Raw genomic sequence first — 144,179 nt, 5'->3', positions numbered from 1 at the left:
ATTAGAACCAGTGATGTTTTATGTTGCCTGTGTTAGAAACATGTTTGTCTATGGGCCATTCCCAACCCAACCATGCCCGCTAGCTTCATGGTGATTGCAGTTCTCCTACCACTGCTTGCTTCTTCATTCACAGCAAACGGCAAGGAAGGAACCTCAAAAACCTCTCCCATCTGTACCTCTCAAGGAAAAATTAGAGCAGTTACGTGAATGGTGCAGATTAAGAAAATGTTTTGGATGCTGATACAATGTTCGGTGCTTTGGAAAGAAACTCTGAATTAGACTTTTGTGACTTGTAGGATTGAGTAAGCTTTTCTCCCCAAAAGGGAAGTTTATTGACAAGTTGTATGTATGTATTTTAGTGACACGTTTGCTGGTATTATTCCAGGATCCACAGATGATGCCTCTGTATACTCTCCAGTAAGCTTTCCTTGTTAGAAGATCATTTTCAAGCCTATCCATAGTTAATTGACTTTCAAAAGTGTCTTGATTTCCTTGTCAGCGATGTAGTAGTTTTATAATAATAATTTGTTAATTCTTATGTCCTTGGTGGAGGACGATCTTGTTGGCATTCTTTCTTCCAGGAGTCACTCACCCTGGAGAGACTTGCAACTGAATCTTAGATGCTGCTGTAGAATTGATTTGCTTTACTGTGAGAGCGCTGCATAGATGCATCCTCAGCTATAGAGCCATTTGTGAGAGACAATATAAAAATAGAGCATTCAGTAATGTCTGGTGGAAGTTTCTGCTACAAGATTGTTGGTTGAAGTACAGAGGTCCTGTGGTTCGTAGCTAATCCTGAGGGCTAGTCAGCTTCTCTTTCCAGAATGTATTACACACCTGTGTTTATATGTGTGCCCGTGATCTTCTGTCGGTTGTGTCGTATCTGATGGTCGTAACTGTTCAAAGCTTGCCTGGTTTATAAAATTCTTTAAGATTTGTTTTCTAAGTAACTTTGTGACTGTGGGTAGGGGGTAGGTATGGGGGGAAAAAAAAATCCTAACAAATATTTAGTGTGCCTGTTGGAGGATGAAATGTGCCAGTGATTCCATAGTGGGCTGTGAAGTCCTGTTGTCCCCAGTGCTGTTTATTAGAGCGGCAGCCTTTGTAGCATCATCAGAGTCTATTAGGCCCTTGTTAAAGGCAGCAGTGGATTTCAGAACTCCCAAATTTCTCCTTTCTTTAGCAGTTACCTCAAATGCACCTTAGAAAATAGTGCAGATGATGCAAAGTTCATGTGTGCACTATATTTAGGCAAGACTAGTTAGGGGCACATGTGAAATCACATGCAGTGAGTGCAGACTTCCTGAGATACCAAAACCAGTGCAGGCCAACTGGAGGGTCAATTAGGGAAACACAGCCTGTAAGGAGACATTACTTAGCCTACAGAAGAATAAGCTGTAGCAAGCAGAACTCCAGAAATACTTTGACACCTACAGCAAAGTGGGAGTAATTGGTTTTTTGTGTCTCTGGTAGTTAAGACAAGAAATGATGGTCTTTGGCTGGATCTGGGAGGAAAATGGTCTAAAAGGAAGAATGTCCCTGATAGTTTCATAAGCCTTGATGGGACATACTACAGTGACAGTCTGTGTTTGTATACATTTGTGATGCTGACATACCTGCACATTGTTGTTTTGTTTATTAAACATGTGATGGAAGTATTAAAATATCTAGCTATAGCCTAGATTTATTGGCTAAGAATACACTGAATATGAACATCGGTGTTCCTGCTGTCAAATTAATACATCGCTTCAGGCGTGTGTTAAACTTTCTAAATCATTGTTTGTTGAACTGTTGTTTTGGTTGGCTTTTATGTTGCTCTCTGCGTTTTGAAAGACTTTACAAATGGGTATGACTTTCAGGAGGGATTTTCATTCCTTTGTTGGATGGGGAGGTGTTTCTGCTTTGCTTGAGTAAATTAATCAGTTGCATTCTGTTGCATATTGTCTCTTTTGGTCTGTCTTTTCCTTTTTCATTGTAACCTCCTTGAAGTAAGGCTTCCTGTTCTGTGCTCATTGTAAGGTAAGGTGCAAGTCCTTGACAAGGATCCGTTGTTTGCCTGTGTCGTGTAGTGTACAGCTCAAAATACTGCTTGGGACCTAGGACAAGAAAGAGGTCTTCTGTGTAAAAACTGTCATGCAGTTGGTAGTCTGCATGCATTTGTAATGATATCAGCGTGTCAAAGCAGCTGTGGTATGTGGTGTCTGTTCAGTGGTTATTAACTATTGGAACTGGTATAATATAACTTACTGTCTGGCATATTTGGGAATCAGCTTTGCGTGCTGGAGCAAGTGTTTCCAGCATTCTTCGCAGAGCTGAATTTCTGATTTTCCTTTGTTCATCTGGTTACACAGCTTTTGTATGTAAATGTTCCTTCAGGGAAATTAATTTTTGTACTTGGGGAATTAATGATGTTTTTCTTATGTGTAGCAATGGCTGAATAGACTGCCTGTGAAACAAGTAAAGAGTCTGCTAGTGCTTTTTCTTACGCATGTGTTGCTTTCTCTGTTTGTTGGCAAAATTCTAGATGGAAAGCACAGTCAGTTCGCCTGAATTACAGTGTTAACCTTGCTGTGATGTAATGCAGGGATATATCTCCATGCCGTCTTAAAGCATATTCTGTGGGATGCATCACAACGCTTGCTTTTTTGGGAAGTTTGATTTGAAGTCTGAAGTGCCATTTGTAATTACACTTTACGTTAGGGCATGGAATCATTCCTGTTGGGAATAACAGATTATTTTTTGTTTGTTTGTTTGTTAAACTAGTGAATTGGGAGTGCAGGTTCTATGCTATGACAAGAATAGTGATTTAATGTATGTGTGGAGGGGAGAAAAGCCCCACAAGCATCAGTTTGCTCTCATAAAGAATTATATATAGTTTAAAAACAGTGCTAGTGTGTTCTCTGAATGCATATTCAGGGGTAGGATTTTATTGTAATCTTAAATGTTCTATTTTACTGTTACACTGATACCCATGTTCCTGTGGTGGAAAAATCATTAAGGCTGCCTTAGGGACATTTGGTCCAAGTGGTGTTATTTTATAGCTCAATCTTAATTGTGTAGTAAATGGAGGGGAGGGGTGTTTTGTTTAAAAAACAAACCAAAATCAATCAGTGGTCACCTAGAGTATAACTTCAGAATGACTGTTCCGCAGGTACAAGAGAGATGTGTGTGATGGATGGCAGGTAACTATGAAGTGTGGGTGCAGAAAAACCCACACTGAACCAAGGCATGTTGTGGTCTTTGTTAGTACTTTATTCTGCATTTGGGGAGCGTGGGAGTGGTGTTGTTAGGTGTGGGGGTGTGTGGGGTGTGTGTTTCTCTTCACAATACTTTGTGATAAGGAGATTCAAAATTTTTTGAAGTTACTTTTGTTTGTTTTCTTAAACAAAACTTGCTTTTCAGTGAAGTTGCTGTTAACACTACAGCTTATTACATCTTGAGAAATGATGAATGCTTCCTGTGTACAAATAATTTTCAATATCACTTCCTGGTATTGTTTGTAAATTCAGCTCTCTGGTGTATCAGAACCACTTTCCATGTGCATCTCCTTCACAGTCTCTGAGCTCAAGTCCTGCTCAATTGAGCCTCAGCTCCTTTAGACCATTGTTCCCTGTCTCTGATTGTCCCTTGTGGAGTCCATCGATGAGCGTTGGTAGTCGGGGGACAGGGCTCAATCTCCACAGCTCATAGAGCTCAGTGAATATGGTTGGCTGTTGTTCTCAGTTCCTCTTAACATGTTTGCCTTTGCCACTGAGCAGACGCTTTTTGAAACCACCGAGTAGATCTCCAGACCTTTTCTGAAAGGCAGCATCTAATTCAAGCCTGATCTTTGTCTTGGTGCTTCTCTTCCCGGTAAGAATCACTTTGCAATTTATGCGCTCGGTTTCAATTGCTATCTTGTATCTCAGACACCAGCTATTGTGGGTTTTCTCAGCAGCTCTCTTCAATCTAATTTTGCCTGTCCTGAATAATTTCCTATCAATTGCAAATTATTCCTGTCCTATTCACTTGCTTTTTCAGACAGCTTATGAATATCTTGAGTATAATGGGTTCTTGTATTTTGCATCTTCCTACCCGTACATGCAGAGGAGACTGTTTTGTTTCATTGCAGTTAGGCTTCTTTAAGAGATCTGAGTGAAGGACTTTGTAGAAATGGAATTTTTATTTTATCTTCTTTTGAGATAAGTGTATGGATCTGATCAGTTTGATTCTATTTCAGTAAAAGTGCACAGTGAGGCTGTCCTCAACAGAGGAAAAATGTTGACTCTTTCACAGTACACTGTATAGATTAAAATATGTGCTGATTATGTTCTTCATTATAATACCTGATAAGTCACCCGATACAGAAGCTAAACTTGAAAAAAGTGCAGTGCTTTATAGCAGTTTGGCATCTTCATTCTTCTGATGCAAAAGTCAGTTTGTACAAGAGGTATGTCGTTATGTCATACTACTCGTTTTTTCCATATTTGCTTGAAATTACTAAATAAAATGCTAATTTGACCTGGTAGTGTTATCGCAGTTCATTTGTATCAGCTCTCTGAAATATCTTGTACTGACATTGGAGACACCAGGTTTGCTGAGAAAAATTTGGCTAGCTCTTTTGCTGTGGCTTTGTCTGTCTTGGGTATTCCTTTTGCATCCTCAGATCAAATCACTTCAGATTCTAAGGGAGTTTTGTCTGTTTGGAGAAAGCGTCTGATTCTTGTGCCACGTGCCAGAGGCGATTTTTCTTGGCTGAATTGCCAGGCTTTATGTTTCTCCTTTCTGTACTTGGACATGACTTCCACTTTTTGAAGGTCTTTTTTTCTTGTGGGTTTTATCTAGTGGCTTTTATGTTTTAAAGATTACAACTGGATAAGAGTTGGGCTGTGGTGTTCATCCAGCAGCTACTCTGCCTCCTCCCCACCTCCCTGCTTGCTTACTGCCAGCCAAAATGGAAAATTCTTGATTTCCTGGTAGATGGCAGCATTTACTGCCTGTTCTCCTGCTTGTCCCAGTGCTTTGCTGGAGGAGCTGGATGATTTAGCTTCCTTCAGCTCATATGTGCTTATATAGGAGCAACGTGTTGAAGCAGGGGGAAGAGCACCTCGGCGCCTTACTCAGAGCACCTCGGCTGAGGAGTCATTTTTTTCCCTTTCTCATATCCTGTTTTATGTGGTAGGAGAATGAGTAGCTCAACCTCTGAGTAAGAGGTGACGCTAGTCTGCTGCACAAGCCTAAGTACTGACTGCAGTATGGATGTACTGTAAATTAGGTATATATAAATACTGCATGCGTACGATTAAAGTCAAGCGAGGCTTTGAATTTGAATGCAAGAACTAGCATTCTTCTAGAAAGAAATCTGTCATTAGTAGTGCCTTGCTGTAATAGCAGAGATTATCCAGGCTGTTTAAAGTGGGTGTTATTTTCCACCTTTATTTCAAGCTCTCAATATGTTTTCCTCTTTGCAAACATGCAGGCGATGTCCAGTCTGATGTTTTACTTTGGTATAAGCTTAGAAGTGGACAAACTGTGAGAACAACAGTGTAAGGTGGGAGCACACAATGTGGGGTAACGTTTAATGAGACACAAATGAGGATGACATGGAAAAAATAGGTATGTCAGAAGAGAATTGCCATGTTCAGGGTTTTCATCCTTTCTGTAAAAAAAGAACAACATACATGGATTCATTTGGTAGGTGGGCTTTAAACTGGTTTATATATGTGAGGGGGGAAAAAGTGGCAAAATATTTTTGACTGTTGCTTTTATGTCTTTGAAATGATTGAATGTCAGGGGAGGGAATGAAAATAGTTCATTGTGTTACAGAAGTGCTGACTTTTGTCTCCAAATCAATTCAGGGAATTTAGTGAAAATACAGGTAAAATATGCTCATTACGTTCTTCCTGCTAACAAAAACATTTGGGTATTTTTTGCCAATATATCAAAGATGCTTTAAAATCACAAGAACATATATGAAAAATCAAATGTCAAGTTGGCTTATAAAATTACTGCTTTAATTAGCAACAATCTATCATTTTAGAAGTTGTGATCTTGTATTATTGATGACCTATAATTTAGCTTGATAGTTGCACATTGCTAGTAGGTTGTGTCTCTGTGTTCAGTAATGCAGTTATCATTGGATAAATCATTCTGGGTTGAATTTTTGTGATAATCAAAACATATGATGATTGGTTTTCCCTAACTTACCTGAAATTATTCTTACAAAATGGCAAATCCCCTTCTTTCACATCTGAAGATTGGCAGAGACAAATCAGAACACACCAGATGTTAGAAGAAAAATGGTGTGGGTGGGTTTTTTGTGGTTATTTTTTTTTCTTTTTTAAACTGTCACCTGACAGATCTGGATAGTTTATTATGGCTCTAGACACAGAGTAAAACATTCATAAGTAAATACTAAATTTAAAAAGGTAAAAGGTAGGACCAGCAAGAAGCATGTGGTATGGGCAAATTCATTGCAGCTGTTCATCTGGAGAAATCATGGTATTCTGCTTGGGTTTGAATCATCGTGATCCCATTCTTGTTGCAAAACAGAATTTGTTAGTAAGAAACTTGGAGTCTGTCTTAAAATTTATGGCTGATGATGGAGTTTGTTTCAAATTGGCAGTGGCAGCAGCAATATTTCTTACATTAGCTTCTTAAATGACATATGGAAAGAATTCCTACCTTTTAATTCTGTTTCAAAAGTCATTTTGAGGAATTAACGGAAATAAGTATTGATCTTTTATAAACGTGACATGCATGAACAGGCACCACTGTTAATTAGTTAAATTAAACAAATATCTTCTTGCCAAGAGTGTTTTATTTCCTGATGCACACATCCCCCTGAGTTGTTGAGCTTTTTAGAAAGCTGCTTTTATTTGTTAGAGCAGTGTTTGACTATTTATAGTAGTGGACCCATATGTTGGGCTTTGAGAAACCCAGAAATTAGGAATTACTAAATACTGACTGACTTTTTTTTTGGTTTTTGTGGTGAGTTTTTTTGTGGTGTCTGGGGTTTTTTTGTTTGTTGATTGGTTATTGTTTTGTTTTGTTTAATTCACAGTATTTAACTCTCAAATCTGGAAAGTTTATCTCAATCCTTTATGGCTTTGTGGTGTGCAGTTTTGCATCACGTGTGCAGTTACATTAATAGATGTAGGTATGGTTGTAAGTTATGTGGAAATACAGACCAGTTTTCATGTTGTTATTTTACTCAGCTTGAAAGGATAGGTCTAGTGATCCTGTAAACAGGAACCATAGGGAGGCAGCTAGAATGAAGGCTTAAACTCTGAATCTTCTCTCTAAAATCTCCTGCAATTCACTGACTGGTAAAAGCATTAGCCTTTATGGAATAACTTTATAATACCTCTGCTGTAAACATTAGATCATGTGTCGCTTTCCTACTGAACATCTCTAACACGTTGCACTTTCTTTAGGCTATAGACTGGAATTGACCCAATCTTTACATGTCCTGAAGGCCATGGTCACTGTTGGTTTAGGAATATCTCAGTGGGAATCAATCAGATCACTGATCAGGAGAGGGAAGAGAATAAGTTGCAATGATGACATACTCTGTTTTTGCTGTAGAACAGAGTAAGGAAAGAAAGAAGTATCTTTTTTTTTTTTTTTTTTTTCCCCTAGGAAACTTACTCTCTTATTCCAAATTATAAAGGCAAGTTCTGATCTTTGTATAAATGTTTATGCAGGTCCCTTTTCAGTATCTTTGAAACTTCAGATTGAAATCAAACATATGTGAAAATGTTTTTTTCTGAATATATACACATACACCTTGTGTCCGTTCCACTGCTTGAGATGCACATGGTCAGGGTAAGAGCTGTCTCTGTTTCAACCTTCTTGCCCTTGCTATTCAAGCCAGGAAGAACATAGATGGTTCATCTTAATATCACAGGCTATCTTATGTTACAATATGCTGTCTTCAGTACAAGCTAAATGTTTGGATGGGATTTATTTCTAATTTTTTTTTGGTCACACTTATATGTTAACTTACACTGCGGGTCAAGTTACTTCTTTCAGATCATTCTGTTAATAAGTTATGTATGTTCCACATTGAAATATTAATGGAGGGTGTATTTGACTCCTTGGCACAGGACTAAGATTTTCCAGGTGAAGTGACTAGAGGTTGCAAATGCCATGCCAAGTACTGCAGCGCCAAAGAAAAAAGACTAGCTAGTGCTTAATTATCTTCATATGTACTTCCTACAATTAATTATTGCATCACATCATCATGAATAAACTTGTAAACAGTTTTTCCAACTGACTGGTGAGGTTACGCTTATATGAATCACTTAAATATGAATTGTTCTGGCAAACTGGCAAGGATTCTGGGAAAGGAAGTTCACACCTGAGTAGAAATTCTTGATGTTTTCAAGAGCAAAGAGGAATTGGGAGGTGATTTCTAGGCTACTGGGACCTGTTGCCACACTAAGCTCTATTCATACATGAAGAGGCAAAAATGATTTGTGCATGGTTTGAAAGCAGAAAGTTGCCAGGAAGAGACAGTAGTGCAGTAATCAGTTCAGCTTTCTATAGTCGTTCCTAAACTTTAAAATTTGTATAAAATGTTTCAGAGTTAATGCTACTTTTGTGGTAATAAAATGGAAAGCTTTTGTGTAAACGCATATTCCATACAGACATAAATGCTGACATTTCACTTTTGATTTTAAGCCTTGGTGGGAGAAAAGAGTATCTGTATCTTGTGTTTAAAATAAATATCTAGATTTTAAAATTCATATCAAGGAATAAATTTGATAAGCATCAAAGGTAACTTCTGTCTTCAGACACAACAAGAAATTCAAATGCCTGTCAGTCAATATAAAAGTCACTTCTTAAGCATACAGATGTCTGAAATAGTTTGTCAGGAGATAAAAATTGAAGGAAAAAGATAACATGCCACAAAGTAACATGAAAGAATTAAAATGCCCCATATCTAGGAGCAAGAAGTTTGTCTTGATGTTCTTTAGTATGTCATGTTTGAAATTTGAAGTGGTGGTTGTAGCTTTGAATGATGATACAGTAATGGCACTAAAATGTATGCATGTAATTCAGGTATTTGTTATTTCTAACAGTTTTTGATCGTAGTTCTTTTTTCTGTATGCACTCTTTGTATGATTCTTATTTACATTGGCTGGCAGTGGAGTGCTAGATTATTGCCCAGGGAGATTGATTTTTACCTGCTATTATAAAACCTAAAGGAAATGGCAATTTTGAAATCTGGGGGCAGGTAGATGATGGATTTCTCTGAATATTAGTCTTGTAGCAAGCTATTTGGAAAAAAAAAAAAAAAAAAAAAGGAAAACACCCCCACAAACAAACCCTATGTTTGTTTTTCTGTAGTAAGAAAACAAATATTCATATAGTAATACTTACTGTAGCACAAACTTCACTTTCAAGAATTGGTAGTATATGTGTTTGTCTTAAATACATTTATTTAAGTACTTTTTTTTTTAAACTCATAGCAGAAGTAAGGTTTTTTTATGCTACTCATAATATTTTGATGTTTCAGCCTGATAGGAACCCTGGGATTGTCTTATCTAGGCTAATTTAGATTTAAATACAACCAAACAAGTCTGGACACACCTTGCCTCAGAGAGAGGGAGGGAAAGATGGGCTTGCCAACGAGGATCAGGATAATCGTGTGTTAGCGCATTAACTGAAACCTACCTTTTGAAGAGCACTTTCTTCTTTGTCTATCGAGCTTCCAGTTGTCAACAGGTGACTGAATTTCTGATCCCCTCAAAAATGGGGCAAGATGACACTGAATCTTCCTTGTGTGCTGCCGTGCCATCCTCTGCATCCCTGAACTTCTTGTTGAGCTGCAGTGTGGCTTCTAGTGAGACAGAAGCTGCAAGTGTCTGCCTCGGGAGCTGGAGAGCTTTTCCTGTAGGTGGAAAAATTAAAAGGCCATTAATACTTGATTAGTAAACCCCAGTTAATATTTAGGGTTTATCTCACACGGCTGTCTCATTAGTCCTTTCAGGCACAAGATGTTGCCAGAGGCAAGCACCTGTAATAAACCCTTTGCTAAGGAAATATAACGAAGTGCTGCTTTTTGGCTAATGGCAGAATTCTGCCAACCTAGTGTCATGCAGCTGGCAGCTCAGAAGTTGAGAGCACATTAATGCATTTTTCTGATACTGTAATATCCAAGTGTTTATACTCTTAGCAGCTAAGGGTTTACCAATAAAGAATATTAATCCATAATTAATATGATTTCATAATTGTCATAGCAATACTACATTTGTATATGCAGAGTAAATTATACAAATATAATTTGTTTTATGTGCAGTGTAGGATATTGTGTGGAAATCTGTAGCTCTACTTAAATAGTTTTTATAGCGCTTCAGACCACGAGTTGTTTGTTGTTGTTTTAAAGATGGAGGAATTCTTGTGATGGAATTGTTAAACTTCAGTCTGTCTGCAGGTAGTTTCCTCAGAATTCTATAGCTGTATGGGATGTAGGGGTGGTCTGGCAGGGTTTGCTCTGTGCACGGTTGAGGTCTGCATGTCAAATGAACGATCTGAGTTTTGTCTACAAAATCACTTACTGTAAAACTGCACGTTGCAGTGATAAACCTCTTTGTGCATCAGTCGTTGTAGTAGACAGAGCTGCTATTGAGAAGCTTGTAGATAAGCTGAAATAGACTGTTTCAGGGTTTGTCTGTTTACACTGTTTGCACATCGATTGTGTGCCTGGACTTCACACTGTACTGAACCAAGAATCTGTTTTTCAAACACTGAACTAATATAATTAATTCAGCTTTTAAAAATATTTTTCTCTTTCTCCATTTTGAGTATACATATGTATGTGTATATACATCTAACTGCTTCCTTAGTCTAAAAAAACCCAATAAACAAACAAAAAACAACCTCAAGAAACCAAGCCTGTCAGAAGCTATTTGAAAGACAGGTTTGAGTGAAGTTGTGCATTATTTCCTCTGGCTTCCATTGAAGCTACCTTGCGTATTGGCTACCTTGCTCAGTAATTTTTTTTTGTCCTTTGGACTAACGAGGTTTTTGGAGTTTGGTTTCAGCATGTAATACATCACATGCTTCATTGCTCAAACTTCCTGGGATTTTTTTTTTAACGTTTTTTTTTATGTGCTTTAGATAAGAATGAGTCTTTCACTTTCAGTAACATCTCCAGTATTCACCTTTCTGTTCTTAAAGACACTGTAAATACACTTTACTCCCATGTCAGCGTCAGTATATCTTCGTTTTAAAAATGGGTATCTTAAGAAGATATGAATAGCTTGCAAAATATTCTTGGTGTTTGCTATCTTAACTAAAATTTGACTGAAGAATTCAAAACTGAAGAGGTTTTTACGAGTCATGTAATTCCAATTTAATTTGTTTATTTTTCTTGTGGTTTCTTTTTTAGCTTATTTCCTGTGAATCATGTTTGAATGGTATCCTGAGTACAAACTGTATACTTCTTGAAGGACTTGAAATATTGAAGTAATAATGAAACTTTATCCCTGGGTTGTTGGCCTGAAAACAAAAGTCAATTAAAAAAGCATTTAAAGTGTTGCTCCCTCTGGTTTTTTTATTGAAGCATGTAGGCTTTTTCATATTGAGGAATATAAAGCTCATTAGATCAGTTAAATTGACTTTAACGAAAGGGAAAGCCGTAATATGATGATTTTCATCTGTGGTGGTTTTATTTTAACTGTCACTTTGATTAGATGTGCTTTCAGCAGGTTTAAGCAGTCGGTATCTGACAGTAGTAGTTCTTGGTGAGAATATCTCTGCTGAATTGGTGGCAGCTTGCACAGAAGGAAAGCCTGTGATATTAGCGGCTAATCCGGCCCTGTGCTGGATCTGGTGATTGAGTCGAGAATAAAATTAAATATCCATAGACTGGCTTGTGAATTTGTTGTCCAAGTATATTTAAATAGTATCCCTGTTTTAGGCATAGATCTGTGGGAACTCCCTACCAAGGGCTCTCATAATCAAGTATCTGATTGAAAATTATAATTACACACCTGTGTTGCGTAGTAAAGTTCAGCCGCAAATTAGCTGGGGATCATTCAGAGTTTAATTATCCTAGTCGCTAGTTTAGTAATCTTTCAGTGTCTGTGACTTGAGAATTAGTCTCCTCTCCCTTTCACAATCCATGCAATCAGTTTCCAGGAAAATAGGGAACAGTCTGTAAGCTCTGGCCTGCTGGAGGAAGACATTTGTGTTTGGGAAACGAGTGTAATTTGAAGTGAAACCAGCTCCATGCCACACATTGGTGCATCATTACCTATCTTGTTGAAAAGAATGTTGGAGAAGTCAAGGGATAGAAATACCTGAAGAAATTTGCAAGTTTGGAGGGGAAAGAAAGGGGAAAAAAAACCATCCACAACAAAAAACACCAAAAGCACCACTTAGACTTGTAATAAACTGATACTATTATGCCGTTAGTACTGGGCAGAGAAAACCAGCCAAATGTAGGGAAAAACTACCTCTGGTACTTTGATATGTCCTGGCTTCAAGGTTTCTGATAGAACATATTTGTGGGTTTTGCAGCAGTTGCCAGAAACTGATAGCCACAGGTAAGGATTTTTGTTTCAGTGTGGTGGGTTTTTTGGGGTGGATTTTGTTGTTGGGTTGTTTTGTTGGGGTTTTTTTTTTGAGAGCCTAAACAAGAATTCCCAGCCAAATTTCAGCCTGTGGTTCAGTGACTTCCAGAGGCAGAGGGGATATCTTTGTGTTTATCTGCATAGGATGGGTTTCTGAATTCATTCCTGAACCCACACGGTCACTCCACAAGCTGTTTTGGAGGCTAAATGAAGCTCCGTTGCTGCATCTGTGTGTGCAAAGAACTATCGCCTCTTTAGTTCTGAATCTCTACCATCTAGTTTCAATTGGTATGTCCTGCTTTTCATGTAGGTACAGTGGTGTGGTTTTTGCCATAAAAGCCTGAATGATAAAAGGCTCTTTAGCACATCCTCAGTCTGAGGCCTGTCAATCTTATTTTTGTTCCTTACATGTAGAAAGTCTACTGTACCCTTTAGTCATCACTGTTGCCAATTTTTGTAGCTTCTGTGGGATTTTATTTTGTATGTGGGTAAGGATTAATCTACAGACAAAACTTTCTATAAATCCTTTGTGAGATGAGCAGTTTATGCGTATGTATCTGTTGGAATCTAAGGTTTCATTCCATAGTAGAAATTGTCAGCTCGGGGTTTACTCATTTGCATCATGTTACTTTGCCACTATTAAATATCACTTGCTATTTTACTGCTTTGTTCCTAATCTTATGTAGTTCCTCTAATTCTTCAGTTGAGTCCTTTTTGGTGCCGCTGTTCTGAATAGCATCTTTGGTATGAAATGTTCCCTGGTCACATTTTACTTCTGTAGTCATCCCCTATTTGAAATCAGGATGAACAGCAAATGCAAGCTCAGTTTTAGGAACACTAGGTTCTCTGTGAGCTGAAAAGCCTGTTTGCTTTTTTGTTTTCTCCTTTGTTTTTAGTTTGCTTGGGGGTTTTGTTGTTAGTGTGTTTACTACTAAGTCTGATTGATCTCTCATGTATGGCCTTCCTTTTCAAAAGCTGTGGTCACTCTTCTACATTGCAACAGGTTTCATCTGTTACTCAGAATAGTCTTTACTGCTTTGCCTGGTACAGACCATAGAAGTTGTCAGAATAACATGTTTTTCTAAAATAGTTATTTTAAAATTCATTAAAGAATCGTATTTGGTTTATAAATACTAAATGATAACTACCTGGTCTGTAGTCCTCTGGCTGACCCTGGTAGCTCTGTAAAACCTCATCAGGGACCTTCCAGTTCTGTGAAATTGAGGCAGTTTGAATACCTTGGACAACAGATAAGCTCTGTGGTTACAGAACCACCATCTGGCTGCCTCACCCTGTTCAACCAATACTTTAATTCATTGGACAATCTGCTTTGAGTCCATTAGGTAAACAAGGGCATCATAGAGGCTTCCCCAACTTTGAAAACAAAGCTGGAAAAATAACACAGCTGAGCTTTCTGCAGTGACCTTACCTTCTCCCAGCTCTCTTGGTTGTTTTTTTTCTTTCTTTTTATTTATTTTTAACAATGCCTTTTCTTGTTTGAAAGGCTTCCTGATTCTGAAGGGCTGGAGATACTGGGTCTGTCTCTCGGCCTTTCACCCTCTATGTATTCGCAAGTGGTTCCTCAGAGCCTGCAATGTAGTCATCTTTTGACTTGCCCGTTTGCGAGTTCTCATTGAACTTAGTATTATTTTTCCCATTTGAACACTTCAAGAATTTTTCTTTCTTTAGGTGAACTTTGTTTACCTTGCTGTTTAGTGATGCTGATCTGTCTTTTGCTTTAAATAATTTTGAAATAAGCAATACACATTTTCTTTGCAGTGCATTCCATTTTTGCAGAAGACTTTGTCCTCTCATGGCAGGTTTTTTTGTCAACTTAATTTTTTTGCATTTTGAGACACTTGAGAGATGAGGCAGAGATCTAGTTCGGATTAGTTCAGCCTGTGCTTGTGTCTGGAACTCTGTATTGGGTACACAGTCAACAAGTTGTCAGAATAGCATGTTTTTCTAAACAGTTTTAAATTCACTAAGGTACTGTATTTGTTTTATAAATATCAAATGATAAATCTACAAAAGGGTATCTTTATTTTAGAATTCCTTCTGTTAATATTAAGAAGCTTAATGGGTCCATGTGTAACAGCAATTCAGAGTGAGTTTAAGAAACTTGCAAAGAGCTTTGGCTGGCTAGTATGTTAGTTTGAGAGGATAATTTTTATATTTTCTGGATGGGATCCCATTAGTTTAAACTCTGGGTTTATCAGTTAATAAAAGGGATTTGTGCTACATGACAGTTGTTGAATAAGGATTTGAAAATTACTGTAGGTCTTGCAGCACAGAAGGTCTGGTGAGCTTCAAAGTTCCTTGCACAGAAGAATTTGTATTTGATGTGTTGTTTCCCTTGTGTTCTGTGCTGCATCCAAAAATGAACAATACTTTATGTTGCTTTTGTGGATGCTACATAGAATTGAAGGACATTTTATCAGCCAACCATGTCTGTAGTGATGTTGCCCTAAAAAATTTCTTGGACTTGCACAATATTTTTTTCAGCATAAGAAATTTGCAGGAAAATCAGTTGGATTGGGCAATGAAAATAACTATTCAGGTTGAATTCCTGAGACTGTCAGTTTTGAGCAGAAGCAAACATACAGAATCACTAGATATATCTATATAGATATAGATATGTGTGTGTGGGGGGGGGGAGGTGTAATAGCAATTCTGGGAATAGACATACAATAAAAAGGGATGGCACTAATGGGTTGAATTTTAGAAAGGCAAGGATTTGCGTTACCAAGTGCAGTTCCTTTGTCTGTTGTTTTCTTGCCCATCTTGATTGTGTTTCTAGAGCTAATAACTATTTTTTAAGAGAAAATCAAATTTTTAAAGAGAATAATGGGGAGGGGGGAATTCTGTTTACTCTGAGGAAGGTAGTGTGTTGTCTGTATTCATGTAGCTGGAGCTTGTCATCAGGATAGGCACATATGTAGCTTGTATTTATGAAAGGTTGTTGGTTCAGACCTGGTCTTAGTCTCAGACACCCTGTAATATAAATATATATATGTATATTTGAACTTGGAAAACAACACTAACAATCTGGGCAGCAGTGACAGTTTTATATGTTCTGGCACATTGTCTTGTACCATTTTCCAGATGAATCATCTATTAAAGATCAACACGCAGTCTGCTTTTATAAGCTGTGAACAGCACGTATGAACCTTGTTTTTCTTTTATACCTATTTAAGAGCATAAGCACAAACTATTATATCTGTAACATTTAGTATACCTATATTTAGGAAGGAAATGTAAGTGGTAAACCACACACTCATAGTTGACTCTCCAATCTAATCATGGGCATATGAAGAGTGAAAGACTACCAGGGACTTGCAGTAACTTCGTAAGGAGTAGAATACAGGTCTTTTCTCAGCTGATGTAGTAAATGTATTTTGTGGATCCTTTTATGCCTCATTTGCCTTTCATGCCATGTCATGTAATTGTCAAGACCTCCACTGTGAAGCCTTCAAATGAAGAGACAACATGAAGAGGGCATCCTTTGGAGAAGGTGCTTTGAGTCAATGATGGAAATGCACTTTTGGTGTGGTGTGCAAGCCCTGTGAGATAGTTGAAGACTATCTGAGTTTTTTAGGTTTGCTGTAGGTGTGCTAAGAGTGGAGTAAGTGAACTTGTTGCTCCTCTGAGTAGCTGGAGTTAACTACTCAGATAACTGTAAAAACATAGAAGTAAGACAAACGCCACAGTAAAAATGCCATCTTTTTATGGTGCTCTTATCTCCTAGTCCTCATTTTTCCTCATTGATCGGGAACTGATTAATACTGGTTTCTCCTCAGTGAAGTCTCTAAGCACATCAAGGATAAGATGGTCATTATGAGCAGTCAGCATGCTTTTGCCAAGGAGAAGTCATGTTTGACCAACCTGATAGCCTTTTGTGAATAGATGGATAGATGGATAAATGATGTTTGGGCAGCGAAGGTGGTTTACCTTGATTTCAGTAAAGCGTTTGACACCGTCTCCCACAGCATCCTCATGGCTAAACTGAGGAAGTGTGGTTTGGAGGATCAGGTAGTGCAGTAGATTGTGAACTGGTTGAAGGAAAGAAGTCAGAGAGTTGTGGTCAGTGGGTCAGTCTAGCTGGAGGTCTGTCTCTAGTGGAGTCCCTCGGGAGCTGGTACTGGGACCAGTGCAATTCAGTATATTCATCAGTGACCTGGATGAGGGAATAGAGTGCACTGTCACCAAGTTTGCTCGTGACACAAAGCTGGGAGGGGTGGCTGGAACACCAGAGGGCTGTGCTGCCATCCAGCGAGAGCTAGACAGGCTGAAGAGTCAGTGGCATCCTGAGGTGTATTAGAAAGGGTGTGGTTAGCAGTTAGAGAGAGGTTCTCCACCCCTTCTGCTCTGCCCTGGTGAGACCCACCTGGAACATTTTGTCTAGTTCTCCTTGAAAGAGCCCAGTGCAGGGCCACCAAGGTGATTAAAGGAATGGAACAACTTCCTTATGAGGAGAAGCTGAGGGATCTGGGCTTCTTTAGCTTGGAGGAGACTGAGGGGTGACCTCATCAATGTCTGTTAAAGGGTAAATGTCAGGAGAATGGAGCAAGGCTCTTCTTAGTGATGTCCAGTGTTAGGATAAGGGGCAACAGGTGCAAGCTGGAGCACAGGAGGCTCCATGTGAACATGAGGAGAAACTTTTTCACTGTGAGGGTGACAGAGCACTGGAATGGACTGCCCAGAGAGGCTGTGGAGTTTCCTTTTCTGGAGACATTCAAAACCCACCTGGACATGTTTCTGTGTGATCTACTCTAGTTGATCCTGTTGTGGCAGGGGGCTTGGACTATAGATTATCTTTCAAGGTACCCATTCAAGCCCCTAACGTTCTCTGATTCTGTGGTGTCTTTAGCCATGTGATATGTACATTAATAAAAGTTCAGAAGATTGCCATGTTCCTTTTTACCAGCTGTTTTTGTTCCTGATTGCTCAAAGTTACTATTAGTAAGTAATATTCAACGTCTAATTTGCTTTTAGTATTGAAGGTGTTGAGAGATGGGTTAACAACAGGGGAAAATACAAGAAAGTTGAAGAAAGCAAAAATAATTCATGGGATGGAAAGTCATAAAACGACAATAATTTCAAATCATATGCAGGGATATTAGGAAAAGAAAAGCACCAGAGAGATATGCTTATTAATATAGTAAGACTTCATATTACACAGTAGGCACATTGGAAATATGTAACACAAGCAAAACGTTGAGTAGAAACAAGAATGTAAATATTATGTAAATAAGATAAAATTATCTTTGAACTTAGAGTAAGTATATTTTTTTCTTTTGGTTGTCTACATCCAGACACATGCTTTACCTTGGTTTTATTTGAAAAGTGCTCTTCTGACATGAATAGGTCAGCTGATAGTTAAGATGTAAAAACACAATGGCAAACAGATTTAAACAGCTACATTGTTCTGGAGAATGTAGCTGTAAAATATATGGAAAAGGAAGAAATTCTAGGTTTCAGTGGTGTAGTATTTGAGAGGTATTTTGAGGCATTATTTAGAGTAGACGAAATCCAGGAAAGCTGCTTGTGTGATCATGCCAAAACCAAGAAGAGAGCTGAAAGAGCTTGTGTATAAGAGACGTGATTGTGGAATAATTATTACGATGCCAGAAAGTCTCGTGAAACTCAGCTGTATATAATTTGCTGAAGAATTTATTATATTTAATTAAAAACATCAGTGGTATAACACAAAATGTTTTACAAAATCCATATAAAGTCTAGTCATAAGCTTGAGAGTGAATACTACTTTGTTCTGAAATAGTGCTGAGTTTGATACTGAGACTTAAAATGAACCTAAGTATAATGCAAAACACCCATCCTATTAAAATGAGCTGCTCTGCTGTCAGATTGGGTGATCAAAGGTGTTGATCTCTGAACTGTTGCTAAGAAGCTGTTAGAAAGGAGAAAAGGTGTCTCTAAGTGTGTGCTGAGTTTACCGAAACCAATCTTATTTCTGCAGTGCTCTGTTAGGACTCACTGAATTCAGCGCGCAGAAGTCTGGCATAGTTTTAGTGTGCTGAGAGGTAGCAAGGCTTTGGTTTGGATACCCATGCAGAAACTTGAGAAAAGTGTTTCTGCTTCCAGGTATGAAGCTTGATTTTTAAACTAATGCCAGGTTGTCAGGTTCAGAAGAGTAATTATTTTCTGGAAGTGCAGTGTACAGGCTGTATTTTCCTACTTCTGAGTTCATTTTTTGTGGGTTTGTGTTTTTTGTTTTGGATTTGTTGGGTTTTTTCTTTAAAGAGGTGTTTATTGGATTACAAATTGGCAAATTTATACTGGCTCACTATAAAACATTTTTATCAAATGTGCAGATCTTGAAACTCTAATTTATGTCCTTGTAAAGGAATTCTTTCAAGTTCAGTGAGAGACTTTATTGCAAGTAGCATTTTGCATTTTTGTTGAATTGTTTTTCTGTTCTATTCGTAGCCCTTTTACATTTTGTTACTGTAGGTAAAATTTGTAGGTGATTAAGAGAATAAAATACAGATTTCATCAAAAGAAGGAGCAAAACTTGTCTTGAAACGTCATTAAGTTCCTCTAAGACGTTGGACAGATGTCCAAGAAATGCAGAGGGGGATTTTTCCATGAAAATTTGTCTTTTTGGGGGGCAGAATATACCCATAAAAATTTGACTTCAGAGCAGGCCTTCTGAACCTGTAAATTGTTGTGTAGCTTGATCAAAATTCTCATAATTTATGCTCAGATTGATAGGATTTTGGGAATGAACCTGAAACAAGAGAACAGTATTTATCTCAAATTTTAATGGATTAGCAACTTTTTTCTCCTTCATTTTCTGTATGTGAAAACTATAAACTACTGATTAAGTGTAGATACAGATTTTTTACTTATTTTTTTCTAAGTATGAAGCTAGGTCAAACCTACTTGGCTGAAAACATTTCCTCAATCAGGAGGGAATGCTTAAGTTGACAATAACTTGCATTGTAACAATAACTTGTATTTCACCAGTCTGAATCTTTGCAGAATTTCAGAGAACAGTAACAGAGCAAATGATGGAAAGTTAGTGGATGAGAGAAGGTAAGCTTAGATGAAAATGTGAAATGTAATTTAATATTAATTTCCTTTTTCTTTAGAGTTCATTAGCTGTCAAGGAAGTACTGAAATTCTTATCAGGAAGGAGACTTCTCATCTCCTAATGGTAGGCTGTAGAATTCATTTGAATTCTGCAACCTACACAGGTCATATAGGAAAGGTTTGGTTTTTTGTATGTATTGGTGTAAGAAAACTAACTACACAGGTATTATGTGATTAAAAATTAATGAAGTTAGCATTATATAATTAAAAATAAACTTCTTTTTATAGTTGGCAGTGTTATCTCTGAAATTTGAAATGGGATGTTTTAATTTGTTCTTGCAAATCAGATTTATCTGTGCCCTTGCTCTATATGCATTTTGAATTGTGGCTTTATGCCTGGGAGGAATTTCTGCTGTAAAAGTACTTCCTACCACTTTGTGAGTTCAAAGGCAAAGGGCAAGGGAGCTAAAATAATAACCTTAGTAAATATTGTGTTTTCATGCCAAGAAGATTTTCAAAGCATACGAGTGCAGTGTGTGTCTTAAATTTCAGATCAGTGTGAATGAATCTGCAGTTTCTTGTACTAAATACAAGTATTTTTTGCATAGATATGAAAACCTTATTTTTACGTTGGCTGAACAGATCAGTGAAACTTAAGAATAATGTCTTGCTTTTCATTGCATTAACCTTTTCCCACTGTATTAGAAGCAGAGGTTTTGATAACATGCCTTCCAAGCAGTGGAGTTCATGGCAAATTCAGTTAAGTATTTCTATGCCCAGCTGTGGTAGAGACCAGGAGGTGGTCTGTCTTGGCTTTTATGTAGCATCTTTTAAAACTTATAATTTATAAAGTAGCCTGCCTGGCTTTGCTTTCTGCTTGAATGATAAGCAGAAATGCATTTAAGAAAAAACAGAAGTGCCTGGGGCATAGTTTTTGTCTTCCCACAAGAAGGGAAAAGACACAGAGTATTCATTTTTTTCAAATGAATATACAATAAATATGGAAAAAGACCTGTGAGAGAGAGAAAAGCAAAACATAAAAGGTCTCTATACTACTTCGTGTCTGTCTGTGGGTGAATTATAGGATGTTAATCTCTAAAGAGAAAGGGTTTGACATAGAATTTTTGCATATGAATGTCCTGGCTTTCAGTATCAAAGTGTTTTTTTTTTTATTTGGAAGCTAAATGGTTTTTTTATGTATAAAGAGATTATAATTGGAGGTAAACTGCTTTACGGCATTAATCACTTGTTAGATGGTTCTCTAGCCTTCCTTCTTGCCTCCTCCATCCTCCAAAAAAAAAAAAAAAGCTCAGAAATCACCAGGTAGGATAATTCTTCAATTGTTTTGGACAATATTTAACAGATTTGTTGTTTTTATCTGGTTAATGAATTGTGCTGTTTAGTGTTCAAATCATGCTATCCTGAAAAGGTTTTCAGTCTATTATGGAGGCATCATGTAATTACATTGAAGCACATGATGATGGTGTTTAAGCCTTAGGATGCCTTTCAGGGAAGCAATGCAAATATTATCTCCGCATCAGCGCCGATCTAAACAAAAAAATTAAAAATCAATCCCTCTTGGTAGCTGAGTTTTGCATATTTCAGTTAATGATGTTAGATTTTACTTAAAAGTTCTGAAATTGTTTGGAAGTAGGCCATCTCATGCTGAGATGAAGCATCAGGCCATTTTAAATTAGATACTGAGCATGCTCATATCAAGTACCCACTCTTTTAGATTTTGCAGTGTGTGTCTCGGTTCCCTGTTAGTGGAGCTGTCATTCAGCTCAAGTAGAGGAGAGCACAGCATGCCCTTTTGTCGTCTTTCTATCATTGCACGTATGGTTTCTCTTGGAACTGGGAACTTAAGATGTGAGGCAAGCCTTGCTGTTAGATCACCAGTGTTTTTGGTGAGTCGATATTCATCTCGTTCCTTTCTCATGCCTTTAGATATCTCAGATGAAACTCAGCTTCATACTTGTCTCTGTTCTCTAATAATGGTATCTATTAGAAATGGCTCTGCCGTCTTTCACTTCAGTGAAATAATTCTGGTGTGTATGTATTACTTTCTTTACTGAAAAAGAATTGCTTTAACAGGAATTCTAGGCTGTTTTGCTCAGAAGTCCAAAAAATGGGCATATTTTTCTTCTGACTTCAAATTAGCTAGCTATTCTAAATATAGCAACAGTGCTTCAACCGTCATTCTTCCTGTTCTTTATGTTTTTAGTGAATTGGTTTAAAACCTGAATTGCTTTGTGTGTCTGATATTTTAGAGGCAGTTTGAGTAGTCGTGCTAAAGAGGATTTTATTTATGTAAGACAATGCTGAAGGATATTTACAGTATTCGGATTCAACACAAATTGCTAAACAGGGTAAGTTAACTGTTGTCATCTGTTAGTTTTGCTGATAGATATGCCTGTATTTCCTTCTTTAAACAGCTAAGAAATTAAAAAAGGTATCTCCTCATTCTTTGATATGACGAGATTTTGCAGTTTGGTTATATATAATGGGAATTTCTGAACAAATTTATAGTCCTTAGAGTAGCTAAAGCAAATGTTTGATACTGGTTAACATTTAATTAACTTTTAATTAACTGTTGGAAGGCAGGATTTCTCATTCAGGGTATTACAAAGCTTAGTTCATGTACCTGATTAAAAAATCCTTATTTTCCTTTCAGAGCTTCTGCAAAATATAACTTAAATTATTTAACGCAATGCATTTAACTTGTAGCAAAAAGTCACTTCACAAAATATTTTAAAAACATTTAGACTTGGGATGTAAAAAGCAGTGAGTGAATTGATAAACTCTGACACCACCCACCCTCCCAAAAAACAGCTGGTTCCTAATTGCTCTTTTTGCCCAGTGAATAAGAATGATTTAAGATCATGATTGAACTTGAGGTGTGTTTTAAGGTTTCAGTTGAGGCATACTAGAGTTCATCACTGGATTGAGATTTGGAAGTCATCATTATAAACATTCACACATATTTTTGGCTTGGGAAGGGTTGGTGGTGTGTATGAGCATATACCCTTATATCCTGTGGTGATCGTGTGTATATACTTTAAATAGGTTTCTGGATAAGAGATTTTAAGTGCTATGGTATAAACCTGTCTGTCAATGAATTCACTGAGCTTAACAAAAGAGATTCTTGCTAAACATAACCCCTGTTATGATTCCCATTGACCTGATTCATAGGAGTAAAATCAATAAACCCATAAGCTTCCTTGTCGCCTTGACAATCCTGGTTGGAAGGGAGAGAGAGGATGGAGAGCAGGGTTTGTGTGTGTGAATCTTGAATATTTGAAGGTTAGTTTGCTCGACCCCCTGATGCAGGGTTCTCGGGGAAATGAGCTAAGTGGGTGTAATAGTTAAGATTTGTGTTGAAGGCTGAAGATAATGCATTTAATTGAGGCCTTGCAGTGGCAAACGGCTGTCATAACCCATCAGAAACCCTGCACTTTGGCCGCCAAAACAGGATTCGAGTGTGCAGCTCTGACACATGATGAGAGAGAGACAGCGGGGGGGTAACAGCAAACCTGTGTTGCACAAAATACATTCCCAGGCTGAGTTGTTATCGTCAGAGCACATTATTCCTAATAATGAGTGTTTACTCTTACAGCTAGAGTATGTTGTTTGATAATGGTGGTGACTTCAGGTGCCATGAGCTGTGTGTCTTGGAGATCTGGAAGATGCTACAAAGCCATACAGATAGGAGAGTTTCAGGATAAACAGCAAACCTGGAAAGCTTAAGACCATTTAGGAAAAGAACAAAGAGATGAGAAAGGTAAAGACTTGCATTAGTGGCTGCAGAGCAAGTGATGGGGTGGACAATATAAGAGGAACAGAGTTAGATATGCTAAACGTGTAAAGAAAGTAGCATTTCGCTGTTCTGCCAGTATTCCTTTATCATGTAAAAATGTGGGATTTCTAGTTTGGATTGCTGAAGAAGCTTGAATTTAGTATGATTCTGCTGAGAGATTCTTTTGAAATGACTAAGATTAAAAGTATAAAAAGACATGTTTTATACATTTTGTCAGGGAACAATTGTTAGTCTAGAGGAAAACAGAAATTTGCAAGTGTTAAACATCTCAAGTTGTTTTTATACCTGTTGATCTTGTCTACTTCACTCTTCAGAATAATGTTTCTACTTTCCTTTGAAGTAAGTGCTGACTCAGGTTAGTTTTCCAAAAAGAGGAATTCTTACATTATAGTTAGGGTGGCTAACAATTTTTACAGGCAACATACTGTCTATTCTGCAATGTTCCTCTTGTCTCTACCCATATTATTTAGTGTGAAAGTTCACTTCTGGTCATGGGTAGCACACACACACATTAAAATTTGGCTTGTGTTTATGATCTTAATGGTGATTGTGCATAAACAGGTGAGTTTAAGATGCCAGAGAACCTAACACCCATATATATTATCCTTTGGTTTGCTGTCATTTTACTCTGTGTTAGTCTTGTTTATTTTTATATATGTGTGTGTTTATGTGTACAGAAAATATGTAGAGAGGGTGAATGCATGTAAAGGGTGCTGGTTATATAGGCTTATTCAGAATGCACTTAAATTGTGCTGAATTGAGAACCAAAATGAAAATAGTTTTATTCAATTCCAGAGAATGTTATCATTCAGGCATTTTACACATGCCAGTCATCACAAGGATTTTATTTTATTGTGGATCAATATATTTTAACTTGCAGTGAGATACCAGAGGGAAAAGTTTAGTTCTTATAATTCTGCTATGCAGACCTGTCTTTCAACCTGTCAGAAACTGTAAGTCTCTGGAAGGATCTTTGAGATGCCCATTCATGTGACTGGCAATGTAAGGCATGTAATTTCACGTCGTTCTGTTATTTTTTGAAGAGGATGAAAAAACTGATTCAGTTTTCCATGTGAATAAGAAGTTCCTGACTTACTTGGCTTCATTAGGAGAGCGGTACAGCCCTAAGAAAGTGGTAGGGCCTTTGGTCACTTTATTTCATCAGCGGTGCCTCTTCAGTGTTAAAATCAACTTTGTGCAGCTTGAAAATTTAAAATATAAATGTTTGTACAGGACTAAGGAGAAGACAAAAAAATGGGAAAAAGATGTGGAAGTTATGGATATGGGATGTAGGGGAACCTCTTGTATGTATATCACTCAAAAAATAGCAGGCAGGCAGCTTGAGTGATTAAAATCTTTTGGACAGTGAAGACTCAGTCTGTTTCCATTCAGATTGTCTTCTAAATGAAAGATTTTACTACTGCTGACACTTGCACATACTCAGTTCATGTACCAGATGGAGAGCCTAGGACAATTTTAGACCAAAGGTTGTGTCTAAAAACCTTGTCAGCATTCTGCATCAAATCTTGACCCACTTTAGACAGTATGCTACAATCTGATGCTTTCAAGAGAACAATGCCATTTTTTAGTTACTTTCTTTTTTTAATATAGTGGAGGCAGGAGTGAAGCTATGTTTCATTTGGAAAAGTAAATTTAGATCATGCTTGTGAAAAAGAAACTGCATACCGGTACTTGATTAAAATAATTGGCTGTAATGGCAATTCAGGTTCTGCAAGTTAATGGTAAAATAGAGAAGGTATTATTAATTCTTCTGTAGGCATGTAGTGGAAGTTGAGAAACACACTTCTTAAACCGAAAACCTAAAATGTTGTCAACTGGTTTTGTTTTAAAAAACATCTTTTTGTTCGTACTGCAAATGGAAATGGTAAGGACTTGGCTAAATCTTGGCTGAATGAGATGAGAATTGGTTCTACTTTTTCAGTATGTTGAGGTTTAAAATGGTTATTAGGTACAATTCTGTGAATTTTGGTAGATTTTAGCCATGAATATAGTGTATCATTGCAAAAGAATAGATACTCAGTTGGACTGTCTATCAATAAAAATTTACAAAATTTTGTATAAAGAATTTTTGGGGGCTTTGTTTCCTAAAAGACAACCAAGAGTAAAACATTCCATTTTGTAGATCAGAATTTCCAGGCCCCCAAAAAGCACAAGGAAGAGAACAGGGGAAAAACTAAAAGAAAAAATAGGATGGGGATATTTCTCAAAATAGTAAGTTTTTTTCCGTGTGTTTGCAGCTGGATACATCATCTTTTGCCTTATGTATGTACATGGATCTATGTTTTTAAAGAGAATCTGGAATAGTATTTTTATGCTCCAGACAAGATCAACCTTTCAGATATTTTTAGGATATTCAGTCTAATGCATGCTTCAGTACTGTGGTAGGGAGACAATAGCTTTGTATTTAAACATCTCAGCCATTTTAAGAAAACTAGAATTGCATTATGTATTCTGAGTTTAATGGCAGTATGTGCCATACAGTGACTTATTTGTTTCGAAGCCATTTACAAATTTGCTCAGTTCCAAGGAATGACAATCAAAAAAAAACACCCCAAAAAAGAACTGAAAGTTAATTTTTATGTACTTCAGGCCACTTGACAGGGCTTGAATTTCTACTGTGTGATGCGGTCTTGTCCAAAAACCTCAAACACCAAAATGATTCCATGTTCTGTAATTTCCTATTTGTATAGAAAAGATTAATCAGTATTTCAGTATTTAAAGTTTATTCACAAATCTGTCTATTTATATTTCAGATGCTCCCTTTGCATCTTTTGCCTTTATATATAATAATACGTGCAGGTTTTCTCCAGCAAATTACATAGGCATCATAACATAACCATGTTGGTTGTTCATCTCTCATTTACATGAAAATCAACATATGGGTAATTAAATAAAGATTCTTTTAATCAGTGAAAACACAGTTTTTGGTGGCCAAACTAAGTAACGCCCTTAGTGGAGCTATATTCAGAGTTTTAATTGAACTACATTTGCTGTGAGATCTTTTTAGAGGTCACTTTTTTGGTTTGTTTTTGTGTTTGGCTGTTTTTTTTTTGGTAGGACAAATTAAGTGTGACCCATGGTTAAGTTAAAAGCAAAAAAGCAAAATGCCAGTATTGCACTATTTTAAATTGTGCCAATTTTTTATGACAAGGTATTCTGCAAATGCTTGTCCTGGTCCTGGCCGGGCCAGAGTCAACCAACCCAAGTGAGCTGAGTCAGCCGGGCTGTTCCTGCACCACCTGACATCACTCCCCCATAAAAGGGGCTGGTTGGGGAGGGGTGCTCCTGGTGCCTCCAGAGCAGTGTGAGTGTGGCCAGGCTGTTGGTTGTCTGCAGCACTCTGTAATTGTCCTGTGGGTAAGGTTCTCTGTGTTATCACTGGGTGTGAGTGCAACTGTTCTACTGTCACGGTGCTTCTGTCTGTAACCTGCCCTTATCCCAACCCACGGAGGCTCTGGCTCTTTTTCCTCTGGGAGTGAGTGAGTGGCGTGTGGTGCCCAGACACAGGTTGGGGCTGAACCACCATGATGCTGAAAGCTTTTGAGGGGGGAAAACGCTCTGAAAATAGGAAATGCAAAAATATTTTCAGAACTGTCATTAAAAAAAGACAAGACCAGTGCAATTTTGAACAGTTTTACTAAGCAGAAATTTGTCTGGTTGAAGACGTTGTATCTTACCTGGGAAATCTAAAATAGACTTTTTGTTTGTTTGTTTTTCACTGTTCTGAGAAGTTGCATGAAACACTTCTTTCCTCTCTTTCAGAGAACAAAAAGGCATGACTTAATGCCATTTTCTGTCATGCCATCTGTTTCATCCCACACTGCCCAGTACGTTTGTTTTCTCCCTGAGCAAAGAGGAGACAGCTATCTTTAGCAGCCCTCACGTTGAGGCTGTCAAAATAAGTGTTTCAGTGCTGCCTTTGAAAGTATCTCAGAGTACAGCGTGGTTCGAGCCATCGTGTGTTTCCTGCAGAGGCAGCTTCGGTTACCTGTCTGGTAAAGTCCAGCTGCGGCTCAGTGGATCTCAGCAGTGCCAGACAGAGGCAGGATTGGCACTGAGAACAAGGGAAAGAGAAGGCAGCGTCAATCAAAGAAAATAATTGTAAGAGTGATGGAATTTCAGCAGATCCTTAAAATTATATCCTAAAATGTGTGTCACAGAAACATCTGTAAGGTGTAGCTGGTTGCAGATGGACACTGGTCAAGAAGAAAAGGAAAACCAGCTACCGAATGGCTTACTTTGACCCCTTGGAGTACTCCTGATGCTAAGCAGTTGAGACCTTTCTGGGTCTGGTTTCTAGACCTCTAATAAGTTTGGTTTATTTTTTTTTAAAACTGGTACTTGATAGGTTAAGGCTGAATTTAATTTCTAACTGCTTCAGTGATCAGAATGGGTCGAGAACGTTCCCCGTGAACTTCCATTGCAGCATTTGTGCTGTACAGTTTCAGTTGCACTTAGTTGCTTTGATGATGGTGACTATTTTATATCATGATAGTACAAATTGGAAATGGAAACAGACCTTTACTTAACCAAAGTCACATAGGGAGTCCAGTAAAGCAGAAATTTAAGCCAAAGGGTGTATCCCTGATGCAATTAGTTTGATGTTGTGAATCAGTGAGATAGCTCAGGTACTGAAATGCATGTCAGTACGAAGGTGCACCTGGGCCCATAGGAAGACAAGCCAAATAGCCCCAGAGAAACTTTTTGCTCATGAGGATGGAATGAGGGAGTTTTTTTAGCTACCAGTTTTGCATTATCCCATCTTGAAATTCCGCATTTCTCACAGCACATTCAGATACCTTAACATGGCACTGCTGTGTAACATGGTAAGTTTAAACTATCCTCTTCTCATTGTATCTTGTAGTGATGCTCATTGTGTAGAAGATATTCAGGTTGATAATTTGATCTATTGGATGCATTTTTTTATTTCATTAACATGTCTGTGTTGAACACTAGAACAGTTTAGATTTTATTTAAACAGAGCTATTAAATACATTAATCAGTGTGGGACTTCAACAAAATTAGAGCTATTTAATTTCTTCATTTTTTTGTTATAGTGACACATCTATTAAAGCAGCAATATGTCATCTTCTGACAACTGTGGAAATGATGTTGAAAGATTATGACTATAGTCCCCTGCTCCATTTTCACATATAAAAAATTCTGAAAACTCCTGCTGCACCTATGTAAAGCTGGAAAAAAGTCTGAGAACTATATAAGACAGTAATAACCCAGTAATCAAGGGACTAGAAGCTAAGAAACGTCAGAGTCATTGCAGTATGAATGCATGGGTGTATGTATATATACTTTAACTACCACCATAGCATAGTTTCTCTAATGCTTCTAGACTTTGTGGTCTAGAAAGCACTTTAGCTTTCCAGGCTGATTTTTTTTCTTATTACCTCCATAGTTGTTTTTTTTTTAAAGCTTGAATGAAAATTGTAGAGCCATTTCCCTGAAAGACGTTAGAATAAAAATATTCTTAATAGTTTTTAAATGTTTCCTGGTTCTCTGCAAAACTCTGATATTCCTATGGCATTGAGGCTTTAGTTTACAGTTTAGAAGGTTGGGTGCTCTTTCAGTGAAGAACATTTCAGTCTTGCTGCAAATAGCACACTTTTTTTTTTAAACTTGTGGAACCTCATGGTACAGCAGCATTCTTGCTGCTAAAAATGTAGGCATTGTGACTAATGAATATGCTTGCAGTTTCTACAGCTTTCTCTTCTGGAGTGAACAAAGAAGTTCAATTGAGGAATTACAGTAACAAGTAATAATAAATCAGAAAGACCCTGCTGATCTTGATCTAGAAAGTAAATTAGTTGAAGACAGTAGATTCCTTTGTTGATTCTGTTTACATCACAGTCCTTATTCTGGAGGCAGAAACTATAATTTACAGATGTTATGGTTTCAAGTTACTGACAAAGAACTCTAGTGTGTCATCTCTATTAGAAACAGAACCCAAATACATAAAGAAGCTGATAACTTTTAACTAGACAGTCTTTCAGAGTGTGCCAGTGCCTTCATGACTCTGGAGATGGTTACCAGTAATTCTTTTTCTGTCAAAATACTAAATTTGGGTTTTCTAACAGGCAATATTCACTTGTGCAGCCAGTAGATCTGGGTCAACAGAAGTTATTCTGCAAAGAGCTAAATTGTTTGGAATGTGAGTCTTCCTACAGTTATTGGAAAAATGGAGTCTTCTCAGTCTCAAGTGTTGAATACTTGATGTCCCAGTTATTTTTTGAGATAACAAAATGACTGACCTAACAATGTTTTGTTTGATGTACCTCAGCAGAATGCTCTCATGGAAACCATGAAGCTAAATAGATGCTCTGCACTGGTACAAACTCTTCCAGTATAATTAAAAGAGTAGGAGAAAAATTCTTACAAAGCTACTTCTCACACTGTTCTCAAGCTTTAGCAATGGCTTTTGCTTTGTAAGCTTATAACTAGTTTCCAGTGTTGTCAGTAGGTGTAACAAGAGGTGACAATCCTTATGTAAACCTTGCTTTGCTGGCTTCAGTGCTGCTCATAGAATGCTAATATCAACATTTGACTTGATGGCTCCATGCAGGTACCATTCATTTTACTGACAGAACATACTTTTTCTTAGATGAGTTGTGGGTTTTTTAGCAGCTCATTGCTTTGTTTCTCAGGAAAAATGCAGGGTGTGAAGGTTGTCTAGAGCCACTTGGTGACAGGCTTTGGCTTCGTAACACAAAGAGAATCTCTAAGGCTGTGAAAAGAGTGAAGGATATTATTTCACTGGGTTAGAAGTAAAGAGGTGGTACTGGAATTCTTGGAAATGAGAGGAAAAGCTCCAACCTAGAAGTTCTTCAGATTCAGATTAAACCGTATTTGTTGTAATGTCCTTTGGGGCCACTCTAGCATATTAGATAGTTTTGTATAAACATTGTACTCTTTAAGACTATTAATACTTAAAAGAAGTGAAGCACAGTATTACTACTTAAAAGAAGTCTTTCAGTACTTATATAATGTTTTGCTGGGTTGCTTAAAACCACTAGTAAATTTAAGAATTAAGTTTTAAGATAAAATTCTTAAGCTGTACTTACCTGCAATAAGTGCAGTTTGGACCATGGATTTTTCATAATTGATTTCTTTAATATGGCATTTAAAGTCTTGTTTTAATGTTTTGAATCTTCTAATGTGTGTTCAATACCTCATGTAATTCAGTCCTTGAGAGAAAAAAACCTGGGGTTCTTCTTTATTGCTCATTACGGTTACTGTAGATGTCTGGTAATTAATCACAGTGTAATTCAGTTTGGAAGTGAGTGACACAGGAGGTCTCTGATCTCACATCCTGCTCAAAGCAGGATCAGGTCTGAGCTCAGACTAGGCTGCTCAGGTCTTTCAGAGTCCCCAAGGACAGAGACTGTCCAGCCTCTTCTGGCACCTGTCCCACTGCCTGACCTTCCTGTGAAAAGATGTTTCACCTGTATCCAGTCTGAACTTCTCTGCCCCAAGAGTAGCTGGTTGCCTCGCTTCATCCCACCAGGCAATGCTATGAAGAGCCTGGCTCTGTGGTCTTGATACGCTCTCCATGGGGATGAGCACTCTGCCTAAAGGACCTCCAAAGCCATCTTCTCTCCAGGCAGAACCAGCCCAGCTCCCTCAGCCATTCCTCACGAGGCAGGTGCTTCAGACCCTGACCGCCTTGGTCTCTGCTGATCTTGTGACTATGTATCAAACTCCTCCTTCTGTAGGGGCCACACAAAGCCCAATAAAGTCTTGCAGAGATGGTCTGATGTGTGTTGAGCAGCAAGGATAATCTCTCTTCCTGTGGGTGACTGTCCCATGTCCCTGTGGGCAGGGCCTGGGTGGCTGCTGGCCACCTCTGCTGCCAGGGCTCTGCTGGCTCGTGCCCAGCTGCTGCCTGCCAGGCCCCTTTGGGCAGAGCTGCTCCCTAGGCAGGCAGGCCCCAGCCATGGTGGTGCCAGGGCTCAGCCTCCCTGGGGCAAGGCACTGCCTTTGGCCCTGCTGAGCCTCCTGGGGATCCCAGCAGACCCTTCCAAAGGCCTCTATGGGTCCCTCTTGGATGGTGCCAGCCCCTGCCCTCAAGTGTATTGAAACACCTTTGCCCATCCCAGCCCTGCAAATTGGTGTCATCTGCAGACTTGATCTAATCTACCCACTTAGGTTCTTTTCTTGAAGGCTTCTGTCCTCCTCTCCTCTGTTCCCCGTTTGAACTTCAGTTTCTACCTATTGCATACTTGAACCCATACAGACTACTTGGCCCGTTCTAGTATTAACCTGGGCAGGTTGTAGCATCCAGTGAAATCTTCAGTCACCACATTGGATGTCAGCTTTGATGTTACTTAATAAATCTGGGTTTGTGCCATCTGCTTGTTTGCTGGGCTCTGTAGTTTGAACAATACTGTATCTTGACCAAAACATTCTTCCATGTTTTTGTTAGTACATTGAAAACAAGTTTGTCAAAGGGTTGCCAAAGCAGAGTATCTGCAGTGTTGTTTGTTAATTCACTCCCAACATGCCAGTGTTTGCTTAGTTAGAAAATAGCACATGACACGTCTCATCAAACTTTTCAGTAATAATGCAGTAAGCCTGCCAGAAATATTGAAATGTTACTGTGTTAATGTTATTGGGTACTGCTGTTGCCTTCCTCTGTTAGACAGCTGCTAAATCTTGTGGTGATATTAAACAGTTCCTAGGCTTCACACATCACACCCATCATGCTTGCCATGCGTGTTGGCTTTGTCACATTGAATTCAGATTTCTAAGACTCCTACGTTAAAAATCACTTTGTATAAGTGATTACAAATTTTAAATAGAGGTCAGTTATGTGCTAGATGAGATGGAGTTGCCCATTGCCACTGATAGATGTGAAAAATGTTTGAAATAATGCAATTATGTAGTCAGTCTTTGAAGGCTGCTGCTTTATGTGTTTATCTATGGTATATCCGTAAAGTTAGGCTGTCAGAATTATTTGGGTTTTTTTTTTAAATATTCTTTTGGTTAATGTTTCAGAAAATACTACTCTTACTATGCTCCTGTTTTCTCAAACTTATATTTTAGGTTTATGAGAAGGGATACATCAGAACACTGGTAAGAGTAGGCCAGTGGTATCTGTGCAGCAAAGCAGCTTTCTGTGAGAATTTTTTTTAAACCAAAGATTGCTACTAATACTTCTATCAAGAGTTTTTTTTTTCTTTTCTCTAAAGATCTTTTTTTCTTTATCATAACCTGAGATAATGGATGTCAACTTTAGGGTTATAGATAAATTTAAAATCTACTTTCATTATCAATGACTTTATTATTTCCTAAAACTTTTTTTTTTTGCATAAATAAAGGCTCGAGGTGGTGTTTATTTTATAGAGTGATTTTTTTTGTCGAACAAAAAAAGTCCTTAAGTACCAGTAGTTTTGGCTTTGAATAACCTTGAAGAATGATGCTGTATGAGCAAGTGATGCTCCTCAGTGACCGCCTCCTGGATTAACTGTTGCTGCCGCTGGGGGGAGCAGAAGACTGTCACAGGCTTCAGGGAATGTGGGATAAGAGTGTCTCTTCTGCTCCGGGAGATTCAGGTTTTAGTGCTCAGCTCTGGGACACTGCAGGGTCTTCATGTCTGGTATGTGCTTGAAAATCTCTTTTGGGGTGAAGAAAAGTCCTAGATCATCACGGTTCACCATTGCTTCTTGTTTTTCAACCAGTTAAATTTTTGAGTTTGGGCTAGATTGGACATGAATTGTGTCTTAAAAAAGGAAGGGAAGAAAATTTCCTTGTATCTACATTTACTAGTAGTATAAAGAGTAGATTATGTCTGGTGTAGTGGACTGGTAAAATTAATCTCTGCTATTAAAACGGTTTGCATTAATAAAAGGTGCTGTAGCTGAGCAGTGTATATATAATTTTTTTTAAAAACGAATATATGTCTATGGCTGTTACTTTAACAGAAGCTTTGCTTTAATCCTGGTCTTCCAGAATAAAATCTGGAAATACTGTTTCCTCCTTCTATAAGCTTTGTAAAGGAGAAAACAATTTCATTTTCATGGCTTCTTTTCATTTTAAGTGCTTAGAATCAAATGTAGGGTACTATAATCATCTTTTTATAAAAAGACTAGCACTTGTAAATGATGACTGTTTATTTCCAGGCTTATTTAAGGTTCTCCATCAGTGTGTGTTTGTCACTGTAATTGAGAAACTGCCTTACAGGCTGTTGAGGTCTTGCCTTCAGTGCTACGATTGTTAGACTGGTAATATTTGTGTTGGATGTGGGTTCTAATACCTATCTTTAACCTGTTTAATGTTTGGGGCAGAATAAGACATTCCAGTTGCAAGCCAGGGATGGGCTTTCCCTTTGGAAAAAGCTTGTGTTTGTTCTGCCAAGAGCAAGCAGTCAAAAGTTCTTCTGCAAAATTAATTAATATTTTTGTTTGTGGTGTACAGAGCATAAACTAAGCTGAGCAAGCTTAAAATAATTACTAAATGACACATTGGTGCTTTCACCCCTAGCTCTATGGCAATTTTGTGGGTATAGTAAAAACAGCAGAAGATGACCAGTCAGTCCTGGAGCATACCAGTAACTGGGGTTTGGTTGCAACCAGGACCAGTGATGTCTTTTCTGTGGGGTCATTTGTTGTTCCACATCATCTTTCTTGCTTTAGCAGACATAAGCTGCCTCAAGGCCTCCCCACCCCACTTTTTTTAACTAGCACATTCAGTTATAAGTTTGTTTTGATTTTTTTCTGACTGGTGTTTGAAACAGGTATGGAATCTTACTCCAGAAACATAACCATTAAAGAAATTTGTCCTTTTATTCTGAGAATCCTGAAATCTAGGTAGTAATTTTTATACTTACTTTACATACGTCTAATTAAAAAATAAGCGTTGCACTTCATGAAAGCCCAAGATTTGAATGGAACTTGCCCATGTTGCTATGAACAACCAGACATGTGGAGTCTCTTTTCGGCTGAGTTTAACTGTCATTTAAAAATAATTAGTAACTCTCATGCATGTTTACACTTGTTCGCTAGTATCCACACAATGCAATCCATGTCATCTGTTACTCAACAGCTGCAATAGTCTGCTGCTTTAATAAATTCCTTTAGTAAGTAGAAATACTTTTCCTGTTTTACAGTTTCTCATTACAACCCCTTCCTTTTGAAAGAGTTTTGTGGCCTGGTGTAGGTGAGCAGCTTGTGGTTTTCGTTTTCCCCTGCAAGGAATTAGATACCTCATTCCTACTTAGGCAAGCCTGTGGAACCAGGCAGTATCCGTCTGAGGGTGCTGCATGAGTTGACAGGTGTCTCCATGGGTCCTTTTTTTGTCAGTGTGGATAACCCTGGTGACTGAAAAAAGTCAAACATGGCTTTTTTTCAAAAGAAAAATCGAGAAAGTATACATGGAACTTTAAACACTGGTCACCTTCAGCTTGTTAGCTGGGAATATTATGGAGCAAATTGTCATAGAAATGATTTCTAGGCATGTGAAATACTGGAAAGTAATTTGAAACAGCATTGAAAAGTCTTGTTTGACCAACCTGACTACCCTCCATGATGACTGATTCTTCAGGTGAGGGGAAAAACAGCGGATGCCACTCATCTTTAGCAAAGTTTTTGGTGTAGCTTCCTTGTATCCAAGCAGTCAGTATGGATTGGGATGAATGGACCACAAAGTGGCTGAAAAATCAATTACACCATAGGGCTTAAGGACTAATAATCAATAGTTTGAAGTTTTAAGAGTGTCTCTTTACAAGAAGGCTTTCTTGGAGTTGGTACTGAGGCCGAAACTATTTTAACACTCATCAGCAAGTTTTGCAGTGAGGCAGAGTGCACCATCAGCAAGTTCCGGGGTAACACCACCCTTGGGAGGAGGGATCGGTATGCTGGAGGGCAGGGTAGTCATTCACAGGGACCTCAGCAGACTGGAGGAGTGAGCAGACTAGAACATGCTGAAGTTCCACAAAGGCAAATGTGCAGGTGGAGGAGGAGCAGCATCCTGGAAAATTGCCTGGGCATACTGGTAAACAGCAAGCTGAATGTTAGGCTGTAATGATGACAAAGGCTAGCCACATACTGAGCTGTCTTGGCAAGGGGGGTGGTTATTTCCCTCAATTCATCACTTCTGAGACTATCTCTGAAATAATGTTACCTGTTTTGCTCACATAAGTATGTGAGAGAGAGAAACATGAGCAGGTCCAGCACAAGGGCACGAGCATGGTTATGAAGCCAGGACATAGGAAGAACAAGAAGAGTGTGAAGGGAAACGGTATGTTTAGCTTGGAGAAGAGAAGGGTGAAGCAGGGACACAATTGCAGCATTTTGTTATCTAAAGGGGCTTTATAGAAGACTCTCCGCAGAAGTACACAAGGAAAGGGCAAGAGACAGTGGTTCTAAAGTGCAATAAAGTACATTCAGGTAATTAAAAATGAAAATAAATACATAACAATAATTAAAATCCAAACAAACAAAAACCACATCACAAAACAAACAAAACCGACCACAAAGCTGTTGAACACAGAGAGGCTGTGGAATCACCTTTCTTGAAGATTTTTTTTGAAACTCAACTAAACAAGGGTCTTTGCAACCTGATCTGCCATTGAATTTGCTGTCTCTGAGTGGGATGTTGAACTTGATGACCATGAGGAATCTTGTCCAATGTACATTTTTATGAGAGTCTCCTTTACATAGAAAACCTTTTTGACTTAAGGTTTTTATATAGCAAAGCACTTATCCTGAGTCTGTCCAGCCTATTGCATTCATCAGAAACACATTCACTAAACCAGATGTCTAAAGACCTTAGTAACAACATGAACATAAAATACTGAATTTGGTGGAAAATACAGGTATGGTTGCCATCTGGTCCCCTGTACACAGGTGTCCAGAGCGGTTTTATTTTCCCCCGCTCCTTTGACCCAGTTATGTTGTGTCTTTATATTGGCTTGACTGAAAAATAAACAAAATTGTTCTTCTTACTTGAAAAGAACACATTAGGTTTACCGAAACAGTCCATAACTCTTTGGGTAGCATGCTTGACAGTGACAAACTGTGACCAGTTGTCGTACTTTGATTTGGATTTCCAGAATTAATGTCAACTATCTTACATTTTTATGATATTGAGCTATTTTTTTAAAAATTAGTGTGATTCAGTACTGGATGCTATCTTAGTTTGCAGGCTGTTCAGAAGTGGGGAGTTGTTTGCTATGAAGTAATTATTTTTTATTTTTACTGAAATTGAAAACTGGAAAATAGCAGAAAGTTGGTGTAATTTAATACAAAGTTTTTATCTCATTCAAATTCAGCCCTTACTTGACATCTTGACCCTGATAGTTATTCTCTCTTGCAGCTGCCTTGGTCTTGCTTGGTTTTGCCTTCAAACATCATGTGCTAATGCTTTATCAAATCTTAACTCTGAAATCAGTGCTGGAGGCTGTTAATGAAATTTAGATTCTTCTGGAAATAGCACAGCTCTTACAAAGAGAGGCATTAATGCCATGGAACTAACAGGAGATTAATTACTTCTATAAAGCTTATCGTATACTAACAAAAAAGAAGGAAAAGATTGCCAATTTAATTTCAAGCAGCAGATCAATTTTCTACATGAAACGTGCAGGAAAGTGAGAAAGGGAAGCATATTAGTCTCTAGTATTGACCACTTAACCCCATGACTGGTGGCAAAACTCTTCAATTTTCCAACTGATTTCTGGACTGTTTTTTGTCTGCAAGTCTCATATTCCATACCTCTTCTGGAAACACCTCTGCTTAGGTTTTGCGCTCCAGACTTTTGCTGTTCTAAGTGTGACAGGTGAAATTGTTCCAAAATAGGTCGCTTTAAGGGTTAGCGCTTGTAGATTTTGAAGCAGACTCTTTCAGCACAGAAGAGTTACATCTTACCACCCATTAAAAAGACCGGCCTCATTTTAAAACTCTTTATTTCCAACTTAGGTGTCTGGGACGATATTTACTTGTTTGTTGTAGCCTCAGGCACTATTTACCTTTCCTAGTGTTCTGTCTGTACAGATTAGAATCTTCTTTGTGTAATATAGTCCTGTCCTACTTCATACTCCTTGGCCTGGTGAGGTTTATGCCTGTAATCTGACGGACCTATTGGTAAGCTTTTGGTTTTGTCCTAGTCTGAAGTAATGGGTGCAATTAATCAATTGATACAGATACTTAACCATTCTGCTCTCTTTCAACCTCGCTGATGTTGTGGACCTTTCCAAAGAAAGGGGCAAAAAGAGTCAGTAGGAAGTATAGACTTCTGCAGGTTTTACTGTAATAGAGAACACAGGGATGTAAGAGATCTCGGTGAGACTCGTCTGAGCATATACAGGTTGCTGCACACAACGACTGTCTCTCCTTGTCTAACACATAGTTACTTAGGGGTTGACCTTACATTCATGCTCCTGAATTTTGTTCCACTGTCATTACTCCTTCCTCTTGGTTATCCGATGTTTTCTGTATAAAACTGATGTTAGTCCTTTGGACAGGATTGAATTCTGGCAGTAGCCTTCTGTGATTCAGGTTGATCCTGGTTTTGTACTTGGTTGCTTCCCTCTAACCAGTTTCTTCCTGCACCGATGCCAGCCTATTCCCATGCATTTATTCCTATGAGGTCATTCTGCCTATTCCCAGCTCCTGTGGTTGATACTGTTCACATTAAGTACTGAGGAAGAATATTACTCAGTTCCCATCTTGGCTGGCTCTGATTTCAACCCCTTTCTGACAGCATGCTTGTTTGTGGGTTCTGTTTTGGTTTTTTCCAACCCATACTCCTTGTATCAGAAGAATGCTTTTAGCTTCTGACTTGAGTTGCCGGTTCTTTACTTTGAAAGCCTGTATGTTCTTTCTAGTTTGTTCCTTTATCCTTTCATTAGAATTTCTCATCTTACTCTTGCTGGATCATTTTTAAACAGTAGTGATTTATCTTGTGAATTTAGAACCTTTTGCTGCAAGATTCTTCTTTTTATAGGTTGCAGATAATTCCACTAATTACAATGTCAATAAGTTCCAGTCCCTTCTGTATTGAAAGGTTTGCGCTGTCCTCAGTCTAGTTGACTGGAGGCAACTTTCCCACACAGTGCCCCCATTGATTACTAACCAGCTCTAAATTAGCATACTGTTGGTTCAGGACTGTGGGCTGACAGATTTGAAGATCTGTGATGTTAATTGGAAAATATTCGTTATGATTATCTTTGGTGCTTATGATTTTAATTTGAAAGATCTCTGCCTGTGCTCTAGCCTACCCTTTGGGATTTGCAGAAGATCCCAGCCATCCCTTCAGCTGCGGCTCTAGCTCTTATTTTCACAAAATGGAATTTTATGTACCACCTAATTTATTCTTTCTGCTCCTTTTCTGTTTGCTTTATACTTTTAAAGTAGAACATTAGTCCATGTTTTTTCTTTCCTGCATAGAAACTTCCTTCCGTATCTCTGTTACGGTCTTCTTTACATTGTGTATAGCTTCACATCCTGCATTAGTAGTTTGGATGCATTCATTTTTGAATCAAAGTTCCTCACCTTAGCATACAACGATTATGCTTTGCTGATTATTAGATTTTTTTTTTCTTTTTATCTTTTTTTCTTGCCCTTTTGCTTCCCAACAGAATTAGCCAAATGCTTTCTCAGGATCATCTTTTTCTGAGGAGTCTGTTGTGCTTCCAGGTACTCCCTGGGTCTGGGACAAGGCATGGAGCGTAAAAGAAGGGATAGTGGGGCAAATGTTGGGGCAGAAAGGAGGTCAAGAGAGTGAGAAGAGTGGCCTGGCTGAGGGCTACCATATGAAGTCAAGAATTTTGTGCCTAGATTAGCTGGACCCTTGTAGAGAAATGCCCAGTGCTGTGGTGGGCTGTGTGAGTTTTTGCTCTTCCCCTCCAACTCAGGAAGCACTTTGTGACTGTTGCTGCAGGTTAAATGAAGGTGAATTAGAAGAGCGTATTTAGAAAACATAGCCAGCTTCTGTTCTTTTTCACTGCTCCTGACTGTAATGTTTTGTCTAACCATGCGGTATGGTCTTAAAAATCCCTGATATTAGCTCCTGTTGATACTTAATCCTGTTGTTAAATGTTTTGCCTTTCCTGATCTAGAGGTAGAGATTTTATTGGTAGAAGAGAGTTGATAATTTGGAGCTGCAGTAACATTTCAGAAGTATGTGACATCACTCCGGTATCAGCTTTCTCAGAGGCTAGAGATCCTGACAGCAGCTAAGTTGCTTTTTCACTGGGTCAGGGCTGTGCAGTACTCTTTGGGGAGCAGCCTCCAAGAGAAAAGGGCTGTACCTCACCACCTTAGGTGGTTTTATTTTTGTTGTTTGTGTGTCAAGCTCTTGGTAGAGAATGGATGTCCCTGGAGACTGGTGAGTAATTCTTACACACTTTAACAACTGTTTTTCTTCAGACATGAAGCGTTTTCTCCTTCAATGGAAAAAAACATTTGTTTAAAAATCCAGCATTCAGCAATTCATAATATATGTAAAGCAACGTATAACATTTATAGTGTTGAAAGTTAAGATCTTAAATAGAAACCTATTTTTAGGTTTGTATTGAGAAGAATTTGCAAGAAATTGTTTGCTGACTTATTACTTACTGTAACTGTGTATATCTTCTAAGTTTTTTATTCAGGCATGCTTGTCACTAGATCATACATCTAAGAGATAGTATGTAGCAGGAATCTGAGCTTTTTTTAATTAGCTTGCAACACTGAATGGGAAATACTCTCCAAATAGACACTTGTAAGTTACCTTATTTTAGCATACAGCTCATACAGCAATGTTAATAGATGACCGTCTTTCAAATGTTATTTTGGGGATTTTATATGTGTATTGGGATGGAGGGGGACCAAATGAAAAAAACAGATGCATTTCCAGTCAGTGTACTTATCTGCCAAGCTATATGTATGTTTCTATATGAATGTCATCTATTGAGCTGCAAAATCTGTCAGCATAAAAATGGTTTTGGGGGAAGAAAAACAAAAAATCCCACCACCCTGAAAACCTAGCCCACAAAACTGTATCTGCTTGTAGCTTATATTTTAAGTAACTGAAATGCACTTCAGTTTCTGCTTCATGGTAACTGCTTTCTCACTGCAGAAGGAATATAAAATATATGCCTTCTTTTTTCCTTCCTTGCACTTAAAGGTCTAATTACAATGCTGTGGCATTCAGAAATCTTGGCGGATTCCAATTTAGAAAGGGCTTTTATTTTAATATGCTGATGATCATCTGTATTACAGTTAGAAAATCACAGCACACCTATCTATGGAAAGGCATTTTGCACCAGGGTTTTGCTGTGTCACTTTGATATTATTTTTTTTTTGGTTTCTTTTGGTGTTTTGTTTAAGGATGACAAGTCCTGATGGATGAATACATGCAAAAATATCTTATTCATCTGTTTGAAGATTCTGGGGAGTAGTGAAACTCATCTTGGTAAAAGTTAGATACTGATATCCAGCTGGAAACAATTTCCAGACTGAAGTTAGATACTGTGAATCAGAGCTGCAGGTAGCTTTGTGGATGGATGTAATATCTTAGCTTTCAGAAGCCTATGCTTAGGATAATTTCATTAATGTGTCAACTGCCAATTTTTATGATACTGTAGTGTGATGATGATATATTGCAGATACCAAACTGATATCATATTTATAAATTATGTGACTTGGTAGATTGCCATTAACCTAGAAGTTCCTTTGTAGCTCTGACTCTTCTTGTAGAGGGTTGGCTTTCAACCCAGAACCAAAAGCAATGAGCTGTGGTAAATGCTTTCTAAATTATATTGTCACAAATAGACCTATTTTCCATATCATTATAGTTTCCAAATAAATTTTAATGTTTAATTTAGATAAATTTTGATGTTTCATTTTAGTGAGATGTTTATCATACCTACTTAGCTTTTTTAAAGCCTGATAAGTTAAATTTTATGACCAGTTTTATCACAGTTTTTCTCGTCAAAATAGGGTTTTCTAAGTTATCTCAGTCTTCAAAGATGTTTAGCATGTTTAGTGTGTGGTCCCTTTTGATATATGTAAACCCTAATTGAATGTATTCTTAAATGGAAAAGAATAGAGAAGTTACAAAAAAACACTTAGGTGCTGGTAGCATTTTAGTCTAGGCACTGTATGAGTTGAATGACACAAATAGCTATTTTCCTGTTCTATTGGCTGGAGTTTAGGATTGTCCCTAAACTTCTGGTTTGCTGTTTTTCCTTACCAAAAGAGAACATTCAGCTATACTTTTAAGTTAATTGGGATAATGTGCATAAATCCTTTCCAGGAAAAAAAAAAATCTGGAATGAGAAAGCCTTTTCTTAAATATATGTATAAAGATCCTTATTACATCTTTTAGTTTTATCACATAATTGTTCATATGAAACTTTCTGGGTTTGTTGGTTAACTGAATAGAGCCACAGTCAGATTGAGTTAGTGTGGTGATGGCTGGAATTTTCCAGTTACTTTTTCCTCCCTGTAGGAATAACAGTCTTCCTCATAATTTTCCTTTTAGCTAGGTTTTTTTTTTTTTAAGGAGAATAGGATATAGTTTAAATATGAGCAAGTGTTTTTAAATCTTAAGGTATAACTTGACTGAACTTAATGTAAGCTAAATGAGGAATATATTTGTGTATCTAAAGTTGTACATCATCAAGTCAAGTGACTGAAAGAACTTCTGGGTTGGCTTCTAAACTGAGCCTGTTGTATCATTCTGCCTGTTTTGCTGGGGGAGGGATGGGGCAATGCGGGAGGACAGGACACATGCAACATGACGTGTGTTTTTTCTAGCATTGAATCTCTTATCTAAACCATATGATCCCTAAAGGAATGCAAAGTTGGAACATTCAGTGTGATCTGTATTTTCTTTTATCTGGCTGTAGAAACAAACTGCCTTCATGAAAAGAGTGAAAATTATCTTCCTACTAGAAATTACAAAAAACCCCAACTTGAATTGTGGTATTTATTTTGAGGGGTGGGGAGAGGAAGAGGCCAATTTCTGGTTTCATTTGAGCAGTGAAGTAGTTCAAAGTAATTATTATTGAACAAATTCTTTACCTCAAAATACCTTCTGCCTAATGAGGAGAAGTATGAACAGCATTCATGGCAAGGCATTACTGCTTGTTCACACTTGCATTTGGTGAAGCTGTTGAATTTATTGCTTGGCTGTAATGTTTTTTTGGTTGATTTGGTTTCTTTTTATTTACAGTGTGCATCTGTTTTCATCTTCTAGAATGTTCTTATTTTACAAAATACTGAAAGCACTCATTTTGTGAAGATCATGTTTGCTTCTACAAGATAGGGGATTGATGGAATCAAAACTCTTAGCTTAGCATTAAAATCTTAAACTTAGTTATGTAGCTGATCATTTTAAACATTGGAACTACCCAAGTGAAAGAGAAAATAAATTTTATATGACATTCGTCTACCAATATATGTTTTGACTTGTGCATTTTATGCTCCTTTGAAATGCATCAAGTAGAATTGTTTGGTGCTTGGGTTTTTTTGCCTGAGCTATCACCAGAGAAAGGGCATGAAAAGAGAGGAGACCATGGCAAGCTTTCGTGCTGACTTGTCATTGGCAGAGCGTGTTCAGTCTCTCTGCCAGAGGCAGCTGGAGAGCAGGAGCAAACTGCATGCTAGCACACTCTCTAACCAAGGGACATTTGGAAACTTCCCAGCCTAAGTCTGTAATATGACCAAACTCCCTACATTCATGGACCATGGTAGAGTCATTCAACTGGTATTTTCTTTTCAGCATGCAAGACTTAACTTTTTATGCCTGTTTTTCACGTGGAACAAGAAAAGTTGCTGATAAATTGTGTCATGTCGTGTTTCCCACTCTCCCCCTTAAAATTCCTCACCCTTGCTTTATGAGACCCAAATAGGATAGAAGAATAATTAATAATATTTACAAATAGTAGTTAATTCTACCCAGTGGAGACGTGGGTCATGGAGGTGCTGTCTTTAATATTGTCATTGCATTGTGACCTCTCAATTCTTCCTGAGTGGTCAGTCTGAAACGTGATATGAAAGAATTTTCAAGGGCTGTGTCCTCAAATGGCATTTTTAATCTAATGTCCATTATTAAGGAGCAACGTATAGCTTTAGTCAGTGGCTTATTTTAAATATTTCCTTACTTTGTTACTCAGAGTCAACATGCACAATAAAAGGCTGATACTGAGTAAGGGCTGGTCTGCGATACCTGTTCTGTGGTCCACACTGAGCCTGAATCTTTAGTGTTTACAGTGAACAAACAAGGGAACAATGCTCCTTTTTCTGGCAGGAAGGACCAGGGGTGTTTTTAATGCAATGAAAAGGATGTGGTTTGGTGTTTTTCTGTATGGTGATAAAATGTGCTACTATAAGCATGCTGGCTGTAAATGTATTTCCAACCCGCCACACTTCATCACAAGGAGAAGAGGCACACCCATATAGAGGCTGGATACCCATAAAGAATGCTGGGAAATTATGGACAGTAGAAGAAAACCATTGTGAAACAAAGTCAGAATGAACATAATAGGTAGGACTGTCTCGAGTAGCTGGAGATCTGTAAAAATTCTGCATAGCATAATTACTTTATAGGTCAGGAATATCTATAGAAGTGCTGATTCTGGAAATGTTCTGTAAGGTGAGGGATACTGTAAAACATAGGGGAGAGGGGGTGTGGTACAAATAGTCTCTTTTATAGTTTTGAAATGTAGCCTAGAATCTGCTTTTCTGACAGAATGTGTAATCCAGAAGAAAAAAAACTGAGGGAAGGAGTTTTCACTTCTGGGTTTCGTACGAAAATTCACCGCCTCACAAATCTCTTCCTTATGTTCATGTTTTCTAGTGGTAGAAGGAAAAATGAGTAATGCTCCATATGGTAAACTGCAGTTAATTTATCTTCTAGGATTTTACTAGTCCTTTAATTCCTTCTGAAGCCAGATTCAACATAAGAAAAAACTTAAACATCTGAAAGAAGTTGGTAGAAGATAGTGTTCCAAATCAATGAAGAGTGGTATTGGATATTTTTGTATTTAGAAGTTCCATTGAAATGACTGTAAGTCTGATGTCTGCCATGCAAGTATCTCTTTGTCCCTGACCTGTTGCTCTGACACAAAACAAACTTGTAGTTTCATTCTCAGAAGTAGCTAGTACAAGTCAGCTACTCTGACATTAAAAATTATCACTTTTACCAGCTTGATGCTGAGAACAGAGTTATGCCAATGCAATAGTCTGCTGTTGTCAAAAAGGCAGGTTCCATCTCCCCTCATTGCACCCTGTACTTCCACAGGAATCACAGAACATTAGGTGTTGGAAGGGACCTCGAAAGGTCATCTAGTCCAACCCCACTGCCAGAGTGAGGAACACCTAGACTAAATCACACAAGAACAGGTTGTGAATGTCTCCAGAGAAGGAGACTCTGCAGCCTCTCTGGGCAGTCTGTTCCAGTGCACTGTCACCCTCACAGTGAAAAAATTCCTCCTTATGTTTACATGAAACTTCCTGTGTTCCAACTTGCACCCATTGACCCTTGTCCTGTTGCTGGCCATCGCTGATAAGAACCTGGCTCCATCCTCCTGACTCACCCTTTACATACTTATAAACATTAATCAGTCTCCTTCAAGCTAAAGAGGCCCTGCGCCTTTCTTCTTAAGGAAGGTGTTCTACTCCCTTAATCACCTTGGCGACCCTGCACTGGACTCTTTTGAGGAGTTCTATGTCCTTCTTGAACTGAGAGGCTGAGAACTGGACACAATATTCCAGGTGCAGTCTCACCAGGGCAGAGCAGAGGGGTAGAAGGACCTCCCTAACTGCTAACCACACCCCTTCTAATACACCTCAAGATGCCATTGGCCTTCTTGGCCACGGGCACATTGCTGGCTCATGGTCATCCTGCTGTTTGCCAGGACCTCCAGGTCCCTCTCACCTATGTTGTTCTCCAGCAGGCCAGTCCCCAACCTGTACTGGTACCTGGGGTGGTTATTCCCCAGACACAAGACCCTACACTTGTCCTTGTTAAATCTCATTAAACTTCTCCCTGTCCAACTTTCCAGCCTATCTAAGTCTTGCTGAATGGCAGCACAACCCTCTGGTGTGTCAGCCACCCCTCCTAGTTTTGTGTCATCAGCAAACTTGCTGACTGTACACTCCATTCCCTCATCCAGGTCATCAGTGAATATACTGAATAGTACAGGTCCCAGTACTGACCCCTGAGGGACTCCACTAGGTACAGGAAGGTTAGTGCTGTGAAGAGATTGAATCTTTTCAGTTGCACGAACTGGATCACTGACCACTGGATCACTTAAGCGTTAGTGCCAGCACAAGAGCAAAGACTGGAGAGGGCTTGTCATTCTGGAGTGACTAGCCATCTCCTCAAAGCAGTTTTAAGAGTGTAGCCCCAAGACCTGGCTTTAAGCAGAAGAGGTGGACCTGTGCCCAGAGCATACCAGTGCAGGTGACAGCTGTCTCAGTTGTACAAGTGTGCTGGGCATAAGCACTTCCAGTGTAACATACATACAACATACCTGCAGCTTCATAGCCTGCACTGCTTCTGTCCCAGTTACAGGTTATGGGCTATTAAAATACTCCAGTGCTACCCCTGCCTCCACATTACAATAATTTCAGTGGTCTCTGGCCAGGTATATGAGTGTGTGTGTGCTTCACATCAGAAAATTCTAGCTCTTGAGATTAAAACTCAAGAAACTGTCAACTGATGCTGTTAATATTTTATTACTCAACATGTGAGAGAGCAGCCTACCAGAGCTGGCCAAAGATAGCTTGTGGGTAGACTTTGAATGACATGCCACAGTTCTAGCAGGTTGGAGTCTCAGAACAGCTTGAAAGAACCACCTGTGAAAGAAAACAGCTCCTAGCTTCTGGCTCTCACTGAGGTACAAATTTAATGCAAGAAAATTCTGGCAAGGTCATCAGAAGCATCATCTCTGTTCAAGAGAAGGTATTGTCCCAGTTTTTTCTACTGCTGTAGTTAACCTGTAATTGTAATTATGTAATTGTAATTATGAGATGCCCCGGTGTGCTATTTTCCAAAGGGGTATCCTAGAATAGTTTGGGTTAGAAGGGATCTCAAAGACTATCTATTGCCAACTGCCCTGCCATGGGCTGGGACACCCTCCGCTCATCCAGATTGCCCAAAGCCCCATCTAACTTGGACTTGAATGCTTATCTGGGCAAGCTGTTCCAGTGCCTCACCGTCCTCACAGTAAAAAAATTTCTTCCTAATATCTAATCTAGATCTGCCTTCCTTCAGTTTAAGGCCATTACCCCTTGTCCTATCATTACATGCCCTGGTAAACAGTCCCTCTCCAGCTTTCTTGTTAGGTCCCTTTGGGTACTGGAAAGCTGCTATTAGGTCTCCCCAGAGCTTTCTCTTCTCCAGGACAAACAAGCTGAACTCTCTCAGCCTGTCTTCATTTGAGAGGTTTTCCAGCCCTCTAATTGTCTTCATGGCCCTCTTCTGGACTTGTTCCAGCAGGTCCATGTCATTGTTAGGTTGGGAGCCCCAGAGCTGGACACAGTACTCCAGGTGGGGTCTCACAAGAGCAGAGTAGAAGGGGAGAATCATCTTCCTTGACCTGCTGGTAACACTGCTTTTGATGCAGCCTGGGATACAGTTGGATTTCTGGGCTGCAAGTGCAGATTGCCGGGTCATGTTGAGCTTCTTGTCCACTAACACACCTGAGTCCTTCTCAATCTGTTCTCCACCCAGCCTCTGTAGTTGTGCTTGGGATTGCTCCGACCTCTGTGCAGAACCTTGTGCTTGGCCTTCCTTAGGTATGTGGGGTACGTGTTACTGGGTCATCAATAGTTCGTAATACAAATTACGTCAGTTGAATTGTGGGATAAAGGATACAGTTGTGAGGGTCAGGATGTAAAACTAAGAGACTGAATTATCTTTTTGCCTTGTATGTTTCCTGCATAGCTGTCAAATCTGCTGACAGTCCATTTTGTAAATAAACTGTAGTTGTTCCTTTGCATTTATGAAAGAAATGGATAATGCCGAACAATCTGTGTAGGTGTTGAAACAGAAGATGTGAAAATGCAAGGGGAGGCAGCCAAGAAATGCTTTTGTCAAATGGAACTTTCCCAACTTCTAGAGCCAATGGTTTGATTACATGAGACCAACAGGCATCAAAGTGATTGACAATCTGCGTCTAACACTGGGTGGTAGATGTAAATGCTTGATTAGATGAGTTGCTAAAATTTCATCTGGTAAATTGAATAATGATATCACCTACTACATAAGTGACCTTGTTCTTAGGGTACTTATTTTGGCCAATTAACATTTTAAAATACCTGACTATATGTATTAAAATGCATTCTGAAGAGTAAACCTTTATTCAGTATATTATGGTTATTTCCTAAAAGAAAATAGGCTAAATAGTTCATTTGTATTTACCCATCATACACATTTTTCAATTTATTTTAAAGGCCAAATTGCTTTATTCTAAAGAGAAAGCATTTTGTAGTTACTCTTCATCTGTTCCACTTCCTTTCCTAATAACTAGTAGCAGTATTGCTGAAGTGGTCATAAATGGTTGCTACTACTTCAGCAGTCTGTCTAAACTTTGGTGTTCATTTAGTTTAAAAGAAACTTGGCATCGAGATGGGAAAAAGTAGCTAAAACTTGAAGGAAATAGTACTTCATCTTATGTTCAGGTTGGCTTGCCTTTTTTGCTATATGTAGGTATAATGGTTTTTATCATCATAATTTTTACTGTGAATAATTATTTTGTGGAAGTATCCTTTAAATGGAATTTGCTTTCTTCGTATTCTCTTTTTAAGCAAGTTGTCATTCTTGAGTTTGTTTGAGAGGAGATGTTTGAATGATGTAAAAGATTCTGTGCATCTAGGAATCTTACCTGTCAGGTGACGACATTTGATAAGACCGCTGCAACGCTACCAACTTTTGTCTTTCTGCGTGTGTTTTGAACTAACAGGAAGATTTCTCCAGTGTCTGGGCCTTCTGCCAGTTGTGGATGTTCATATGATAACATGAAAAGAAAGCAAACAAAAGCTGTATTTTAAAGAGGGTGGGGTGTTTGTTTGGGTGGTTTTGTTTTTGGTTGGGTTTTAGGGTTTTTTTAAATTTTTTATGTGGACTAGTTGCCTGTGACCTAGCCTTGGACATTTTCCTTTTGACCACTGCCTCTAAATGCTCCCCCATTCTTCCATTTTGGGCCCAGTACCAGAGGGAGGGCCCCAGTCTCCAGTTCTCAGCCATAATTTGGCAGCGCCTGTTTCTGCGGAGTCTTGCCCAGCCCTTTTCTTGTTGCATAAAGCTGGGGGCTTCCATTGCTTCTTGATCAAAGCAAGGAATTAATGCTGATAGCATTAAACAGCGTGGAAGATAGATTCAGCGCTGTAAAGGGCTGTTCCTGCTAATTGCTGGCGGTATTCTTAGCACCAACAATTAGGCGTAGACAGTCACTTAGCTCTGACAATCAGAGTTTAAACTCGCCGTAGGAGCATAAGAGCCCTCGCAGTAGATCAGACGGTGGGTCCATCTGGCCTGGCATCCTCTCTCTGGTGAGGACTTGCACCGATGTTTCAGACGAAGGTGTGAGAGGAATTAACACCACAGTGAAGTGTGATACTCTTTGGTGGGGTTTTGTGGATAATATTAAAATCGTGTCGTCGTTTTTTTTCTGAACAGCAGTATTTGCTGAAGTGTTGAGGCCTGCCCCATTTATAGAAATACTTGAACGATGAATTTAAAACCAGAGAAAAGAGAGGAAATGTGGCCTCTCTGCAGTGAGATCAGTTCCCAAGGTTTCCCACAAACCTGGCTGGCATCCACACCTCTAGATTAAAATATATCTCTGCCAGGATCTTTAATCTGAAATATGAGCAAATGAACAAGAAGTGCAAACATGAAGCGTGGATGTTTCAGGAAAGCAGTGTAGTGGGGTTTCTTAAAGGATGTGAGTGTGCAGAGAAAATCCTGAGATAATTTCTGCTCCACTTGTGATTTCAAACAAATCCCAAACCAGATTTATTTGTTGCTAACATTTCAGGCTTTTGGGCCTTCTAAACCAGCTTGCTGCTATTCTTCTAAGGCAACAATATTAGTATTTTTCTGAAGTGATCAGCTCCTGGAGCTGAATGCGAATGGACTGAAAGAAACAAGAGGGCTGAGCGAGGTTGAGCTGCACCCTCAGACCTTGGAGATGACAGCTGACACGTTCAGTGTTCCAGTTCAGTGCCACACTTTATACCCTCTGTGTCTCTGTACTTGAACTTTACGTCATAAGCAATGAATATTTTTAATAGAGTTTGTCCTCCTTTGTCTGAGATGAATGCAGGCCCACACATGGTGTAAGCTTCAATTAATTATCCTCTGGGGTCTGGTGCACATATTTGCATATGCTCTATCAGTGGACCACCAAGATTATTCAATTAAATCTTTACAATGGCTTTAACAATGCCAGTGATTAAAGCATTAGTGATGACTGTTCATTTATAATATAATTATTCCTATAAATTTCCATGTCTACCCTTACATTTTTGCAAAGTAGGATCTGTCCTGACACAAAGCCTCAAAATAGGTTGTCTGAATTAGCACTGCAATTAAAACTGATACACAAGTGGTTGCACCATTGCAGCTGTTTTCTTCTGTCACATTGTTTCCCAGATGATAATGTATGTACATTGCTGAGGCTTGCCAGACCATTCTCCTCTCTCAGCAGACTTAGGAAGTGTCTAGATATGACCTAGTACGTTCTGATATGTAAGTGCTTGATAAGCATGGTGCTCTTTTAAAAGTTCTGCTGGGTTCTTAACAGAAGTATGTTGTTATTTAATAAAAAATGGCTGTTTACTAGAGCTGTGATTGTGGAAGTACGCCAGCTCCTAAGGCACTGGGGAAGTGATCAAGGAATCATGGAAGTCATGTGGCGGTCTGAAGACAGTGTTACGTTGTTACACTTCTGTGTAACCAGGGCTAAGATAAAAAGGGGATATGCTTCTTAAGACAGCTGATGCTGTGATTCACATCATGCTAACAAAACCAAACAAAAAACCCCAAACAAACAAACACCCAAAGTAATCATAAATAATAGCAGATGAGATAAGAGACAGAACAATTGAATTGTGCTGTAACTCCTGCAGTTATTCCTTAAAGCTGTGGCTTCTGTATATAGTTTGAGACTAAACCAAAGATTCTGAGTTATACAAGAGTAAAAAAAAAAAAACAAAAACAAACAAAAAATCCCAAACGAAGCAAGCTGTATCTTTTTAACAAACCAGCAAGCAGTTTTGAGTGAAAATAATTGACAGCTGAGATCTAAGGAGACCAGTAATGGAAACAAAGTGGAATGGGAGCCTTGAGAGATTGGGAATCCACAAAATTGGGCTTATTTCAGTAATAGGTATTTGTACGCTGTTACTGAGGAGTGGAAAGTAGGGGGATGAAGAAGGCATGACAGTGAAAGCATTAAAATCGCTGCACAGAAAGAGTGGACAGTTCAGAAAGGAACCACGTGCACAGTTAATCATTTTCTGGTCCTCTGGGTTGTTAACTGGGAGAGCAGGAGAAGCAGAGACAAGACTTTTAAGTGCTAAATATTGAAAATGGAATAGTCGTGCAGTAGATGACCATTGTGGGCTCTTTTGTCGACACCTGAAACAAAAACCAAAGCAACACAAAACCCCACACAATATGATGAAAATGGGGATGAAAATAAATCTGAGACATAGTGTTTGCAGAGCAAAACAGATCATTGGTAAGAAAACTATAAATAAGGGGGCAGCTATAGCAATTTAGTAAATAGCTAGATTTTATGAAAGGGAATTGCTGGCTGTTCTTAGATGCTTGTTCTGTGTCAGGGAATGCTCCAAAGTGATTGGAAAGACTAAGGTAAGTAAGCGCTTGTTGTTAGCAAATGCACAACTGTTTCTGAATGAAACCCAAAGTTTTCCCTTTTTTTCCTGTGTCTTCTGATTACCGAATCCCTTGAAATCCCTGTTGAACTTAAAGTGGAGAAGGGGCTGGATTGAATGACAGGACAGTCAAGATTGTCAGTGCTTGAGAGGTGCAGCGAAGTGACAGTGCTGCAGGCTCTCAAGCCCAAAGGAAATAAGACATTTGTAGCACAGCTTTGACTTTTTTTTTCAGGGTGTGCTAATTGGAGACATCCTGAGCTCTTAAAACCATTTGAGCTTGCAGAGAAGTCTGACTTGGGTCAGTTGGAAATACTTTTGACAGCAGGATTTTTCTTTTATTTTTATTTTTTGCATAGGCCATATATTAATTAATTTTAAAATATATATGCATATATGTAGGCATTAAGCTGCTTAATTTGTCTGCATTTACTTCTCTTATAGCTGTCTTTAACAATTATTTTTCAACACATAATTATGGAAAAACATGTAAAATTGGTAATTTTGGTTATTATAGTAGGTTTCTCTTGCAAAATGTCTCTAGATTTCTTACACTGAAATGGAATCATAAGTCAAAATTGCCTTTTGAGTTTGCACTTGTGTTTCTAACACTTCTCCAAGAGCACATTTCACTTACGCTTCTAACAGTGTAAGAAACAATGAAGGCCAAGGCTTGCAGAGCTGATCTAAGTGCTGTGTGTTGGAGAAAATTTTCTGTCTAGTGGCCTTTGAAAACATTTAAAGTTGGTATGGGGCTGTGAAAGCATTTGCTAAAAGCTTAAAAGTTGTGGATGGTGACTAAGACAAGTGAATTCTCTCTTACTACTTGGTGTGATGAATTGTTCCAGGTGATGTGGTGCAAACGTGATCATAGAGTTACACAGAATAAGTGCATTTGTCCCTCGTAAATTCAAGACAGGTTTGTTTCTGCTTCTGAAAACCTTTAACATTGTATGTGTAAGAAAATCTTATTTAACAGTTCCTAATTAATTAATCATAATGAAATTCAGCATTTTATTATTCTACTAATCTGGGTGGTCCGTCTTCTGTAACGAAGAGTTTGTTCTTTGTATCAGACCAGATGTTTACTGTGGCTTTTTATTGCCCTCTCCACGAGTGTAGCTTTTACCTCTTCTATCCTCTTTCACACTTCGGGAGAGTCTGCAGCATCCCTCCTGCATTGGGAAAGTGAGCGTTGGGCAGCACTGGCTGCTCAGACATCTGCTGTCAGTCTTCAACAGGAAGAGGCAGTAGTAGCCAGATTGGAGAATCCACTGCTGCTTCTGGTCCATGAGCCACCTGCTGAACTACTACTCCAAATCCCATTTTTCTTTAGAAAACAGATTGTGGGTTTTCACTGAAGAATTGTTATGTTACTCTAGTCCTTGGAAGCTTTCCAGGTAGTTAACCATTAAGGAGTGCTTGGATTTCAGCTATAAAATCTGAGGCTTGCAGATAGTTCTGCCTTCTAACACCCACCTCACTATTCTCTCAAATTTATCTCAAACAGCAAATGATGTATTAGTCATTTTTACTACAGACTAATGCTTAGACAATTGAAGATTTTCTTCACCTGCAGTGCTATTATCAAGGTGCTATACTAGAAAATGTGCCTAGGGCTTAAAATGTATATAGTGAAACGTGTCATCAATTTATATAACATGGCATCTCACAAATTGCCACACTTCTATTTAAAGGTGTGGGGCTCTTGTGGCCTTTACCAAGTCCCAGTATCTTATAAATTCCCAAATATGTTATCTACAGAGTGAAAGACACCCTCCCACAAAGTTTTTGGAAAATTGAAACCACTAATATTTACTTTTTCTGAATATGTTTTGATTAGAAACAGCAGTTTCTCAATTTGCAATACAGTATATGCTGGTTTAGAAGGCATTTAATCCTAGCATTTTTAAAGAGTTTTTAATATTTACACTTATTATGTAAATTTATGGTTTTACATTGAAAGTATGGCACGAGAACATGTTATCATATCTGCTCAAGTGAGAAAAGGCTTTTGCACAAATATTTTCATTAGAATGTAAATCTTGTTTTAGAATGGGCCCATTGAAAGAAAGGCTTGCTATTTCAGGGCAGTAGTGCTTAAACTTTTGAAAAATAAATGTCAGTAATAAAGGAAAAACTGTAGTACAGTCAGTTATAGAGAGATGTCCAGGTGCTTTTTCATTGCAGCAGTGAGGACACCAAAACTCTTGTCACGGTAACAGTGTTGCTTTGAACTAAGGCGACCTTCAAAGGAAAGTTTAGAGAATTGAGCTTTGCCCAAATAAATGAACTGGTAGTTAACAAACAAACAAAAAAAATATGGTGGTGTTACATTCTCTGCCAAGAAAACTATTGGCATTTTGTGTGCACCTTCCCAAGCATATGTGCACACAAAGGGTCGTAAGCACTTTGCTTTTAGCAGCAGCACATGTAACTTTATACGGGTCTGTCAGCACTTTGTCTGCTTTGAAACTTGCCTTCTCTTTACACCCTCTTTTGTTCAGACTCCCTGATGTTAAGTTACCATACTCATATGTTTCCAGTGGAGCCATGGAGCGCGGTTTCCAAAGTTGTTGTTTAAAAAGCTTAATTGAAAAAAGGCTCGTAATTGTAGGGTATGATAGCACTGACAAAAAAGTGCTTGCATTTGCTATTTACTGTACAGTGCAGCGTTACAGATTTAGTAAAATAGGAGAGTTGGTACAGCCACAGACCACATCCTTGCTAACAGCTGTGTAGGGGCTGCATTCACTTAAATTTTTTCCAAATTCAGACAGCTTTTTGTTAGATAACTGTAAGTTGCTGCATTTCTTTCAGTTAGAAAGGAGACATTCTTATGCTGGAAAACAAGCACATGAGGTAAAAGCCGCTGATGTGACTTTGCTCATTCCCTAGCTCAGGAATGAAATGCTTCACAGAAGCAGAATAAGGCTGGCCCAGACTTGTCCTATGTTTGTCTCTGATTTAATCTTACCTTTAAATGTCAGCGCAGATTCAGCGTTGATGTGAGAGAGGATGACTTCATTACTTTTGTAATTTTTGCCTTCTTACCTTATCTGTATTTTGTCATCAGGCATGTACGAAAAGTGCACAAAATTGCTTCTCATATGAAATACATCTAGGTACTCTGAGTAAATTTATGACTTCTAGGGATTGTACGTTTGCACAATAGAGATTAGATTGTCAGACTGAATCTTAGATAAGATGTTGAATAAATGTTAGGAGGCAGATTCTTGGTGTAATGTTCTTCTGGAATGTGTTCTTTCTTCAGTGTTCATTTGTGGAAAGGAGCAGTCTTTCTAAATTAAAAATATGGAGGCCTGTTGAAAGTTGTGCCCTGGTTTATGATTTTGTTTGTATTCTTTCACTGAAGTAGAACTCACTCTTTGCTTTGATGGTCACGTTGAAAATGAGCAAATGAGACGGCCTTAACATTTAGGAACACATAAATAAAGCCTACAAAGAAAGGGCATGAGGAACCCTTTGAAGTGGCTCTAGTTTTAATTTTTTGTGGGAGAAAACCAGATGTGTCTTTTTGGGAGTTCTGGCCCAGCTCCCATTTTTTTTGAGAGAACAGGGAACTCAACCAAATCTCATAATGGGGAGACCCCAAACCAACCGTCCCCGCCCTTGTACTTTCATCTGTCTTGCCACTTCTGATGAACTGGTCCGTTCCAGAGGAAAGATGATCTAACCCTTCATTTTTAATTGTGTGCATCCTCTTGTGCAACTGGATTACATTTTTTTTTTTTCCATCTCAGCTGCTATTATCTGAGCTTATTCCCTGTACTAAAAAATCCAGGTGCTGTTAAAGATGATCGCAATTTTGAAATGGCAGAACCAGATAGAATTTTGAAATTGCTGATTTTACAGTGGTGTGTGTTAGAACAGAATACTGGTACACAGCATTTTTGGGTCAGCAATCCTGTACAACACAAGGTAGACCAATAATGTATTTGAATGATCTATTTGAGGGCTTTTTTTAGTAGGACTTGGATCACATTTGGCCATCCGAAAGATAATTGTTGGCTGTCCATTTAGTGAGTAGGTTAAAAGTACACAATGAAGCTTCTTCAACATGACTAGAATTGGTGAAAATAAGTAAAATAATCTTGTCTTCTGAAGAGATTAAGGGTCTCAAGGGATGGAAAGGAGAAAGAGAGTAGATAAGGTGGCAAATAACATGAGCCACATTCAAGGTTGCTGTCAACTTCTAACCTGAACAAGGTAAATCCTTTTCATCTGAGGGCTTGTCCATGTGCCGAAGCTGAGCTACCTGCTGAATGATGCCAAAGCTTGTGGCTTTCAGAGACAGGAATTGGGAAGGAGAAGTTTAAAAAATCTGGGGAAAAGAGGTCACGTTAAGTCTGTCCTGTTAAGTTAGTATCAGTTGTCTTGCATTGAGAAAACTAAAAATGGAACTCGTTCCTGCGTGAGCTCTTTTGGAGTGGTTAGGGTTTTGTGTTGTGGCTCTTTCTTAATTTATTGTTTTCGGGGGTTTTGCTTGGGTTTGATCCTTTTATAGCAGGTCATTGTCCCAGGACACCACTGGAGTTAAGAAGTATTATCCTGATGCATGCAAGAACTATATTTTATTTTGCATTGAAATGCTTATCCCTTGTGTCATCTTAGTCAGCTGTGTCAATTCCTGGAGCCTGACACATCCCAGTAGCAAATATTAATGAGGAATAGTTCATGCAACGTACGGAATTTGGAGAGTATGCTCATGAATACTAATAAAATACACAATAGGGGTTTTTTTCTATTTGGCTTTAGTGTTTATCATGTCATTTAGTACAACTTCACTGTGGCTGCTAAAATAGCAAGAGTCAGTCATATCCTTCGGTGTAACTGCAACAGAGTGTGTGCAGAGTTACCCTGTGTTCTCAAAACAGATTGGTGAGAAAAATTGATTGTAGAGGGAAGGAAGAGGACTGTTGTTTCCATATACCTCTTGGAGGCTGTGTCTTCATAAGCCAAAAGTTAGCACCCTGCCTCTGAATTGCACACTGGACTTTGTAGAAAATCAAAATTAGAGTTCTCAGGGGAGGGGAAAAACCAAAAAAAAACCCCAAGCAAAACCAAACACAATAACAACCTTCATAATTTTTGTTTTATTTCCCATAGACTTATTGATGAGCTATGTATATTAAAGTGTAGCATATGAAATACTACATGTGTATGTGGACCCAGAAATTCATGGATTATCAAGCAACTGTCTAAATCAAAGGTTGAAGATAGTGAATATTAAATGGTAGTCTAGTTTTAGTGAAACTCGGTAGTCTGCAAGATTGAGTTTAAAACAAATGCCTCAATACTCCCACGTAACAGTAGGTTATGACAGTAATTATCAAGGTACTCTACACTTTAACACAAGTATTTTGAAGGAATCCTGTCAAAATATCAGCTAAATTAATGCAAAAAATGCAGTAATTCAGATGAATAATGAAAAAGTTTTCAAATGGAAGACTTTGCAGTCTATCCATCCAGTTAGACAGATTTACAGTCATCACATTTCCTAGGTGTGTGTACAAGCTGAATTTCCAGAGCTCACTCATGAGACTTCACTTGCGTCTAACCTGAAGAGGAAGAAAAGGTTGTTCTTTTTTTCCTCGCCTTTTTAGAAGGAAGTGACTATAAAGGCCTCTCAAAAGCTGGAAAGGAAGTATTGTATATCCCACAGGGGAGTGTTTTATGTCTGTGATAATTTTTTTCTTCTTTATATGTCAGCTACACCTCCATACATCTCAAATTCAGTATGATTAGTAAGGAAAATTGTGTTTTGTCCAAAAACATTTTGATATATTTGAAATGCTGACTTGGTATGACTCCAGCCTGAAATGAAATATTTTTTTCATAAGTTTGTGTTAATCCTCTCCTCTCCCTGCCTCACCCTCCTTTTCCTCCTCCTTCCTGCTTTCCCTTCTGGTTTTGCGTGACCTCCCCTTCACGTTCTTTGAATGATTCCTCCTCTTGTGTTGGTGTGAGCTGGGCGCACTCATAAAAAAACATGGGATGTGCCTCTTCTGTTGTGTTCCAGTGTGTTGACTGTCTTTGAGCAGAAATCCTGATGTATTTCTACATAGACAGCTATCAAAGTTTAATGTGAACAAGACAGCACATTTTGGCAAAACCTGTGGTTGCTACCTCATCTCTAATGTTTTTTATTATTTTTGGTTTTTTAAGTTTGGTGTTACAGTTTCTGAAATGTCAGAGGTATCAAAAAGTTTTGGAAGTTGAAGGGGAAAAGGAACCACCAAAAAACCCTGGATGCTTCCTGAGGAAAGTTTTGAATTTTAATTCTGTACAATCTGGGCCATGTTAATTCGACAGGCATTCTAGGACCATGGCAATTAGGAATGGCACAGATGTACTCGGGTCATCTCTTTTCTGTCCCCTCATTGTAATGGATGCATTTCTGCAACAGAAGCTTCTTTAGAAGCTAAACTTAGAATTCTGCTGAATTTAGTGCGAAGATGAAGTACCTGCATTTGCGAGCTCATTAGTTAAGCTCCATAACACGTCTGTTCCTTTAGGTATTAACAGGGTTTTAAAATCCCAGTAAAGAAAGTGCAAAGAATTGGGCTATCTTTCTAATCTTGCGCTTTAGGGTTCTGCAGATTTATCCAGCTATGCATCGACCGAAGTAGAGTGAATATTTTATTAGGCTTTTCTTTGGAGGTAACTTTTAATTAGTAGTGCTCCATAATTGCAAAATGTTGTGATCCAAAGGAATTGTCAAGAAACCTGGGGAATGTTAAGATAGTCATGTTAAATCTAGGATGTTTTAAGAGACATGAGTGGAGAGCATAACGTTTGCCAGATAAGCTGTGCTCGTCTTAGTTTTGAAAGCTAAGAAGGTTAAATAAATAGGCAATAAAAGGAGTACGTGTTAAGGATAAAGTGCTATTCAAAAGCTTTTGTTCTGCACCTATTCTGCTATCCTGCAACTGAAGCACTTTTTTTTTCTTCTTTTTTTGTTCTTTCAGGTTTGTTCTTTCTCTAAGAATATTTTTTATATATTTCTCAGGGCTGAGCTCATTAATAAGAAGGGCATAGTATTAGATGAGATACATGAAAAAGATTATCAACACGTACTCTTTGCAAAAGTAAATACTATCAAATGGAATTACTTTCTTCATGATTTACAGTGCTGATTTCAGATATTGGTTTTGGTTATAAATATTGTTGGAAATGTTAAAGACAAAAGAGCTGAGGTTGATTTGAAGCATCTGGGTTCTAGCCAAATAATGCATCTGCCTGATACACTTATTGCCCTTTCTTAGTCTCGTTTCTGCTTGTATGCTTTTTAGTCACTGAATCAGGTTTACATTCAGTCAGTGCACCTTTCCTGCTCTCTTCCTGCATTTCGGTGCCTCTCAGACAGTTCAGAGGGGCTGACTGCAGTTCAGCCACCTGTGTGTCTCGCAGTTGTCTGGTGCTGCTGGGCTGGTTGGCAGCTCCATGCTCCCTAGTGTGCTCCCAGCGTAACTGGGGCTGAGACCCTGCCGCTTGCGTGGCAGCTGGGGGTAGGAAAGCCGGGGTCTGTGGCGGGGACAAGGTATGACTGTCAGCTGATTGACATATCTGGTTGGCAGTAAAGGCAACTCTTCTCCTCATCTCTTCCTTCCTCTCTAAGGCTGGAGAGCTCAAGTCAAAACATTTCCTCCTTGAGTGGCAGCTGCCGATAGTGGTTGAATTTTGGCAATTTGTTCCAAATTCTGGGAGATGCTGTGGTACAACAACACCTGCAGTTCAGGGGAATGAGATACTGCAAAAGGAGCATATTCTGCTGGTGAGGCTGCTGGCTGCTTGAAGGTGCTCCCAAGCACAACGCTGCATGGGATAGTGCTATGAATTAAAAGTCACCAGCAAAGTAGAACTGTGATTATGACGCATTACTTTGTTCCCATGACTGAATATGTATCGGTATTATTGGAAATATTTAAACTAACATCTTCATATTCTATGCTAGAAGACAATTGCATTGATTGTTGTTTTATCCCTTTAGAAACAGCTGTTTGTTTTATGTTTAACCTGTCCCGGTCTACCTGAAATCCTATTTAGGAATCTATAAAGACTTATGACAAGTCAAGTATCAGTGTTCATAGATGACCTACTATGGCTCTTACGCTCTAGTTTTTAATTTCAAAATGACTCCCAACCCAGTGCAAATATTTTAAATCTATTTCCAGAGTATTTAAGGAAATTCTTTAATGCTCTTTGTCATTTTTGTTAGTTTATATATGTCTCTGTGTGTATATACAGGCACTTTATTATATGCCATAATGAAATACTTGCAATCATTTCAATTTGGCTGATATACTGGACTTATATACTTGAGTTAAAAAAAAAATAATTATTGGCTAATAATTTTTCTTATTTTTCTTCTACAGTCATAATGAACGAAAAGTAACCTGCAAACATCCAGTAACAGGACAGCCATCACAAGACAACTGCATTTTTGTTGTGAATGAGCAGTAAGTGGCATCTGTTTCAATCTATTAAATAAGTTTTTAAAAATTGTTTATATTGAAGTGAGGTTCAGTGTTTGCTAATTGCAACATTTAATATGTTTTTTCCCAAGTCAGTTTAGCATGTATGCGATTTTACTTGTTTAAAATTAAATAATTTTTAAGATAAAAATGATAGCCCAAATTAATTGTGATAGAAATGCAATAACACTTATTCATGGTGTGAATTTCCTCTTGTCACTTACTCTGTAGTGTTAACAAATGACCTATCTATTATATAATAATTTAATAAACTTCCCAAATGGAGTAATTTTTTAAATCACATAGAGACAATCATGTGCCTTTAATCTATCATGTTCCTTGGCCAGTTGAGACACTTTGTGAATTATTGGGTAATATCTTGGGTTTGCTGTCTGTGACTTAGTTTAGTAGAACACACCGCAGTCTGAGAAGGTATGCGTGCAAGTCATATGGGACCTCAAGATTTTGTATCTGACCCGGTTTTTGGTTGTATTACTTGCCACCATTGCTGCAACATGTTACATGGTGGCTGGAGTGAAAACTGTCTGAACTGCAGCATTTGAGTTTTCACAAATGTTGCATGTTCAACCAAAGATATTCTGTCATTCTGTGTTCTAACTGGAGTGGGACAAAGCCACATGGGATCCTTGGAGAGCATTTCTTCCCATTTCCATCTCATGCTCATACCTCTTTTTTTCCTTCCCACCAATACCTTAAGCTATTAGAGAAATCCTATTTTAAAACATCTTAAAATTAATCTGTAATTGACTGAAGTTTAAAGCAAGGTGCCAGTAACTTTGCAATGAAGTGTGAATTGCTTTCAAATTGGAAAAGTAGGACATGGGCTGCATTAGGCTACATCTGGGGGTGCTTTTTAGTAGCAGTCTGCGCACACAGCATGTTCTAGTGCTATTACATATTCTATTTTCAGGACTGCTGCAGCAATGACATCTGAAGAAAAGAAGGAGCGACCAGTAAGCATGATATGTGAAGCAACTAACTATAATCTGACATCAGATTATGCTGCTTATCCAGTGAGCCCCGTGGGCAGAGTAAGTCTTCATTTCCAAATTAAATTAATATTAAAATAATTCAGTTATTCCACAGGGTACTAGACTGTGCTATTTATTAGTATTCCATTGAAAAGGAGAGAGAAAGTATAGGTCTTTCTCAGGGCACTTGTCTCCTTTCATGTTTAATTTGGAAACTTGAGTTGTCTGAAAGAAATTATCACTGAAGCTGTAATTTTTATCAGGTATCTCAGGTCTTATGACTTGCACATACTGAAATTGTTTGCAGAATCTGACCTTTCTAATCAGTGTGAATGAGCAAAACCTTGAATGAGTGATCAGGCATCTGGGTAAGGACTGATAATGAAATTGCTCCATCACGAATAATTGACTGTATTTCTCCAGGTAAAATAGAATTGTAATTGTGTGTAAGAAGTAGATCCGAGAGAGATGGAAGGTGTCCTTGTGGTAAGAGGGTGGATGACATCATCTGATGTCATTGGACCAAAAGTAGAGCTCCTGGTTTTCTAGGAAAAAAATCCTGGGAAAAGTCATGAAGATTCCTAGGCAAACGGAATTTGTGTCCCACTTTCTCCATTCACCCAGTTTCCCAGAAGGTTAAGGTAAATGCTCACATGTTTAAAGTTTATTAAATAAACATGAACAGGCTATTGCTTGCATTTTTCCCCATTTGGACAGCTTTTAGAGAGATAAAGCGCATTTTCTATAAAATGAAGGATTTCCTTAAGTTTGCTAGGGCACCAAGGTAACTGTTGATCAGTGATGACAGAGAATATTTTAAACCCAGCAATTAGAGTTTAAAGAAGGAAAAAAAAACCTGTTTTAATTCAGCAAATTTCTTAATTTCAGAAAGTTGGATTAAAATAATTTCTTTTCAGTGTGGTAGTAAACACTGTAAGTTCTTTTTAAAGTGCATTTTGGAAACATTTTTATGTCTTATTAGACAGGCAGAGTCCTTGATTTGCATTTGAAAACTATTTTTTAATGAGAAAAGTGACTTAATCTATCTGTGTTGCTGGGGCAAAAAATAAGGAGCCACAGATGAATTAGAAAAAGTAACAAAATGCATAATGTCGGCTTCCGTATGATCATATATAAGTCCATTCCAGAAAGCAAATTTAAGCCAAAACAACCCCAACACCACAAAAAAAATAACCCATCAACTCAAAACCAGCCAATCCCTAAAATAACCAAGCAAAAAACCCAAGGTAACTTCATAGCATTTTAGAAGTGGTGTAGATTGCAACATTTACACAGCAAATGAGTTGCAACAGAACTAGCTCACAGGTTAGATGTAAGAAATTAATTAAAATTTAGGATCACCTGTTTTACAAACATATTTTTCACACTCCTCTTTCAAGAGAGAAGTTTAAAATGCCCTTTAGCATGTTTGTTGCATAGTTGGAGAAGGAAAATGAGGTTGTTACAGCCCAGTTACTGTAATTTCTTTACTTTCATTGGCTAATGACACATTTCGCTTCATGTGGAAATTATATGTTGAAGAAATAGACTTTTGTTCTACTTCTCATTCCTCCTGTGTATTCTAGTTATTAAATGGACTTAAAATATTAGTATTATTACTGTGACTCTATGTGCAATTACTGTACATCAGTTTTCAAATGTAAATTTGTCTGAATTGCTGTAACACCATTTAAAAAGAGATGAATGCTTCCAAAGTAGAACCACAGCTAATTCTAGTCAGCATTTTCTGGTAGTTATTTAAGGCTAACAAATTGAACTGCTTTTGAAGATAACTATATAGAAATCATCTATTCCTTGTACCTGGATGCTGCAACTAATTTTCTTCTATGTTTTTATTGTTCGTATCTATCATACGTTTATCAGAGTCTGAAGTTTTTTGCTGTCTTCCCAGCCTTTGAATGTAATATGTAGATGTTCTGTGTATTGCAGCACAATAAAAAAGGAGTAAAATATTGGTGCTGAAAGTAAATTACAGAACAGAAGAAGGCTTCATGTGATTGCCACACCTATTTTTTAGATGTCTCTGTTTCCAGTGATAACTCATGAAGGGACATAATACTGGAAGGTAATGAGAAATGGACAAAAGGTTGATGTTTACAACTTAAGCTTTAGGCAGTTGAGGGTTACAAAAATAAATTTTCCCATTCATTAATGTTAATTGATTCTGAATAGACCTGGATCTTGGAGAAGTTTATGTTTTGTGACAGAAACACTCATTGGAGTCTAATGCTGCTGTCTAGAGGCTGATATGAGGTGGGACAAAAATCAGTCTCTCCCCTAGATTTGAATTAGTAAGAAATTTTGGGGTAATACCCATCAGATACTTAGCAAACATCATATTAAACAGGAGCAATATGAAAGGTGCTCATGACCAAACATATTTACTGCATTTTCATGGTTTATATTCAAACTAGTCCAGTAGTGCTTCTTGTACATCTTATGTTTTAGTCTTAACTAAAACAAATTCCAATCGCTCTATCATGCAAACTAAAGCACAGTGAGAATGGATGATTGGGAGATTTGCTTCCAGAACAAACTCCTGGTCCAAGCTAAAATGCTGAGGCAGAAACCCACTTAGCTGATGGAAAACTACAACATTGGAAGACACTGAAATTGCCTACAAAATCCAGAAGGCAGCAGCATGTCGGTTTGTGGTGTGGGAGATAATGTAAGCCTTGAAGACTGGAAACATATTTTTAAACAGAAGTTCAAAATTACAAAGATTTGATTTTGGTTCTTTGAGTTCACATGCAGAAAATTTCCTTATCAGCAAGATTATAAATCCATGTTTTTCAAATATAGACACAATAAGGTTAGTGTTGTTAATTACTTTAGTGCTAGTTCTTAAACTGAGGAAGAAGCCTCACATAAATTCTGTGTCCTCTACCAGCTAAGCAGAGAGAAGGGCAGCTTTCAAAGTGATGAATTGTGTGACCCCAGCTACTGACCTGTGCCCCAGAGTTCAAAACCCTGCCAGTGTTTGTTTTCTTCAGGTTTGGGAAAGAGTGAATATCACTGGCTGGACTTCCCGGCTTCTTTTCTAGTACTGGAATTGTACAGGGTCCATGCTGAGGTTCTGTTTTGAGACATCACAGTTGCTGGGGAAACCAATCCTTAGAATGGGTCAGATGGTACCAGATGTGACTCTAAGTTTGCTAGCTCGATGACCTTCTATATCAGAAGGCAAGCGATTAGTAATTGGACCCTTCATTCACTATCCTTTTCTCTTTGCCTTCTCCAAAAATTGGAGCAGTGCAATGGCCTATATTTTTAGTACAGTGGGGTAAAAAAGTACATAAACCCTTTAGTTTGTGGGGTTTTGTGTTTGTTTGGGTTCTTCCTGTTTCCCCGGTTTGAGATATATTGGATATGTGTGTGAGAGAATGTGGGATGATCAGACATCTCAGACATAACAAGAGGAGGAGGCGATCTAAAAAGTTTGAGAACTCATAATTAGTTTATATATACACACCTATGATACTTCGGTATCCTAAAATACTCATTGTCTCGAGGTTCAGTTTGTTGCAAAGAGTTACTCTCTTTATGTAGTGTGTGATAATCACGAGCCACCCAAAGTGTTCTCTGTATTAACTAAAATTGGAAAGCCCTTGTGATGCTCTGTTTCATTAATGGAAGTTGGTATTCACAGGTGGCAAGATGTATAATTAACCCATTAAAACTTTGAAATTGGAGTCAGTATGGTTTGTTATCACACCTATCTGAGAGAGGTCTGTTAGAAGTACCTTTTGATCGGAATCTGAGCCCAGCTGTCATGTGAGATGCCACTATAGTAGCCACAGGTTAACTGAGATGGATACAGAGTTAATTTTATAATGTGCTCTGGTTTGGTATAAGTTCTTGGTATATTTCTCTTTTTTTTTTTTAGCTAAAGGTCATCATTCTCTTAGCTTCCTAGAAACTGGTGGAATTTTTCAGATAGAAAATGTGAAAGATTTTTACTTTTCACTTTAATTAGGTTTTCAATTGCTCTGTCTTGCTTTCCAAACAGAGTTGACTGCCTATATCTCTGTATCTTCAAGGGAAATTAAAAGCACTCTATGTTGTGGGTTTTTTTTATTCCCTCCTGATGCTTTCAAAGAAGAAAGGCAAAATGACTTTGTTTTCATTGTATTGTAAGCCTGTATTTTTTGTAATGTTACTCTTTTTTGGCTAAGTTTTATATTCTATTCTTCAGTTAAAGGCATTGTTGACAAAAGCCGCACATGATTTTAAATTGCCGTGTCCAGTTTATGATTTGTAACCTACGGTGGAACACTCTCTGAAGCATGTATAAAACCCAGCTCTGTTCTCTCATGCGTGTGGAGAGAATTTCTGTAGAGAAACACCATACCCCAATTTGCAGCAAAACCCAAGTGCTTGTTCAGGAACTTTGCATGACATTGTGATGACTCTCAGTGGTGGCAATGGGGAAGCCGAAGCACAGGATTATATCGTCTCGGTTCAATTGATGGATTTGGAGCAGAGGCTTAAAAAACTTACTAGATCTTTACTTCTTTTGCAGGGAGGGATACTTTACTATATCAAATCACATGGTCTCTGAGGCACCAGTTCTTACAGAATTTAAAACACAAGTAAATGTTTAGATCAGTTGTAGAGCAAGCTTTTCCTAAATGTGGGCTGAAAAGTATGAAGTGTGAATTAGCAAGGCGGTACCTGTTTCTTTATGCCTTTCCCAATTTCTTTTGGTTACTCAGGTAGAAGAGGAATAAAATGTAAAATGACTTATTTATCCCACTTCTTTTAATCATCTGTGATCACTACATAACAGTGAGGGTGTAAAAGATGTGAGCAGCAGCAGATATAAGCACTGTACTTCAGGGGCAAAAGATTTAAAGTAGGCCTCAATGCAAGCAAATAAAATAATGGATATTAAAACCAGCCAAGAGATCATAGAGCAATAGGATCTCGAGGGGGGAAGGAAGAACTTTATAAAGTTACTAAATGTTAGGAAAGGGGGAGACTCAACAATAAGACTTTGAATTATATCCTCTTGAAATGTGGACAAATTTCACTTATTAGGCCAGAGCTGTAAGCAGGAAAGAGTAGAGTTTTCTTGCCTAGGTGATGTAATTTCTCATAATTAAGGACAATTCTGCTAATTTTATCTCTCTCTTTACAGCTTGGTAGGCTTTCACCTACGTTATAAGAAGATCAGATATGTGTTTGGTTGATTTTTCTGTAAAATTATTAAAAAAAAAAAAGTACTTGTCTTGGGATTTGTCTTAAAGTTTTCTGCAGACAAAAAAGGAAGGAATGCTGAGACCAGCAGAACCATCATAATAATTACCTGAAAAAGGAATAGAGTTTATATTCTGCAGTCCCCCAGTGGACCATGTATAAGGAAACGATCTTTAAGAAAAGAAAATGCATTACAGGTATTTCAACATGTATTGATGTCATGTTTTCTTTAACCTCTTCACTTCAATTTAGACATCACGATCGTCAAAGAAGGTCCATAATTTTGGAAAGAGATCCAACTCAATAAAGAGAAATCCTAATGCACCAGTTGTCAGGCGTGGCTGGCTCTACAAACAGGTACTCTTCATGCCCTATTTTTGGGGAGTGTGGGGGAGTAGAAGGTGTGTAATCACAGAATCATAGTGGTTGGAAGGGACCTCAAGAGATCATCAGGTCCAACTCCCCTGCCAAAGCAGGTTCCCTAGGACAGGTTGCACAGGTAGGTGCCCAGACGGATCTTGAATATCTCCAGAGAAGGAGACTCCACAACCCCCCTGGGCAGCCTGTCCCAGGGCTCTGTCACCCTCACTGTGAAAATGTTCTTCTGCATAATGTATAAAAACCAATCATTTGCATAAAATATAATCAGAAATGCCAGAGTGAAGCTGTAAGCTGTAAGGAACAGACACATGGTATTTTAATTAATTTGCTACTTTATGGTTAACATTCTGATACAAATCAGTAAGGGCATCAGAGTAGTACAGATCATGGATGATATATATACATGCCTCTATAAAATAAACAAAGTTCTTGAAAAATCAAGGCAGATGTTGGTAGTAAATAGCTCAGTGAATTTCAGTCATGCTGAGATGGTGGGATGAGGATGTATGGTCCAGAATATTCCCTTTTCTAAAAATTCTGATTTTTTTTTTCTTAGGCTGTATCTTTTTTCTTTTTCTAAAAAGTAATTATTTTGAATAAGAAATTGGAGATAAAGACATTTTTTCACTTCTAAAATGAGAGAGGAATGTCTGCTTTCTTAACTCAAAGATGGTCATCTTAAAATGAGAGATCATTTTAGGTTTTCCTATAGAATGTAAACTAATCTGAAGTACGTGCTGCTTAGTATTTAGTGACACAACCTGCTGCAGATTTGCTGTTCTGCAATACCAGACCACCTGCCCTTTCTCACTGTACAGGAAATCAGAGTAGTGTAGTTTGATCAAAAACATTGAACAACAAAACTCCTTAGGCCATACTAGGAGTATATTTTATAAATCCACCAAGAACCCTGTTTGAACCTGTAATTTAAACTCTGCTGAGGCAAATGGTGTTTTGAATCTACATTATCGTTACACTGTCCCATCTCTAATAGACTTGTATGACTCGCCTAGCTTTCTGGATGCTGTTGATGAGTCCATTTTTTAAAATTACTCTCAGATAAAAAGATGTAGAAATAGCTGTTTAGTAGAAGACTTTTCCGTATTTAGATACTCTTGTGGCCTTTATTCCCATTCAATATGGAGCGTGAAAAGTTGTAAAGGTGAGAGATTTATATTTTTTGCTTTGTTTGGGGGTTATTAAACTCCTAGTTTGAAAAAAGTCACTCTGTTCCTGAAGTAGTGTTTTCTGGATTTTTGAATTAAATGAGACAGTTAACATGACTGTGTTTTTTAGTGATGGGATAAATGTGACATTGTGTAACACCCTCTTCAGAAAGCCTGTCTGAGAGTTTGTGATAGTCCTTTATGCTGAATATTTTGGGTATTTTCACATCGTACAGTTGACTTATATGGCAAGTATCCTTTGGGCCAGGGATCTGGCATCCTATTTCACTACAGAGTTGCTGGCCTTGTCAGTAAGGTGAGGAAGGCAGCCTCCTCCCCTTGCAATCTGCCTTTCCAGCTGTGAAGGAGGAGCTAACTGCTGTGGACAGTGCTTCCAGGCTTCATCAGTGTCCTTATAAGCAAGGTTTAGTTATTCTGTTTGTCAAAATGTTTGTGGCAAAGGAATTTTTTAACTTTTTCTGAATATTTTTTAGCTAATGATTGCTTTACCCTTTCTTCTTCCTCCTTCAGCTCATTTACCCTATTCAAGAACAGAAGAGCTTGAAATAGAGACTAAAAATTATGCTGACTTTTTGCGAAAAATTCCCAAACCCAACCCAAAACCAAAGCTGCACCACCCCATAGTTTCTTATCATAGAATCCCTCTTCTTGGTTGTCATAAAACCTGTTTACTACAGGAATATTGATAATTCACACATACTTTTCTTCTTGGAACAGATTAACATATTTATTAAATCTGATTCTACCAGGATGTGCGCTCTGCAGTGCTCTAGCTTATTTACACTGCAGTAGTGGTGGCGGTCTTTCATTCTGAGCCATGCAGTGTAAATTGCTTATAAGCATAAAAGAAAATGAAATTCCTTTAGGAACAAACTTTATTTTAGAAAGAAATTTGCTTTAGATATATGAATAGTAGTAGAAAATGAAGTTCAGCAAGGTATTTCTTCAGGAAACAACGGAGGATTTACTCCAAGTATTACCTTTCTCCTTCCCTTTTTTTTTATAAAAAAGTATACTTTTTTGTTAACTATAGATTGTGGTCTCTAGTGTGTTCAAATGATGGGCTCTGATTTCGTTCATTCTTCAGTCATGATAACTTTGGGCTTCCTGGGTTATCGCGTCTGTGATGAGGAGTCAGAGATAATTAAAATATCTTAGCCAAGAAAATTAACTACTGGCACCCAACCAGAGTTACATAGTACCTGGTTTGCTTTATAGACTGTTACTATTAACAGTTTGAAAGTTCTTACTTGATCACTTTGGTTAATACAGGATAGTACTGGGATGAAGTTGTGGAAGAAGCGGTGGTTTGTGCTCTCAGATCTGTGTCTCTTCTATTACAGAGGTAAGTTCCACTCAGGAAAGCACCGTTTGCTAATTTGACTGGAAGCAGATGAATTTTGACACGCCACTCAAATGTAAGAAAAATGAGGCTGCTGCTTAAGTTAATGGGCAAAATAGTTGTATAGCTGTCAATATTCAGGCCCGCTGCTTCCCTCCTGCACACCCCCTTCTTTCCTAATTACCAGTTTCACGTAATTGCTTCCTGCCTGTCAGATGCACTCAAAGGGCAAACCCCTTCATGGCCACCTCTTTTATTAAATTCTGGATTGTAGTTTTCTCGCTGCCACTGTTGTTAGGAACTAAATATGCCAGGTTAAATCTGATTTTTCATGCAAAGGAAGTAATAGGAATGTGGATAGGAAAGGGATAGTGCAGGGGAGCTGAAACTCTGTCTTTGGAATGATAAAGAGGATATATATGCCTTTGGGGAATCTAATCAGTGTTCATGAATACTTATAAAGTGAAACGTTGTCCAATTCCATATGAGTAGAAGTCTCTGCTGTATTTAGAACAAAGAAATCTGTTAGTACCCTTATGTAGCTACATGAGACTTATTTTACATGGGAAAAATTAGCTGCTTATAATTCTAGTCGGGAGGTATGTAGGTTAGAAAACTGATTCCTTCACCATTACAGATTATTAACTGTAGTGCTCCTGTGGGGATAAACAAATGGGATTTGTGCACATGGAAACATACTCAATCCTGAAATAAGGTGTGCAGCCATAATAGTTTAAAAGAGGCTGAGAGCGAAGAAGATTGTAAAGCATGGCAAAATAAAGGCAAATGAGCAGTTAAGGGCATCTGCAGCCTTCTGAAGAGTAAGAAAGGATTTCAGATTAGGATGAGACTTTAGAAACGGTAGAAGTGGTATTGATGCTGGTGATGCTGAAAGCAGTGACTGATGAATTTAAAATGCTGTTCTGTTAAAATGCAGTGGGGTTCTATTCTAATCAAAGTCATGAAGCACAAAAGCTTTGTCTTTACATGTTATTGAATTCTGAATTATTGAGATATAATCTTTAGGGTTTGTTTCTTTACTCCAAGAAGTATACGTAGTTGGATAAACCACTGCTGAGTCAAAATGAGGCTATAATTTCAGTAATGGAGGCATCGATTGCAATACAATTGCACTGCATTTAGTTGAGTGGTCATTATGTGCTCTATGCTTTCGTACAGAGTTTTCTTATTTTAAACAAATCTTATGGCCCTCTCTTGCAAAGATTCTGAAGAAAGTGCTGCTTTGTAGCTGTCTTCAGATAAGATTAAATTGATATAAAGCACCGCACATGAAGTATCTGAAAATAAGTCAAAAAAAGCATTAAGCAAAACCAACCACAAATAAACCAAAATCCAAATAGCTCTATAATCTTACTTCTAAGTTTCTACATGTTAGTCTGCCACGTAAGCTGAAAAACAAGCAGAATAATCAGAATGGTTTACATGATAAATTTAGCTGCTACGTATTATTCGCATATTAGAAAGCAATTAAAGCTGATGAACTGTAATTAAACATGTATACTTACAGTCTTAAAGGTATTAGAAACAGCTAGTAAAATATTTTAATAAAACCTTGCACTCTAAACCCTGTGCTTTTATGGATTTGGTAATTGTGTCTCGTATGTTGCAGAAAAAAACCTGAAAGGAGGGAGCCACTCAGTTGCTCCCAGATCACAAACTGTATTTCAGGTTACCCAGCTCTGTCAGTTGGGATTTTTTGGGGTTTGTTTTTGGGTTGAGTTTTTTATTTTTTTTTTTTAGCAAATCTTGCTGAACTTTCACAATCGTGTTACAATGGTAGCAGCTAATACTTAAATCTAATTTATAGATGAAAAGAAAAATTATTTCATTGTATTTTTTCAGAGCCTAGAGAGTGTTCTTTTTCTGTTTCATGGAGGGATAAAAGGCTGCCGGCTTTCATATTGAAAGGTTATTGTTGCAACAAATAAAAGATCTTAGAGCCGGACAGAAGATCTGCTATTTTTCTCTTGTATTATTCACACACAGCGTACAAGTAAAGATGGGTATGGGGCAGTGTAATGTGTAGATAAAAGCTAGTCTGATGGGAAACAGATTTTTAAAATCTGGAAATGGTATGTAGCAATACGTCTTTAACAAAGACCAAAGTCCTCCAGACATGCAGCTGTTCAGTGGAACAAAAATGCTTAATGCTTTTATTTGGCACTAGTGGGTGTGACTTACCCATAATCTAGCTGTAGAAGGGTTTTTTTTCCCCCAAAAGAGCAGTCCAAATGAAGTAAACCCCAACATTTGCCGTGCATTCTGGGATTAGGGGAAAAAAGTCTTACTCTGTGTGTGTCTAGCAAGGAGTAAAAGTATTTGAGAGGGAGAGATGGGATTCTTTCAGTTATACTTACAACTGGTTGAGTACCTGAAAGGACATCTAGTCCCTTTTTTTCTTTCCTACCTTTTAATCAGAATAGTTTTATGTTTGGTTCTTCATTTAAATAGCTATTCAAGGAAGCATAACTTTTACATCTAACATGGTATGTAATGCTAATATGGATGGGCAGAGCTTTTCCCATATAAATAATTTAAATGAAAGTTGTGGATTTTCAGAATTTAATGAGTAAATGAAAATGGGAAAAGAATGTTAAATCTGGGTGTGAGAGGTAGTATTTTTCTGGGGTTTACATGTATTTAAATTTTCTGTACTTGAAACTTTGGTATATGTAGGTTTTCATGTTAGTTTGATAGATATAAAGTCATTTGTTGTGGGAGTATCTTCACCTAAGAGAAGTGTTATGGAGGAGAATCTCCTAAGATACCGGTTGTGAATAGAAGTTTTGTATCTGAAACACAATTAAGATTGACTTTGTGAATTGCATCCAATTATCCCTTTATTAAAGTATAATTGGATTTAAGAGCTTGTTGTTCCTTCCAATTAAAATGTCGATTTATTATTGTAATGTATTGTTGTACAATTTTACCAAAAAAGCCCCAGTGTTCTTGGAAAAGGATGTTTGGCTTGGGGAATTTTTGTTGGTTTTTTGAAAATGATCAGAAACATATGTATTCTTACAAATATAATGTAATTGAGTGTGAACTATTCACAGGAATTATAACGATCTCGTAGCTTAATGTGCTCGATAATTGGAAGAGTGCTGTGCAAATTTTCTCAACCACCAACAATCATAAACAGTATTTTTTAATGTTTTTGCTCTCATGGGTTTTTGCTGACCGGGCAATAGGTAGCAGGTATTGTTGTTGTCACTGAATTAAAGTCTTGACTTCCATCTACTTTTCAGCTTTGAAGGGATATACAGGTAAGCCCTGAATCCCAGGAGAACTCTAGGTAAAGCTGTTTGTGGTGTTTTCCATAGGGTAGCAGATTCTATAGGATAGCTCACGTACTGTGACATACAGAGCTGGCACTCTTTGGGGCTGTTATGCTTGTCTATCTTGGCAAAGAGTTGAAGGTGGCCACGTTCAGATGGCCTGGGTTCCCCAGTGCTTAGTAGGTTTTTGGGTGCGCACACTGGTGTGATGTGGGTTCCCTGGCACGTGTTGGCAGAGAGGGATTGCACAGTTGCTCTTGTGGACTGCACACTTCAGGACTGGATACAGACACCTACGTAACAAGTCAGCCTGGCTTTCTGAGTCTGTCACACATTTCCTTCCAAGGTAACCTTCTCATTAGTGGTCTTGTGTTGTTAAATGCAGAGTTTCAATGAAGGGTCTGAATATGCAAGTATTATATGTCAAAGCATGTTGTTTCTCTAATCAAAGACTATGCATTCACAGATGAGAAAGAAGAAGGAATACTAGGGAGCATACTCCTACCTAGTTTTCAGATATCTGTGCTTTCTCCCGAGGACCATATTAATCGCAAATATGCCTTTAAGGTAAGGGAATCCAATTTTCAGTTTAATTTTATGTCTGAAAGCACAGTAGCCTAGTGAACAGCGCTCGTTTTACTGAGTTGTTATGCAAAACAGGATTGACAAACAGCTTCTGAGACCAATTTTTGAATAATACTGTAGCAGCGGATTCAATGTAAATAAACATAATTACTGGAATAAGAAAAAGAATGAATATTGCTTATTACTAGTCTTTTTTTTTTTGGTTCATGGATCTTAAATTCTGTGTGTTGTTTTAGAATTGTAAACTATATCCATAGCTAGACTTATCCCACCAGTGAAAGGTCTTTAGTTCTTTATTGTAACTTAAATCACGGTATTATTACATGAATATGTAATATGTAATTGTTAGGAGTGTTTCTCAGTTAATCTATTTAATCATGATACAAATCACTAAATATTTTCTCTTGACTTTTTTGTTTGTTTTGTGAGCTTCTTTGGGATCTTCTTTTGGCCTCCTAAGCAACAGATTATTTATTTACTATGGTAAGTACAAATTAAAGCTTACTATATCATTCAGACCGCAAAAACTGTGCCAAAATCTTATTTAGGATCATTATATTAATTTACACTAATGGCTAGTTAAGATAGCTTTTAATGGATTGAAGAAATTTAAGGCCTTTTTATGGAGAGTATTGATGAAAAAGCAGCTATGGTTGAAAATAATAGGCAACTATTCTGAATATATGAATGCAGTGACAGAGAAACATTGAAGTATTCAGATATTTTTTTCTGATGCTTATTTGCAGAAACCTTATTACAGAAAAAAATTAGACCAAGTATGCAGTAACATTATTTGCCTCTTTTCTTTTACAGAATCTTACATTTTTATTGCAATGACCATGTCATTTCCAATCAGGCAGCTCATCCAAACATGAGGACCTATTATTTCTGCACAGATACAGGAAAGGAAATGGAGTTGTGGATGAAAGCCATGACAGATGCAGCACTTGTGCAGACAGAGCCTGTGAAAAGGTAATGTGGATTTTCCAAACAGTGGCACAGTGTATTTCTTCCTCGTATTAAGTTTTATTTATTTAAATGTCAGTGCATGCCTTAAAATGGAATCCAAATTGACTGAAGTAATTTCTCTTTAAGAACATTTAGTAATAACAACGATCTATAAAATTTTGAAGTAGTAAAATTGAAGTTCTGTTATGAATATGGATGACTTGAGAGTAAAGGGCTGGAGAACTGGAAACCTGGCAAGTTCCTTTAGTTGTCAGCACCACATGAAGTGCAATGGCAACTACTGTGTGTAGGCATGTTTGACTTCCTCCGCCCTCATGACTGACCAGCGATACCAAATCAAATAGTGGTAGTAATTGATTTAAACTTGTCATAAGTCTCCAATCCACAAATGTAGTTTCTGGCAAAATTAAACAGTTGCACTTGTGATCAACCTGTGAGCAGCCATTCTTGTTCATCATTAAGCTGTTAACAGAGTTATGCTTACATGATCTGGAGCCTTATCCTTTATGTGTCCATATGTTGACAATGGAAAGCAAGTTCTCTCTGGAAGTCTTGTGTTCTCAGAAACTGTATATTGTCTGCTGCTATCTATCCGATAAGAATCATTTTGTCTCTGAATATCATCCTTTGGGTCAGCTCCATGTCATCTAGAATGGAAATATCATAAATAGAAAACCTAAAACCCCTGCATTCTCAATGGCACTGGAGTTTTTGCTGATGGCTGCCATTGCTTGATCTGCCTCTGCACTTTGTTAGTTCCTGCTACATTGGAGCTAAATGAATGGCAGCAGTGCTCTGAAATTTTAAGGGTTTGGTTTTTTTTAAAAAAGGTAAAAATCCATAGACACAGATACCAAAGAAGATAAAAATCAGATTTTTTTCTGCAGAGTGAACGTTTATCTTGTTGACAAGTGGTCTTTCTGAATTTTGCATCACTCGTGCAAGTCATTCCAGTTTACCTACTCCTGACACTGTTATATCCCAAGCTCCAGTATGAGCTGGCAGAAGTATAAAATGGAATGCAGAATGATTAGATACTTTCAGTCTTACATGTTTTAATGTTTTGTGAGCTTCTTGGTGAAACACCGCAAAACTTTGACTTGCACCAATCTATGGAACGTTCAGAAGGATAACTGTAAACTACGAACACTTCTAAATTTGCACTCATGCAACCCTTGAGTCATGAGTCTTAACCAAAAGGGTGAAATCTTAGCTTTCATCTCAAATATCTCTTAAATACATACATAGTGTGTATAAAGTATTTCATGCTTTGCATTGGACACCATAATCAAATAGTTTAATGAAAAAATACATTGTGCGCTGTACTGTGGAAAAATAAAACATGTTTCAGGCTCTCAGCTGTCATCTTTGTTTTCCCAAAATTGCTCAAAATAAAAGATTTCAGCCTGTAGAACCAATGAGCGGTAGATCCAGTTACCACAGTGATATTTGGTCTGATTATGTAGAATTCCATATTATATATGAAGATGTTATTTTCTTTGTCTCTTGTAACCCTCTTCATGTTTGGGAACAGTAGGTGATGTGGGGAAGGGATGTGCAGACTGAGACAGAGCATAAACTAGTAGGTATTTAGTAACACTCTTTCCTTACAAATTCTCTGTTCAGATCTTTTAACAGGTTGTGCTTAAATTACCCTGACAAAATAAAAATACCTCCTTTAGCTTAGTGATTAACAAATTTGAAAAATAAGTGTATTGCAGGTAACTGTGATAGGTTATGGATAGAGAAATGATTAAACCAAATCAGACCAACTTTACTTCAACAAAAGTCACGTGTAGATTGTATAAGCTCTTCATAGTGAGAATAATGCTGAAGTGGGACGTTCTGAATCTCGTTGAACCAGTGAAATGACCTTCACTTGGTTTTTGCAATACTGTGAAGACTGTTTGAAGAGGACATATTTGTAATAGAAAAAAATGAACATGAAAAGCGAGTTTCTCCATCTGACAGAACTTCCTCAGTAAGTGTCGTCTTCATTAGTCTCTCCCATAATAACCAGTGCACTATAGAAGATATTTAGTAAACTTAATTGCATAAAGCATGTTACATTATGACTTGCAACATTTCTTTTAACATAAGAAGCAATCTGTGGTGCAGTTCATTAATGCAGCGGTACAGTCATGTTGGCTGCCTCAGAGCCGGTCAAGGCGAGCTCACCCTGGCGCAGCAGCCTCATTGTCCTTCCAGGCTGCAGTGCCATGGCAGCTCTAACAAGCAGGCTGTGCAGGCCACTGCCGTGAGGGGTGTTCCAGCCTCTTGAAATGCTTGACCATGCGTTCCTAACCCCTTCTTGCAGCCGCAGTGCCTGTTCCAGCCCTGGTGCCTGCCTGTTGCAGGTGTTTGGCAGTGTATAGGCAAACAGCGGGGATTCCCAGTACAGCTGAGCTTATCTGCCACTTTTCATCCAGTTTGTACATGCTCCTGCAATCTGCCTTGCGCTGCTTCAGGTGCTTGTCTGACTTCTTGGTGAATCAGTGTAGCACACTAAGCGAGTAGAAAAAGCACTCAGCGGCATAATCAGTAATTTTCTGCCTGGATATCAGGGGCAGAACAGGGTTGCCAACAGCCAAAACGAGTGTCAGAAAAGCAACAAGAAAAGCACCTTATGTAACACCATCTTGCTGGTTTATTTCAGGGAAGAAATCTTGGAATAAAACAGAAGTAGATGTGACCTTTCTGAAAAGTTTGTTAGTAGTATTAAAATAGTTACGTGACAGAAAATGCATTTCGAGACCAGTGAAGACTTAGACTCCCATGTCTGTTAGCTATAAGGAACAAAATCCTTCAGACATCTGTTTTCTAAAGAAAAAAACAAAAAAAAACCCAGTTTTTGGCTATCTAACCAGTTCTTAAAGTGAACCATGTAGCAGGATATGATCTTACTCAGAAGAAATACTGTTTCTTCCCTGCAAACGTCTGTTAAGTATTAAGTATTGTATTACCTCATCTCTAAGTAACCTAAAGTTTGGCATGCACATAGCTCTAAGCGTAAATGATTTTGGTTCAGTAAAATTCAGCCAGTGCCCGCCTTTCTCAATTCTTAGCTTTATAGAGGTTCTAACATTGTACTAAATAGAAGTTTCCTAACACAGTAGATAAATTGGGTACAATAGATAAGAGTTTTTATGAGCTTACTTCCTATATATTTATGTAAGATGATGCTGAGCCACTCTTAAGTGCTTGTTAATGTAAATTGTCCAATGATAAATCAGAGTTTTTACAGTATGGTTCCTTAAATCTAGAAGGCAAGGGGCCTCACTGTTTGTGATGCTCTGGAAATCCAAACCCAGCAGTCTGTTAAATTGAATGTTTCGGCTTTAAATAATTTCAGAGCTACAATCTGTGGATTTTTCTGAATATGTAAGTTCTTTGTAGAGAGAAAAGCTAAAAGGAATATTTAAAACATTGTTGTGGGGGGTTTGCCTGGTTTTCCATAAAATACTCTTACTTTCTACATACAGTTAGCCAAATAATACAGAAATTAGACACTAAGGTAAATAATGTAACCATTTGTTCTAGAACTTATCTGCTGTGGCTGCAGAAAAACTCCCTTCTGATGCCTAAGTGCTGGGAAGGACAAATATTAGTTGATCATATTAGTAAACTGTAATTACTCCTTTCTAAACATTTTGTTTTAACTTCAGAGAGCAAATTCAAGTTTAATAATGTACGGAGACCTATGAAAATAATTAAACAAAAATACTTTAGTCAGTGAGGAACTATTTAAGCCAACCAACTTCTCTGGATTAGCAAAGCATCTTACTCATTCCACATTGTATCACTGCAGATAAGTGGTCTCTATGATTACCGATTGCTTGATTGAGTTTGTAGACACTAATAGCCACCAACATACTGATTTTTTTTTTCACCCTAAATGTTGATTTCTGTGCTTTCCCATGTTTAAGAGCATTGTTTTTCTGTCCTTTTTCGGTCAGCTGTGTGTGCTAGAGCCTTTGCGGCTTCCGAGTGATGCAGCATGTACTAAGAAAAGACTTTCTTGTTTTTTCCCCTCCTGGTGTCGTTATTTTCCCTGAACAGCATAAGCTGAGCTGCCAGAAGAGTACTTGTTAGCATAGTGGCATCCACAGTGGGGGTTTGCTTGACGTCACTGCATTTGGAAAAGATGGCTTTTTCTTTTCAAATGCCTCTGCCTGGCTTTGTTAAATTGCAGTCCTCAACTTCATCTGATACCTAATTACAAGGTCCCCCTGCCCCCAACCCTTTTGGAATTAATTATTTATATAAACCAGGAGAAAACAGTCATTTTCCTGCATTACTGTTCTATACATATTAGTCCTGTCTGGTTGTAGAAACTTTAAAATTGCTTTCAGTATATGCTGAAAGACAGGTGTTCAGTGCTTGTTCTCTTCATCTCCTCCTCCTCCTGTCCTCAAAATACCCTGTAAGTCTTGTTGAATATGTCTTTGAGAGCTAGATATAAATATGGAGCCAGATAAAAGTCTGGATTTATGTTTCTTTCATTTACCTATTAGTTTCTGATAATTCTTTCCCATTTGGATCCTTTGCTATGGAAAGAGTCTCTTGCTGAGGTTAATTTGATGCACAAAGTTAAAAGAGAGCTCAGAAGTTCATTTGAATGTCAAGTCATCCAGGCTTTACACCGTCGCAAAGAATGTCAAATATAAATGCTTGGCTCTGCTGTATATAACCATAGTAACAAGTGAGAAAGCGTGGAGACTGCATGGAAAAGCAATTCTGTGATTTTGGGGTTGGTTGTTTTTCAGTTAGGATCTGCAGTGGAAAGTAGCATGATAGTGTGAATCAAAGTCTGTGCCATGTCTTGACTTTGCCACGCATCTGATGAATGTCCTTAGAGATGCCATTCTCCCTCTGCACCACAGATTTTTCCATCTGTAAAATGGCAACGGCTGCTGTGCTGTAAAACACCTTGAGAAAGATTTATACAAAATGCTTTGTTGGGGCTAGGTGGTACTGTTGAGGCAAGTTGCATATATTAATGCCTATGTTTAGGATTATTTGTCCTTGCATTTATCTGTAAACTCTTGAGCACAGACAGGCTGAAAGCTGAAATTCTAACACCCTTTTTTGACTTGATAATTATGGGAAATGGAGCGTTTCATTTCTGTTTGGGGAATTCTTTTTTTTTTTTTTTTTTTTTTGTGGTAGAACACTGGTTTGTATAGTTTTCAGGTGGGAGGGAGGAGGTGATCCAGGTTTTTTTCCATAACTTTGTGAAGAAACCTAAGCAAAAATGTGTGGGTTTGGAACAGCTGAAAATCTTGGGGGGGAGGGGGGAAACATAAAAAGAAAGCCCCACACTTCAAATTGCAGTAGAAGATTAGCATAGCATTTCTTTGCTGATACTTGGATATTATAGAAAAGATGATGTAGGTATAGCAGTTCTACCAAGTGTCCTCCCCCACAAAAGTCTACGTAAAAGCTGTTTCTGCATGGAGATGTTTTTTTCTCTAAAAGTTATGGTTGGCAGAAATATTACCTTCTCCTTTCTGCTGGCAGAAAAACATCAGATGTATCTAACCTCTGCATTTAATAGTGATGTATGAGAAAAAGAAAAAAATGTGTTTAAAATTAATGTTGATGCATATAGCCTAAGAGATATTCATGTTAGATTATTGATATGAGTGTTTTCATTTGCAATACCTTTGATGTGTGTGTATGCTTCTAAGTTGGCAGCTCAGGAATAATCACTGAAAGCAAAGGACTGTTTTGAACTATTTATATTAATAGAGTGAATTCTGGAGGACTTTTATAGCATTATGAAGTGTCAAGCAGAGATTGGGATCATCACAACTATGTCAGGGGGGAAATCATCCCCTTGTTAATATGCAATGTGCATGAGCATTTCATTCTAACTCACACACAGTACGCAGAGGACACTGATGTCTTGCTTTCTATGACTGATAACGTTTGAAATGGTGTACTTGGCAAAGCAGGACTCTTGATTTCTTTCATGACACGGAGAATTCATAGCAAGGTTAGAGTGGTAATGGGAGTTTCATTTAAAACTTGAGTGTCCATTGTTATTAGCAGTGGGTAGTATTTGATAAGGACCTTACAGTTTTCAGTCCTTTAAGTATTTGCTGGGGTTTTGTTCCAAATTATTGTTGGCCTCTTGGGGAACTGTGGTTTAAATAATCTGTTGGGGAAGTGTAGACAAGTGCCTTGTTCAAGACAGGGTAAGCAGAAGTGCTTACAGCTACGTATGCAGTTATTCTACTTGGAATTAGAGGATCTTGGAGAGGAGGAGTCATACTCGTGCTCTTGGTCAGTTGCGTATGTGGTAGCCTTTGTACGCATGGATCAGGCACTTGAGCTGGACAGAGTTGCAAAGATGAATGAATAATCTGTTTGCAAAATAGAAGATGCTAAACAGAGTGAAAGGTTAATTTGACAAAATCTTAAAGCTTTGTTCATGGTTTGGTTTTATACAGAGATGTAATCTTAAAGAATTAAGTCTCTTCCTTCTCTTTCCTCCTGTACTAAAAAAAAAAAAGCCTCAATCAAGACATTTTAGAGGGTTTGTTTTGGTTTGGGTATTTTTCTAGTAAACTAGAAAAAAAAAAGCCACTATCTGAGCTGGATGATCTGTTCATGTCCTGGTATGAAAAAAATACAGCTTTTTGACATTTTTAAATTTTAAAAAGTTGATAGCTAGTAGAACTGCACACATTGAGTACTTGTATAAGTACTGTAGAGCAGTAACTGTTCTAAAAATACCATTATTTTTGTGGTAAAGTTCCCTAAGTCAGCAGCTCTTTTGTCCCCATAAATTAGGGAAGCCACAGTTATTTTCCATAAAATGTATGCCAGCTAAAGTGATAACATAGCGGGGAAACCTAATTGATGCCACTGACCAAGAAAAGTTGTTTGCTTTCTTTAAAGGAGCTTATTATATGTTAAATTCAGCAGTATTGTGAATCACAATGTAATCTGCTACCCTTTTTAAAGACAGCTTTGAAAACGGATTGAAATTTGGGCTGTTGACATCTGGAATCCGTAGCTCTTGGAGAACCAGTGAATATTTTTACTGTTTGAATGTCCAGCCCCCCAGAAACTTAAAACACTTTTCTGTCTTTATTTCCTCTTGTACATGGTTTGTTTTTTCCTAGGGGTTAACAAGTTTACCCCATGTTGTAAATGTTTTTAAAATAGAAAAGATAGAGAAGTGTGGAAGAAAAAAACACTTAGGCTCTCCAACAAAAAAAACCCTCTGAACCAACCAAATAAAAAAAACCCCAAAACCAAACCAAAGCGCTACCACCCTAAAACCAACCAAACCCAAAATGACAACAAAAAAACCTGCAACCTGTCCTTGATTATTGTGGAAGTAATGTCCTGGATGTTTCTTTCAAAGACAAGGTCATGGTATAAAATATCTGAACAGGGATTCACTGGAAGAACCCTGGTAAACACCAATATATTCACTATTCATATTTTTTACTATTTTTAAATGAATGGGTTTTGATGTTACAGCTTGTCATATATTCCTTTCCAGAGTGGAGAAATTGACTGCTGAAAACACATCACCTCGAGAAGCAAATAATATTTCAAACCATCGGGTGCTAATTAAGCCGGAGGCACAAAATAACCAGAGAAACAAAGAAGGGAACAAAAACGAGGAGAAGAAAGCTTTGGAAGCTGAAAAGTATGGATTCCAGAAAGTTGGGCAAGATAAGCCATTAACAAAAATTAACAGTGTAAAGTTAAATCCTCTGGGATCTGAATACAGGACTTTACCCATAACCACGATTCAGGCCTCACACTTCAGACCGGTTCATTTAAATGGGTCTGAGAATAAAGCTGTTGGTGTTGTCCTGGCAGAAGCTGGAGAAGGAGGTCAGCACAATGCGGTTCAGTCACATATGGAGTCTGAACGGGTTATGCAGAGAACTAATTCAATGCTGCAGTTGGAACAGTGGATTAAAATACAAAGAGGAAAAGGACAAGAAGAGGAAACAAGAGGGTAAGGACTGTATCTCTTCTCTTTTTATTTTTTCTAGGCTTTCCAGCAAATAATGCTTAGACTTGTTTTCTGGTAGGTTTTTTAATTTTTGCCCTGTATTACATAAATATATAATTCCTTATTCTCAGTAAGAAGTGCTTGGGTGACTGTTCAGAACAGATTTATGAAAGTTTCTCTTTTATTAACTTTTATTTATTAATAAAGTAAACTATATCAATAAATAAACAAAAATGGCCAGAAGCCATTTTTTTGGTGTTAAAAAATCATTTATCCTCACAAGAGAGGAGGTGTCATCGATCATAACAATTCTTTTTCCTCTTAAAATCCATTCTTGAAATTGCCCCGACTTCTGCATTTTTGCTCACGAATTCTTGTAATAATATCTTATGTAAAATTCTTCAGAAATATTCCAGGGAGCTTTTAAACTCTAAACAAGCTTTAATTGAAGAGAGAGAAGCTTTACCTAAGAGTAAGTCATGGAAATCTAAATAACTTGATGCTTAAAGCTTCTCTTCTCGTGAAATTAAAACATCTCCCAGTTCTAATATCAAGTTCCAGTGCTTATTCACGAAGCTTTAAAATTATGTGTGAGTGATTGACAACACTGAATCTTGTGCCTATAGCAATTCCTGTGTTTGACAGAAGTGTTGGGAGGTTGCTTCCAGGCTGGCTTACAGACAAGCAGCTCTAGCAGTAAAATGTAAAAGTTTTTACTGTTAAATTAGATAGGAAATACGGAGATGCCATCACAGGAGATATTTTGAAGAGTTGTAAATTAGGGAGCTTATGTATAGATAGATGGCAGGGCAAAGCTTAAGATAGAAAACGTGTTTTCTTCAAATTGCAAAATATGGGGGTCGGGGGCTTTTAAACTTTTGTAAAAACTTGAAAAATGTGCATTACTCTGGCTTACACTTGCCAAAATTGGTTGAACATTTCCTCGTTGCTTTTAGTCCTCCATTAAATATAATTAGGAATTGTTAATATGTTGTTTCATGAAATACTCAACACAAGTAGTTTGATCAAGTCTGAACTTGCGGTGCAGACAGTGACGTGCATCCCTGAAGTTTATTTTATTGTGCATGCTTGCATAATGAGAACTGAGCGTGCTCTTTGATGCGATCAGGGTGTTCTTAATTGGACAGTAAAACTTGCAACCAAGCAGTAGAAATTTGAAAAGCTGTGCCATTTTTCATTTGCAAAGAAGTGTAAACCCCCTAAAACTGATTTTGGTGTGGGAATCACATAGAGGGAAGTACTTGTTAACAGTATGTTACTAATTAAATATATTTTTTACTATGGAGAATGCTCGCTGCTTAAATAAGGGTGGCATTGCTAACACAAAGGGTTTGCCTTCAAATGCAGTTCTACATAAAAGTAGTAAACTGAGAAAGAATTGGCCTTGAGCTATCTTCTTTGCTTTATGTGGAAATGGCCTTGAATAATGATCCAAATTTCTAATGTGCAGCGATGTCTTTAGAATGTGGTTTCATTTAAATTTGATTTTTGTTCACATTGCCAGTTTCTGGCTGGAGACAGAAATTTAAGTAGAGTTGGAGTTGGTGAGTGAGAGTAGAAAGAGGCTCCAGTTCATGTTAAAGCTTAAGGCGGGGGTCAGAGAGCAGTAGGCTGATTGTAGTAAGACCTGTTCAACTCAGCACTTTAGGATTTTGAGAGAAGTAGCCTTCACTTAATGGTGAAAAGTTGCTGACTTTTAATGAAGGTGCCTGGAGCTCTAATGTGTTAGAGAAATGATGGAGAAACAAACTGAGACTCTCTGGGGTGTCAGGTTAAAAAAAAAAAAAAAGAAAAAAGACTCTGAGAATACGAAAATGTTAACAGGTCCAATTAAATAGCTGTATAAAATAGGAGCTGTTAGCTGTCTTCTGTATGCAATGAAGAGTTCACTGTAAAACTACTAATTATTTAGAGGAACAGGTTGACCCCTTCAACAGCAGTACAGGTTTTAATTCATAAAGCTGTTACCTGCCATTTCCATGGATCTGGACTTACAGTTCTGCAAGTGCCACTCAAATAAAGACAATTGATGCTTTGAGGAAGACAAACCTTTTTTAAAAGCATAAATAAATATTTTTTAATGAAAGAAACATTCCATTTCAGTATCATTTTATTGAATTACTTGTGCATAAGTCACTTGGAAGTAAATGTTTTTACCAAAAGTGATCCAGCTGAGTGGTCTTTGTCAGATGTGAAAAACCCCAGCAGGGCTGCATGGTGATAGGTGAGGTCCTTGCTGTGTGGTGGTTTAACGCCAGCCCACAGCTAACATCTCACAGCTGCTCACTCACTCCCCCCATGGTGGAACGGGGAAGAGAATCAGGAGGGTAGAAGTGAGAAAACTCGTGGGTTGAGATAAAGACAGTTCAGTAGGCAAAGCAAAAGCCACGCAAGCAAGCAAAGCAAAGCAAGACAATGAATTCATTCCCCACTTCCCACGGGCAGGCAGGTGTTCAGCCATCCCCAGGAAAGCGGGACTCCATCATGCTTAACAGTTACTTGGGAAGACAAATACCATCACTTCAAATGTCCTCCTCCCTCCTCCTTCCCCCAGCTTTATAAGCTGAGCATGACATCATAAGTATGCAATATCCCTTTGGTCATTTGTGGTTAGCTGTCCCATCTGTGACCTCTCCCAACCCTTCGTGCACCTCCAGCCTGCTCGCTGGTGGGGTGGGGTGAGAAGCAGAAAAGGCCTTGTGTCTATGCAAGGGCTGCTCAGCAGTAACAACACCATCCCTGTGTTATCACCACTGTTCCCAGCACAAATCCAAACCAAACTACTAGCTACTGTGAAGAAAACTAATTCTATCCCAGCCAAAACCAGCACACACTGCTAAGCCAGGATGTGAGCCTTGTGTCTCCCTACCTTGCCCATATAAGCCTCATCCTAAATAATGCATGCCTGCTGTACGGCACTGGGTTTCTGTCTTCACTTTGCCACCCTTTGCTTGATTCATACATGGAAGTTCTGTACTGTGGGCCAGCGGGCATCTTCATTCTTTAGGATGAAGGACTGTTTTGAGGTTTCCATCTGGGGTGTTCATAACACTGCAGAGCTGAGCCCCTAAAGGTTTAGTAGCAAAGTCACTTTCCCAAATAGTCCAGAACCTCTGGACACCAGAACCAGTATTGTAATTCAACAGTAATCCTAGCATAAGCTGCGTTGCTGCCTAGAGTTGGGTTTTATTTGGATTTGACCAGGGTGGCATTTTTGCAAGTGTCAATAGGACACGGGTTAATCTGTTTTGATTATATCAAATGATGTAAAACAAGGCTTAATATTGACACTGCTGGGCTTTTTACAGTTTTCATGGTTTACCAATAGATTATGTATTATCTTCATAGAAGTTTGAGAGTATAAATAATTGCACATAGATTTTAAATTGCTATCTTTACATATTAAGAACTTCTGACAGCTTCTCCACCAGTTGTCAGGGATATGGAAAGGAACCAACAGGATTACACTGCCCATTCAATTAATGAAATGGGAGAGGACCTTCAATGAGTGAGGCATATCTAGCTACTGGATACCTTCATGAAAATATCAGGCTTCACCATACCTGGTTGTGAACAGTTAAAATAATACTTTTAGAGTTAGAAATTGAACCTAAAAGTGTCTTGGTTGGTTGGTTTTTAAAGATGGAGAAAAGCCCTTATCATTGATGGTGTGTTGCATTAACAAATTCAGAGTTATTTCAGCAGGTTTTGTGGCAAACAAAACAGGATTTAGAATCCATTTCCCTTTTACACTCTCACAAATATATAGAGAGCTCTCCAGTTGACAAAATGGAAATAATATTTCATAATTCTTAGAAAGCTTCAGAAACTGTAGCAGATTTTGTTTGTAATGCTCTTTATAGCAGTTTTCATACCCAAAATGTTACAGGTGATCATAAATGCTCAGCTTAACTGTTCTCAGTGAAAAGTGGGATTTGCCATCGTCAATTCATCAATTTCCGCAATAGTTATTCCATAAGAAGCTAATGTCCGTAGTGCTGGTTTATCTTGCTATTTGTTCTACATTAAAGAAATCATGTTTCTGTGGTGCTGAAGTTATTCAAAACCCATCTTCAGATTCTGGTACCTCGTGGTGGCAGGGATTTTAGTTTGAACTAGTCTGGGGTGTAGCTGGAAGCTGCTGCCCTCTGACGGCTGAATCATGTCCAATTTGAGATCGGTTTTGTTGTCTGTGGGTAAGCATCTATCTCAGATGTCATCAGTAGCAAAAGGCTTTAAGAGGTGCTCATCTGAATTTTAGGTAAGGGTCGAATGAATCAATGTTCACGACCTAGATTTTCCCTGTAAAAACCAAACAATCCTTTGTCATGCTGAGGCATGTGTCCTTAAAAGCAAATTTAGCATTTCAGCTAATGCTGAAAGTTGCTAAATAACTGTTGCACTCTAGAATTTTAACATGGCAACAAATTAAAGAATAAGCCTTTTAATTCGTATCCTAGTTGAAAAGCAATAAAATGTTATTATCAAACAAAGAAATATTTTGCTCTTTGTTGTGCTTGAATAGCTGACAGAGTGGCTTCCATTGACAGTTGCAAAATATAATTCCATTAGACAATTACTGCTATTTTTCCTTGGTCTGCTGTTAAAAATATAATTATTTTTTATGTCCATAGTAATTGCTCAAGATTTTCTTAGGTCAAAAGCAGGAAAATTTTTTTCACTTTTGAAAATGAGTTCAGGTCAAAACAGTACAGAACTTCAAAGCTTTCAAAACTTTGACTTCTCTAGCATATCGACCAGTTACAAGATTTGGTCTGAACTTGGTGCTCCTAAAAAGACGAAATACAGGGTGTATAATCAAGCAGCTAATCAGAGATGTGATCCCATTTCAGCTGCTGCAGTGGATTCAGTTAGTATAGTTGATCTTTAAAAACATGGAAGAAAATCAAGATGATTAAAGTTACCCTTGTAAAATAATAATAAAAAAACCCCAGTGGGCTTGGTAAACCTAACCAATATTGAAGACTTTCTATTGCCATGATACTAGTGCTGCCTGCTAACCGAAAGAAAATCGTTGTTCCAGCATAATCTCGTATCAGACGTTACCAAGGAACATGCCAAGCCATCGGCCTCAAGTCCTACCCCGGTACCCGGAAGGGTACAGAACGCTGCCGAGGAACAGCAAAGCGCGGCCGGAGAGCCTCTGCAGCGTGACGCCCTTGGCCTACGACAGAGCCATGGGGCCAGTCACGGCCGAAGAGAAACGGAGGTCGATGCGGGATGACACAATGTGGCAGCTCTACGAATGGCAGCAGCGCCAGTTTTACAACAAGCAAACGACTCTTACTAGGCACAGTACTTTAAGTAGCCCGAAAACTATGATTAATATTTCTGATCAGACGATGCATTCGATTCCCACCTCACCTTCTCATGGCTCAATTGCCGGTTTCCAAGGATATTCCCCACAGCGGACCTACAGATCAGAAGTGTCTTCACCGGTGCAAAGGGGAGATGTAACTATTGATCGTAGACACAGGACGCATCACACAAAGGTAAAATACTTACTTTAATAGTTGAAAATGTCATTTACAGGGATTTTTTAGTAGAAGTGTAAAACTCATGTGGCGTTGTAGTGTATTTTATGATGATGAGGATTAAATTGCATCAGTGTTTTCATGGAGAAGGTTTGATTTTAAAAAGCATGTAAACCTCTAAAGATCGTAAAATTATATTTTTCTAATACACTAGGTGAAAACTCATTGTCCTAGGATTACTGGCCATGATACTAGCTTTCTCAGAAGGAAAGAAAAGGAGTCAATAAGCAAATTACTCAGAATTATTTGTTGTAGATTGAAAATCCCAGATTTCCTTCCATGTGCTGCTTTCTGTTCTTCAGCAACAAGTCTTGGCTGCCTTGTGTTCCAGCAGAAAACCAAGTTCAGTCATTTCTTTTGAAGCCTTTGAGTTATTCAAGAGATCACTAGAGAAGATTAGAGTCTGTTTTCATGCAACGTTAGTGCCTGACTAGTGTAACTTTGCTAGTTATCAACAGTGAGAGAGACAGACAATTACCTGGGTGCCATATGTGGCACTGCTGTATCTGTCGTGCTTGTGTTACACATATTTTTTATAGATTGACTGACCATGCTTGAAGTTGAATATAAAACTACAGTTTTTATAAAATGCTGCAGAACCTTTTTCCTAAATCTTAATCTCAGGTGTTTTTATGCCTCTTGATGCAGTTGTTTGATAAATCTTTTTTGAAAGTTCTTAGGTCTTTATCAATAAAAGTCATTTTGTTTTGACATCCTTTTTCTCAACTGCACTGGAAATAGAGTAATCAGTGCTGCTCACAAATTGGAGAAATACCACACGGGTCAGTGCTGCAGAACATGTGCTTACTGGTCCTTTCAGCCATGTTCTCTTTCTCATGTTTATTTTTTTTGCCTTGTGGAACACTTCATGCTGGTATTTCATTTCATATTTAGCATGTTTTGTACAAGATTATTACTTATCTCCAGTATTTCATGCTGTTTAGTTTGGGGGCTTTTTTGGTTACACAACTAGCTTTTCCCATTAACTTAGAAACACAAGCCTGTTTTTAAGAGGTGGGAAATTTGAAGACTGTTTGTAATCAGTAGGGTGCATTTAAGATGTAAACTCCATCTTTATAGAGCTCTTCAGTTTTTGAACAGCTTTCAGTGATGGGTGACAAACTGAAATTGTTGCTGTTTACATGGGCTGTGATTAGGGCAATAGCTTTGAGGGAGGACTGTTAATTGATTGAAGGATGGAAGCTGGCTGGCTTCTGAAAGTTAGAGGTCTGCTACTTGAGTGTCCTAGATGGTAAATCAGCAGGGAGCATGACTGGCCAAGACTGGCACAAATCATAGCAAATTTGTCATGAGCGTGAAGTTCGCTTGACTTTTTCTTCAGCATCTAATAGGGGGGTTTTTTTACAGATATATGGATAATACTGTGCTATTTTGTTTTTGTACAGCATGTCTTTGTGCCTGACAGAAGGTCAATGCCAGCAGGTCTGAGTTTACAGCCTGTTACTCCTCAGAGCCTCCAAGGCAAAACAGTGAGTTGGATTTTTATTTGGTACATGAGTGTTTTTCTTAAGAATAATTCTTTAAGTATGAATTCTATTCAAAGCTTGTATTAAATGTAGCCTGTGTTTTAATTATTAGGGATTTAAAGCAAATAAATTAGTTCTCTGTGGTTATATTGAATTCTTGAGAGTATTGTGTAGCCTCTGACTGCAGATTTTCTTTGAAAAATGTAGATACTGTTTTTTTAATCATCTTTGATAGATTACAGAAACGTGTGGGAGAGGGTAGAATACATCTCAGAGGACTTTCTCCATTAAGTATTTAGACAATTCCAGACATAAAGTTTACCTTTTTGGAAAGCTTCAAAGATACTAAAACTACATTTGTTAAAAACTATGTCCTTTCTGACATTTCCCATTTTTCTGGGTAGAGTTAAAACTCTCACTGAAGGTTTTTCATCAAAATAATATGGGGGAATACTGTCCTCCTTCTGAAGCGAAAGATGACTTTTACCAAAAAGCTAAGAAATTCTCCTAAATTTGCTATGTTTATTTGCCATTTTTGGTCTCATTTTCATGATCTTTCTCTGTCCATCTGAAATTAAGACATTTAGGAGTTGAGAACAGAGTTTTTTGAATCGTACTGTGGACAGCAGCTCCCCAGTCGGTTTTTCCACTGCCTTCACCCCTGTTTCTTGCACTTCCCAGCACGAGTCCCTGGCACCTTCAGCAACCTGGTTTGGCTTTTGGCATCTGGTGCCTTATCTTCTGTAGATGTTTCTTTGGGTTCACAGCCCTACCAGCTCTCCTGGGCTTTGCTGCTGGAGCTGGGCCAAAGAGTGGGGTAGGGGGCAAGGAGGTCCAAGCTTCTGCCTGTAGAAACCAGAAGTCCTGTCCAAAGCACAGTTGTTGTAAGGGCCAGAGTAGGAAACCTGTAGGTAGCTCTTTAAACAAAATTCTGCATTATGGTTGTTGCAAGAGTCTTGGGAGCTGTATCAAAAGCAGCAAAAAACATTTGCAACGTTATGAATATGTTGAGAGGTGTAGGAATTGCTGTTTGATGGGTTCCTCCATGGTAACAAAGATGGCTTGCAAACACTGGATTTGAGTGCCATTAAGTAGTATTATTCCTGACGCACTAAAATTGGGCTTTTGCAGAACATATTGACAAGAGTTTTGATCTTGAAAAAAATGATTCACTGTGCCTTTTGTTTGAAGATGCTACTTCCAATTCTCTCATATCTAAATATACGTTTTCTTGTGCTGTGAAATGATGTTAACTTTTGGACTGAAAGCATTATTACGGATTTCTGAAGAGAACTTGAAAATGTCTTGTGTAGAAGCCCAGATTCTTACACTTACTCTCTGAAATTCAGCATTCTAAATCCAGGCATTGAAAGAGTACTGTAAGAGGAATATTGGCCAGTTGACAGTTTGGCTTTGGTGGTGGTTTTCCCACCAAGAACTGGTTTTGACATCCGAAGCTGTGTGGAAATCCCTTGCTCCCTCTCGTGGGCTACTTGGGTATGAGCTCACAACGGTGCCAGCGCCACACTTAACTCTCAGGGATTTTTCTTCTTTATTCTAAGAAACGGGTATTTGTTTTTCAGTCATTTAATATTTGGTTCTCGAGCTTTTTTCTTTACTTCTTTGCTTTGGGGAAATTCTGTGACTACAGGAGACAGTGAGTGGGGTTTTGGGGTGTTTTTTTTTTTTTTTCTTCAGGTTTGGGGCTTTTTATTAACTCACAGAACTGAGAAAATCGAAATGCTGGGTAAATATTTAACCTCTTATAAGACTGACTTCTGGAGAAGTGTAAGAAACAGAAGTAAACAGGAACATAACAAAAAGGCGTGTGATGCTAAGGCGTTTTGTTTTCTTTGAAGTAGTGCTAATAACAAATGGTTCCCAGAAATGCTTCGGGTAGTTTCCCAAACTGACCCAAACTAGTCTGTGTGGAATTACCTGAAAAATACTCATTTCAGTGTGACTATATTTCCAGTATGTATAGTCTTGGGTTTTAAATTCTGTTCATCCCCTCCTACAGCTGTATGGTACATCTTAGTCATAAAAGTAAAGTAATCAACTTAACTGGTAGCATCAAACCCGTAGAAGGTGGGACAGAGGATTATTTTTGGCGTGCTGTTGCAGTTACATTTTCTGAAAGATAGTTGCTTCTGAGGTAGTTAAGTTATCATGGGGGATTTTTTACTCTGAATTTTGATGTGTACATTTGAGGAATTATTTTTGAAATTAAATTTTTTGCTTCTTTCACCAAGCTCAAATGGCTGTCCATGTACAGATAATGATATCCTAAGGGCTGGGATTATCTCCCCCTTCACTTAAGTCAATGTCATCAATTTGATAGGCATTTCAGAAAAGGTTTGGGGGCTGTCGATTTCCTCCTACAATATTGTCACTGGGTTTTTTTTTGCCCTTTGCACAGAATGTTACAATATTATATATTATATATGTTGTATATATTATACAATATTGAGTAGTTAAAACTTTATCCTTCATTACATATTTGAAAGTGGTCAGTTTGGGGACAGATGGTTATCTTTTGTTGTATCGCTATAGAAAGCTTTTGTAAGAAACATACTAAGAACCCTTCTTTTGATTAAATATTGTTTAGGATACCAATTAACCTTTTTTCTACTCTTTGGCTTCTTACACTGCACTCCTTCAGCCAGAGGAGCTCACGCTGCTGCTAATAAAGCTGAGACGGCAGCAAGCTGAACTGAGTAGTATCCGGGAACACACACTAGCACAGCTCATGCAACTAAAACTTGAGGCCAACAGCCCAAAGGTCAGCTATAAAGCATTGTGTGTCATGTACCATTCTCACTAACTTATAATCGCTCATTAATCTAAGTTTATACTGTACCATTAGTACAAACTTCTCTGGCTACTGTGGGAGTAGAATAGAGTAACGTTGGTTCTTTGTATCTGCGATGCTGTGCTATTAACCCTTTGAGGCTTTACTCGTAGCTTTTTTAAATAAAAAAATTACACAGGAATATTTTAAAATATATTGCAATTTAAAATTAAAGGGGTTTAACCTATTGGTGATAGAAACAAAATTTAGTGGTGGTAGATCATGAGATTAACTTACTGTTTATACTGCCTCATATCAGATATGATCTTATTTGTAATCTGTGTGCAATATTCAGGGCATGCTTCAAGCACAGATTTATCAAAGGGTTTATAGTTGTCTGTGTAGTAGACATTTAGGTGAGCTTTTACTGTCTTTTATATGTAAAACCAAAATGTAATGTAGTAGTTGGTAGTCTGATTAGTGGCAAACTTTCAGCACTTCTGTTTTGGCATCAAAACTTATTAATGGTTTGCCAAAAATGAAAAACCAAACCCCCCAAAATGAAACAGAAAAGCAGCATCATATTTCTATGTAAAACAGAAAGATCACTGTCTAGTATGCATCTTTTAAAGCTCTTTTCATGCATTCTGCACCTTCTGTCCCTTTCCTTTTTCCCCCTGACTGCTGCCTGCTAGAGTGAGATTCTTTCACATCACCTTCAAAGGAATGCCATATATTTGGATCATCAGGTGGGATTTGCAATTTTCTTGTGTGTTTACATTTCTTAATGCTTTTTGCCTGCTCCTTTCAAGCTGGAAATATTTGGGGAGAAGGATTTTTGGGGCTTTTTATAAAGTTAGATATTTAATTCAAGTAGCACAGAATATCTTAATCAATACAAATTTGACGCGCAATGGAAAAAACCCCGCAATGGAAAAAAACACACAATTTAAAATTTGTCAGGTTACAGTAGCCACTCACTAATTAATTTTGCTGTTCTTCATTTCCTTCCTATAATAACACTAACTATAGCATTTTATCATCTTTAACCAAATTTGTAATATATTGTCCAAACGCATATGACACGTGCATTTTATAGAAAATTAGTACTTCTGGTGATTTTAGTTTTCTGAAATAAGAAGCGTTAAATGTTTCTGCAGGGCATCAAATTAAAGGGAGGTCAAACATGACAAAGTGTTTGTAAAAAAGTCCTAGCATGGCTCCTTTTTTTCCTTTTACTCAGTTATTTCTTGAACATTTATGTAAGATTTTGCTACTGTACGATTTTAGCTTGTGGAGTGAGGGTACAGTTCTGTCTTCACTGACATATTTGACTGCCAAGTGAAGGATTGTGGTGTCATATCCCCCTTTTTGTGGCTTTGCAGCATGATCAGATAGGACTTGTGTACCAAGCTCTGTGGGAGAAGGTTTGAAATGGGAAATGTTTGCTAGCACCTAAAGGCAGTCATAAGTGCTTAGCAACTAGGTGTTCATTAGTAAAAAAAATAGAAAAATCACTAGGTTTTTTTGTAATATTCTTTCTTCAAATAAGACTTTTCATCCTTTAACTTAAAACCCAATTGTTCTTGGAACTTTGATGTCCTACCTGTTCCTGTGATAGGATTTCAATGAGTTATTCAAAACCACACAGGTGCAGAGAGACACACACACACACACACACACACACACACACACACACACACACACACACACACACACACACACACACACACACACACACACAGAGATGTGCTTGGTTCACCCAATGACTTCATTTTCATATTACCTCTTGGAAATAAGGTGTGAATTGTGACAAATTCAGTTAGATGGCAATGCATTTCTAATGCCTTAAGAGGCTGCAGGAGGTCCAAAACAGTAGGGAAAAACTGCTTGCTAAATTAGGTCAAAATATTTCATTCAACTCAAATATTTCCAGTTCATAATGTTGTGGAATGAGGGAATAATTCTGTCTTCAACAATGTTAACTCGTTGCCAAGAAAGGACAACTGTCCGTGTGGAGTGTAAAACTGCATACTGTGTTGTTGCTTGATTAGCCAAGCTTGTCAGGATAATGGACAGGGTTAAATGGAGAGAATTGCCTGTGTGCAACATGCAAAGTGGCAAAAACGATATTCACTTCACTTAGATCAGATAAAATTTAGAAATTAGATGTGATAATCCTTTATTAAGGGGAGTGTGTAAATCTTTTAAATGTGCCGTAGTTACCCTACCAGAGATGCAAGAAATCACTGCACAACTTACAGTAAGAAACCACTACCAAATGTAAAATATGTTACCTTAACCACAAAATCATGGAAGAGCAGTTTGGAGTATTTGTCCTGGTTTCTAATTGTTTTTTTCTTTTTTCCTCCCTTATTTTATTTAATAAAATACTGCCACCTGCCCGTATGAAATAATTCCCCCAAGAGTCTCTTTGCTTTGAGTACCACTGCTTCTAGGGGTGGTATTTCATTTGTATCTTTGTTACTTTGTCCATTATGTTTTCCTTTATGTTGGTAAGAATTTTCAAGCAGACTGAAGTAGGGAGGGTAACTTTTATGCGCTTACCTCAAGTTGTTGTCTGCCAGTTACGTGGCTTTTCTCATCAAGACTCAAGAATATCCCATAGAATTTTTTAGTCATGTGCTTTTTTTGTACTGCTGTTTCCTTCTGAGATGCTTAGAAATTCTTAAGGTACACTTTTTGATGTTTTTGTAGTATGCTTTCAGGATTTTTGTTGTTGTTGTTGGGAGTTCAGAGATTAAAAAAAGATTGAAGAGACTGAGGCACATATATAGAGCCATGTGATTTCTTTGAAGTATTGTGGGAAAAAGAATAATTGTCAGGCATTCTTTTTTTTTATAAAGTGAGGCTGTGAACCATTCTGCGGGCTCAGGGTTCATAAGGAGGCAGGAGAGAGAGACTTGTTTGCCTTTTAAGTAGTAGTTCTGCAGACACAGCTAGCAACCCTAGCTCTGTTGGGTATCATCACCCGGTGATGATGATTTGCTTCCCAGCGTTGTGAGGGCACACACAGTCTCAGTCTTCTGCATTATCAGATTTTTAAGGGATCACTTATTATGTATGACTAAATCCAAGCCAGCAATCTTTCTTAATTTTTGCTGGGGTTTTTTTCCAAATAAAAGCTAGATGTGCTGCTTTTTTCTCCTGTGTACACGAAGACATGGCAGGAGGTCCTACTCAATCTTCCTATAACTGTGGAGAATTCCAGCAAATCAGGCTTTTAGTATGCTTCTTAATTTTATGTTGATATTAAAACTTTTCTTTGGCTGAACAGTTCTAGTGAGCCCAAGCTATCTATATAAAACTCTCCATGCATGTTGTCATGCTGGTCTCAGCATAACCCAGGTTGATTTCTCACAGTATAGAAGCTCTACTAGATTTCATTTAGTCTTTTTTTTTTTTTTTTCTAATGGCTTTAGGTGTTAAGTTGTTCATATACTTCTGCTGGTATTTTCCTTTATTTCACTTTTCAAAGGGTGCATAAAAATAAACAGAACTTGAACAAGAAGTTGTCAGATAAAGGAGTGAAGGTCCCACAGAGCCAACGTCCGTACAGTCTTCTGTTTTCTCCTCTTCATTACCCTCTTTCTGAGATGCTGAGGGTGGTTCTAGGCAAAGGTAGTAAATTAAACAAGGTTGGAATAGTGTACAAGGGGATTTGAATAGAGCTGGCAGAGATCCTGTATTACACCTGCTATCTTGTGTTTCAGCCTAAAACTCTGTCCTATAAGCAACATATAGGATGCTACTCTGACTTGTAATTTTCAAGTTTTCTGGAAAAGTCACAGTGAGCTGTTGTTCTCTCTATCTAGTACTGCTTTTTTTCCATTCCCCCCACCAAGAGGAGGAAGACAGACTAAGGAGAGGGGCTCTGTGGGGTGAAAAAGTTTGTGCTGGAAGCAGCATTTCTGTAAAAAGGTGGCAGGAAGGAAAAGTGGGTTTGGGTTTTGGGGGTTTTTTTTCCAACAGAAAATTATAAAAAGCAGAGGAAAGGTGGGAGAAAAGCTTGGTCAGGTCGCAGTGCCACAATTTTTTACCTTTGGGGAGCCTTAGAGAAAATGGATAGAACTGCCAATCTGAGCTCGGTCTTTGTCACCCATGACATATGGTCTTATCATTGAGGGCAGCTGTCCTGGTAGGGAGCTGCTACTCCAGCTGATGGCTGCCACCAGAACAGCACATACTGAAATGTCATCTGTGTAAGGTGTTATCAAATAGGGAAGATAATTTAGGAAAAGGAAGGAACAGGGGCAAAAAATCTCAGTAGCTTGACTTCGCAGTTTAAAACATAAAATAACCTACTCCGATGCTTGCTGGTAAGTAATGTAGCTGTTCATATAGATCTTATGTCAAGGAGGGTTTTTTTTTCTAATTGTTTCCAACTGGAAAATGCTTTTATGTGTTACATCAGTAAAGATAAAAGCAGAGATGAAATGTAACTTCTGGGGAGAAAGAGTTATTTACTAGAAAGCGGTAAAGCCAAGGCTCCTGGCTTTTATTTGGGTTTGCTGCTGAGTTGCCATGTGGTATCAGGCAGTTCACACTTCAGTTTGCTTACAAAAAGCTTAATTCCAATTTTTGAGGCTTCTTTACTTGGAGAGACTGTAGGTATCAGTATTATGCATAGGCTGTGGGAGGTGTCCTTTGCTGCACAATTTTTATTCTTTTTTTCTGAAGTGAGAGAAAAGCAGAGCTTATTTCCATTGTGAACAAGCAAATGTTTTTCCTTGAGCTCATTACACCTGCCCAACGTGGTTGTGTGCGTAGCCTGGTGATAAGAACACGAAGTAGGAACGCGCTTCCGCTTAGAGCACGGGACGCGCCGACGTGTCCCGCGTTACTCTGCTTTACTCTGCCAGCTCTTCAGTGCACGGGGCCGTGTGTGTGTGCTGCCTCTAGTTAACAGAAGGTTGGTGACACATAAGGAGTCCCTGAAGAGCTTAACTTCTCAACAGTTAAACGTCAGGGTTTTTTTTTAACTTTATTTCCTAAAGGGGGAAAAAAAGCTTGCTGTATTTGACTGCTACAAAGGCTCTTTGGTTGGCATTACTTCACCAATTATCTGGTTTCTGGTCTTTGTTTTGTAAGGGCTTACGGAACTGGAGCTTTTCTGGAAATAACTGGCCTTTGCAAACAGTGTTATATAAGCATAGTTGAGCACTGGTGGTAGCAAAAATATTGGAAGATGCCCAGTAGATGGGAGTTGCAGCTGTCCGGAGGACAATATGTTACTTCAGAACTTTTTTTTTCTTTTTAATAAATCCACTTTGCTGCTTTTCTAGTCTAGATGAAAACAATCTTTGTACAGTTACACAGAAATTAATTCCAGTGTTTTCTGTTACCTGTCAGAAAGGTAAAATTTGAAATATTGTAAAAAAGAATTAGCCAAAGAGCCTGAAGCTTTTGAAATCCTCCTAATTACAATGCATCTGAAACAGTATACTCTTAATAAAATATTTCAGCCTTGGAGAGATGTCTCTTTTACAAATACTTCCATTGGCTGCAGTTAGATTGCTTGGGTTTGGACCTTCTTATTGATCTATACTATTGAGGTATCTTTTGGTATCACACAGTGAACCCACCGTTAACCATAAAAATTTAGTGTAAAGGGAGAACAGCTTCTTGTGTCCATTCTAGTTTTCTGTTTATGGATACTATAGATACTGTAGGTGATGGAACAAATGGGAGGGGTTGCTTGTTAGGGTTTTTTCCTGCTTTCAACAAACAGAGCATCGTAAGTTTGCTGTCATAAGATAAGCTGATCAGACTTTACTAGGTATAAAACAACAACAACAACAACAAAAAGGTCCTCTATATATAACAAGAAAAATGTTTTTCCCTTAAGGAGGGAAAAAAGAAAAGCCAACCCAAAACTTCTCAGAATTTACAAGTTAGTTTTTTTCCTAAAATATTAGGAAAAGACATCCAAAACTCAGGCATTTCAGTCTGTGAAACAAAACCTTGCCATGAAAATTCATGGTTATTGTATGTATCTACATAAAGATAGAGGCAAAGAACTTAAATATTCATACACGTGCTTCCATGCTTGAAATGGGTGTTGCTGAAGAGGTCCTGAAGTTTCCAATAAAAATAGGAGGGAGATTGTGTATTAAATGACTTTTCAGTTTCTTTTTGAGAGAAAAGCTATCTTTTGTCATAGTTTTTTCCCCTCCTGTTAGGAATGTCTCCTTTTTAAAACAAAAAATCCTATACAGTTGTCTGTGTTGCATACTTTTCTGAAATCCTAAATGTATGCAGTTTTTACTGTAATTAAGTATCTGGTTTTGACATCTGCACACATATCAATATATATTTATCTTTATATAAACTGTCTGACCAGTTCCAAAATAGTCAAAGTTTCTAGTTATATAAACCAGCGTAGTTTGCAAAGGCATTTTGAGATACGTGAATGTAAGTCTAAACATCACTTCAGTATTCAGAGTCTGGGAATGCTTATATCTTTCTAATGTGCATTGGGTTATTAAATCTATAATTTAAAGGTTTTTCTGATAAAGGTTTGAGTGTCCCTATTGTATAATCCAGTAATACTTTTCGTTTCAATATCGTGCAAAACTGGGCTTATTTTAAGCATTTTTATTTTTAAAAAGGGAGAGTGTTGGTGTATAAATATTACATTGGCTTTGAGCACTTATGTGGTTTTGCTACATTTGTTTGCTGTTATTAAACTTTTCAGATGTTGATATTACTGAATGATGGAATATATAAAAAGCATGGGATAAAATGTAATCTACTGCATTATTAGAAAAAATTAAAGTAGAGGCTATATTTTACAGTGTCGTCTTTCAAATCTAGCCATGCTGTAAACTGATGTTTGCTGTATGCTCCTCCTGATTTGAAATAGATGAAAGAGAATGAACCTTTAATCACCATGGTTCACACTATGATTGAGAACTCGGCGCTAAGACCGCAACTGTACCACCAAGTAAGGTCTTGGATAGTGAATGAAATTGCTTTATCATCTGCGAAAATTTTCCTTAGTGACAGTTTTGGTTGTTCCTCAGATTTATTCATGACATTGGTGTTTTTCTTATTTGCTTTGGAAAACCACAAGTCATCCATGCTTTATAAAATGCTGCAATATCGTTAGCATGGCTTTTGCTGCGTTTTTGTTGTTAAGTATTAAATGTACCCTTCTAAATAACTTTTTCTGTCTAGACAATTTAATTAGTTGATGTTTTATGCAGGTGCCCAGTAAATTCATGAAACTTCCAATAAGCTTCCAACATTTGTCTTAGCATGATCCTCTGCAATTAGTGTTCAAAGGTGCTTCTTTCGTTTGACCACTACAAAAGCATGTGAGCGGTGTTTACCTGGTCATTTCTGGCAATTTTGTTTTGTTCTAGGAAGTGGATTTACAAGTTTTTGTTTGCACCTACCAAGCCTTTAGCCACCGAAGAAAGGAAGGATCAAAATTACTTTGATCTGGGGACTGTAAATCCAAAAGGCAGTGTCTGTTCATAAAGTCACAGCAGACTTAACCGTGCACACTTACAGAGTATCTAGTGATGGTTGTAAATGGTAAGATGGAAGAAGAACCAGAAATGTGAATGGAAATATTGTCTGTGAGTTGAGACCTGCATTAACTTATGAGCATGGCCAATACGTATCTGTTGGCACTGCAGTGTCTTAGGAGTGCTGGGGCTGAACAGAAAAGCTCCCATCACCTCAGGGAATGTTTTAAGTGGTTTCTAGCTTCATCTGAAAAAAAGATGTTCTTACTTGAAGGACTGTGATATTTTGCAGCAGGTGAGGTGTGCAATTCTGGCTACCAGTCAGAAGGGAATATCTGACCAGTTGCCTTATACTTGCATTTATGCCCTTGTGAGCCAAAATGGCATATCATGATTGCATAGTTAGATGAAAAGGAGACGTTCTGCCATACACAACAGTAATTTATTAGTGATTAATGCTTTCTCATGTTTCTAAATAATCTTGTACCTTAATTTCATGTGTCATTTTTTTTTGGAAGTCAACTCCACATTGTAAATTTGCTTGCTATCCAGAAAAGCTGCAAGAAAAAAATCTCAGCTTTCTGAAGGAAATCAGGTTGCAAGTGACTTTGATTTCAGTATTACCCCATTTGTGCTACTATGTGAAAAATAGGAGCTTTAACATGGAATGTGAAGGAACTGTTTTGGAGAGGAATGGGAGAAGTAAGGTGCCCTCAAGCCCTAAATGAACTTAGTTTTCATTGTCTTTTTTTAAATAGGTCTAGCTGTTAACCTTTTTTTTTTAAATCAGCTTTCCAGAATAGAGTACATAAGACAAGTAAGTCAACGTAAATATAATGAACAGAAGTCCTTCAAAGAAAACTGGCTCAGCTGGGAATATTAATATGGTCACATTTGAGGTACAGCTGTTCTGGGCTAGCTAGCCCACTTGTTTAGGGCTACTACCAATAAACTGTAGCGTGCTGCCCCGATGAAGCTGTGCTGTCAGCTAAGGTGTCACTACACGGCTGCACAGTGCTGCCTTCACCTCACCGGCGCACCTGCTGCTTCCCATCTGACACCGAATGAGCACCTTTTGTGACATTCCTGTCAAAGAAGCGGGGAAAGGAAGGGGTGGTGAGGACTGAATAACCTTTTGTCACTAGAGATGCGGTCTCCTCAGGTCAGAGTGCTCAGGAGGTGCTGACAGGCTTGTGTGGGAGCACCCCAGCCTTGCATGAGCTGGAGGGTAGCGAGACCGCCTGCTTTCTTGGATCACGTTTCCTATAGGGAATGCAGCACTAACTGACTTGTCAGGGAAGGGTGAACATGCACTCAAAATTTCACTGCCTAAACAGTCTCCTGAACTCTTCTGTAATGCAAAACTGACCTGTTTAAGATTCTGGCAACTTATTTAAAAGTTTAAACAACACAAAATTTTTATGCAAATAAAACTAGTTGTTCTTACCAGTCATCTTTCCCAGTGCCGCTCTGAAGAAGTGTAAACAATTGGCAGAAGCCTCTGTGTGAGCCACTGCAACCTGCTTTGTTGTCAAGATGATTAACTACTTTCTGATGGCCGTAACCATTCCTGTGGGTAGAGGAAAGGATTTATTTTTCTTTGCTTCGGTTGATTCAGTTCAGTTTTCTGACTGAGCTCATTTAGAGTTAAGCAAAGGACAGCAAGAAAATCTTGTATTTAATTAAAAATTAAAGCCTTGCTTCCTGTTTGTTTGTAATGATTAACGGTTCCTTAGTAAAATAGATAAAATATTTACCATTTCAAATGTGTTATTTATAAGACAGTTTTGTTTGTGGTATGTTACATCTTCGCAGTTCCTTAAGTCACTTTGTTTAGCCAGCTGATGGAAGTTAGACTCTAAATTTACAAATACAAGCCAGGGCAATGTTTGCATATCCACAGGCAAGAAAAACAGAAACTCTTCTGCCTGGCCCCATTTCTACCTTGGGGATTTTTTTGTTTCTTTCTAATCCTTCGTGAAGAGTGTTAATCTTGCTTTCTTAAGCAGTATCTATGCTGATTTTAAAGAATAAAATTATCCTCAGTTCCTCTCATGTGCAAGTTCCATAAAGGGGAAAAAAATGAAAGCCTGAGTGCAGCAAGCTAACAGCCAGATGTTTGCTTGGATAATTGTTCTAAAAACATTAAAAAGTATTAAAATAGTCCTTTAATTTTTGTTCTTCCACAGATGGGGAGATTATAGTTATGGCATTATCATCATTATTATTATTATTATTACTACTACTACTACTGCAGCTGCATACGTTTAAACTGTTATGTGTGTTAGATTTTGAGATTTGTAGGTAGAAATTTGGGGGGTGGTGTTGTATTTGAGCTAAAAATCTCATATTCCCAATTTGTATTTGAAGTGTTACCTGTTGCATTACACAAAATTAGAGGAGAATCTTCCTTGCTGTGGGGTAAATGCCCATTTGCCCTGCTTCCTGAGAGTAGGTAGCACATTAGAAAAAGGGGGAAAGAAAAAAAAAAAGCCTGATTTTAGCCTCGTACTCCCCACAAAATGTCCTAGGTTGTCCTGTTATGATTTCCTAAGGGGGAGTATCTTGCAGAGATGCTTCGTGTGCTCTCAGGGTGTTAAATTTCTTGCCATGTGTTCATTGAATCAAAATGGTTAGTGGAGTCTGGAAATAGCTTGTAAGGTGATGAAACAATACTGTCCCTTAAATGTTGCTAATATCGCCTGCTTAAATAGATTTAACCCCTTATGTCTTGAGAGAGACGTGCCACTTGGGAAGAAATTTCCCTCTGAGGACATCTTATCCTGTGTTTTGCGGTGGATTTATCCGCTCCTGTGGTTCATCTGGTTACTGTTGTTTGGTGGGGATGGGGACTGTAGAGCAGACGACAGAAGATTTCTCACTGCCAGGGGAGGTTCAGGTCCGGGCACGTCACCTTGTCGCCTGTAAGACACACGCTGGCCGACGCGCGTGTGCAGTTTGCCTTGCGGAGAGGGCGAGTTGTGCCCCAAGGTATCGGGGTGCTGCTGCTCCTTCGTCTTTGGGAGCTGTGCTGTGCACGTCACCGTGTCAGGAGGGAGCGGGTGTTTTTGTGTTGGAGCGGGCAGACGCCGAGGGTGGGCGTTCAGTTCCCGGCAGCGGCTCAGTAGGTGGCACTCTTTCCCTGGAATCACTGTCCCGGTACATTGTCTGTAGGAGCGGTTTGGCGAGGGGCGCGTTTCTCCAACGTGACGCGAAATACGTGTCGATAACTTGGTCGGTGGAGCCCTGCATGCTGCGTTTTCCGGGGTTACGAGGTTGTTAACCTGGCTTGCGATGCGTAATTGCCTCTTGTCTGCTGCGGTGCCTCTCCTGACGCCGGTAGGACGCAGCAGCGTCCCGCACGTCTCGCCTTAAGCCGATTTATGGATGTGCCGGGGAAGGAGGAGGTGCCGTTTGGTCAGGGGCGTGTGAAGTGTTTCCTACTGTTGTTAGAGGGGTTGCGTTAAGGCTGCGTAAAATGTTGCAGTAGACATGTGGAAATGAGGTGGCTCTCCAGCAGTGCCTCCTGGGGGGAACTGGGACCCCTGACAAAAGCTGGAAGTTGGCAGCAGTTTTAAGTGGGATAGGGGTTTAATAAGAAGAATTAGCACGTGTGTAGTCTTCTTTGAAAATGTGTTTTGTTTTTCTGACAAGTGAAAATATCTAAGGATCTAAGGATGCTGAATTGGCAAGGTGTTTTAGACTTGGCTATAATTAAAGTTAGAATGAAAAAAAAAAGTCTTTATTTTTTAAAAAACAAAAAAGTGTAACAAATACTGGCTTGAAAAAATAACAGTGTGTGTTTCCAGGCAAGCAATATAAAAGGATGAGCAGTTCCTTGAGATATATTTATCTGACAGGAGATAACCTTTCTTTTGTAAAATCTTTCTGTTGTGAAACGTAACTAGGTTTTCTCTGTAAGAAAGACATTTGGCCATGTTTATGAGTTTTTTTTCAAAATATTTCCATTCCTCATTTTTCTCTCATTGTAATAAAATCAACAGTCAAAAAACACAACTCTACAATAATAGGAATTTAAACAGTTATGTTAATTTTTGTGACATTCATGAGGTGCAAAAGTGCTGTGGCTTTTTTCATACTCCAATGCTCATTTTCATAAAACATCCATTTCAAAGAAAGTTACTGTGTGGTTTTAATACACTATACATACTTTTAAATTGTCACCAGGTGCATTTGCATGAGGTATGTGGACATAAAGTCTTGAAATGAAACACTTAGTGCGTTAAAGGTATATTGTATGTTTGGAATGCTTGTCTGATTAACCCTTCCCTCGTCCTTTTATTTCTAAGTGTCCTTTAACATGGACTTGTGTTTTTTGTAGTCTTTCTTGTACTGTTTAGTCACAATGACCTGATTATGACAGATACATGAAAGGAAAGCATCCGTGTTGGGACTCAATGCACACGTTTTTAATTAAATAGAATAATGAAGGTTGATAGTGTTATGCCAGTGCTTGTTATATAGGGCAGTAAGTCGTTACTGTATGTGACAGTCCACTCTAAAATGGGGGAGCTACTTTTTTCATTTAAAATATTTTTAAATCCTGTTACTGGTCATTTCAGGGTGCTCAAGAAATTAGTGAGAGGAGCTTTATGAAAGTAGTTCCGGGATACCTTACACACTAACTGGCAAAAGAGGCAAGTTTGCCTAGGTGCAAAGATGAAATTGAATTTACAGCATTTCTGATAATGCTCAGTATGAAGTAGGCAGAAAGGTGTATGGCAGCACTCGCTCGGCATAGGTCTGTAGGGAGATATTTTACACATATTTTGTGTACTTGTGTCATTCTGTTCTGATATTAGATTGACATCAGAATATCCTCCTTGTGAACTAGCAGGCCTGGAATGGTTAATTCCAGGTAGATTGAGTCCCCCTATTTAGAACGCACATGGGAAAGGATACATCATGATGTGTCACTGCCCAGGTGTGCTCTGGCAGGTTCACCTTCCTACCTAATCCATGTCTGAGTTAGTTGTGCATCTTTAAAGCCCAGTTTGCATTAGAAGCATAGCCTCTTCAGTTAATGCAACTTTCTACTGGCAGTCTGACATTCCATTCATCAATATATATTGGCTAAAAATACATGGTTCCATGGGGTGTGTTTGACTTTGAAGCAAAAGCTGATTTCTGTATTAAAACTCTTAAGCTAAACAGTAGATTCGTTTTCGTAGTCCAATTAAGTTGTTTTATGGCAATATTATTCTTCCTTATAGTTAACACAAGAAGAATGTAGGGGTACACTATACAAATATAGAACTGAAGAGCTGGATATTGATGTAAGTCGTTTGTATTTCTTCTTCCTTGGAAATGTTGGCATTTGTCTCTTTATTTTGATAGTAATCGCCCCCTTGACTTTTGGTTGTGAAATGCACTCCTTATAGGTGCTTACCAACAGAAACTGATTTGTGAAATTGAGGGATATAAAACTCTTTGTAATAAGCACCTAGCTTGTGGGATTATTACATTTTAGGTTTAAATTTCTGTTATATCTGTTCAAAGTTAAATCGCTTCTAGAAAGGAATTAATTACTTTAAAAGGGAAAAAACTCTGTAGTTGCAGTTCAGTTATAAGCATGAGAGATGTGATTTCTCAGGAAATGGGATTGATAGTCCAAAACTGAAATTTGGCATTGGTAGTTACAGTGCAGAGTATTGGGTTGCTAGTTACTAAAGAAAAGGGGTTTGGGGTTTAAAGTCAGTTTTAAAACTGGTAATGGAAAACACACACCTGTAGTCATAGTGTGTATGCATACATGCACGTCTAGTCATTCTTGCACAGCGCTACTAAGAGCGGAGCTACAGGTTTAAGGGATGTTATTAAAAGTAAAAGAAGAAAGCAGGTTTCCGGTGTTAACTGAGAGTTAGAAAGTCAGAGCAGCACAGAACGAACCAAAAAGGTTGCTCATATAGAAAAGTAAACTGGTTCACATTGGTTAGAGCGCACTGAACAGTCATTTGCACAAACAGGAGCTGGAGTGGGGCAGTTTTAGTCATAGCCAAGCCTTGGTGGGAGATGAGACAGAGCAGAACATGGGTAGCATCAGTAACTTAAAAACCTGAGATAAACAACGGGGAAGACTGTGAATGATAACACTGAGGAACATATAAATCAAAACGATATTTAATAGCTCTTAAGTTGTAAAGAATTAGTTATAGAATCATAAATTGCATGTTTTGAGCCATGCTGTTTCAAGGTATAACAACATTGCTTCATAGTATCTTAAGAGGGTTTTTTAGGGTTCATTTGAAAATACAGCACATCAGAGTTTTGGAATTCAAGTTTTGTGGTAATATGTTTCTACATAGATTCTTGTTATGGTTTGATTGTTGTATTTTGATTGCTTGGGAGGTTAAAAACGAAATCCTAATTGTCATCCTTTTCTGTTACATACCAGGCTAAGCTTAGCCGTTTATGTGAACAAGATAAAGTTGTACAAGCACTGGAAGAGAAGCTTCAACAGCTACACAAGGAGAAAGTAGGACAATTGTATTTATTACCTAAAGTGGATGTTATTTTACATGCTTATTATCAGAACATTGGTAACTGAAATAAAATGAAAATCGGCCCAATGATGCAGAACATTAAAAATAATTCTTTTTATTATAATAGTACACGCTTGAGCAAGCTTTGCTATCAGCAAGTCAGGAGATAGAAATGAATGCAGATAATCCCGCAGCCATACAAAATGTAGTCTTACAGAGAGACGACTTGCAGAACGGACTGCTGAGCACTTGTCGGGAAGTATCGCGAGCCACTGCGGTAAGTAATACGTTCTTGCCTCAGTGAGGTGTTAAATAATTATCTTCTTGTTCGTGTTCTTAATTGGGTTGTCTTTGGTTATTTTTCAGTTGTCTTTTACACGCTCACAGTTTTGTCAAAGGCAGCTAGAAAGTGATTTTTAAATTTTTTTTCCCCCACTAGATTCATCAAATAGTCTGTCATTTGTGGGAGGGAGGGGATAGGAATGAGTGTGTACTGACCACTGGTGCGGTAATTTCCTTCTATATAATATGAAAAATTGACTACAGAAGAAATAAATAACGCAAATAAGCTATTTTACATGATGGTAAAATAGTAGTAAGCAGAAACTTTTATCAGGTAGGTGGCTTATTTTAAGCAAAAGCAGCCACAGCTGATTATACTGTCATGGTCTCTCTTAATAATGAGACATTATATTTAAAAGATACTTACAAAAGCCATAAAAAAAATCCAACCTCCCCTCCCACCAAAAAAAACCCAACCCTAAGAAGAAGGAAAAGAATTGTTATTTACAGTCCTTTTCCACTTCATAATGGTTTCTACACTGAAGTGACAAGGTGAAGAGTCATTTTTGCCTCCTTACCTCTGTATCCTGAGAGGTTTTTCAGTGACAAATTCCAGTTGCTTGCTGTGGTGAAACTGATACAAAGTAGACCCTGAAACACTGGTTTTAGTCTGAATATTTGGGTATGTTGTAGAAGGAATGGGTCGGACACTGGAAAGGGAATCAGGGGAAAAGAAATCCTCAAGATACACTTTCCTTCATTAAGGTTTTAATTGACGCTAAATTGAGTAAATTGTTTGAAGTAGGCTTAAAAATTGAGATGGTAGAGCTGACCTCAAAGATTTTCTTTTTGCACCTTCTCCCTTCTGGTGTTTGTAGTTCCACACGTGCAAATTAATGGTGTGTGAGCAGGCCTGGGGCATTCACCAGTAACCTTACACGCAGGGCTGGGAGGCTTACATTCGCCTTGCATGATCCATTGCATATACACACACCTGCTCTGCACTCACATGTATGTATTCTAGGTGGTAAAAGAAACCAATCTACATCCATTTGTGTGGGTTTTCTGCCTTGGTGGAAGGACAGATGAGGACCTGCATGCCTGTAAAGACATATTCTGAAGATTTTGGCCTTGCCAATTTTTTTATTTGTGAAAAGACAAAACGCTGCTTGTTCAAATTTCCATTCACTGTCATCAGAAAATCAAAAAGCTGTTTAAACACTTTATCACTGGCATCTATTTATGCATTACTTCCTGAAGTTCCATGCCACTGAATAAAGAAAAATAAATGTACTTTTTTTTCCTTGAATGTGCATCGGTAATTCTTTACCTTTGTTCTGTACTTAGGAACTGGAAAGAGCTTGGAGAGAATATGATAAGTTGGAATATGACGTAACCATAACAAGGAACCATATGCAGGAGCAACTTGACCGGCTTGGAGAAATTCAGGTGTGGCATAGGTGTTAAAGTACATTGAAGTCATTTTCGTTTTCCATGATTTTGTTTAAAAACTACACAAATGAAAGAAGAGGGATGCGTGGTGCATTGACTTACAAGATAGAAAAAGAAATTAAAGGGTTTGTAGCTTCTGAGGAGGTTTTCAGCTTTTCCTGTTGCTTTCTTTTTTGAAGCTGCACTACTGGTTTTCCTGTGCCTGGAAGCTTTCTCTTTCTGTTTCGGTGATGATGTCCAAAACAGGGTAGCTTTCTCAGACCTTAATTGCTCTGGCAGTCATAGTAAATCTTCACACCAATCCTTCCATTGAACTGAATATTTTAATATGTAATTAAATCATCCTATGGAACTAAATTATACTAAAAGACGTTCTAAGCGTGGCTTCACGTCTTACCTGTGCAGAGTTCTGACGTGTATTTTATATGAGCTCACTGTGCTGTGGAGGATTGGACAGTTAGTGGAAGTTCCGAATTTCGGAGGGGATCTTAACGCCCTCCCGCGTACGCTATCGGGAATAGGCAGATTGGTGTGGCCTGTGCTGGGAGGCAGCAAAGGCTCTTTGCTCTGGGAATTGATTTTCAATGCAGCTATGAAAAGGAGATTACAAGGAAGCCCGAGCACTGAGAAATTCGTGTTACGTGGCCTGAAGCATGCCTGGGCTGCGAATGCAAATGGGCCCAGAGTTGACACGGCATTATGCCAACACCGTGTTCATCTCCAGTTATTTTGGGGTCGGAACTGATGGTTCCTTTTCTTCCCTTCTTTCTGTGTAGGTATCCTGTGCAAAGCTTGCTTGGATTTTCTGTGGAGACAGTAAAAACAATTCTATTCTTCAGTGGAATCTGGACTAGCAAATTGCTGTCAAATTAACCGACGCGTTATAAAATACTTAATGTTATACTTTATATTTCTGACAATATTTGAATGCTGCATTTTTTTGGGGAAAGGAGAGTTTCATTGCTGCGTTTTAGTTTCCTTCTTTGGGAGAGAAAGAAAGAGAAATGCTTTCTGTTTGTTCTTCCACTTCCAATGTACTCTAATTTATCGCTGGTTTATGCTATTTATTTACTGGCAGACTGAGTCAGCAGGGATACAGCGTGCTCAGATTCAGAAGGAACTGTGGAGAATTCAAGATGTCATGGAGGGTTTAAGTAAACACAAACAGCAAAGAAGCTCTTCAGAGGCAGGTAAACTGATTGTTTTTATCTTGTGGGAAGAGAGATTGGATCGTACACGGTTTTAAAGGATAAGCTTCATAGTTGCTTTTGTATGTTTGAAAACAAATCATACAATTGCTGGGAAAGGAAAAAAGGAATCATTAAATTGGTGCATTGTGTATTTGATAGCAACAGGTTGAATTTCATATTTTAAAATCTACTTATTGAAAACATTTTTTCTCTTTCTGTGCCCTTCTCTCTCCCCCAAACAGGCATCATGGGATCAAGGACATTTTCAGCTATTAAATATAAAAATGAGGTATGGCTTTAGTATACTTACCATTTCAGCATCACTGAATTTCTAATACATAGATGATAAAAATGAGCATTACTATACTTGTTTTAACAATGTCTGCAGTATGTATTCCGTATGTTTCTGTGAAAATATTGCACTATGGATTAGTTTTAAAGACTGATATCTCCGCTAGTAATTCTAACACTTTCATTTGTTCTGTGTCTTTATATTCTTACCAGTATGTTTCTCTTCTGTTTCTCACCTTTTCCTCTCCCTAGGCTCTTACCCTAGAAATATAAACCCCGATTCGTGAATTTTTTTTCTACCCACCACACATTTCATGGGAAGAAATTCATCACTTTGTATGTTTGTTCACATATTGAGCCTGGTTCTCAGATGGCCAGAGCACCCACAAGAACAGTTCAAAACTGTGGGAGCTCCCAAATGTTCAATTCCTCTGAAAATCTGGCTAGAAGTTACAGTTTTAAAGGGACATTGTCATGGCTTTCTAAAGTTGATGCAATATACATCTGGCTTATAGAACTTTCTAACAGTCTAATTTACGTAGAAAGCTTTAAAATGATAAGCAATATAATTTTTTTAAAGGCTGATTCAGAGAGTTCGTGCATGTTCAACAGAAAGTGCAAGTGTTAGAATTGAAAATCTTGATAAGCTGAGTACTGAAACTGTTGAAGTATCTCCATCTAGGTAGTAGGAATAAAATAGAAAACAATCAAAAGAACAACAAAAAACAACAAAGAAGCCCAAAGAAAACACAGCTGTCTTGTCCTTTTTTCTTTTTTTTTTTTTTTTTCCTTTTAGTGTGACATTGTCCCTTTAATTCCAAAATCTGTAGCTGGTGTAGCTATGGTAATATCTTTTTCTTTTTAAGTTATAAATAATTGTAACAGGTGCGCACATCTAAATAAGGTGACTATTCTACAATCTTTAGGAAGAGGAAGTAGTCCCACCTCGTCCTCCACTCCCTCGGTCCTATGACTTTACAGAGCATCCTCCCATAATCCCCCCTCTGCCCAGTGATAGCAGCTCCTTGCTCTGTTATAGCAGGGGCCCAGTACATCTGCCAGAAGAAAAGAAGATTCACCAAGTTCAAGGATATCAGAGAAATGGATCTTACTGTGTAAGTGGCTTAAACTGCCACATTGTTCTTGAAGCATCCCCCCCTCCTCTGCACAGTCACAATTTTTATTTTGTCATCTGGCTGTTTTTCTCTTTTGTTTTTGCTTCTGGCTACTTACTTTTATTTATAGCTCCATCATTTGCTCTTCACATTTTCCTGTCATATGTTCTGTGCATATATGAAAATGTCTTAAGACTTACATGCCGGTGTCTGAGTAAATTTCAGAAAATTAAATAATTCTGCTTGCAATTTCTTAAAAAATGAGGCTCAGAATCAGCTTTTCCTGAAGCTGTATACATTTTTTTTTTTTTTCATGAAGATCATTTTAAAAAAAACCCTCTGTACATTTATGGTAATTTTTTCTAAATTTCTGAAAGCCTGCAAATGTTGTTATTCAAACTAACTACAAAGAATTACCCCTGCAATAGCCCTTGAATGATTAAACATTGACTTAAAGTGAGAACAGAGTCATTACAAAGCAACTGGTTTGAGTCTTAAGACACAAATGCGTGTAGAAAAATGCCTGTTTATTTACCTCATAACTTCTCATTCCTCAGGGTCCTGATTATAGGCTTTATAAGAGTGAACCTGAGTTAACTACTGTAGCAGAAGTGGATGAGTCTAATGGTGAAGAAAAAACAGAACAAATTTCAGAATCGGAATCTACAACTAAAGGTTCGTCCCCAGACGGGGTGTTTGCAGCCTTTCAGCCATGTACACATTCTATGCAAAGCTTTAACTCTGTGCTAGAAGCTGTATCACCCTTCATGTTTTTGTAACCTGCCTGTTTCTTACCACGATGAAACAGCTTCCCCGATAAAATAATGATTTAATTATGTGACGAGAAAGATTTCAGTCAATTACACCGCTGAAAAATCAAACATTACACTCACCAACAACCCTGAAATCCTTATTGACACCATGTCTAATCACATCACTCACATTCCCCACACACCATTCCCTTGAACAATTGCCCATTTTATGTTCTTGCCCTTGAACAATTATTCAGGTTTTGAATCAAGCTCCCAATGTTATGTCACTGGAACGTCCAAAAAGGCAGCACCACAGAATTTTCAGGCTCTCATAAGGCAGGGAAACAATGTCTTTCTCTTTTTTTTAATCTTGTAATTGTTGAATTGCCTTCTGTCCTCTGATATAATAGGAATAATGATCGTGACCTTGGAGTGTACAGACAATAAAGGTCTTTGCAGTTGCTAAATGCTTTAGATTCTTCTCTTCATCTAGCTTCCATAAAAGCTACTAATTGCTTGGTAGAGTCTTTTACCAGGAAGTGCTTCTCAATTCTGTTTGTTAAAACACACAGGATAGTTTGTTAAAGGTGACTTCAGGAAAAGCAGCTTGAGCGCCTCCCCAAAACTATAAGAAGAGCTTTTTGAAACACAACTAAAGGTCGACGTGTGTTTTACCGTGGCGGTTGGTGTTCCCAGTGCCAGCAAGAGCACTGCCTTCCGCTACGGGGGTTTGACTAGGCCTGTACTAGCAGGCTGGTGCAGCAGTACCAGAACTTGACCAGGGACTATGATGATACAAGGATGTTACTTTCATCAGAACAGTAATGGAGGTTTTTAAAACCTAGGTGAGCGTTTGGTTTGGGTGTAAACAATGATATGTGATGTAATTAAGCTTGCGCTTACCAATTAGTCAGTTCTGAGTCACTGAGTGGTATTTGCTGAGGCACGATGTTCGCTTAAGGCAGATATTAAATGTATTTTGACTTTGTGGTGAAGAGTGCAACATGATTTGCTGATCAGCAGCTCCCTAAATTTGGGGAGGTTGCCGTTCTTGACAAAAATACCTTGGTTTTATTGATCTGTGGTGTTCTGGATTTTTTTATAGTAATTTATGACAAGAGGGGACAGTGATTGCCAAGATGATAGAAGAAAGCCTGCACTGATTATATAAAGCAAATCAGTACTTTTTGTGCGCCCCAGTCTGCTTTCTATCTCCTTCTGTAAAGACAGAAGTAATTTTATTGCATCTGTCCTGTAGAAAACCAGCCCTCAGTAAGGGAAAGCCATAATAGAAATTCTTCTAATATAAATAATATTTGGGGTTGGGGAGAGAAAATAGCTGCAGTGCTTAGCAAGCAGCATTTTATCTCCTTAAACAACAGCGTGAAGTGGCTTTATCACAGCTGTGTTCTGTCATCTGGTCCATGCTTTCAGCATGTGAATTTTCTAACGGATATTTCTTGTTCTACATAGTCACTTAATAATAACAATTCCCATGCAGTAGGGAAAATGTAACCGTTCCTGGGGCTTTTTTATAGTATGTGCGCCATTACAATTACAAGTTGCTTCCACAAACATTTTTATACTGTTCTATCTTAACAGTTAATAAGCTGAAAAGGAAACAAGCTCAAAGGCTGCTCTTTCTGTGCTTTTTTCTTACCTGCTGTTTTAAGAAGTCATACTTCGATAATGCAATTTCCCACCTAGGGTGGCTCTAAAAATAGTACCTTTCAGAGGAAATGAGAAAAAAAAACGTTGTTCTAGTGCAGGTTACTGTACTGGACACTTCTCATGCTTCTTCTGTTGGCCATTTCCCTCTCTTCTCAAATGTCAACAATCAAAGAGAAACATCTTAATGGGACTATGTAAAGTAACCCTTACAGCTGCCTGCAAGCAGAGTATTATTTATGACCTCTGTGCTATGTAAAGGTAACACAGAAGGAAAATGCACTTTGTAGTGTTTTATCCTTTTTACGTATGACGGAGACCCAAACTGTCACTTTATAGATTTTGTTTTGAATTATGGACTCGGCATTCGGATGCCTCTCTACTGTTTTGTCAGCCTAACAAATATCTGAGGGACTGAAGTCTTCACCGAGTCAGTATATCCTCTGAAATCTGTGCAACTTCAGGAGAATCAAGGAGAAATAATTGGCCAATCAAAGGCAACATAGTGTCTATTTTTAGGCAAAATCAGTGAGGAAACAATATTTTTAATAGTTGTATTTCCCACATGTATCAAAAAGCAAATTGAAGCAGGTATTATTTATATCTGTATATTTTGTTAAGCTTTAACGCACTCCAGTTTTCTACCAGTGTAATTACATTTTGGCAGGGCTTCTCTAAGTAGAACAACTAGTGGTAGATACTATCACAAGAGGCTGAATGTGGTGGACATCAGGACACAGAATACCCTACGCTCCCAGCTGGAGCCTGGCTGCTGCGGTTCCCTGTCCCTAAGTACAGTAAGCTGCAAGGCTGAGAAGGTAGCCCCACTGTGGACGGGCACAGCCAAAGCTACCCACAACAGGTAACAGCACCACATCTCCAACCTGATTATGCTACAGGCACTGTGTAAATAAGACCAGTGCTTGCACGAAGGTGAAACAAGACCAACGGCATGATCCTGTTCTCCCTTGCCAGCTGGCCAGGCTCAAAGCTTGCTAGCTGACCTTATTAACATCTAGACATGACCACACGTGTGGGCACACACACAAATGAGTCCCTCCAAGAGCTGCCCAGACCACTAGCATCTCTAGGGAAAAGGGACCTGGGGGTCCTGGTGTATGGTGGGATGACCATGAGCCAGAAATGTGCCCACGTGACCAAGAATGCCAGTGGCATCCTGGGATGTATTAGAATGGGTGTAGTTAGCAGGTGAGAGAGGTTCTCCACTCCCTCTGCTCTACCTTGGTGAGATTGCACCTGTAATATTGTGTCCAGTTCAACTGGCCCGTCAGTTCCAGAAGGACAGGGAACTACTTGAAAGAGTCCAGCTCAGGGCCACAATGATGATTAAGAAAGCAGAACATCTTCCTTATTGAAGAAAGGCTAAGGGAGCTGGGTCTCTGGGGAGAGAGCCAGGCTCTTCTCAGTGATGTCCAGTGACAGGAAAAGGGGCAGTGAGAGCAAGCTGGAGTATAGGAGGTTCCATGTAAACATAAGGAAAACCTTTTTCACTGTGAGGGCACACAGCACTGGAACAGACTGCCCAGAGAGGCTGTGGAGTTTCCGTCTCTGGAGACATTCAAATTCCACCTGGATGCGATCCTGTGTGACCTTCTCTAGGTGTCCTGGTTTTGGTCAGGATGGAGTTAATTTCATTTGTAACAGCGGATGAATGCTGTGTTTGAGAGTAAGATGGGAGTACTGCTGATAACACCCTGATGTTTCTAGTTGCTGTCAGACAGTCAAGGACTTTCTCAGCTCTTCATGAGAAAGGAGGGGCGAAGCCAGGACAGGTGACCCAACTGACCAAAGAGAGTATTCCACGCCAATTACGTCCTGCCCAGGATATCGGGGGCTGATGGGAGGAAGGCCTGGGGCGGCTCCGGGACGCGCGGTTCGTGGGGGACGGTCGGGTTCTGGGACGGCTCTGGGTGGCACGGCCTGAGTTGTATGGTTTGGTGAGAAACTGCATTGTGTATCAACTGCTTTATATATGTTTGCTTTGAAGTCCTGTTAGTATTGTTACATTGTATCTTTCTGTTATCTTAGTAAACTATCCTTATCCCAACCCACGGGCCTCTTAATTTTTTGATCTTGGGGTTATTTGCCCCTTTCTCTTCCTTTTCCCTTCCCTTACTTCTCACCCCCCCTCCCCTTCCCTTTAACCTGCTCTTTTCCTTAAAGGAGCAGGCAGCTGCGTGGATCTTGGCCCTCAGCCGGGTGAAACCACGACACTAGGTGATATTGCTCTGGCAGGGGGGTTGGACTAGGTGATCTTTTGAGTTCCCTTCAAACCCTGACCATTCTGTGTTTCTCTGTTATACACAGAAGCGAAGGCATACTCACATGGAAAATATTTACAAGTAGAGTTCAGTAAGAAGATAGGGCATGGGGCTTGGCCAGACAAGCATACTGCAAAATGTCTTGTTTATGCAAAGCTGTCCTGTTTTATTCCCCCCCTTTTCCATTATTCCATGCCTGTTCTTTCCCATCCACCTTGCCCCATCCCTTTTGCAGCATTTGAACAACCTGTCCATAATTACTTTCTGTTCATTGGTTCCACTTCTGCTATTTTTTGTATCTTTGATGCCATGATCTAGGTAAGTTTGGCTGTAAGTGGTAGCACCAATGTGGTTCCTTAGGCGCTCTGCTGGCCTTGCAAACTATTCCCCAAAACATTTGATTCACAGTTCCAGCACTGACATCCGATTGTCTCTGAATTGTGACCACCTTTCACATAATTGCCCCCAAACCCCTCTATGAAATCTAGCCATTCTGCAGTGCTATCTCACTTGGGTCTGTTTCTCTCAGACAGCCTTTTTATGTTGGTATTTTTATGTCCAGCAATTTCTTATGCCATATGTGATAGATTCCCATGGGTGAAGTCATCTGCCTGTGTGGCTTAACAGATGTGAAAGTTAGGCATTAAGGTCTCTGTTGTCTTTTGAGGAATAGTTTCCCAGGCTGATGACTTGGATTTTCAAGAAAACAAACTGTTTTGGCGATGTTTTGCACAGCACTTAGTATATCGCTTTGCTGTTCTGCAGGCTCACATTTTCCTGTGGGAGTTGTACCACCCCGAACCAAATCACCAACGCCAGAGTCTTCAACAATAGCATCCTATGTCACTTTGAGGAAGAATAAGAAAATAGATCTGAGAACGGTACTTGAAAATAAGCTTCAACCATTGATGATGGATAGTGATGTGTTCCTTTCTAAGTTTAATTTCTGTAGTTATTTCAAAAGCTGTAGTAATCTTTCTCTTTTTCTTTAAAAAAACAAAACCACTGTTATAAAAATGCATGCTGAATTAATGGAGACAGCTGTAGAAAGAATGACAAAATTACAAAGGTCGTGCTTGTTAAACTGCACAGAGACAACCTGGGCAAGAACTAAATTCTATGATTCTATGATTCTAAATGTTAATGATAAATCTGCTAAGCTGTTGAAGTTCAGGCTTGCATTGAAGGGATGTGAAGCATCTTAGGTTAAAACTTTAAAGGATTTGTATTTGGCTTCTGGGGCAATTTAACAGCCCTTGGATAACAAACGCTGACTTATTTCCTTACTAAAATGATTTGGGAGATTCTTAAAGCAGACAGAAAATAAGGATACCGTTGGCAATATGTGGGTAATAAACCTGGAATTTCAGATTTGGGAGTCCTGAGGTCTCTGGGTTGAAGACAAGATGTTTACTTGTAGCTTATGTAAAAGAGAAGAAAACTTTTGCCATAGTTGCAGCAGAAATGGAAGAGGATAAGTTGTAGGAAGATTGGGAGAGGAGAGAGAAACTTGAAGGATGTGGACTGGATAAAGAATACCAGTCTTCAGAAGTGAAATCAGTTTCTGTGAATGTGCTGAATGCAGCTGATTAGCCCAAAGAATTTTTTTTTTTCTGTCATACACAGTACAAATCTATCTGAAAATCAGCAAATTTCAAGAACAGTATAGGTGACGTGATGGTTGGTATTATGGGAATAATGATGAGAATTATAGATTTTTTAGTGGTGATAAATTCACTTTGTTTCAGCTTACACTTGCTGCTAAATGATGTCCAGCTGTAGTTTTTCTTCAAATAAAAAGGCATCACTCTTAGGTCAACTGGTGTAAATCATTACATTTCAATTATGTTTCTATCTCAGTCAAGTAACTTGTGATTGCCTGTCTTTTAACATCTGGTTTCAACTTGATAGGATGGCTTTAAGAGAGCATCTACCCATTCTCTTAATGTTTATCATTGATGGTGGCAACATTGCAGTTCAGGAAAGCGTATTAGGCCATCCTCTCTTTCTGGAAGTTCAGTGTTCATTTATTAATGTTACAAATAATTGGCTCTTGTACTTTCTTTGCGTACGTAGGAGATCTTTACTTGCCCACTATTTTCTCACTTTTTAGTAAATCATTAGGTGGTCTTTTCTGGTAAGCCAAAGAGTTTAGAATCTTGCTTTTTTAAAAACATACATATATATGTGTGTATATATATATGTTCTTCCATTTAAGGAAAGACCAAGAAGTGCAGTGGAGCAGCTGTGTCTTGCGGAAAGCACACGACCTCGAATGACTGTGGAGGAACAGATGGAGAGAATAAAGAGACACCAACAAGCTTGCCTGAGAGAGAAGAGGAAAGGACTCAATATTCTTGGTGCCTCAGAGTCGTCTCCTTCACAGAGCCTGTCGTTTGTCAGAGATAATCCATTCAGATTGGCACAGGTGGGTCCCACGTTACTCAAAAACTTGAATGTGTCCAATTAAAACACAAAAATAAAGTTAGGAAATTGTTCTTTTTCCAAATTTTACGTGATACAATAGGTGTGTGTTTGAAGCTGATTTTATACAGGAACAGTCTCAATTCCCTGCCGTACACAAGAGAAAGGGAGAAGACAATCTTCATGCTTGTACCTAATGATAGAAGTCACCACTTTGCCATTTTGGCAGAGAAATAATTCAAATCTGCATATGTTTGATTATGCATTGTGATGTTTGTTAACAGGATTTTTTTGTCAAATTTAGCAAACTACATGAAATTGCCAGCTTTGTGGCTAATAGCAGTGTCGGGGAGAATCGGGATGCAGTTGATGTATAAATTATGAAGATTTTTCTGCCATGTAATATATTCAAACATCTGTAGCATTTTTACATAGGAATGTATATTTATGATGATAGCTCGTAACTGGTGTTCTTTTGTTGTGTGTTTTGAGGCCATAAATACATAAAACAAAAGAACCATCACTTTTGTTTTCACAAATTACTGAACAGTCAAAGCAAATAAGTGAGTTTATTAAATGGTTAAGGGTGGGGAGAGAGGAGTAAAGTGCAACTCTTTGTCATTAACCAGGAACTGCTACACTGAACGTGGATTGGAGGGGAAGGCAAATACAAAACCCAACTAATAAACAAAAAACCCCACACCACTTCAGAACAGAAATAGCCAATGGATTCAGTGTAGTGGACATCAGGCAGCCTACTACTTTCTCCCGCTAAGAATTAGTTTTCAGTAGCTTAATAGAGGCTTTCGGTAGTGGGTTTTGGGGTGTTTTTTATGTTCTGGCACACTACTTTCCCCATAATTTCTTTTCTTTTTTATTTTTTTTAAACACTTACATGGGGTTTCCTTTTTTTATGTTTTGAACATATTTTAACATCTGAATTTCCAAAACCAGATTGAATGCATTGCACCGTTAAAGGTTGCATATTTCCAAATAAGTTTCAGGTCTGGGATTTTTTTTCCCCTCTGAGCATGCTAAATGCCCTTCAGAGCTACACAAAAGTTACTTTTCCTGCAACAAAGTTGGATCCTCAGAAGACAAGGGAATTCAAGCTTTGCCTTTGCATTAGAGCATCTGTATTTGGAATGACATTATGAATGCTGTATAGGAAGGGGGATCCTAAGGATATTTTTGTGAGTACCACTGCCCTTCTCATGAAGAGGTCATGCAAAGAAGAGCTTTGCAGATGTGTCTTTTTGTGGTTTTTACAAAGGTGTTTGAGCTTTACCACTTTCCTACAGTACCATGTCATTCTGCAAGGTGAGGAGACTGCAGCCGTGTGTGTGACATACCTGGATAGCCAGCACATTGGGACTAGTGTGGGGGAAGTGGGCAGATCCCCTGTGCCAGCACTGCTTGCTTATAGAAATCAAAAAAAAGGAAGATTCTTCACATCAGCCAGTTCTTCAGTCTCGTGTGGATGAGATCAGAGATGTACACAATAAGTGAGAATGTGTCTGAATTGAATATTTAGCCAGTAGTCTGTGCTACAAAATCACTTTTTCTATCACAGTTTTAACTCTTCCAGAATGCTGTTTGGCAAAAAAAAAAAACCCTTCAACACCCAGGGTGAAGTATTACACTGTAGCAGTAGCTCTTATTTGTAATAGTGTAGTTTCTGTGTCTATTGACTTCTATGCAGAAAAAATGGCACAATGGCATTAACTAGTATAAGTCTTTTCAACTGGGAGTTCGTTATTTAATAAGTGGAGGAAAAAAAGGATTTTATATGCAGCCTACTGTGTAAATTTTAAATAATTACCAAAATACACAAGGAAGTTGTTTCACAGTTGTTATTGTTTGGGGCAAGGGTGTGATTTTGTATGTACATTAGGAAAGGAGCCAGACTGATTTGTGAACTGACTTACATGGAGTTTCCTCTAAACAGTGTCCTTGTGCTAAATCATGGAATCCAGCCAGGGGATGTACGGCCTTCGTGGCTCCCAGTGCTTAGTTTGCTCAGACTTGTATGAACGTCGCTTCAGTTCTGTTTCCTATTCTGCCAACATAATGTTCATGTTTCACAATTTTAGGTCATCTCTACCGTCCTCCCTCTAGGTTTTTGTATCAAATTATTCTCTGTGAAATAGACTTGGGTTTTTTTATTTTTAGGAGTAAGTAATCCTCTGCCATTATCATATGCTATGTTGTCCTCTGTTAAATCAGTTGACAGCATAGGCTGGGAAGATACCCAAGCTGCACCCAATTTTGTACTAAGAGCAGATTTTTGTCCATATCTCTCCTTTTTTAAAAAAAACCCAACTATTATTAAAAAAAATCAGTGCTTATGAACCCAACTAAGAATGCTACTAGGCTTGTACATGATTGAGCAAAATATTAATAAAATTTCAGATGATAAAGGTGACTAATAGAAATGCTGGAGGTCAGGTTGGTGGAGGACACAGAAAGTACAACAGTCTTATAGAGAAGAAAATGAACTGTTTTGGAAGGTTTTACCACAGGAGGAAATTAGTGGAAGGCAGAGTTTTACTTTTAAATGAGAAAATTCTTAGTCCTTAAAAATGTCAGTTTTCCTTATTGCAGTGTGGTCTATTTAAGGGGTTTTTTTGTTTTAAGTATTTTTCCTAATCACAGTCAGAGGACAGCTCTGTCAAGTTCAAGACTCGGAACTGAGACACTGATGACTTCTGTAAGAATACCCTTCTATATCAATTTTGTTCCACAGAATCGAAAAAAGGATGATACTACATCTAGTAACATGAAGGAACTTGAGAGTGCCAGTAAAGAAAATAATCTGAAACAAAATAATGAAAGCCCTGAAGAAGAAATAGCACAACTAAAACACGATGGGGAGCAAGAACATAATTCAGGTTTTACTAAAGAGGTATGAAACTGTCCCCTATGGAATGGTTCATCAGCCTGTCTTGCAGCAGAAAAGCATTTTGAGCCACGGCCAGCAGAGTAGGGGATGTGGAACCAGTTCCTGTTGCTTGCATGATTAAGACAGCTTTCATACTCTGTAGAGAGAAGCACAATATCACATCGGATCTGTCTATAGCTGAACTATTGAATTTTCTTGTGTATGGTCTTCCTAACTTTCATTTTACTTACCTTTATTTGTTACCTTCTTGATTGACTGGAAAATTATAAAATTACAATCTTTACTACTTTGGAAAGAAACCCAATACTAGTGCATCTTTAACTAATACTCATTGATCTGTTCATTGCTTAGGACATCCCAGTGTAGTTTCTGACAGTCATTTAATACACCTGACTCTTCTGTTTCGTTGTCCGTTGTGCATCAGGCAGTTGATAGGAAGCAGAATAAAACTGGCACAGCGATTTGTACATGGCAGTAGGCAGCAACCATAGTTTGTGCTGTCTGATCACTGGACTGATTTCTGCCTTGGTATTGCCTCACTCGCCTGGCGGTGAGACACCTCGGTGTTTCTGGTGCTGAAGTGCTCTGAACACTCAGCAAAACAGACTGACTGACTGTGATTGTAGAGGGGTGTTTTTTTTTCTTCTTTCCTATCCATATTCTTTGATAAATAATCCTTTGCTTTTCTTTTTCCTCACTCATTTCTTCTTTGATTTTCCTATTTTATATTTAGCTTTTTTTTTTTAAACAAATGCCTCGTGGAGGATGGTACAAAATAAAATAATTAACATTTGTTGTTACTCTTTAGACACACTTTCTGTTGAGAGTCTGTTCAGACTTACTAGCAGTATATTCCAGTAGCTGGAATCTCCGTTGGCATTGTGGAGGGAGGGATAGCATGATAAAACAGGCAGGCTGCAATCCAAAGAGTTTAGATAAGTTCTGGAAGTTATTAAGCCAAGCTCTGCCCATTGGCTCTGGTATAAGTTTGGGGATAACTCTATTAACCTGAATGGTATTGATAAAAATTTCTTAAAGTTACGTAATTCTGAGTTACTAAGTATACATGATGGCAAAATTTGTCTGTTAATAAAACTGTTTCCTGATCCTGTATTTCTTACCTGCCACTTAGCATGTTACAGCTTTTTGTTTCGTTATTTCAATTTTTTTATAGCTGACAAAAACTGATGATCTTTTATCAGATGCACATGTTGTATCTGACTCAAAAGAAGTGAATAACGAAGAGAAAGCAGAAAAGGAAAAGAAAAATAAATTGGAAGAAACACATGATGGTGATATAAGGTAAAAAGAACTTACACATTGTATTTATTAGCTGAATGGACCAAACAACTAATGAAATACTGTCATAAATACTTTCATAAATACTTGTAAGGTCTATTTATATGTTTTTGAGTGGTTTACATACAGAGGAATCTGGAGAGAAACCCAACCGCTGCAGGGGTTCGGCAGAAGAAGAAGAGTTGGTGGATGAAGCAGTGTTTATTTTCAAGCATTGCCCCAGTGACGAACAGAATACCTTCATAATCCTTGCTTTGGGATGCAGAATGTATTTAGTAATGTCAGTTGGAGCTTTGTATCTTTATTGCAAAACCTTCAGCCAGGGATGCTTAGAGCGAGCTCCTTACTGCTGATATTTAGGAGCAGACTATACAGCTTATTCTTCTTTAACTCTTCCTTCACTATCTGGGAGTGTTGTGGATTTAGAGGAATATTGTATCTTGGCTGTTTGTCTTTAAGGATTCATAACTTTGGTGTGAAGTGCACTGCAGATCCTTACTGAGTTCTTACGTTAGTTCATAACTTTTTTACAGCACCCTTCAGCAAAGTAGATACCGCACAGCAGGAAACTGCACGAGTATGTAGAAGGAAGGGATTCAGTTTCCAGTTGATTTGGGTTTTTTTAAAGCCTAAATTTACAAGACAGGTGCTTAATTTATATTACACAAATTTGAAAGTTGCAAGTTTTTTCTATTAACAGAAGAAAATTAAATTGTAATTCCTATACTTCGTGGTTAACACCTGAAAATAAGTTAGAATGAGTTCTAAATGCTGTGCTTTTTTTAACCAGCTTGCAGAGTGTGACCACAGTTACAAACCACAAACCCAAAACCAGTTCAGAAGAAAGTGAAGCAGCAGTTAGTGTTCAAGAACAAGAAGGGATTATATCTTCATTTGAATTAGCAGCACAGCCTTCAAAAGGAAATCAGGCAACAGCAGGTATGGAAAAGAGTTTGACTGAAGCAGAACTTACACAGTACATATGTAAAACTTGATTTAATTTTGATTATGTCTTTTGATGCTGTGAAATCCTCATTAACGAAAAGTGCTGAGCTAGTAGAGATGTCATGTATGATTTGGTAACATGGAGCAGATGACTACAGAAACTCAGTTTTTCTGAGGCTTTAATGTAGATTCTTATGGTTGCATTTAATCCAGGGAATTAAATAATTGTTGTCAGACATTGAGTCATGCTACAGTTGTTTGAAGCAAAACCTTCCCCATTCGTCTTGTAGAACAGTATCTCAATCCTGGATACGTGTACATTTACCTCTTGCTAATGGATGGCCTCAGGTATGACCAAGATTGAGGAATCCTTGAGAGTTTCCAGTATGTCTGGTAGATTTTGAACAAGCACGTAAATGGCGCCAATTTGGCCATGTTTTCAGGAGTTAAAACAACTCCCACAAAACCCGAAGAAACAGAGAACGGTAGCTGACTGATGAAACAGCTGGTGATGTCCTAATGTGCAAGAAGAGAAGGCTGGAATAAAGCAACAGTGTTTGCAAAGAGGAAAAAAAAAAAAGGGAGTATGTAGGGAGAAGGATGGAAGAAGGTAGAATTTAAGACATTATTATTGTTATCTGGAGATGGGAATGGTTATACAAGCCAAATGGTTCCATTTATGGATATAAAAGGTGACCTGGACCTTCGTAGTGCAGTCAGCAATCTTCTCTGTGACTTGATAATCAAAGCCAGAACTTGTAAGTACATTACATAGTGCTCAGCAGAATAAAAAGTGCTTGCTTATTCTGAGCTAGGATATAAGGGTGGGTCTGGAAGTATCCTGACTAGTTAAATAGTACTCCCCCTCCCCCTGTCCCCCTTTGCAACATAAATAAGGCATCAGCATTCATGTGTCCATCTGGTGTTCCTTTGGTGTTCTACTAGTCTGTTATAAGCCTGAGTAAGGATCTTTTTTGGGACCAGCTATGCTCTCCCCTGAAGTTGTGCTTATTGTGTTGATCAGGTCTTAAGTCTTTGCTTGTGTAACTTTCATTTGGTTCTGCTTATATTTACTGCAGCTTGAAACGGTGATTTTCAAGCTTCTATTTATTACAGCTTGCAATCATTCCTTCTGTAACTTGTGTTCTTATTTGTCTTGCTGTACGACTCGCAGTGAAAAGTTTGCCTTCTTCACCAGAATCGTCACTGTCACCAGCTCCATCTACACAGACACAGCTCACAGAAGGATCACATTTCATGTGTGTATAGTTACAGAGAAGTACGTTGGTTTTTTTCCCCCACCCCTCCTGCCATTTTCCTAATATTTTTCCAAGTATGTGTATTCTAGTTATTTTTCCTAGTAACATGTGCAGACAGCACTGAGCAAGACAGAGTTATCTGCAATGTTGAATATAAACTAAGACAAAAAAAACCCACCTAAAAATGCATGTATTGATTTGCTTGTGAGTAATGTATTCTCCACAAGCAAGAGAGAGGACTAATTGGCTTATCAAGCACATTCTCCACAACTGGCAAGATAATAGCCCTTTGAATTACCTGAGAGACCTAAGCTATTACAAAACAGACACTCAGTTAAGGTATGGGCATCACTGCTCAGGTGCAAATGAATCTTGATGCTTCATTCATGGTAACAGGACAGTAGAGCTGGAGTTCCTAGGGATGCAGATGCTGGGGAGGGAATGACTTAATGGCCCAAACAGGAAGGGAAAAAATGAGAGTGGAAAGAATCTAACAATTACAAAATTTTTGTTGCCTCTCTGTAGGTTTAGCCCTACACAGCTTCTCTTCCCTTGTCTTAGTGGGAGATTTCTTGTATGAATCAAGTTAGAAAGCATGAGTTAGGCTAGATTTACATGTTCCTACCTGTAGTGGTGCCTACTTAATGAATGGAAATGGAAGTAAGCATATTTGTTTATATGAGTGTTTAAAGGAACTAACAGGATACTCATGTTGAATGCTTCAGCACTTTCCCACCATTTAAATCAATCCCCATTTCTTTGTTGTCATGAAGTACCTGTTTAAATAAATAAGCTTTCTACCAAAAGATTGAGCTTTGTTTCAATGGTAATATTAAACATTGTAGCTAGTGTAACTTAACAAAACTTATAAATCAAGACACTTTCAGTGCTTTCGCCTGGGATCCGAACATACAGTTTTTTCATTTCCTGTTACCCAATACGCTGTCCTAATCTCCATTGCCAGGCTTTCATTGTAGCAAAATTAGACTTCTTATTCATCACAGATACCTTTCTTGTATGAGATGTGAGCAGGAAACTACTTATATTCTTTTTTTAAAAAAAATATTTTCATCTTTCCCCTCTGGAGAGAGTGGAAAATGCACTCAGTTCCCAGTCAGTACTCACCGCCGCCCAGTGTGTTGCTGGCTCCCTGATGAATTTGGTCTGTTGTGATTAGATTTAGCTTGGACTTTGGTACTTTTATTCAAAAGTTTTATTACAGAACTATTTAAAAAAAGGTAATTTGGACTACTTTTTTCAGGAGGTACTGATTTGAGTTACTGCTCTTCAGTTGCACTCTCTATATACACATTCATTTATCAAGCATCTTCTTTTTAGAAAGGACAAACATTTCCCCATCAGCTCAGTCCCCGGTCAGTAGTGAAACTGAAACTGTCCCCGCAGCCACAGCACATTTCAAAAGGGGAAGCAACCTCCAACTTCACCAGAAGTTTATTACCAATTCCATTACGTTGCTTTCAGCGCTTGTCATCAGCTCTAATGATTGGATCAGCAAATGCGGTTTTTAGTGGTTTATGCCAAACATGAGGCCAGCAAAACTGAAGTGCTTATGTAGCAATCAGCTTTGTAACTTTTAATGCCCTAGCGTGGGCATCCCACAAAACAGCATCTCCTCATAGGTAACACCGTAGCAGTAAGATTTCCCTGTTAAGTACAGTTCTGCAAATAGGCCCTAAGTGCTTATGACAAAACAATATATATGGGAGGGCACTTGTAAAGCTAATGCTCTGCTTACAGATGCCTCACTATAATGAAGAAAGGATTCCAGACCTTAAAAATGCATCTGTTAGGGCTGTTTAGCTGTTAAATTGAGTTGGGAAAGCTATCCACTAACATGAATATACATTCCACGTTTCTTTGCTGTGCTGGATGCCTCTGTAGGTTGTTACCCAGGAGCTCCAAACCAAATTCGTGCCCTTAGCTGGGCATGCAGGAGAGGCACACAGCAGATGTATGAAGCGTAGTCTGTTTCCCTCCCATATTCACTGCCCCTTACCGCCTGGGGCTGTTGTTCCAGTATTGGCTTTGCCCAGAGATGGGGCTTTGAACGTGCAAGAACTCGGTGTCTCTGGGGCGCAAGAAACCCTCTGCAGCAGAGGAGGGAACTTCAGAGCTGTGGGATCAGCCCTGCTCATACACAACCAAATTTTTCAGGCAGCATCTGGAAAATATAAGGTAGATTTCAGAGAATGAGGTAATACCTATATTTGGCTTTTACAGTCAATCAGTAAAATGATACTCTTGGCGCCACGCCAGGGGAATTTGGCATAGGAAATTGGTGGCACAGGATATTGTAGGATTGAGCAAAAACCCATTAACACAAAGCTACTTTCTTTGTCACGGCTCTTGCTTTGCAGAGACGGATCTGGATGCGTACCACTAACATTGTCAGGCTCTAAGCGTTCCGTTTGCACTGAGTAATGGAGGGATAATGAAATTTTATACAGCACCTGGACTCCAAGCTCAGAAACATTTTTGCTAATGAACTGTTAAAAGCTATTTATAGAAGTCCTTGCAGCAATTACCAAAAGGCAGCAAGCGGCTCTGGGCGGAGTATGTGAACTTCAGAACACCTTAGAGCTACGCTGCCATTGCGGTGAAGCGACTGAGTGATGTTGCATCTCTCTTCAAACTGTGCCTGTCGTTTGTAAGAGCAATTAGGGTCTTGGCTATTATTACCAGTTCTATATGGAGAACATTTGGAGAGGCCACGTGCAGCGGGATAAAACTCTCAGGATAAACAGGCTTTCATATGACAGGGGTGTGTATTTGAAAAAAACTTGCCTGGGCTTCTTGCTGTCGAGGTGTCTTGACAGCAGTGCTATTCATCAGGAAAACCGAGTTTGGAAGCAGCTGGTTTCTGAGATACTTTATTATGTTCTACGCTGCTGATAACTGCTGCTAGGATGAGGGCAGAAATTCCTTGCTGTGTTTAATCCCAGGAGTTGCTTTATGTACTGTATTCTGTTGTTGCTAAAATAGAGTAACCTAATCTGTGTCTGTCTTTCAGCACTAATGGCTTCTGTTGAAACAATTCATGCCTGAGATGTATGGACCTGACCTATGAAAATACGAGAAGATATTGTACAGTATATTTTAAATCTATGAAATTCATAGTTCTGATGCTTTTGGCCACAGAGCATCATTTTATCACTTCCTGGAAAATGTTTATTCCAAGAGAGCTTTAAATGGCCCATATGTACACTCAACAACCCTCAGATTGTTCTCCCGATACCAGCTTGCTGCTATGATTTCTGTGCACATAAAATAAAGGCTCTTTTTAATGTGCAGCCTACAGTCAGAACTTGATTTGATATTCTCCAGAATTTAACGTTCTTATAATTATGGATCATATAAGTTTACTTCTTTGCTTCTTCTAGATGCATAACTCGGTTAATTTTGCATATCACCACTAAAACTTGTTTTACACTTTTTAAACACTACAATTTACTGGTTTAACATTTTATTTGTAAAATGTTTATATATATATACATATAGATATATTTAAAATGTGCCATTTTTATTATTGCTTAGTAAAATATGTCCTGTTTCTGCTGTAATTATTTCTTGGTCAGGTTGCAATGTCAGCAGTTACTGCCACACTTCTCTCAGCGTATACATTAATGTTAGTGGTTACTTTTTCTTATATAAAATGGAGTGTAGGTATTTTGAGGTACTGGGCTTTTCCTTGGTTGGGTTAGGGTGTGTACAGCAATAAGCAGGTTTTCAATCCAGTACTTAGTTTGTGTACAAATGTAATTATGTTCATTGTGTATATATTATACAATGAGCACATACGATGTAAGTATAAGAAGCCACTTATTATTGTTCAAATACGAATGTTCATATCCCATTTCTTTTATATCATATTAAATAAATGTTGATGTTCTTAAGGACTTGTATGGTTAGTATTTCTTCCAGCAAACAGATGTCACACTGTGTTCCACCTTTTGATGTGGGGAATGCAACAATTCTTATCTCATTGGCGACATCACCTGTCAACCAGAGTAGCAGTGACAGACTCTTAAGAGATTCCAGTCTTCCTCTACGGGACAGAATAAGGCTGCAGCACAGAACAAAAAGGCAACCTGAGACTGAGACGCAAGAAGTACAGGTTCAGCTCCTGACTCTCCCAGACTTGTGTTGTGATGCTGGAACAATCACTTAGTCATTCTGTGCCTTTGCTCCCTGCCTGTTGGCGTGAGAGGCAGCAGCCTTCCCGGGCCGTGGCGAGTAGTAATTCGATATTTGCAGATGCTGAGTGCCGCGTTCAGGGGGGTTAAGGAGAGAAGTATGATGATTCCTTGAGGCTTTTGACATCTGCAAAGCATCTCCCAGAAACTGAAAGAAAACCTGAAATAATTTGTCAAGTGTCATCGTGCTACAGATGTTACTAGCTTCACTTTTCCATCTCTCACAGCTGTCTGAATTTGCCTGAGACAAAAGAGGTTTAGGAAAGAATGATGAGAAATGAAAAAGATTTAAGGGAAAGCTTTTGAATCTGGGATGTAAAGCTAAGAAATCTTTTAGAAGGTTCAGGCAAACGCTGTGTGCTTCACTGTGTGGGTATCCCATAAGTGGCAAGGCAAGTTGCATGAGAAGATGAGTGCCAGCTCCCGTTGTGCTTTTTTATCATACAAATCATACCCTGTTCAGGTTAACGCTGCTGTACTAGAAACTATACGATTCATTGCACTTTCCCATAGAGCGCTGCCCGAGATTGACACACGGTTTGAAATTAAGTCTCTATCATTGCTCCCCTAAGCAGGAGTTTGTGTTCGTTGTTTGACACTCCCAGCTCTGCTGACAGGTCTTCCTGGGGCTCTTTGCCACAAAGACGTGGAGTAAGTTTTCTGTCTACCTGTTCTCTTGCCTTTGTCTTTGAAAAGGGGAGAAATAAAACCGTGTGGAAGCAGCGATTCTGCGGCTGTTTGTAAGGGCATGTAGCAACAGGACGTGGGACAGTGATTTTAAACAAGAGCAGGGTAGGTTTTGATATTAGGAAGAAGTTCTTCACTATGAAGGTGGTGAGATGCTGGAATGGGTTGCCCAGAGAGGTGGTGGAGGCCCCATCCCTGGAGGCATTCAGGGTCAGGCTTGATGAAGCTCTGAGCAACCTGATCTAGTTAAAGGTGTCTCTGCTGACTCAGGGGGGTTAGAGTAGATGACCTGTAAAGATCCCTGCCAACCTAATAATCTATGAAATAGGAAGCAGAATTTAGCAACAGAGCGTGAGGAGTCATAGTGAAAGAGGTGGCTGAAGGAAAGATGAATCATGATACAGGCAGCATCCAGCTGAAAGACTGACCAAATAGCCTTGCTGCTTCTTTTTAAATTTTATTTGGAACACTACCCCCAAACTGGTGCATCCTGCCATGCAAAGCATAGAGCCAAGAAGAGGAATGTATAACTTTTATTGCTCAAGCAGCTGAGGTTTAAGTTCATTGGCATCACTGGAACACCTGGGGCAAAGCAAACAGGGCGCACCCTGTTCTCTCCCTAACCCTTCAAGAGAGCTGTTCAGCTGTCAAGCTCTGCAATCTCTTTCTGTCCTTCCTGCCAAGAAAAGAATTGCAACCAATAAAGGAAAGAATGACTAAGTGGTTTTTTTGGACATTTATAGATCTTGTCTGTGTTTCAAGCAGCCGTCAGCTGGGTATATCTGCGCAGTACGTGTGGTTCATGCTGAAGCTGGGGGAGGGGAGGGAGAGCAAACAGGGTTTTGCTGGTATAACTGTTGGCAGAGACAGCAGGCGTAAATGATGCAGGAAGGTAGTAATGCTCATAGACTATAATTTCACTTCCTGTGGGCACTTGCAGCAAAGACTCACAGTTTCTTTTGGGTGCTCTATTTTTTTGTGTGTCTTACGGAAAACAATGTCTGGCTTTGTGTTCTCACAGAGCATCTACGGTCTCTTACCTCGCCGGAATAACTCATCCCAGCGATCGTACACCCGAGATATAGGAATGTCAGGGTCCTGATATCGTCAGCCTTCAAACATCTATTTTAAGTTTGTACCTAGGATATTTTTCTATTTCTGACTGATTGCTTTATTGGCTATTGCACTGACACTTGTATATACGGAACGTGCTTTTTTTCAAAAGCAGGGGTCCTTAGGAATAATGCAACACATTCTCTACAGATGTTCATGCTTTTCAGAACCAATTACATCTATTTTTGTCTTTTGTTCACCGTTTGCATTGTTCCAAGACTACTAGAGAATGTGATTCTTTTAAGTCCCTTAATAAAGTAACATTACTCAAAAAGTTACTGCTGGTGTCTTGGCAGTTTTTGTATGTTGTGGACTGGCTCAAAGAGAAGGACCTCACCGGGCAGTCGGAACCCAAACCTTGTTTATACTGTTACTGAGAGAGAGAAAAAAACAGTCTTCAGTTAGTATGTCCTCATGAATACAATAGTCATAAAGTGAATCCAATAAGGTTCTGTCTTCAGGAAATAAGAAAAAAATTTAAACAGTTCATTTCTATCTTAATCACTTTAATTGGCCAGTCTGGGAATTAATTATTCCCCACCCTGCTGGATCCACCAGATGTAGCAACCAGGAGTACGTACGTGAAAATGTTAGTGGATTACGCTGTAGTAACAGATCTACTGAATTCTCTGGTACTTGTACGGGTGGCTTAAGTTACATCCTGGCTGAGTAAAGCAGCAGAGTGGAAGATCTTTAATCAGTGGTGATGCTGGATACTTCTCACCCCAAACTTTTCATTATATTGTAATAATAAGATATGGGTTTGGGGCTTTTTCCTAATAAAACAAACCATAAATAGTGCTCACTCAGGTCTCAGAAGTGGGTCATCACGTCTTTTCTTTTGTCCCCATGATCCTGGGTTCTGCTATACTTATTTTCTCAAGATACTCTAGGGTAGTTTAATCCCATTTCAGTTTGAATCCTCAGTGAAAATGTTATTTTCCATCCTTTGGAAAGTTGACATTTAAATGGCCAATGAACAAATTGCCCATACCTGGCATTAATAATGTATCAGAAACAGCTTTTTTAAGGATGTACGTGAAGGTAACAAAGCAACATCTGGCCTTCATTTCTCCTAAAGAGCATGAGATATACTTGCTGTTACATCCTTGGAGCTGCTTAGCTTGTCCATATGGGAACACTGAGGAAGCTGCTACAAAATAAAATGGAATATACTGGTGGCTGAAAGCAAACGCCTGGCCCAAAGTGAAGGCTAAAAGCAGCTGCCTGCTGAACTTGACACGCATAACTTGTTACCCAGCTGTTCCAGATGTGTCAGTATTCAAACGTTACTTGTGGAATGATGTTTCTGGTATTGTGATGTTTCTTCATTCTGTTGTATGCCAAAGAAAATGTTTTTAAGGTCTGCCTAAGCATTATCTAGCTGTTGTGAGCCTGCAAGCAACTTTTAATTGTAGCTCTGGGTAAGTAACACCACCACAGCGGTTGCTAATTGGCTCACGTGACAGTTCCTGCTATGGATGTTTTTCACACCATGCATTTAGGCTGGGTTAAGCTCTGTTTGGAATACAAGAAAAAGCTGTAAGCAAATAGTGCTCTTTCCAGTGCACTGCTCGAGCGTATCGGGACAAAACCAGATGTGATCTCATTAACTTCTTTATTGCTAAGACCAAACCTAAAATAAGGAATTAATTTTTTTGTCAAATTCTATCCAGATCCCTGATCTATGGAACAGGAATACTTCAAAGAATCTCAGACTAAAAATGGAAACGCTCTCTTCCTCCGTTGAAGGTGAAATGAGTTCTTAAAAAAAAAACCCCTCCAAAAAAACTCACCCAGACCCTGCAAATTTGACTTTCTATTCAGAAGAAACAAGATTTACTTCTGGTCCAGATCTTTGGTCAATGAAAATTTTTCAGAAAAATACCTGATCCTCAGCTGATGTCATCTGGTGCTTTTCTCAAATCACAATGAGGTGACTTTAAATCTTTAAATCCACTCCAGCCCAACGTGTAAAAATGTTCTGCGTTCCTTGTATGGAGAAGAAGTGCCGTACCCGTACAGCCGCTTGTCTGTCCCTACACAAGCAGCTGAATCCACCAGTTTCTTGCTTGGTATTGCTAAAAACTGCAAGTGCTTAGCATATATCCTAAAAGCAGATCATGTGAGGCGCCCAACGTTTCCAAGCAACTTGCATATGAATCTCCTTTATTTTTAGCAACAGATTCTGTTTAGAAGAGAGGGTTTTTCCAAAGCACTAGTCACGTTGCTAGAATTCAAATGATTAGTAGGTACAAACTTTGAAGTGGAGATACTTGTCATTAATTGGACAAGACTACATGTCAAGGTGAAAAAAGCTGCAAAATTCTCAACTCATAAAAATCACCTTTTCACAATATGAATTTCTGCTGAGTCTTGACCCTGACTGCGTGTGTAGTCAGCTGCTTTGTATTGTGCAACTTTCTTCTGGGTAAAACCCCAAGTCAGTAAGAATGTGGAGGTTATTTCAGATGTTTTAGCTGTTAGGATGAATTATTTCCTTTTTTTTTTTTTTTTTAAATTCATGCTTATCCACCAGCCTTGGAGGCAGCTGTTAGTGGCTAGTGTGGGCATCCCTCTTATGTGTTGAAATCGTCCTACCTAGACAGAGAGAAAAAAAGACAAGTAAACTTTCTGATGTTTGTGACTGCTGCTCTTTCACATTTGATTTCTGGCTGTCTGGAGACTCTCAGAGTTTACATATGCAAGGGCTGGTACTGCACAGAAGCAGACCTGGGTATGACTGAGGACTAGCTGTTATTTTGTCAGCTAGGAGGAAACCCGAATTGTTTGGTAGAAACTGGAAATGTGGGATTGTTTGATCTAAAGCACCTCTGAATATCATTTGTGGTTGTTTTCTTAACCTGTGCTAGCATACCTACAGTATCTTGTAACTCCTGGTTTTAGTATGTTGTGCCTACAAATAATAAATATTTTTAATAAAGACGAAGTGCGTAGATAACATGCGAGATGCTGGTCACTGTTTACAAGGTAGCAGTTACTAATTAAAGAACCAGCCTCTCGAGCATTTAGGAGACTGTTTTAGTGAAGAGGAATTGGCTAATATTCAAAGGAATTGCAACACGGGGAAAACCATACTTATATGGTTACTTGCTTATATGATCTGATCGTTTGGTATACGAGGGGGACAGCTACTCTCTACTGCATTTTATTTTCAGGCTTTGGTTTCCTGATCTTAAAGGTATTCTGTTCTGTGTGATCAGCTAAATATAACCTGCCTAAGCTCCTCCTCCTTTCCATTATCCAGAATTTAGGACAAGGAAGAAGTGAGAGCATGACATCTTAATCATTTCTGCCTCATTAAAATCTCATGGACCCCAAGGAGCACAGTTAAGTCATATTTGTAAAAGGTCTAAGGCCTTGCTTTGAGCCGTGCCTGTTTCAGAGACAAGCTCTGCACACATTACCACACATCTTTCCCTGCCTGCCCGGTTACTGGCTAGAGCCCTTCAGCTCTTTCACCTTTGAACAGAATCCCTAACTTTCACTGTGTTTTCAGGCAACTGATCGTAGGCAGCCTGTGAAGTCTAGGATCTCTTTACAGCTGGTGGCTGTAAACTATTAGGAGGACACTGTATGCAGGAGAGAATCCCAGTTCCAGGCCTAAGCACTCCAGACTTTCTGGGCAGTTCCCAAACCCTTCAGAAGCTGTAAATGCATCTTTGTCTGAACACAGGAAGCCGGATTTCTATTCGGTTGATCAGTCTGCCTCCTCCAACAACTGTTGAGGAGCTGTTTATGTTAAGTGATCGATATTAGTGCACTAGGAGGCCTGTCCTCCCACAGCCCTCCCTCCTGCGGCTGTTAGTAGGCCCAGACTCACTGGCTTGTGCTGTAAAAACAGCGTTATTACCTGCTGGCCTTGACGCGGAAGCAGACGGTTTAAGCTTCCTTCAGTCCCTAGACTGGCAAGGTAAGTTGTGTTAACAGCAGAAGCAGAAGATGAAGGGCATGTACATTATCAGGCCAAGTTCAAGTACTCGCCCAGAAGGACCCCAAAAGAACAAAGTTAGCCTTGCTGCAGCTGCTACTGCTGCCTTCCCATTTTAGCTTTCCTCCTTTTTCTTCTCTGCCTGTGCTTTTGTCCTCATGGCGTGGTTGCCATTGTATAGTAGTTTTAAGGGATGAAAGCAAATGATTGCTGATGGGTGACATGATAGCGCTTTAAATGGGAATGCAGATTGGTTCCAATACAGAGCAATATAGTAACGCAGACAAAGCAAGCGGCGGCAGCACAATAGGCTTAGAATGATCGCCATAACCATAACTGACTGACAAAAGGAACCGTGATACACAAATACCAATATGTGTTTAAAAAGCCCCTGGTGTTACAGTGTCCAGAACTGTCAAAGGGCCTGTGGTCTGGGAAACCGTGTACCTCGCAGGCTGTCCAGCTGCGGCACAGGCTGCAGCTGACCTGTCATCTTCATAATATTTAGTATCCCGTTCTCTCCTGGCTTTCTGGGAATCTGGGTGCTGAGCACGCGCAGGAAATTGGGGATTACAAACTTGTCTGAACTTTTCACTGCCAGACATTAACATGCGGATGCAGCAGCCCGTATGTAAATGATGTTATCTGAGCTGTTTTATGCATGTGTTTCCAGGATAAGAAAGGAGATTATTTTATTGTGTGAACTAATTACCTGTGAAGAAAAAAATTAGAGGCTTTTTAAATGTTAATGCCAGGCTGTATTTTTATTAACCTTCATACTCAGTGATCCAGTGTTGTATGTTTATTGTGTATTTTCAAATATTAAGGATGTCATCCCTTAACTTAAATGAAAGAAGTTCTTGATGTGACTTGATGCCATGTCAGAGCCTTCCTTTGCCCATAAAATGGGATTGCTTCACCAGCCATAAAGGCAAAGTGCCTTTTAAGTGTCATGGTATTGCTGCTTAATTATGCACAGCAACAATTAAAAAAAATAAAAAGTCAATCATACTAAACTGGAACTACAGGCAAACTCCAGAAAAACACAGAAAATATGCTTCTGGGCTACTCTGGAGTTGCATACAAGCAGAGTCCATGTTCGCATAGCAGACCTGAACCCAGATGGGATCAGCCCTTTTGGCTTCAGGTGGACAGCTTGTACAATTAAAAGTTAAATGTGCTCACACTGCAAACATTATGATAGGAGAGAGAATTTGTGTGAGAGCCTCATCTCTTGTGGTTACTACATCTCAGCCGAAATTCAGCGTGTTGCTTATTAATACTATAATTAGATGAGGGAGGAGGGGAGTAACTCTCAAATAGTTCATGTTTTAATATTTGTGTAGCTTTTAAACCAGCATTTGTTTTGTCATACTTTGTTAAGCACGATATAAACTGGGTTGTTGAGGTTTGCATATATTATATATTTTATTATAGAGCATAAGCTGATGATAATATGTTGCATGTAATGGAAATGGATATGCACACAGCATGCCAAGGGAAGTTACCATGGTACAGTGCAGGTAGTAGACCAGGATCACCTAGTGCGATAAAAGAAAGCCCCCAAATCTGACTGTATTAGTATGAAGAACTCCAAAATGCGTGCTAATATAACTAAACTGAAAGACAGAGTGGTCAAGGGTGGTGTGGGGAATGTTTGGGAGTTTCCTCTCGTAAAACCCCATTTTAAACTGGCTGCTTTGCTACCTCTTCACATGGAACTTGTGGTTGTGAAACTGGGAAGGTAACGTGGCTAAGGAAAATTTGTGTAAGGTCAGGTCCTCAAGGTAGCAGGGAGCACAGAAACCATGGCCTGAAGTGGTGCCAAAGGATTTTTCTTGGAAGAAACAAGGCAGAAGTAGGTCATCGCTCTCTATGGAGCTGTTACCTTGGCACTTTTCAGTGCCTGAGTTACACTTCTATAACACCTGCCTCTCTGTTGTACCTCTCATGCACAACCTAAATCAAATAGTTTTCTCAACGTAGAGTCCCCAATTTCATGTGGAGACACATAGGCATGAATTGTTTTTAAGATGCACATTTAAAAACAGATCCTTTCCACCTTGCTTTAAAGTGTTAGTATGAAAATCTTTCCTATGTTTTCCAGGCTTTCAATCACTGAATCCACTTTTCACCAAGAGAAAACCAATATTTAACATTGCCAAACCGAGACAGAAATTCAACCATAAAGATGATGGTTCTGATAAATTATCTAGTTAAATGTAATATAAAGCCAAACTGCTGTCATCTGTCCTGATAGTAGGCCTCTATAGCAGCAGCTTGTTAAGAATTTTTAGTGCAGCATTTTCCTGCTATATCTTAAGTAGTAAAGTAGGCTGTTTTGGGGCACTGAACTGCTTAGGAAAAGTGCTAGATGGTATTTCTTTCTTCAATACAGTTTAAATGTGTCATGAGGCAAAAATCAAGAAGCACGTAATAAATGTGCATCTTCACTGAAAAAAACTAAAAGCCTGAGTAGAAAAGCCTGAAAGCATTATGTGATTAAAAACTAGACCCATCTCTATTGAAAACAGTCCACATGAACATATAACAACAGCTTTCACTGTAAGCCTCAACTACACCTCAGAGCAATCTGGGGAAAGAGACTCTATTATGCATCCCCCAACTGTGTTTAAATTCTGCATAACAAAATGATAAAATGGTTTTCCCACTCCTAAACACTCAGTCACTTTGGAAAGTCAGTGAGGATCTGAGCTGAGAACCGACTTCAGAAGAGGGGAATTGGTACTTTGTCTATTAGAAGACAGTGCATCTGTAGGGCACGCCATTGGGGCATTAAGCTAATTTAGGATTTAGGTCTCCCAATTCTGCACTGTGTTCCAGGCTTCCTGAGAGAGGGACCCTCTGAACTAGTTAAATTCTGAATTATGGAAGGATCACAATGCAACTTAGAGTCTCCTGTGAGATGGTGCTGAGTCCCCACCTCTCAGCAGCCACCCTCCACAGGCCAATGATACCAGGATTTGCAATGAGCTCCTCTAATCTCCTTAGATCCCCAGCTCTTGGGCAGAGTTTGGCATTCTGGCCCCACTGAGGTCAATGGGAACTTTGACATCAATACCAGAGAGGCCAAAGTTTCGACAAAACTTGTAGAGTTCATCTGTGAGAACATCTCTGACCATTTCATTTGCAATAAAGGTGGCTGTTGTGAGATTGGGTCTAAGGTGCTTGATCTCAGTTTCTGTTCCATTCATCAGCAAGGAGCATAATTCAAGCTTCCAAATGTTCACGTTTATATTTCCCAGAGCTTCAAGTAAATAGTATTGGAAGTCAGTCAACACATGCACAGTCGAAGAGACTACCTTATTTTCTCCTTCCTTGTTTATATTAAGAGGAACTCAGGCGTGGAGCAACCATTTTCAGACATACCAGCAAAATAAAAGCTTCGCTGTGAATGGAATAGTCTCATAGGTCCTCCAAAACCGGCACCTGTGGTGATTACAGTGGGGCAGCTGACATGGATGTCAGGTTACTGCTGCTGGAAAGACATTGCATTTACATGGATTGGAATGACCAGGGTTGAGCAGGTAAGATCCTGCTGTTGTGAAGAGTATGAACCCCAAGCAGCTGATACAGCCACAGAGCTTTACTCAGCCTCTTGCCCCTAAGCTACCGTGCAAACATCACAGCATACGGATGTCCTGACTCACAACACTGAGGTAACACGAGTGGCAGCTGTTACATCAATGGAGTTGGATTGCAGAACATGCTGGTATTTGTGTAAGTTTGTTACAGATTAGTGCTGCCTTCTACGTGGTGTTTTTGTTGCCAGGGAGGCGCAAAAGGGAGTACAGGGAGGCTGAGCACTGCCCCCGTTACACCACAGATGAACAGAAGATGTGTGGGGTGTTGAAGGGGGAGGAGGAGAAGCTCCATTTTTGCCAGATTGCAACCATATTCCAGCTTCAGAGGGCAAGAGCGGGGAAGTTTCCAGAGTAAAGCCAGGGAGATCTGACAAGCAGTCATTCCCTTGGCTCTGTTGTCAGAATGCAGACAGGCAGCGCGGTTCCTTTGGCACAGAACTGCTGCAGTGAGCTGAAGATCTTTTCAGTCCCTGGGCTTCCCAGTGCTGTCATGACAACAGCTACTTTCTCCGTCCTGCTGAAACCCCTTTTCACATTCAGTGAATGCCATGCACAGAAAAGTAGGTTGTTCTCATCGGTCTCCCCCCCCCCACCTCAGATTTGATTGATTGAGAATAGGGAGGGACGCTGTACTTCTATGGACTTGGCTTCTTTTCCATGGACATGACAGATTCTTGATCTTACAGGAAAGGTTTGAAGAGTTATGAATTGAAAATAGTTTTAATAGCTCAGAAGACAAATAACACTATCTGTAATAAATATTTGCATTACTGACAAATGGCAATAAAGTCATCCTGCTGGTTTTGTAGTTGTTAAATTACTTTTGATTACTTTAAGTATGACTTCTGCTGTTCAGTATACACCATAATAACTGAAAGGCTAGTTTTTGGATCCAAATCTGAAGTTTTCTGAACTCCTGGTGTTTGCTTATGCTCAAGCCTACCAAATAACAATTCCTCTTTAAATACACTAATGCTGTATATCTCTAGCTGTTTCATAAATATTCCATGGCCTACATTTTTCTTGTAACATAGCAGAGCAGTGGAGAGAGAAGAGGAATCATCCAGCTGTTAAGGCTTTGGGAAATCTGGACCTTGTCACCTTTTCTGTGACAGCATCTTGCCCAAGGCTGACCAGACTGTGTGATAAATGCCTCTCCTACGGATAACCTCTTAAGCGTCTAGCATGTCAGGATCTGGCAGTCATGGAAAATATGTAACTTTAGTTGCTCATCACTTTTGATCTCACAGGGTCTAGCAGGACTTTAGATTTGTCATACGCACCATCAGAGGAGTTCTGAACACAGTCATTACTCTGGCAGGCTGTATCTAACCGGTGGTTTTCACCCCCCACATGAGGTTAGGGCAAAGCCAGGGTGTATGCTTATATCTGGGAACTCAGAAAAATATTTGCTGGTTTTGCAGATTCAATGATGCCTGCCTCTCTCGTGTAAGATGGGAATAGCAGCTCAGTTTTACAGAACAGTTGAGACCTCTGGAGACCATCAGGTCTCAAAGCAGTGTTTGCTAGAGCTGGCTGCTCAGGACCGTGTCCAGGTGTGTTTTGAGTACTTTCAGGAATGGCAATGCCACAACCTCTCAGGGTAACCTCTTCCACTGCTTGACAGCTCTCACTGTGTGAAGTTTCTTTTCTTATGCTTAAATATAATTTTCTGTATCTCATTTTGCAGCCATCCCTCGTTGCCCCTCACCAGACACCAATGAGAAAAGTCTGGTTTCATCTTTTTCGCTTCCCCCCTCAGATATTTATACACCTTGATGAGACCACCCTGAGCTTTCACTTCTCCAGGCTGAACAGACTCAGCTCTCTCAGCCTCTCTTCTCATCTGATGTGCTCCACTCCCTTAATTACCTCCAGGGCCCCTTGCTGGGCCCACCACAGCATATTCTGTGAAGCTAAGAACCCTGGTTGGAAGGACATGTGTTCACAAGAGCTTGATCTTGGAAGAACAAGAGATTCTTCAACACCAAAAAAAAAAAAGGGCAGGGGGAGAGGGGGTAACACAAACATTGTAACTAGATTCTGCAAGGGAATTTTCCTTGAAATGTTATGAAATATGAGTATTTTAAAAATTCAAGACCACTCTACGAAAACTCCATATTCTACACCACAAATTGAAGAAGGAGTTTTAAAGTAATTCTAGTAGAAGAACACTGAAAAGCTGCTGTAAACTTGTACTCCTTCCAAGCTGTGATTTGTATTTAATTAGCATTCAATTCATTATGCATTTCTGTTTGGTTGTAATGGTTACACACCGGTTTTGCAACGGGCAAGATCTCGATTATGTTTATGGTTTTGAGAGGAATCTCTGTGTGTGCAAAGAAGGATTCTGCTCCTGACTCTGTATCTATGCTTTTAGGAAAAAACTGCTGGGATTTACTGCCTAGCATGCTTCTGCAGAATTGCCCCCCTACCCACTCTCCCCTCCCCGTCAGGAGGACCTCCCCTGGTTTTATTGTAGTGCTCTCCAGTAGCTGACCTGCAGAAAATAAATGGACATACTGGTGGCAACCCTGTGTTTGTGGTCAGAAGCGCACCTTCATTGAGAGCTGGAATCCAGCTCTGTTTTGCATAAGAATGTAGAAAACAGGCATTCTCCAAATTAACAGCATGTGAAGACTCTTTAATCTGGAAGTAAATACATTAATTATCTCTGTTTAAAGCTAATCTAAATTGCACCCTATAAGAGTGTTGATACTTCTGCAACTTAAGAATTCTGGCTGCCTTTTGTTGCAAAAGAGAAAATTGTGCCTAGTAAAAAAATGGACTCAAAGAGGTATAGGGTACTTTGGGAAGAAAAGGAAATGTCTCTGATAACATCATTTTTTTTAATCGTACTACAAAAGTGTTGACAATATTGACAGAGAAAAAATCCTCTACTTACTTGAACAATACTGCATATATTATTGGTTTCGCTGTTTGCATGCTGTATTGCATCAGCTATTTAAATTTTCCAGTGGGACATTTGGAAAACTTTCTGAATAGTTCCAAAGGAAAGCACACCACGTTTTCATCATATACTCACTCGAGTCCCTGGGACTCACAAACATTTAGAGATGTGGAGTGACAGGGGTAATATGCAACTAGAAATACAGGTGCAGAAGTATTGCAAGTAGCTTTTGCTTTTGAAGCAAATTCTGAGTTGGTTCTCAGTGGTATTTCTAATAATTAATAGCTTATCATATTTATTAATAGTATCTATTTGAAATCCTGTGCTGATGTTTCAGTTTTTTCAACAAGCTGTAGAACACATAAATAAACCATATTATGAGGCCTTCTAATGCCTTTAACTCAAAGCTGTCTATCTTTCACTTCCAAGAAATCTTCCAATGCTTTCTTGGCTTGCTTTTTGTGTTTTCCTTCAATACCCTTTGAGGGAAAATGTAAGCTCAACTAGCATGCATTCGAGAGAAGAGGGTTTATGCACTTGTAAAACATCGGATTCTTTTCAGTTGTATCAGAGCATCTATGGAACGGGGCTTCCTCTTACTGTTTGTGTTTCTAGATGGCTTAGCACAAAGATGCCAGTTGTTACAATAACACAAATGCAGATCTCCTGAATGTTAGGATGTGCTTTTGGGTGAGCTTTTGGATGAGCTCCAGAATGACAGTATGGGGTTTCCCATTCCTGAACTAACTCCTGGTCGTTTGTGTGACCTTAATAATTTCTTCCTTTTTTTTCCCCCGTCCCCAGAGTGGTCACAGTTACATTTAACTGAGCTGTCTGGAGTTTTATGAAGTTTTATGACCTAACAGCAACAGAATGCAATTTTTTTTTTCCTCCTAGTTACCCCTAAAAGCAGTTCCTTGGTCTAGCTCACGGCATGAATTTCAGAGACAGCTGTGCTGGCACAACAGAGGAGACAGTGTGTCACCATGAGAGCTGTAACAAAGCTGAGAAGAGGGGGAAGAAGGACCTGAGCAGTATCTAGAATTTATATTGCTGCCAAGTGTTTTGCAAAGCTAATGTGTGGCCCCAGGAAGGGCTCACTGCCCAGGAGGGAAAGAAGAGGGACCCCAGCCCAGCATGCTTTCCCAGCAGCCTTCCTTTGGTTGGCCCAACCTAAGCAAGGCTTGAAGTTTCCTATAGTTGCGGTTTCTAAGCAAGCAATATGGGGAAAGATTAAAGGCAGCTTTGAAAAGAAAACAGCATAGAAGCTGAATTTCAAGGGAGAATTAGCTGGGTGTTGCAGGAGAGGGTGGGGTCAGAATTGCAGCATGAGGCAGTTTCAGTCCGGTCGGAAGGGAAGGGCGAGATCCCAGTGCTGGATGCTCACTTGAAGCAATGGGAGATTCAGCAGCCTCTTCCCCTACACCTTGAGTTTGGATGGGGAAGGGTGGGGCAGAAAGAAGGGAAGGGTGCAGTCACCAGAGACTGCTGAGCAGGCAAAATGTTGTGAGCAAGGTGAGTCATGAGGTTCAGACAGCAGGAATTTCCTGCAGCGCGTAAGTGCATGCGGAGGCAGGGGGTGGAGAAGGGAGTTCAGTGACCAAATGTTTTGTTACAGAACTTCCCCTGGTATCCTAACAAGTGCCACTCTTCCTGAATTTTAGGCCTATGGCAATTTTTTTCTCTCTTTGTGGGCCTTTCTTACTGTTTTGAAGTGTTTTATTTGTGCACTACATCATAGTATTATGATGCTGATCAACAGCACGAAAAAAACCAACCAAACTTGCCTTACATGTACAAAATCTTTTGATGATCTCTCCTAACTGTCCTTCAAAACCCCCCCCCCGCTGGGACTCAAGAAGAAACTACTTCTTTGGAGTGTGCTCATTGTTGATTCTGCTGTCAATGTGAATGCCCTGGACGCTGCTGTTCTTGAGGTAAGAGAATAAAATCTTGGCTGCTTCTCCCTGCTCTGCCGTGTCTGCAATGTTGTTTGTTGTTGCATGAGTGGAGAACGGTTCTGCTTGGACTCTTTGCCCGTGAACAAGCTTCTCCCAGTTCATATACTGACATTTTCTTTTTTTAAATTTTGTACTTTGTTGAGAATGTCCTCCAATGACCACAAGTCGTATTGCCTCAACATAAATACCGCAGCTTTAAAGCATCGTCCCTGTTGTTACATCGTCATACCAAACTAGCCTGAGCATACCAGAAGCCTGTGTGCTAAGTTCTTTTCCAAAGTATTCCCTAACAGCTTGTCTCCTGCTTTGAGCTTCTTTCAGACCATTCAAATGCAAGTGCTTTAGATGCCTTGTTAAGTTCTAGAGCCACCTATTCTCAGACAGATCTCCTCTTTCAAGAGGTTTGAAAAGTCAAAAGCCTCGGAGATAAAGATTTCCCTCTGGTCAGCTGGGTATTTTTGTACAGAGGAAGCTCAGTGCCAAGAGACTCAGGTAATCATGGCTGCTTGCGCTCGACTAGGACTTTATTACAGTGCTCAGGGACCAAAACTGGAAGCAGAGTTTTGTGGTTTTGAAAGACTGAGAGCAAGACACCACGAGATTATCATCGCAGAGTACTTCTTTGATGACTGCCTGCGGCAGTAGTGACCCCTTTGGTGCTGATCTCTCGCCTAAATGCTAAGTGATTTCCATTAGGCAGGTTCACTCCGTTCTTCCTATTCATCGGTGTCCTGAGGTTTCCTTCCCTGACCCGCTTTGAATACACAAATTACGTAATGAGCTGGCGTCTCTACTGCTCTGCTTAGGAAAGTGGAAAGTGGGAGGTCTGAATCACCCTGCTTACTTTCGGTACACGTAGACAGGGAGCCTTGCGTGCACACACGACCTCGGGCAACCCAGACAGGCTTAGAGAAAAGAAAAAAAAAACAAAAGTACGTTGATGTACTGGAGTTCTTTGACATAATTCCCCCCTTTTTCCTCATGCTATTAAATGAAAACCTTTATATGGTTTCTCATGACCTGACACCTCCCTGATTCTGTCCCTCGCTACAGCAGAGAACTGCAGCAGGGCATCGATGGCTAGAAAAGACTTTGGAATTACTTCAGCTACAGCTGTCTTCTGACTGAACCAAAGGGTGTTGTTTGGTTTTGAAACCTCATGTTTCGTGTTTGATAAGACTGGTGACAGCAACACCCACCCGGGAGTGCCGCACCTTCCTAGATGAGGAGTGAAGTACAGTGCATGTTGTGTTCCCGGGAGGGAGGAGGAGAGGCAAAAGCGGATATGTAGAAGGTCAGGGTTTGGTCGCTGTTTTGCTGGAGTTAGTAGACCAGTGATACACATATCACAGAGATAAAACTACATTACAGTTGTCTCCTTTCCTCTTTTCCCCTCCCCTCCTTCCCACCCTTACCATTTGCACTTTCTGGCTGAGGCTGGTTTCTAGAAATCTGGGAAACCATCATCACTATTTTGCTGTTGTTGGTTTCCAAAGTTTGCTTATGCTGCTCGGCAGGTTAAAGGAATCATTGGTTTGTTTTCCCAAGATCAAGCCAGTGTCACGTCCCTGTGCTCCAATACTGCGTTGCTGTTTCAGCACGGTGGCATCCTATTGTGATGGTGCTACGCCACAGGCTTGCGGAGTTGCTGCTAACAACGATGTTTGTTGATGGGCTGGGAGCCATCTCCAGCCATGCTAATGCAGGTTTTAGGAGCACCCTTTCCAGATTTTAATCCTACGCAATTAACTTCTCCGGGAACCCAGGATCTCTGTGGATATGCCAGACACGCCTGCTGTAACTTGAACTGGTGGAGTTCTTCCTATTGTACAGAAGGCACATGTTTTTCTGAACTGAGTTGTGGTTCTGCGTTTTGTGGTGTGTTTTTAAACAAGGCTACCATCGTTTCATGATTTATTTTTTAAATATGTCCAGTTCATTATGAGTTGGGTGAAGATGGACAGATGTATGTATGACATTTAAAACTCATGTGGAATAGCATTTTGTACTTTCAGTTACTGCCTTCATCCTTCCAATAATTCGTCAAACTACCCGATTTGATCTCTGTGTTCAGATTCCACCCCACCTTCCTGTTGTACTGCAAGTGCCCATCCTACAAACTTTTGCTAATCACAAACGTTTTCTTCATGTCCGTGTAGGCAAGACTTTCGTCAAAAAGCCTGTCATGTTAGCCTGGCACAATCTACCTTTGCAGAAGTGCATCCCATTTTACATTCATATTAATATTCAAAATTTGCCCTGAAGT

The 144,179-nt window shown here is 38.8% G+C and overlaps 1 protein-coding gene across 1 annotated transcript; it reads left to right on the top strand.

The window, feature by feature from the left end:
• The first annotated feature begins 60,728 nt into the window (after positions 1–60,728).
• On the top strand, positions 60,729–126,543 carry PLEKHA5 (pleckstrin homology domain containing A5). Its single transcript, XM_084265906.1, has 26 exons — positions 60,729–60,849; positions 66,262–66,366; positions 68,850–68,922; positions 72,685–72,785; positions 73,660–73,775; positions 81,292–81,759; positions 86,822–87,290; positions 88,739–88,822; positions 91,482–91,601; positions 92,306–92,359; positions 98,497–98,577; positions 104,341–104,403; positions 105,522–105,602; positions 105,737–105,886; positions 107,239–107,340; positions 108,422–108,533; positions 108,776–108,822; positions 109,751–109,939; positions 110,497–110,614; positions 115,407–115,522; positions 116,860–117,069; positions 119,812–119,970; positions 121,142–121,269; positions 122,057–122,205; positions 123,386–123,470; positions 126,502–126,543. Exons 1-26 carry the CDS (start codon positions 60,742–60,744, stop codon positions 126,518–126,520), a joined length of 3,507 nt encoding a protein of 1,168 aa, XP_084122032.1. The 5' UTR covers positions 60,729–60,741; the 3' UTR covers positions 126,521–126,543.
• Positions 126,544–144,179: the final 17,636 nt, after the last annotated feature.

The sequence above is a fragment of the Gallinula chloropus genome (assembly GCF_964237585.1).
Source record: "Gallinula chloropus genome assembly, chromosome: 1".
NCBI classification, from domain to species: Eukaryota; Metazoa; Chordata; class Aves; order Gruiformes; family Rallidae; genus Gallinula; species Gallinula chloropus.
Note: the sequence above shows the minus strand (reverse complement) of the source record. Positions and strands in the feature narration are given on the sequence as shown.

Coding starts and splice junctions, on each gene's coding strand:
- PLEKHA5 (XM_084265906.1), top strand. CDS start 60,742: ATGACATCTGAAGAAAAGAAGGAGCGACCAGTAAGCATGATATGTGAA. Junction 60,850..66,261: donor CAGTGAGCCCCGTGGGCAGA/GTAAGTCTTCAT, acceptor ACTTCAATTTAG/ACATCACGATCGTCAAAGAA. Junction 121,270..122,056: donor ACACATGATGGTGATATAAG/GTAAAAAGAACT, acceptor TTTTTTAACCAG/CTTGCAGAGTGTGACCACAG.